Consider the following 144,179-nt stretch of genomic DNA (forward strand, 5'->3'; position numbering starts at 1 on the left):
GGTGGACAAACTGAGGATCACAAACTGGAGAGGTATTTAGGGAAAACTAGAGGAGAGAAGGAAAGGCAAGAGAAGGAAGGCGATGAGTCCGGGGAGGAGGAGGCCAGGAAAGAGCAATAGGAGGTCGTTCCTGGGTCTCGGTCTGCCGGGTCCTGGCCCCTTTCCTGGCTCGGCACCGCCCCCTGTCCAACCCCTCCTTTCCCCCTCCGCCCTTCTCCAGCAACCCTCACTCCCTCCTCCTCCTCCTCCTCCTCCTTTTCCTCCTCCTTCTCTCCTGGATGGCTGCAGCGGCTGGAGCTGGAGACGTTCTGCATTCTGCCCGTGAGTGACCCTGCCCTGGGGGCGCGGGCTGGGGACGTGGGTATGGAGGGGAGAAGGGAGATTCGGGACCCTTCTTGTCCCAAGAAGTGCCTGTCCCACCTCCCTGGGAGCTGCAGGATGGAACCTAGCCCCGGATCAGAGCAGATGGGGAAGCAGGACCGCCCCCACCTCTCCCAAAGCCACTTTCTTTCTCCTGGCACCCTGCCATCGTTGCCCCTCTGACATCCCTGCCTACCCCTCCAGCTTGGAAGGCTGCTAATGGGGTGGGGAAGGCTTCCCTTGTATTCCCGTTTTGTGGGGTCTGCTCTGGCAGACAGGAGGGAGCGAATAAAAATTTGGAGGGGCGCGCCCCTCCCCCTCCCAACGTTTTATGTGTAAGAAAACTTATAATCATTTGTAGGAGTCGAGGAGGAGAGTTGTGAATTTGGGAGCCCGATTCTGCGGATTGGAAGAAAAGAGGAACAGATCTTATTTATCAGCAACCATTTGGGGCATCTCTCTCTAACTTCAACAGGCAGCTACCTAGAGTCGAACTCGTATTTCTGTGTGCTGGGAGGGCTAGGTGTACAGTACTTTCCAGGGGCAGACTTTGATTGGTAGGTTAGTGTCGCTAAGTTCTTCTATAAGTCGTGCTCGGCAAATTTCTTTTGCCTTCCTGCTCTCTAAGGTCTTGCCATTCGCTCACTGTTCTCTCTCTTCTCCCTTCTTTCTCCATTCCCCCTTCCCTATCCCTCTCTTTTTGGTAGGGCTGCTTGGGTCATTACAGTTTCCCCTTTCTTCGCTCAGCTCCTGGGACAGACCATTTTCCAAAGTCTGAGAATATTACTTCTGCAAGAGTTGCTGTGTATCTTTGTTTTCCTCTTAATCCTCTTTAGGTGATGATCTTCTGCCAGGGATTTCCTGGGCCAAACAGATAGGTAGCATTTTCCTTTGGCGGCTTTCTTTTGCCAACATGAATAACACCCATTCGTGATTTGGTTAGCAGTGCAGAATTAAAGCTTCCCTCAAAACAAAATTTGTGAATTCAGGGAGAAAACTCAAGTATCTCTTTCCCCAGGGACTTCCTTCCACAAAATTGTATTTCCTTTGGTTTTGGAATCTTTGTTGTGCATCCAGTCCTGCCTTCTTTCAGGAATGAGGATGCTTCACTTAAAGGATTTTCCAGGTTAGACAAGGAAGAAAAAGAAGAGAGGCTTGCTTGAACATATACCGGACTCAGCCCTTCAAAACCCAAAGAATTCAACGCCATCATTCCCTAACTACGTTATTGGAAGACGGAAGCTCAGCTGTAGCTTGTTTTTCATACTGCTTAACAGAATGTTATAGCCTCCCTGAAGGCGGGGAATTTTTAATTTGCCTGACATAAACCACAGCATTCACTGGCCCTTCACGACTTGGCACGTTCACTTGGTTGCATTCCTCTCCTTCCCCTACCTCCCCCCCAACACACTCTCACTTTTAAATGGAGTTGTGTAAAAAGAAGGCAACTCAATAGCTAAAGTGAACAGTGCCACAAACAGAAAACAGCTTCACTTATTTTTAACCCCAGGCTGGCTTTTCAGCCTCAATTCTGTTGGATGGAAAATGTTGTGGAGAGTTATGCGGTTTTTCTCTCCACTCTCATTAAGGTTGAATCACCGTTTCCATGACATGCTAGATTCTCGGGGTGGCTAGAATGGACTTGTAAATTCCGGGATGAGTCCAGGCTCTAGTTGGGGTAAGGAGTAGAGAGAGGCATTTTTTTTTTTCCTGAGAAATTTGTAGTGTTAATAGCAGTAAACTGTTTGTGTGGTGGCCACTGTTTCAGTTTGGATAATTTAAGTTGACTCTTTATAAGGAAGGACCATTTAAATGTAAACAAGTTATCAGCAGGGATTTTTTTTTAGTCTGCTTAAGAAAAAAACCTTTAGCAAGTTCCTAAATTCTTGTTAATGTAAACAAGTTGTTTACACATAAACAATTAGTGATATTAGGACTTATTCACATCTAATCATTGTGGTCTAGATTCTAGACTCTTCTAGAAGATTAGACGTCTCCTAGATTCTAAAAGAATCTCTTACTGACATTGCTTCACCAAAGTAGCCCAGGTTATTGTTTACCTCTTTGAAAATAACAATATTAGCTAAAAATTATGTAATTCAGCTTTTTCACCAGTTCTGAGTTGCCTTCCCCATGAGTATGAATTTAGTGTGGTTAGGTTTTACTATTGTGTTTTGAAGAAAGACAGTAAATCAATTCAGGTGTCCTAGTGACTTCCATGAAAAGGAGAACATTCTTTAAAACAGTATATTTGGATTCATTGTTTGGAAAGTTATTGCTTTAGCTGCAACATTTTCCCCCCAAGGACTTTTAATAGTGTATTTAATGCTGTAGTGAACAAATATTCAGAAATATTCTATCTGAAAAGCTACTGCCTTCCCTTCGTGTTTAGCTTTCCTGTCGTTTCACAGAACCTGGTAAAGTGGGTTTTCTCATTGATAGGCATCCTTTAACACACAATTCAAATATTGCCTGTTCCAGGAAGCTTTCCCTGATCCACACCCCATCCTTCTCAGTAATGATCATCCCTCCTCAGATATCGCAGAGCATTTGGTTTACATCTGCCATTTTGTACTTACTCTGTTAATGTAATTTCTATATGTGTCATTCCATTACTGTTCACCCAGTACTGTGCTGGGTGCTAATGGGAGATATAATGAAAGTCTGTGCCTTTATAATAAATAAAATAATAGCTAGCGTTTATGTAGCACTTAATGTGTGCCAGGAACTGTGCTAAGTGTTTTACGAATATCTCCTTCTTATCCTCACAACCACTCTGAGAGGTAGTATCCCATTTTCCAGCTGAGAAAAGTGAGGCAGAAAGAGATTAAGTGACATGCCTAAAGTCACACAGCTAGTAAATGGTTGAGGTCAAATTTGAACTTAGGGCCTGACTCTAGGCTCAGCACTCTATCCACTGTGCTAGTTGCCTACCTGTAGAATTATACAGTCTAGTTGGGGAGATGACATATAGCTAAAGTAAATGACTGTATGATTAGGTGTCAGATGTGTGTTATCAGACAGTAAGGGGTATAGGAATTCCAAGGAAGGAGAGAATTTTGGGATGGAGTAGCCAAGGAATGCTTTTAAATAAACATAGTTCTCTGATGGGAAAGGAGAAGGAAGGCTAATATCTATATTATAAAAAAAGCAAGCTGGGGAACTATGGATGCATGAATTTTTTGTTCTGTGCAATTTCAGGGGTAGGGCTGGGACTATCTCCCAGGGCAGAAATAAGTAGAATACAGATGTACTGCATTGGAGAACAGGGCTCTGTATGAGACCCGGGGAGACATAGATGATGTTTGTTGTAGTTTTCCTTTAGTTGTTTCCCAATTTTCCATGATGCTGTTTGAGTTTTCTTGGCAAAAATACTGGAGTGGTTGATTGCCTATCAATTAATCACTTGCAGAGACGAGACTCTTGGCGCTGGTAGAAGAGATTTTGGGGAGGCTGATGATTGTGGATGGCTATCAACCCTGTGCCCAGAGGTAATGGATTCCACAGGGTCCTGGGTCTGAGGCAGTGAGAGGTTTTGCTAATAGCGATGAGATAGAGGAGAATGGGCAGCAGAGTCCTTTGTCCTTGGGAAGAATTCTGTAGCTTTCCCTTTTCTCTCTTCACTGCCTCCCTTCCCCACCAGTCCCCAGCAGCTCTCCTTGAAATTCTATTCAATTCAGTGGTGTGAACCTCTCCTTCCCACCTGTAGTCTGGCATCCAGTTAAAAAGGGTTTCTTAAGTGCTTATTCTGTGTCAGACAGTGTGTTGAGCCTGGAGATAACAAAGAAAGGCAAAACAGGCATTTCCCATGAAAAGTTCACATTGTCTATGAGAGAGACATGTAAATTACAAGGTGAGGTGTATACATGATATATTCAGAGTAGATGGAAGGTAATCTCAGAGAGGAAGTCATTCAATGCAGCTGGGGGACCAGAAGGCCTCTCCTAGGATTTGAATTGGCTTGAAGGAAGCCAGGGAAAGTAAAAGGGAGAGGTGAGGAAGGAGAACATTGCAGGCATGGGGGACAGCTAATGGAAGGCACCCAGATGGAAACTGGAGATAACAGAGTCCTGTTTAAGGAACTATGTGCTGGCCAATGTATCTGGATCATAGTGTTTATGGAGGAAAGTAAAGTGTAAGAAGACTGGAAAGGTAGGAAGGGGCCAAGTTATGATGATGATATGCTAAACAGAGGACGTTATATATACATACAAAACACACATACATATGTGTGTATCTATAAAATCTTGGAGGTAAGTAATAGGGAGCCATTGGAGTTTAATGAGTGGCTGATATGGGCCAGCCTGTACTTTAGGAAAATCACTTTGGCAGCTCTCTCTACATCTCGCTCCCCCTTTGCCAGCTCACACATCTGTTGGATATGTTGTGAAATGAAAAAAAAAAAGCCAAACAAGCAAACCCAAGTGCTTTTCTTTGTATATGGATATCATGTTTCTTTTCTATGGGATATGCATATTATTTATTTTGTCTCTACTGATGGGGGTGAACTTGTACTGAGCCATCCACACTTTCTCACCTTGGGACCAACAGCATCTATCTGTGAAACAGTTGGGCATCATTAGGAGTTAATCTATAATTGGGGTGAGGGTCACTCTTCGGCTAGGCAACACAGTTTTTCTGTCTTGGAGGCCAAGGGTCCCATTAGGTAATAAGGCTACAATCAACAAGCAATTATTAAGTGCCTACTCTGAGCCAGGTGTTGTACTGTATTTAGATATGAAGTCTGAATTAACACCCTCATCAACACTGCTGGAAACTGCCTGACGTAACCAGTCCTGAATGGGCAACTTAGAGTCACCCCTCAATGATCTAGTCTAAAAGAGAAGAAAATGAACACAGATAATTGAAAGCAGTGGATAGTCTAATAATTGTTATTTGATTTGACATAAATCCACAAACAGACCTAGCAGAAACTTTGACTAGTATAAAGTGCTATCTCTTTGCAAAGTTGTTTTATCAGAAAGACAAATAAAACATTTATGGGTTTCTTTGTTTTCCAAACAGAAACTGTACTAGAATGAGTTGAAAGCCACAAAAGGACAAAACTGTCAGGATGGTCATACCCCCATACAAATAACTAAGGCTTAGACCATAAAAATAATTTTTCCATTGCAAAGCTGAGCCAAGAGTTCCATAGAAGCAACATGGAAGCATAATTTAAAACAGCAAAAGCCCAGAAATTCAAAGCTAAGGCTGATCCCTTGGCCTTAGTTCATTTCTTCCAACCTTTTTGGTCTTTACCATGACTCCCATTAAGGACTGATTTGGAGGGACAGGCATGTGGTAATTGATGTTGTAAACCTTATTGTTGTGGGATTTTGTTTAATGTTAAGCCAAACAAAGGATAATGCTTAATCTCAAATCTTTACTACCATGAACCTCCCCCTCATTTAACTCCAGATCTTGTGCTTCCAATTGCTTAGAGATCCCCATGGACTTTTCCTAAACATCCTCTAATTTCTCTTCCAGTGAAGGCTTCTATACGAGGTGCTGGATCTGGTTTCATTCAGAACAGCATTCTGGATGTCAGGCGCTCTGGATTCTGTGAAAATTGTTTGGGAAAACAAAAACAGACTTTTCTGGGGATTGGTTAATAATGGTGGAAGTTGCAGATTTCTGGATGGCACAGATTAGACCACATTGGGTTTTTTCTCCCCTGGCTAGAGAAGTAATTAATTTTTTCTAAGTTTTAGAAATCCGTGTTCACTGTCATAAGAAATACTTGTTGACTCACTGTATTGTTAGCTGACCAAATGCTGATTATGCATCCGTAGAAGAGTTAAACATGTTCCCAGCAGCCCCCAAACATATACTTGGTAGAATTTGTTTTCCTTTTCATACCTTCCCTTCTGTGTGTTATACTATAGAGGTGTCAAACATGTGGCCCCACTGAAGTGATCACACTTCTGAGTGAGGCCCAAACCACAATAAAATGTAATTGTAAAATATTTAACAAAATAAAAATATAATAAAACATAGATAATATTACATTTGAAAATCAAGTTAGTATGTAGCCTGTAGGGATCCTTATGTAGGTTTAATGGGTGTTGTTTGTTTTTTTTTATAATAGTATTTTTTTCCAATTACATGTAAAGATAGTTTTCAGAATTCATTTTTGTAAAATTTTGAGTTCCAAATTTTTCTCCCTCCTTCCCTTTGCCCCTCCCCAAGACAGTAAACAATCTGATACAGGTTATACATATATAATCATGTTATATATATGCATATATATATATGTGTATATATATAGATACCATCTATACATATATACATGTATAATCATGTTAAACGTATTTCCACATTAGTCACGTTGTGAAAGAAGAATCAGGACAAAAGGGAAAAACCATGAGAAAGGAAAAACAAAAAAGATTTTAGAAGTGAAAACAGTATGCTTCAATCTGCATTCAGACTCCATAGTTTTCTCTGGACGTGGTTAGCATTTTCCGTTACAAGTCTTTTGGAATTATCTCGAATCATTGTGTTGCTTAGAAGAGCTAAGTCTGTCAAAGTTAGTCATCACACAATGTTGCTGTTACTGTGTGCAATGTTCCCCTGGTTCTATTCATTTCACTCAGCATCAGTTCATGTAAGTCTTACCAGGTTTTTCAGAAAGTAGATGCTGTTTCTATTTGAGTATGACACCACTGGTGGACTAGACAGAACGGCGGTCTTAGAGTCATAAAGACCTGAATTCAAATTCTCTCTGATGCTTATTTGTGTCACCCTGTACGAGTATGTCATTTACTCTCTTATTTGTAAAGTGAGGATAACAATAGCATCTATATCACAGGGGTATAATGATATCAGTAATTATGCAAAGCGATTTGCAAACCTTAAAGCAATGGAAATGTCAGTTCTTAACTATTGTCACTAGTCAGGTGTGTTTCTCTCTTACTTGTTCTACCTTTAGGTGCTGAGCTAGTCACGGTTAGGGATTAGCCTCAGTCCTAACAGGAAACCATAAAAGCTTCCTAAATAAGGCAGAGTTGCTTAGTTGTTAGGGTCTTTTTTTGCACTTCTCATGGCCCGTGGAATTGAAACTGACAGAATTGAAAGGAACTTGAGTAGAGATCACCAGAGTCTGAGCATCTGAGGACAACCCTGAACAGCCCATTAAACTAAGCAACCTGCTATGTACCAGGCCTTGGGGATATAAAAAAAAAGTTGACAGTCTTTCCCTTCAAGAAGCTTACATTCTGTTGGGGAAACAATATGTCCGTTAGCTGGCCAGTAAGCATTTATTAAATGCTTACCATGTGTGAGGTGCCCTGCTAAGGGCTGATGATACAAAGAAAGGCAAAAACACAGTCCCAGTCCTCAAGGAACTTATACTCTATTTGGAGAAAGCAACACGCAAAAAAAAAAAATCTGCATTTGTAGGTAAGTACAAAATAATACACCAGGAAAGCACAAGATAATTTTAGTTAAGCGAAGAGTGAGCTCTAGCCCCTGGGATAATCAGGAAAGACAAGACCACCCAAGACAGTACTGGAAAGGAGGATCAGGAGTTTCGCTGGAGGTGAAGGAGCAAGTGTCCATTCAGTGAAGCCCCAGAGAACAGGTAAGGAGTTACTAGCACAGGAGCTGAATAAAACCAGGAAAACAGTCGTGGATTTTTGAGAGTCAATTTAGGGGTAAATTTAGGACTGATGGGAAGATCTATATAATCAGTGATTTCTAATGGTTTTGCATGCCCCTGCTGGTCTAAATAAGCCTAGTTCTAGAAGGATCTTGTCATTAAAATAAAAGCTCATTTTGAGTAGGAATTATTTCAGTTTTTTGTACTTGTATCTTCATTGTCTAAGCATAGTGCCTGGGCACACAGGGGTGCTTAAAGGAATAGCAGTATAACCATCCACCATAAAAACAAAGGAAGCAAGGGTGTATCTGCCAATCAGTTCCACCAGTCACTTAATTCTTTGCTGGCCCATTTTGCTTCCTGAGAGGCAAAGCAACACACATTATGTCCAGGAATTAGCTCTGTGTAGAATTAAAGGCCAGGTCCACAGCATTTAGGAGTGGCATTGTTTTATTCTCAGAAAAACAGAAGGAACCAAAACCTGTTTTCAGATGCCCCAGTACACACCAGGTACCTTTTGAATGCACCAGTTATGAGTAAGCTGGATGAGGTTACCCACAAGGGTTGGTAGAGTTTCTCAGGTTTCGTGGCTTGTAGGAAGAGGGTGGGGAGTGGATCCATGGATCCATCAGTCATCTTACATCAGTGGTTCTTCAGCATTTTTGTGTGTCATGGAACCGTTGAGCAGCCTGATGAAACCTATGGATCCCTTCTCAAAGCTATATTGTTTTTTTTTAATCTGTAAAATAAAATACAGAAGAAACCCATTATATTGAAATATAGTTATCAAAACAAAAAGAAGCTCACAGACCTCATGTTAAGAGCTCTGTCTAGATGTCAATGTTCCTGTTTACTCATCCTTCTGCCCTCTGTCAGGGAGAGGGCATTGTCTGGTCAGCTGACATCCTCGCCCTTTCCTGTTAGATTCCTAAACAGGTGTTTCCCTGCCAGTCCCTGATAACCTTTTGGTGGGTGATAGCTAATGAAGAACTGAAACCTTTTTCTGCAGCCTATTCTATCCTGTCCCTACAGTTCTGCTGCATCTCCTGCTTCCTGCCTGTCTAGATTTCTGACCTCCAGTTTTGCTTTGCTCTTCGTTATCTGTATTCTCCTGGTTCCCAGCTAACTACCTAGTGCTTGCATTGATTCCTGGTATTTATTTCTGCCTTACTCTTGTCTGCCTGGTTTCTGATGATTGCATCTTTTATGATTTTTAATTCCAGATAACCAGTCTACTTTTGGATCATTCTTAGTTTAAACCCCAGTCTCTGTGTCCTCCTGACTCTCTTAGGCCTGGTTCCTTACTCATTACCTAGTGATCCAACACAGCTTACAATCCTATCACTGACTCTGTTCTCCAGGAACCCATAGAAGGGGTTCTACTTTTTCCCTCAGTTCTGCATAAATTCAGGCCTGTTTTGTTTTAGAGTCAGGACTTACTCTGGGGATAAGATTTGAGTTTGAATTCAGGGGTTAATTTCTGGAAACTTAACTCATCCATTTTTGAGTTGGAAAGGGTTTTCTTGAAGCTAGTTAGTACAGGATTATTGAAAGAGAAGTCTATTATTATCTCACAGATCTATAATTCTTTAAAGCAGAGGTTCTTAATCCCTTTAAAGCAGGGGTCCATAGACTTAAAAAAACCCCTTTTTATATTTTAGTATTTCCTTTGCAATCCAATTTTGTTATATGTGTTTAAAAACACTGTTCTAAGAAGAGGTTCATAGGCATCGCCAGACTGCCAAAAGGGTATATGACATAAAGACAGTTAAGAACTCCTACCTTCCTGGTGTGCAGAGTACTTTTCTCTCAACAGCCCTGTGATGATGGTAGTAGAAGCATTCCTGTTCTCATTTTACAAATGAGGAAACTGAGGTTCAAGGATTAAGTAACTTGACCTAGGTCATACTTCTAACAGTCAGATCCATTCTTCTGACTTGAATTTTTCAAGTATATTATGCTGAACCTCCTTCCCCACCATCTTTATATTGCATGCTCATCCCTGTTGATCTTTGTGTGAACAGGAATCCACCTTGAACTACCATGGTAATCAATGTAAAACATGCTTCAGGCAAACAAACTTGAGTGAGCAGCAAGAGTCAGAGGACTTTGGCTGGTCCTGCCACTGGTAAAGAACCATGAGGTCCATCATTTAGAATTTTAATTAGGTTCAATAATGGAATGTATTTGTCTATAGTTACATATGGACAGAATTTGTTTAAGATGAATTTGGCACAGCCCTAGATACGGGATGGACTCAGTGACCTCTGACAATCTTCTTGTTGGTGTTCAGTCATTTGGTCATGTCTGATTCTTCAGGACCCCATGGACTGTAGCATACCAGGCCCTTCTGTCTTCCACTCTTTCTTTTTTTTTTGTTTTTGTTTTGTGGGCAGTTGGGGTTAAGTGACTTGCCTAGGGTCACACAGCTAGTAAGTGTCAAGTGTTTGGTCTAAGGCCAGATTTGAACTCAGGTTCTCCTGACTTCAGGGTTGGTGCTCTATCCACTGAGCCATCTAGCTGCCCCCCCTCCACTCTTTCTGGAAGTTCATGTTCATTGTTTCCATGATAGTATATACTCATCTCCTCTGCTGTCCCCCTTTTCCTTTTGCTTTCAATCTTTCCCAATATTGCGGCTTTTTTCCAACAAGTCCCATCTAATCATTATGTGGCCAGAGTATTTAAGCTTCAGCTTCAGTATTTAACCTTCCAGTGAGTAGCCTGAATTAATTTAAGTATTGACTGATTTGATCTCCTCATTGTCCAAGGGACTCTCAAAACTCTTCTTTTATTATCACAGTTCAAAAGCGTTGATTCTGTGGCACTCAACTTTCCTTATAGTCCAAATCTCATAGCCATACATTGGTACTGGAAAAACCCTATCTTTGACATTATGGACCTTTGTGGGCAAGGTGATGTCTCTGCCTTTTAGTATACTGTCCAGATTTGCCATAGCTTTCCTTCCAAGGAGCAAACATCTTTTAATTTTCATGGCTCCAGTCACTGCCTGTGGTGATCTTTGAGCCAAAGGATATAAAATCTGACCCTGCTTCCATTTCTTCTTCCTCTATTCTCCAGGAAGTGATGGGACCAGTTGCCAAGATCTTTGCTTTTCTGATGTTAAGCTTCAAGCAAGCTTTTATAGCCTCCTCCTTGAAAAGACAACTTCTTAGAACACCCATGATGGGCCCATGAATGTTCAAGATAACAGGTTCTCTAGTGGCTCACCAGCAGGAGGGAAACAAGTGTTTATTGAATGCTTATTATGTGCCATGCACTGTGCTAAGTGTTTCACAAATACTATTTCATTTGACCCTCACAGTAAACCTAAGAGGTAGTTGCTATTATTGTGATCCCCTTTTTGCAGTTGAAGAAACTGAGGCAGACAGAGGTTAAGTGATTTGCATTTGAGCACACAGCTAGTAAGTATCTGAAAGTGGATTTGAACTCAGGTGTTTCTGACTCTAGACCCAGGACGCTACTCCACCACTAGCTGCCTCTAGCATATTTTATATTTGGATGGGGAGATGAATTTCCCTCAGAACAGAAGAGGATATAGTTTCTTTATTTGACCTTCTGAAATTGCATGTGTCAGTGCAGTGGAAAGCCACTAACGCGGCATGCTTGAAACCCCAAAGCTAAAACAAGAGCTTAGAAAAGTAGGTGGAGCAAAGGGAGGGGTAAAAGAACGCCCACATTCCATGATAGCTTGTTCTTCCAGTTCTGTGTTGTTGACATAACTTTGCTTTAAATGTATGGCTGTAGGAGCTTTCAGTGAATTGGAAGCATATTGGGCAGGAGGGAGAAAGGGGGCCCTCGTGGGAGAAGAGGGGGGAAGAGGAGGGAGGAAGAATTCCTTTCTCTGCAAATTCTGTGCTTGCTTCAATTTTTTTCATTGTTAAATGCTACTTCACAAGACCCAGACTAAATTATACATAGTTCAAATAAAGTTCCTTTCCATTGGCCCTACTGACAGGACTATAAATTAGGCAGTAAGTGGGGCAAAGTTGAAGAGTGGTGTGTCTGAAGAGAAGAGTTGTAAGCACTCCCCAGAAACCTGAGCATGGACACCTGGAGAAATCTGAGCCCCAGACTTAGAAAATTTAAGACTGTTGATTGCGAATTCCAGCGTTCGCCATTTAAGAAGAGGCAAGATGATGGGAGTGCCAAAGGACGTTAGGTTAGGAGTTAACAAGCCAGGGATCTAATTTTGGCTCTCCCACTAACAGTATCTCTGGACAAGTCAGCCTTAGTTTCCCTTTCTGTAATCTAATAGGTTTGGACTGGCTGATCCTCCAGGGCTCTTCCATCTATGAAATTCTGTGATTCAAAGATTTCATCCACCTTAAGAGGCCATCTGAATTCAAATGACTTACTTCTGTCAGAGGAGCAGAATTAAGCATGGGATTTGAAACAAAAGAAGATATTCTGAAAGTCACTTTTTCCACACAGTTAGGTGGTCCATTTTTGTTAAGGATTCTTTTTGGTTGTTCTCTCTGTTTCATTTCCTTCCCTTAAATATCTTTTCATTTTGCTCGACACCTTGCTTTTACCCCTTCCCTGTATCTCCACCCTCACCCCCAAAGTTGTGTTTTTCTTTATCATTTAGAATCTCCATCAGGGAAATCATATACCAGGATAGGATCATGTAGCCCTCTAGGTCCCTGGAGCTCCGTGAATGTCTGATCTGCTTTGTGCCCAGTCCCGTGCTAGGTGCTAGGAGGTACTAGAGCTCACAGTCTAAATGGACAGTCAACACTTAAACACCTGAGACAGAGAGCAATTAAGTGAAATGCCAGCATCTCTGGTATAATGAAAGCTTGTTGGAGATAAGGACTATGTTTTGTTTTTGTGTGGTCAATGTTTTATATGTAAGAAGCATCTAAAACATGCTTGTTGGAGTTATAAATTGTGTCCAAAATGGAAGTCATCATCTTTACCCCCAAACCTAACTGCCCTAATTTTGTACCACCGTCATCCCAGACTTCCAGGCTTGAAACCTAAGCATCATCCTTACTCTTTACTCTCATCCACCATATCCATTTCTGTTCCCAAGTTCTGTCAATTCAGTCAGTCAATCAATTGACATTTATTAAGCGCCTTCTATGTGCCAGGCACTGTGTTGGAGATACAAAAAAGGGCCAAAGACAATGTCTGTTCTCAAGGAGCTTACAATCTAAGGGTATAGACAACATTCGAATAAATATATGCAAAGCAGGCTATATGCAGGATAAATAGGAAATAATTAACACAGAGAGAAGAGGGATTGGGGAAGACTTCTTGTAGGATTTTAGTTAGGACTAAAAGGAAGCCAGGAGGTCAGTAGTCAGAGTGGAGGAGGGAGAGCATTCCAGGCTTGGGGGACAGCCAGAGCAAATGCTTCGAGCTAAAAGATGGAATATCTTGTTCTTGGAACAGCCAGAAGGCCAATGTCACTGAATCAAAGAGTACATGTTGGGGATCAAGGTGTAAGGAGACTGGAAAGGTAGGAGGGGGCTGGATTATGAAGGGCTTTGAATGCTAAATGGAACATTTTGTATATGCTTCTGGAGGCAATAGGAAGCTCCTGGAGTTTATTGAGTAGTTGGCAGTGAAATGATCAGACTTGCATTGTAGGAAAATCATGTTAGTGGCCGAATGGAGGATGGATTGGAGTGAGGAGAGACTTGGGGCAGGCAGATCCACACCAAACTGTTATAATAGTCCAGGCACGAGACAATAAGGGCCTGCACCAGAGTGGTGGCAATGTCAGAGAAGACAAGGGGGTATATTTGGGAGATGTTGCAGAGGTGAAATCGACAGGCCTTGGCAGCCGCTTGGATATATATGTTGGGGTTGGGGGAGATAATGAGGACTCCTAGGTTGTGAGCCTGAAGGACTGAGAGGATGGAGTTTCCTTCTATAATAATAGAGAAGGTAGGAGGCAGAGAAGATTTAGGGGGAAAGACAATGAGTTCTGTTTTGGACATATTGAGTTGCATATGTCTACTTGAATATCCAGTTTGAGATGTCTGAAAGGCAGTTGGACATGTGAAATTAGAGGTCAGGAGAGAGACTGGGGTAGAAAAGGTAGATTTGAGAATCATCAGCGTAGAGATGGAGATTAAATCCATGGGAACTTGTGAGATCACCAAATGAAGTTGTATAGAGGGAAGAGAGGCAAAAGCCCAGTATAGAACCCTGAGGGACACTTAATGGCTAGAAAACATGATCTGGAGGAGGATCCAGCAAAGGAGACAGAGAAGGAATGGTCAGATAGGTAGGAGGAGAACTAGGAGAGAGTGGTGTCCTGAAAACCTAGAGAGAAGAGATCCAATTACAAGGGAAATTGAGGCATTGTGGGGCACTGGGGCAGAAGAGAACAAAGATAATGCCTTCCATAAATCATGAGAGTTTCCCTGACTGTTGGGAATCTAGTTGATTGGGTTGGAAGAAGACAACAGGTAGTTCTCCAGCACCCAGAGAGTCACTCACGATTTGTACAAGATGTTATCTGTATCCTCTTCTGGCACAATACCCTACAGTGCCTCAATTTCCCCCGGACATCATGGGGATAAATGCAAAATTCTGCCCTTAAGTTAAAAAAAATCAATTGCACAACTAGAAGATGGGGAGGCACAGCTAGGTGATGGTCTATGTGAGAGAAAAACGCCAAAATTAAGGGATTTTCATCATGCTGTTAACTCATAATATATCAATAGTGTGTTGTGGCTGCTCTGAAAAGCTAATTTAATCTTAGAGAACATTAATATAACATCCAAAGAAATATGGGTAGAAAATTAGCATATTCTGGTGTGGTCAGATCTCATCTTGAATGTTGTGTTCAATTCTGTGTGGTGCATATAGGGAAATTAGTAAACCAAAACTTATGCACAGGAGGATGGCCAGGATAGTGAAGGGAATTGAAAATTCAGTTTGAAGAATAGTTGCAAGATTTAGGGATATTTATCCTGGAAAAGAGAGGACTTGGGTAGAAACGTGATTACTATTTTTGTTTTAAGGGGGTTAAGGGTTCTCACGTAGAAGATGAGCTAGACTTACATAGCTCCAGAGGACAGAATTAGAACCAATGGATAAAAGTTTGCAGATATTAGCAGATTTCAGCTAACAACAACAACAAACTTTTATATAGTGCTCACTCGGAACTAGGCAGTGTGCTAAGTGCTTTACAATTTTCATCTTATTGGATCCTCACACCAACCTTGAGAAGTAGGTCCTATTATTATCACTGTTCTTGACAAATTACAATTATGCCAGAGTGGCTGCTTGGTGAGGTAGTGAACTCCCTGTTACTGGAAGTATTCAGGAATAGGCTAGTTGATCTCTTGTTAATGGTAATGTTGAGCTAAATGACCCCTGAGGTTTCTTTCTGTCCTAAGACTTGTAGAATCATATTTCTGTGTCTGTGGCAGTTGGTATATGGAACAAAAACTAAGAGTGGGTTTTAGCTGAGGGGGTTGGAGGTATGTAAGTGGAGGGAGGGAGAGGAGAAAGGTCAGGATTGGAGGATGGGATAGAATGGAGTGGAAGAAGATAGAGATGAAGGAAACTGTGTATTCCCCTTCCCCACCACACCCCCATTCCCCGCCTCCACCACAGGCCTGTGAAGCAGTGTGTCCTGGGAATTGAATGAACTGCAACTGGGGACTTAGAAATTTGGAGAGTCTGGGAGGAGAAGATGCTGCCGTTTATCAAATTGGAGTCTTGATGTGTTCCTTCTTCATTTATTCAATAAATATTTACTGAGCACCCACTGTGCTAAAGTGCCATGAGGTCTCCTCTAGTCTAGAAGCTTAGCGAGGTTGGAGGGACAAGATATATGGACAGTCATGAAATAAGAACCCAAGGCTGTTTTTGTGATAAGTGCTAAAGAGAAGTAGCTACTGGGTGGGAAAAGCCCTCATCCTTTTCGAACTTAGCATGAGGTTACTCCCTAATACTTCCCTTTCAAGGTCTGTATCAAGTGTAGAAAAAAAAAACACTTTCAAAGGAACCCAGACTTTGGCATCACCCACAGTATAAAACTGAAATTTCACCCTCCATCCTGTTTTGTTAAGCCTTCAAGTAGGTGTTTGAGTGCTTGGTTGGCAGGCAGGGAAAGGTTAGGTCTCCAAGCACACAATCAGTAAACCAAGAGGGCTGCCTTTCCTTTAGACTCAGGATTCACTTTTGTGCCATTCTCATTATCGGGCAGAACTGTGCAGTGGCATCAGAAGAGACTACGAAGCCAATTTCCATCTTTCCATCACCCTGTTTGGAATTTCACTGAATTCCTTTGTTTCAGGTCTTTGATTTTTACTGAAGTAGCAAAGTGGGAGCAGGTTGCTGTGGAGGTAATAACAATAACAGCTGGCATTTCTATAGTGCTTCAAAGTTTGCAAAGCTCTTAAACATCTCATTTTATACTCACAACAGCCCTGGGAGTGCTTATTATTATCCCCGTATTACAGATGAGGAGACTGAGGCAGGGTCACACAGCTAGTGAATATTTGAGGTCACAGTTGAATTCAGGTCTTCCTGACTTCAACTGTATCTGCAGAACCATCTATTACCTGCATACTAGGTAGCTGGGGTATGGTAAGATAGCTGATACCCTGCTAGAGCAAAGGCTGGTACCATATTTGGCATTAGCTGGATAGGCATTGGGGCACTGGTAGTTTCAGTCATCTGAGCACTCAGTACTTAACTTTGCTTGACATCCCTGGCCTGTTCCTGAATCTAGCCTTGGGAGTCCAGAATGGAAGTCTCTGTAATCCCCGATACTGAACAGTGGTGAGTGGCCTGAGTTTCTGAGCTGGTGGTGACTTGATTTACTTTTTCCCAGTTGATTTCCAAATAAACTCAAATTCAAGTTGTTATGTTTATTTATAATACTCATCTATTTCTAATAATACTATCTAAATCTTTTTTTCTTCACAAAACCTGGTTGGATTGATTATATATTCTTTTTTTAAAAATTAATTTATTTTTAGTTTTCAGCATTCACTTCTATAAGCTTTTGAGTTCCAGATTTTCTCCCCCTCCCTCCTCAAGATGGCATGCAATCTGATACAGGCTCTACATAGACATTCCTATTAAACTTGATTACATATTCTTATAGACCTCAAGGGACTAGAAGTAGCTCAATGTAGACCACTGGTAGTAGATTTGAGATTCCTGGGGCACAGATAGGAGGTGGGGTATAGATTGTAGGAAGAAGCAATTTCAGCTGGTACCTGGTTTCTTTACCTATCAGGATCTGCTTTCAGTTGCTACCAACTGTCCCTTCCCCTTTTAGCCACATTTAGTCACATTCCTGCCTCACCCTGGGATTACTTCCTGCCTTAACAAGAAAGACCGAAGAATCCATTGGCAGAGCCACCAAGCCTTGCTTTAGTATCAGACTAACATTCAGATTGTTGGTATTTCCTGTCATCATCTCTCCTATGTGTTTGCCTTTTTACTCCTTTTTCCTTGCTCTGGTTTTTGGTAACTTTGAGTTCCATGCTACTGGGTGGGAAAAGCCTTCATGCTTTTTGAGCTTAGCATGAGGTTACTCTCTAATACTTCCCTTTCAAGGTCTGTATCAAGTGTAGGAAAAAACAAAACACTTTCAGAGTAACCCAGACTTTGGCATCATCCGCAGTGCTACATGCTACATGGCTTTCCTGGGTCTAATACCCAACTGGCAACTCCTTTTCTCCACTCGCTGCAGTTTTGCTGGGGTCTTTCCCACTTTCACAGAAACTTCTAACTTCAATCAATAAACACTGATTAAGTGCCCACCCTGTGTCACTTACCACAGTGCTAAACTCTGGGGATACAAAAAGAGAACAAAGATACTCTGCCCTCAAGGAGTTTACAATCTAATCAGGAAGGCCAGAGTCCAAGATAGTTTAAGCAGAAAAAGGATCTGCAGGAGACCTGATAAGGAAGTTGGGGGGATGTGGGGGAGGAAATGAGGGGAGCCTACTAAAGCATCACCAGGTTCCTCAAAAAGGAGAAAAATCTTTGTGTGACCTGTGACCAGGAGTATGAAACCGTATGCTTAGTATCTGATAAGTATGGAGAGAGTAAAGGGAATTTGGAAAGATGTCAAGGAGGTAGAAAAAACACACCAACATATGTGGTTATTTGCCTACTCAAGATCTACTTGACATTGGGCAAGTCATTTCTACAGGCCTCAACTATAAAATAAGGACTTAAATGGGAATGTTTTTCAATATCCCTTTCAGCCCTAAATCCTGCTTTAAAATTATAATCTTACAAGTATGGGAGAGTGTACCTGGTGTTTTGGATTGTATTGAAGTGGGGTATCTGCCTAAAGCAGGGCTGTGAAAGGAAGTTAGCACCAGTGTAGACTTGGCTGTAGGGTTTGGGATATTTTTTTAGGTGGTGTTAGGAAGAAGGGAACGAAGGCATACCTAGTTACAAGATTTCCTAAATTCAGCCTGGGTCTTAGGACTCAATGGGGCCCGGTGAGGGAACTATAGAATGTGGACAAATGTCCACAGTAGGAAAGGGTAATTAGTCAATTCACTAATTAGGGTCCTATTTGTACTTCTTTGGTCAGGTATTATTTGATTTAAATGAGATGTCCTGATTCCACTGAAACCTCCGGTGACTGTCAATCAGTGTTAATATGTATGAATTTCATAAATAATTGTTTCATAGTAGGGATCTAGAAAGATTTAGCATGTTTGGTACTTATATCTGCATTCAGGGTACACGGTCTTAAATTAACTATTTGTCCTTAATGCTAAAAATGTAAACAGGACCCTACTTTATGAATAAATTGTCCAATTCCATCCTATTAACTTGAATTTGTCATAAGGTATATGTATATGTATGCATGCATGTATAAAAATTTAACTCCCAGCTATCAATGATAATTGAAAAGAGGCACAAGTAATATAAAATAACCTATAATACAGTCATATTGGCTTTTTGAAATAGTGTAGGATATACATATTGTGTATGCACATGGATTGTCCCAAAATGAACCCTTTGTACCCCCTCCCCTTCTCCTTCCCTCCACCCATGTCATTCCCTTTGCAGCTCAGTCTTAGTGCCAACAGTTCAACACTAGGCGTGAGTAAATCAAAACAACATCATTTATATTTGGCTTGGGAATGTACAGCATACAGCATGATGACCCTTAACCTGTGATCTGCTCAGTCTCTGGATCTGTTTGGGCAGCTGAAGAGGGCATCCCAGTCATGGGAGTTACCAGCTGATGGATAATTGACCATTGATTCCAGGTATATTTAATAGATTGTGGCCAATCAGGAGCAATTTCCTTGCTTTGGAGGTAACTAACATGTGCCATAGACACTGGGAGTATCGGTAATAGGCACCTTTATTTATGCTGTTTCCTTTGCCTAGAATGCCCAGTCCTTAGAATGTCCACGCATTAATAGCCTGTTTCTTCTTAATGTTCAAATGCCACCTTTATGCCTTCATGAAGTTGTAGAACACAGCACTTTTAGAAGTTTTATGACTTGTGCTCCATGCCTAGGTGTAACCTCTCCCTCCTTTAAATTTCCATAAAATATTGTACATATAGAGGCAGCTAGGTGGTACAATGGCTAGAGTGCTGGACCTGGAATCAGGAAAACCTGAGTTCAAATCCAGCCTTAGACTTTACTAGCTATGTGACCCTGGGCATGTCATTTAATTTTTGCCTGCCTCAAGTTTCCTCAACTGTAAAATGAGGATGATGATAGCACATACCTCTCAGGGTTGTTGTGAGAAATTAAATGAGGTAAAATTTGTAAAGTACTTAGTGGAGTGCCTGGCACATACTAGTACTAAATTAATTCTTGTTCCTCTTTTTCCACATATCTCTCATGGTACCAAGCACAGTTTGCCTTATTTGTGTACTTACCTTCTTTCTCTTTCCAGCTTCTAATAAGTTTCTTGAGGGAAAGGACTCTATATTTTTAAATTCATCTTTATATCTTCTGGAGTTCTTTGAATAGTGCCATATAACAGATACTGGTACTCAGTAAATAAATGCTGGAAGGAAAAATATTAGGTAGATGTGATGTGGAAATTCTAAGGCAGCTCTTCCAGCCATAATCTGTATCTCTTCCTATACTATAGAAATTTTAAGTCTGTATAGAATGTGTTTAATTGGAAAATCATTTTGCAAAATAAATCTGGGCTTCTTTTACTCCCTGCCCTCTCATTAAATACAGAAAGGAATTACACAGTAATTAGGATAAATTGTTTGAATGTTCTCATTCAGTACATTTTTAAGTTTTCCGTACCAAGGCCTGAATCCAGAAAGCCCATCTGTAAGAGGCTTAGCTTACTCCCTTCTTTATTTATTATAGGGTTTGGATGGGAGAGGAGGAGGGGGAAGGAGAACTACACATTCCACAATGAGTGATCTGGCCCAAATTATTCTTCAGTCAGTTTCATCTCAACATCATGTTCATGGTACCTTTAAAAAATGGAGATCTAAAATGACCATGTGCTGCCAGTCAGGGCATTTGCCAGGATAATGCCCTTTCTGATTTTACTTTTTTCCTTTGAGCTTTTTCCCCCCTTTCATTCCACAGTAGTGCCCACAGGGTCATAAATATCAAGCCACAGCCCTGAAAGACTGCCATTATTTTCAAGCATGGCTCTAACATATCTAGACTTGCATATTTGACCCTTTCCTCTGAGTAGGCGTGAACAAGATTTTTACGAGAGTGGAAAGTACAAGGACACACTTTATGTTGTCAATGTGATACTGAAAAACAGCCACACTACCTGATAATTCAGAGGCAGAATAGTATACTTGGTGCCTAGCTACCTAGTAACATAGGCTGAGAGCCCACAGTGTCCAAGAATTTGCTACTAGGAGTAGTGGGGGAAATAAACAGGGGAAGAAGGAAACAGGGACCCTTGTCCTGGGGGAACCCCCAGTATACTGGAGAAAACAGGACACACACACAATACTACTACAATTAATATTTTTATATTTCTTTTTCTCACTGTAAGAAAGTATGTATCTACCAGCATCTCATAGCATCTACCAAGGTAAGTTCTAAATGGATACGTGACTTGGACATAAAGGGTGACATCATAAGCAAATTAAATGAACAAAGAAGAAATTACCTACCAGCTCTATAAATAGAGGAAGAGTTCATGACCAAGCAAGGGATAGAGAGGATTGAAGAAGGTAAAATGGACTCCTAGTTCCTAGTAACTAGTTATATACCAGGCACTGTATCAAGTGCTAAGCATACAAAGAAAGGCAAAAGACAGTCCCAATCTCAAGGGATTCACAGTCTACTGGACTTAAAACAACTCTATACCAACAAGGTATATACAGTGTAAATTGGAGATTATCTTAGAGAAAAGGCACTAGCCTTAAGAGAGGATCAGGAATGGCTTCTTGACCTTGAAGGAAGCCAGGAAAACCAGAAGGCAAAGATGGAGAAGGAGAGAATTTCAGGCCTGGGGGACAGCCGTTGAAAATGTCCAGAGTTGGGAGATGGAATGTCTTGTTCAAGAAAGAGCAGGGAGGCAAGTATCACTGGATCATAGAGTAGTGGGGTTGAATAAGGCTAAGAAGATTGGAAGGGTGTGTGTGTAGGGGGAGTTTATAAAAGACTTTGAATGCTAGATAGGAAGCCCCAGGAATTTATTGAATAGGGGGGTGATGTGGTCAGTTCTTCACTTTAGAAAGATTAATTTGACAGCTGAGTGGAGGATGGCATGGAGAAGGGAAAGACTTGAGGCTTGGAGACCAGCAGACTATTGCAATAATCTAGGCACGAGGTAGTGAGAAGCGACACCAAGATGGCGGCAGTGTCAGATAGAAGGAGATTTATATACATATATACATGCGCGCGCACACACACACACACACACACACACACACACACACACAAGATATTACAAGGATTTGGCCAAGGGCAGTGGAGGTCTGTAGGTGCTCCAGACCATTCTGTGTCTCTAAGTTTTGCTCTTGGGTCATGGCTTGTGCTTCTCCAGAGCCCACCTACAACATGTACAAAATTGGGGGGAAAAAGTGGTGATGAAGCTCTTTTACAGATACAGCCCTCTCCCAGCATGCTGCTTGCCCAGCAGCATTAAAGTAGACATAGGAGCCTAGGATTTTTGCTACAAACTAGGTAGAAAGTAGGTATTAACAGAGCAAGAACATGGGGTTGCCAGCTTGCTTATCTGCTTTGTTTGCCATTTGGTTGTCTCCTCCTAGTGGCAAAGGACCAATGTCTTTTTTATTTTTTAATATGCAATCCGCAGGATTGCAGAGCACTTTTCATCTTATGACCTATCTCCTCTAGGAAGCAAGCCTTCCAGAATCCCCATCCCTTTTGATTCTAGGCCCTCCCCTGATCCTTTGTCGAAGATGTAATTTATAAACTCTAAACTGTGGCTAAAAATCACTGCCTCCAGGAAGACTTTCTAGGCTGATGCCGAAAAACTCTAAGCACTCCATTCATTTCATGCAGTCCATCGATTTGTTCCTTGTGATTTAAATAGCAGGTAGTGGAAAGAGCGCTGAATTTAGAGTCTGAGGCCTTGGGTTTGAAGCTCAGCTCTTCCACTTACTCACTATGTGTCTGGTCCCTTTACTTCCCTGGGGCTTGGTTTTCTCATCTATAAAATGAGGGGGTTGGATTAGAGGGTCTCTATGATCTTTCCCGGCTCTAAATGCTATGATCCCACAGCTGTAATTTATTGTATATTTATTTATTCACGTAGCTCTACTGCCACAAGCACAGAGCAAAAGAAATTCAAGGAATTGCCCAGGCAGGGTCGCAGCATGTGACACGTGTCACTGTTTCTTTTCTGATGCCTGGATGCCTCCTTCCAGTAGCCAGAGAGCATGTGGAGAGGCACCATGAAAGGTTCAAGGAAAGCCCCAGCTCCCCCTCACCTCATCTGTTCCTGATTTAGAGTCTGCATAAAGTTTAGTGGTCCAAAAAGGAGGTGGGAATCTTATCTAGCCAAAATGAAAATAATCAGAAACAGCTGGTGGTCGGGAAAGTCTAGAGAGGTCTGGGAAGAGAAAGCCAAAAACCCCAGAGAGGAGTTTAGAGACAGAGCACGGGGAGCTCTGAGCCAAGCCTTCAATAAGAATAACAATAACCACAAAAATGGCAAGTGAGGCAGCTGCTATAGAGTGGACAGGACATTAAGCTTAGTGGAAGAGGGGTTAATAATGCCCAAATCTTAAAGCTGGGGTGGTGGCAGAATAATGAGATAACTGATTTAGAGCTGGCAGAGACCCACTCTATAATCCTTCTATTTCAAACCTTTCATTTTACATATAACCAGAAGGCATTTGCAAAACAAACAAAAAAATCCCCCAAAACCCAAAAACAAAAAACTCCCCACCTTTCCTGATTCTAATCAATTGAGTGTGCCAGCTCAGTACTTAGGGACTTCATATTTTGTTTGTGAATACTTAGGTATACAGTATTCAGAAGCAAGTGAACCCAGTAGAATAGTGTTTGATTAACCCAAAGATCTCAGCTCTTGGAGTAAGAATTCATTTCTTCAACAAAAACTGTTGGGTGACCTGGAAAGCATTCTGGAAGAAATTATAAATCTGCTAGCATCTCACATCATTTACCAAGATAAGCTCTAAATGGATACACAACATAAAGGGTGTTACCATAAACAAATTAGAGGAGCAAGGAAGAAATTACCTACCAGATCTATGACTAGGGGAAGAATTCATGGCCAAGCAAGGGACAGAGAGGATTGCAGAAGCTAAAGTAGACTCCTACTTCTGCTTTCTCAGGCCATCTCAATTCTGGCTGCCCATATGTTAGTGTGACAGAATGCCATACCCTAAGCAAGGATAGGGCAGTTAGTTCATAAGCGTTTATGGAAGTAACTGGCATGTGCCAGATGCTGTACTAAGTTCTGGGGATACAAAGAAAGGCAAAAGACAGTCCCTGTTTTTTGATGGCAACAAGAAGACAAAGCAGACACCAGTGGACACGCATAGAGGGAACACTCATGGCCAAGGCAGGTCACAGCCCTGGAACTGTGGGACCTTCATGTCCCTTCCTTATCCCCAGGGTTTTCCTTCTGCTCAGCTGGTCTGGCTCACTGGGTACACCCTTCCCAGATTTTTCTTGGGGTCTTCTGGCTGGGGACAAAGGCAGTCTAGGCCTTAGGCCTTAGTTCATTGTTCCTTCTGATTTTTTTGTACTCAGTGGAGCTTTTCTAAGAGGTGAAATGATTCCTTTACACATGAAAGGATTTTTCCTTTACATTTGAATGTCTCCTTGGTTATATTTTTTTTTTCTCTTTGTGATCTTAGGTTTTGCCAAAGGGGCACATTCTTACCTCTCTTCTCTCCCATAGTATCTAGCACAGGGCTGGACCTATAGTAACTGGTAGTGGCTGACATTTGTGTTTAAGGTTTACAAAGCACTTTGCATACATGATATCATTTGGCCCACAAAAAAAAATCATTTAAGATAGGTACTATATGTAGTATTGTACCCATTTTACAAATGAGGAAATTGAGACTCAGAAGTGTGAAGTAACTTCCCTATAGGCATATGGTGTCCGAGATAGATTTCTAGTGAATCACTTAACAAGCAATTATTAAATACCTACTATATACCAGGCTATTGTGCCAGGAATTGTTCTAGGGTTGGGGATAAGATGACAAAAGCAAAACAGTTCCCAATCTCAAGGAGTTTTATTCTCTAATGGTGGAGACAATATGCATATGTCTAGGTATATACAACTGATAAGAGCCAAAGTTGGTAGGAGTCAGTAGCAGCTAGAAATGATCATTATGTCCTCATGCACTTGAGGTGGCTCTGGCTAAGTCTTGAAGGAATCCAGGGATTCAAGAGGAAATAGGAAGTAGTGTATTCCAGGTGTACAAGAAAGCTGGATTGTAGAGAATTGGAGTTGGAATAATTTGTAATAAAGCTAGAAAGGTAGTGTGGGGCCAGGCTGTGAAGAGCTTTAAGTGCCCTCAAAGAGGATGTTATATTTGATCCTAGAGGTAGTAGGGAGACACTAGAGTTCATTGAATAAAGGGAATGACAAGGTCAGACTTGTGCTTTAGGATCCAGATCTCTCCTGGTTCCCAGTCCAGTACTCCCATTCACTATATCATTCTGTGTCTCAGATACTTCTAGTAGGTCCTTAGTAAAAACTGGTTAATGAATGATGATGATAAGAGATTTGCAAAATAGAGTAAGTCTTGTTCTGACTGGTGGTGCCAGTTGATACCAGACTCCGTGTTACCTATGAAAAGTTCCAAATGAAAACAATGAAACCCTAAGGAATGCAGCTTTGTTTTATGGCGGTTGTCCTTTAAACCATTCACCCCTTTTGGGTTATTGTCGTCTTTTTGGTGAATCTGTAGAGAGTCCACTTCGGGGCCTCAAGTAAGTGCATGTCAACCATGAAGATGACGACCTGGAAATGGAATGCCATTCTGGCTCCAATCCCTCTCTGCTGGCCACCCGAGGATATATGGCCCAGAGATGTTCAGGGTTGACTTGCCATCTGTCTACTTGGCATTCTAAATTCAGGAGATTATCCAAAAGTAAAACATGTTCAGAACAACAGCAAGAACCTGAGTTAAGCATGGAAAAGCGAGAGTTAACAGGCCACATTGGGTAGAATTAAGAGAGAGCAAATGCAGTGGGTCTGGGGATTTGAGTTTTAAGCTTTCTATTTGAAGGAAAGTGGGGTGGCTAGGGGGTGTTTTGTCATTTAATATTGTACAAATGGTATTTCCTGTCACATATCTGAGCTAAATACTACACATGTTTGTGATTAAATATTATGGGTTGCAGAACACATGTGCTAATAACATATGACATAAGATCTGGGTTTTTTTAGGACTTAAGACAGAGAGTTAGTTTTGCAGACCTATAACCATAACTTAGATTTTTGTTCTCAGTTTTGTTTTTTTTTGAGTGTTTAAAGAGAAGTGTTTAGGGTATCAAGAAATAATCTTATGAATTTCTTAATATTGAGTGCCCAGTTTCTGTTTCTCTGTCTCTCTGTCTTTTTATTTCTGTCTCTCTGTCTTCTGTTTCTTTCCTTGTGTGTCTTTCTCTCTCTGTATAGATATACAGATAGACACATAAGTACATAGAAAGAGAAATTTCTATCATTTTATTTTTTACTATTTTTTTCCTTCCATGTTGGAAGACCCCTGAGTTATGTGTCTTGCTTTCTGAAGCACGTAAGGGAATAGCAGTCAGTGTTATTATGTCAGCTATTTTAGATTATGCAAATACAACTCCAACCTGATTACAATATAGTTGTTTGATAATCTGGAAAAGAAAAGAATCTGTTAATTCCTTATTCACCGTTAAGACATTCTTTCACCAGATCATGCAGTTTTGTTATAGAAGAAAAAGTCACAGACATAGTGGACTAAATTCAGCACACAAACCTTTGGGCAGATTGCCCACTAAACAAGTGGGCGTATCTGGGGTCGAAGTTTTCAGGGCCTGCATGAAACTTGTTGAGGAGAAAGTTAGTATTCTGGTCTAGTTGGAAGCTGGTACTAAAAGACTACTAATAGAAGATTTTTAATATTTACTCTTGTTTTTGGCATTAGCATTCACTGGGTACCTGGCAGAGACACCCAAGGCCAAAGCTCCTGTTGTACTGATGGAGGGAAGGGAGCCTCATCATACCCATAAGCCATTTGGGGACCACAGACACACTCTGAAAGGGCATTAAAGCATAGTAGCTGAAAGTGACCTGAAGTACGTACAGAGGGAACAGCTAAATAAATATCTGATCTGCTTTAAAAAAAAACACCTGCAAGGAAAGGTAGAACTTCATGCCCATTCTTTTGTTTAATGCTTGACAAAAAACCAAAACATCAACAAATGGAAACTATCAATTATAACAGATGTGGAAATTTAGGGGAGCTGTCATTCTTTTTTAATTCACAAAATATTTTAGAAATAAGTCATTGAATGGAAGCTGTCATTGGAGGAAGGGGGTTGCTGCCAGCTTATGTTTATTGGCGAGTTTTATTTGTCTTCTAAAGAATTTTTCAGTATAAATATTGCCATATTAGTTATGAAGAAGAATCAGGGAATGTGAAGGGGTAGGGTTATGACAAGAGTTCCCTGAGTAAAGATTCTAGCCATGGTCCCAAATCAGTGCTAAGATATTTTATTGTTCTTGAATGACCTTGGGGAATATCGTCTGAGGCAACAGGTCCAGAGTTTCTCTTTTCCACAGACTGACATCCATGGAGCATATGTGGCAGGGAGAGCAGATAAATGGTCTTCATGGTTTATTAGGGCTTGCCTCTATGAATGAGTTTTTAAAGCAGTTTTTTCCCATATTGGTCATGTTGTAAAAGAAAATACAGACCAAAAGGGAAAAGCCCACAAAAAAATGAAAGTAAAAAATAGTATACTTCAATCCATATTCAGACTTTATCAGTTCTTTCCCTGGAGAGGAATAGCGTTTCTCATTATGAGTCCTTTAGGATGTCTTGGATCATTGTTTTGCTGAGAATAGCTAAGTCATTCACAGTTCTTCATTGTACAATATTGCTGTTGCTGTGAACAATGTTCTCCTGGTTCTGTTCACTTCACTTTGCATCAGTTCATATAAGTCTTTACAGGTTTTTCTGAAAGCATCCTGTTCATCATCTTTTATAGCACAGTAGTATTCCATCGTAATCATATACCACAACTTGTTCAGCCATTCCCCAGTTGATGGGCATTCCCTCAGTTTACAGGACTAACGCACTATCCACTATGCCACCTACCTGCCTTAACAGTGCATTAGTGTTTCAGTTTTCCCACATCCCCTCCAACAATTATCATGTTCTTTTTCTGTCATATTAGCCAATTGATAGATGTGAAGTGGTACCTCAGTTTTTCTAATTTGCATTTCTCTAATCAATAGTTATTTAGAGCATTTTTTCATATAACTATAGATAACTTTTAATTTCTACATCTGAAAACTGCCCATTATGTCCATATTTAATCCCAAATGCACAGTAAAACACCCATCCCTGGAAACCTCTAATATTTTAGCATGCACTATCTCAAGAGTGCTACCAACACTCTCCTTTCTGAGCATTGACCATAGGGGACAGACCTTTTGGCGACTTATCCTCATTTCTGAGTTTTGTCTGGGATCATCTCCTCCGTGGTTCCAGATGTTTTCAGAATTATCTAGAGTGATCACTTGAATTGTGAGATGATTATTAATAATTAATACTTATTCAGAAGGGCATAATAAATAGGGAGATTACTGTGGGGACAGGAAGACCTGGTTGTCCTAGCTCAGACATATACTGTGTGTGACTCTGGGCAAGTTACTTAACCACTCAGTGTTCTAGACAATTCTGTCACTGATTGCAGAAAAGGGGCCACCTTGAACTGGTAGGAGTTTCCTCATTCAGGAGTTCCCTGTATTATTAAACTCTTTAAGTCCAGTCCCTGTTTCTGTCCGTAATAGCTTGGAGACTTACTTCTGATATTGCATATATTATCAGTCAGGGTTGTTATGTTGGTTATTTTCCTGAACTGCCTTTTCTTTCCCCTTTTTTTCTTTGTTATAAGGGATGATTTGCTGGGTAGGGATGGTGGGAGGGATAGATTTGGAAATGAAGGTGATGTAAAAAGAGGTGTCAGTAAAAATTGAAATCACACACTAAAAAAGCAGCAGCAGAAGACTTCAAGGAAAAAAAGGAAATTGATTTCTGAAAAGATCTAGATATGGTGGATGGAGTTGCATCTAGTTCTTAAGGAGGGATCCAAGAATTTTTGGCTATGTAGATTGTAGTTTAGATGGCATAATATGTGAATGTGCATACCAATAAATGTGTGGGCTTTGATTTGGATAAAGGTCCATTTCTTTGGCCTAAGGGCTCTGTAGGATACAGGTTTAAATTCAAACCAGTGTGGAAGAAAGAAGGGGAAAAAAAGGACTTGTTATCATCAGACAGAAGCTATTGCTGGAATGAGCTAGATTTGAATTTCTTGATTACTGGTGAGGCTTCAAGTCCACATTCAATTGTCCTTCCCTCATTAAGGCCCTTTAAGTCTTCTGATAGGCACCCCCCCCCAAAAAAAAAGGTGACTTTTGTCTTCTCTCCTAGGAGTCAGGAGGGGAAAGGGGAAAAAGATCTGTGAGATTTTGGCCTGGTTGTTGATTCTGGGCAAACACAACTGTGTGAGGGCCTTTGAGACTGTGATAGAAAGATGAGATCATTTTAGGGATGAAGCTGGGAAAAGGGATGAGAAAGTACTGAAAGGGGGGATGGTGTTAGAAGGAAAGGTAGAGGAAGTGAGCAAAGCAGAAAGGAATGAGGGGAGGTAGGATGCAAAGGACAAGAGAACTCAGTTTTAACTAGCTCAGCATAGCATGCCGCTTACAAAGCTTCCTTTACAACACTGTCAGGCTTGAAACCTAGAATCCTCAAACCGTTCAGTAGGAACTGGATTTGAACTAGAGAAGTGTTTAATGTGTGTTTTTTTAGTGTAACAGAGACAAAAATTTGCTTTTTCTTTTTGTATCTTGAATCTTTTTGCGTGAAATCCAGTTCAGTTGGGGTTTACATTTGTTTGGTGCCCAGAGGGCATATGATTTCACCAGTGAGAAGAGAACATGATGGCATCTACTTTGTCAAGAAAAATCAGAGGTCTTACTATTTGGTGACTGTAAAGTAGTGAGACAGGTGGTTTCAAGGATGGTTTCAAGAAATCAGTCTCATTTTATAGTTCATCATAGAGAAATCAACATGGAGCTCTCAAGAAACAAATGTTACACATCCAAATTCTGGTCACATCAGCAGCAACGAAAAAGGAGGCAAATATTGGATAGATCAGAATGCTTTCTGAAGAGACTGAAGCTGAGATTCTCTTTTTAAAAAATAGACCATACCAAAGTAAATATTTTCATGATCTCTCACTCTTAACAGAGGAGTTATTTTGGCTAAATTCTTTTGAAAGGGAAGAATCCTGTTGCCTAGTTTCTGCCCATAAACCTCTCTGACAGCCTCCTAATGAGCCAAATTGCTGTTTGAGCTGGGAGGGAAGAGGACGTTATGGTACCTCCAGCCTAATGGGCAGTGACACTGAAATGCATTCTGGTGACCTCAGCAGCTCCTCTGTTGTGGGCTTCTATGCCCACAGGAATGTGCCAGGGTGCAGACACAATGTGTACTGTGTGTGCCTCCTCTGTAGCTTAGAGGCCTCAATTCTTTCCAAAGCTTGAGCAATTGCATTTGTTGAATCTTCATTAACTGAGGGAGGGGTAGAGATTTGTGGGATGTTTTTTTTCAGACTCATGTGACATCTGAAAGCCTCTCTCTGGCCTCTGGACACTTTGTTTAAAACCCAGTTGCAAAAGTACCCTGTGGTTATAGAAATTCTACCTTTGTGGTTTTTCTTTTCTCACTGGAGGCCAAGTGTCACAGAACCATTGAAGCTGGAAGGGACCTAAAGAGTCACTTCTAGCTCAACTTCATTATTTCCTAGATGAAGAAACCAAGGTCTTTCAAGGAGAATAGGCTTGTTCAAGGCCACACAACAATGGTCTCCTGATTTCCACTTTGGTGTTCTTTCCACTACACTTCAATACTGTGGTATGATATGAAAATAGGTATGGTTCCAAGACAAACAACATCTGTAAAGCTAGATGTCTTTTTTGCAAAAAAAGAAATGCAGGTATGCATTGAAAACCAATTATTCCCCACAAATCCCTTGATTTGGAGACAGATTAGCCAGATTGCTTGGCATGGCACATAAAGCACAAAGCCTGGACACAGGAAGACCCTGAATTCAAATGTGACCTCAGACACTTACTAGCTGTGTGACCCTGGGCAAGTCACTTAACCCTGTTTGCCCTCAGTTTCCTCATCTGTAAAATGAGCTGGAAAAGGAAATGGCAAACCACTCCAGTATCTTTGCCAAGAAAACCCCAAATGGGGTCACAAAGATTCAGACATAACTTAACAGCACTGTTTGGACCTCAGAACTTCAACAAGCTTTTCTTTGCAGAAAAGGAAACAGGAAAACAGGGAGATTGGTCCCTTTCAAGAAGCTCCTACTGAGTTGCTGAACCTGGAAACCCCTTTATTCCTTCATACTCACCACCTCTGCTTTCCTCTCCTGTCTGTTCTTTAGCTTGATAATACAGAGTTCCTTGGAGCTACTTTGAAGGTGGTGAGCCATAGTCCTAAGGTCTTTGACACACAAAAGGGATCTACCTTCCTCCCTTATGTTAAAGCACCAGCAGCAGGGGCACATAGCATAGGCTCCTTTCACGCATGTGTGGGTTAATGGGGAACCATCTGCTGTAACATAAAGGAGGAGGCCAGACCCTTTTTGCGTTCAATCTCTGAATGATGGCTTACCCTTAGAGGAAGGTGCAAAGCTCACTCTTCCTCCTATTACACCCAAGGCTTCAGAGGACTTCTAGAAGTAGGTAGCAAGGGATCCCTGAGAGTCTCCATCCCCAAACAATTTGCACCTAGTCTAGCAGTCCAGTCTCTGATTTCTGTTTATAGATAAGTGATCCCAGGACTAAGGTTCACCACCTTCAGAGTGGCTCCAGGGAGTCTGAGGGTCTCATCTGGGTGTTGTAGATCTTCTTCTAGATCTTTAATATTTCATAGATAATAGAGCAGTATCCGAGATGCCAATAAGTTATTTCTCACTTTCCATATTATAGACTCACCTTTTCTAGTCGCATATTTTCTCGATATCTTTTATGATGCTTCTTGCACAGAAATCATAATTGGTAATGAGCTGGAGTCCACTTATACCCACCATGAATTTTCTCTGCTGCCCTTTGGGTCACCTGCTCTTTATAAGGTCTAGGTATTCTGTGGCTCACAGTCATAAAACATTACTGAAAGAATATTAATGTTTTTAGAAATTGACTTTAGTTTCTTGGAGCAGCTTTAGTTCAATTCAACAAGCATTTTTAAAGTACTTATTTACAAAGTACATTATATAAAGATTAAAATTAAACAGGCCCTGCCCTCAAAGAGTTTACATTCCACTGGGGGAGAGGGAGATACACTTTCTTTCAGATGCTCGAATCTGTAGTATCACATGGATGTGAATGTTCCCTCCGTGGACTCAGATTTAAATCCGTTCATGCCTGTTGATCCTGTACAACTCTATTTTTCTGTCTCCTCATAAATTCATCAAAAGAGTCCCTAATATATTGTGGGCCTTCTTCACTTTTGACGCCTTAAACACAACAATGGAGTCCACAGGCTATCAGCTGGTGGAAACTTGTTCTCTCCACATTACTAACTCATTTTTTTATATTTCTTTATTGAACCTTTTTTCTCTGGTTCTTCTTCATATTAATTGTTGATATGTTATAGTCTGCTCTATGTACCTTTCCATTGCCTTCTAATTGATGCTTAAACATGGTATCAAATTCTTTGGAGAATATAGTGTTCCATGATTCATGGTCATACAATACCAGGAGGATATTGGTATTTGAAAGGTAGGCCTTTGTTTCAAGAAATTTGGGGTCATTAAAGGAATCCTGCAGTTTCCCAGAAGCAATTCTTCCCACTTTTCTCCTCCTATTTAGTACTGGACCCAACTCATTGTTCATATACACTGTCTAAAATACTCATATTGGTTGTTTCCACTGTTCATGTGTCATAACATAGACAAAAGACATCATCCACTTGGTTTTTCCTTTGTGGATGACAGGGCCAAACTCTTTTGGATGGTTATGGATCTTGTCCAGGAGATTCTATAGTGTTCTAGAACTTGATTCAACCAGCACAATGAAATGTACAAACAGGAGCAAGTGGAGAAGCTCACTATCTGTGGAGAATCTCTCTTCAGCTTCATCTCTTTCTTAGATCTCCATGACAGTGGTGAATATCACTGGTGAGCACATGGCTCCTTGTTTTATGCTTTGCTTGATAGTAAAGATCAGGAGGTTGTTCTGTATTGTTATATCTTTTAGGGAACCATGAATAATTTTGATAAATGCAAAGGAGGCACCTTGTTGGGAGAGAGCCTTTCAGAAAGTGCTGGCTCTGCTGAATAAATTTTTTTTTTATAATTAAAGACATTAAGTACAATAAGCTTTTCAGTAGTCAACAAGCAGTAGGCACAACGTCATTGATAGGTAAGTAAAGGATAATTTGTGGACAAATAAAACATAAATGATTAGAGAGAAGACTCAGGCTTCAATGGGGAGGTGCTATCTGAACTCAGCCATGAAAGATAAAGAATCTGAAAGATGGAGATGAGGAAAGAGTACATTCTAGGGATTAGGAATCAGTTGGCTGGAACCTAGATAATGTGAAATAAGTGTAGGAAGGTAGGTTGGAACCAAACACTGGTCTGAGGAGTTTGTCTTCTGTCCTAGAGATAATAGGGAGCCCTTGAAGGTTTTTGAGCAGAAAAGTGTCAGAGTGAGATTTGTACCTTAGGAGGATTGTTGTGGCATCTGTAGGAGCATGAACACCAATTAGGAGGCTATTGTAATAGTCAAGATGAGAATTGATGAGGACCTGAACTGTAATAATAATAATAATAATAATAATGATAGCTAATACTCTAAGGTTTATAAATCACTTTACAAATACTATCTCATATGATTCTCACAACAAACCTGGGAAGTAGGTGCTATGATTATCTCCATTTTACTGATGAGGAAGCTGAGGCAGAGGTTCAGGAACTTGCCCAGGGTCACACAGCTAGTGGGTGTCTAAGGGTGGATTTGAACTCAGAACTTACTGACTCCAAGTCCTTCATTCTATCCACTGAGCCACCTAGCTGCCTCTGTGGTGATAGATGTGAACACTCTTTGGAACAGACACTCTCCTGCCTCTGAAATACTCAAAAGTTTGAGATTTAATTTGTCTGCCTCAGTTTCCTCAACTGTAAAATGGGGGTGATATAAGCACCTACCTCTTAAGGTTGTTGTGAGGATCAAATGAGATAATATTTGTAAAGTGCTTGGTACACAGTAAGCGCTTAATAAATGTGTTTCCTTCTTTTTAAAAAAAATTGAAAAAATGAAAACACTGCACAATTGTGCAAATGCAATCTAGTCCATCCATATTTCTTCTTTTAGTTAAATTGGGGTTTAGTGCCTTGTTCATATGCAATTCCTGTCCAAGATAGATATGCTGATGAACTCATTTCATGAATTATCCAGAGATGCAGTATCGCTTAGCGTATAGACCACTGGACTTGATTTCAGGAAGAGCTGGGTTTGCCTCTCACCTAAGACACTTATTAGCTGTGATACATTGGGCTAGTAAACTAACTTTTCTCAGTCTCAGTTACCAAATCTGTAAATGATAATATCAGTGAAAACAAAGGGGTATCATGAAGATCAAATGAAACATGTTAAGCATTTTGCAAGCCTTGAAACACCATGCCAACATGAGCTACTATTGTTATTGTTGTCCATCCAACTATATTTCATGATCTGGGTGATATGCCTTCTTCATCTGCTTGGGTTTACCATGTGGATTACTACTAACCCAGTCTTCTTTGAGTGGCAACCAGGACACCCTGGGGTGTTCTTAGACCAATCTGCAAAGAAGATATCTACAACAAATTCTTTTCACCATCGAGAGCAACAGAGTCACCATATTTGGATTTTGGATATCACAGTCCTTGATGATTATAGGGGAAGTAGAAATGACATTGGAAATAACAAAGATGGCAAACAGATGTACTATGTCAAGTTTAGACAGGGAAGGCCCATCCTGGGTGCAACGTAATTTTGAAGGCCTTGAGAGCTCACTTCTTGTTCTATCTGAAGGAGGGTAAGATACCAAAGTTATAGGGGGAAAAATCTCAGAACCTATACTATTAAAAAAAAAAAAGGTGACTAAGAGTCATGATGCCTTCCTAGTCACTTAAAAATATCAGTGCTGTCAATGATTCTTTCTCATTCTTTTGGAATTTTTTCTGTAAGATATTTTGAAACTTGTTTGAAATTGTGCCTCCAACACATTTTCTTGTCTTTATTTGGTCAGGTCCTAGCCATCATTCCCAACTTAATTTTCTTGAGTGTTATTTCTGCTCCCTCCTATATAACACCACAGGTGCTGGGGAGGGGGTAGAGACCAAGTGTGGTGGTGTTTTGACCATAGCCAAAAATGATGAAAAATGGTCACTGTGGCATCCATGACAAATCTGTTCCATTTCACATTTTTGTTACCCTCCTTCCAATTTCATCTTCAGATACTCTGGGGATAATCTTGTTTAGTTGGGTCTTATGCCATGTTTTCTACAGGCTTATTTTTCCCCTTCACTACCTTTTGCTATTTTATGAGACAGCATTGTTCATGTGTTCTGCCATCTTCCTCTGCTATGTTTTGCGAATGAGATTGTACTTTAAATTGATGTTATCCTTGGCTGCCATGTCTCTCTGCTTGGCAGAAAAATCAAATATTTGTTGACTGAGCCATTTTGGGGCCCTTTTTTTGGGGGGGTCTTCTTTGTGGCATTGTTTTACATTGATTAGACTTCCCTTAGAAATGATAACAACTTCCATCCATTTTCCATTTTCAGAGTAAACTTGCTTGCATAAGTTAGATTGGAGTTACAATTGCTTATATTGTCTCCTCCAATTTCTTCTAATTTGCTATTCTAACCATTTGATGATTTTACTGCACACAGAGAACTTATTCTGAAAATATCCTTAGTCATTTCCTGTTTTTGTTAAGATATAGTCAATTTAATTTTTTTGTTGAGTGCTTGTTATTTTCTGACTCTCATCTTGAGGAAAACATCCATGATATGCAAGCATGTGATTTCTGTAAAATCTAGGAACCTTTTGCTTTTTCCCTAATCCTGAGAAATCTAGGATATTTTTTCACCATTCTCCCACGCCCAACTTATCTAGTATTAAATTCCCCAAGTATTAAGGTTATTCCTCATGTTGACTTGGTTTGAAGGGTTTTGTCAAATTTTTTGTCCAATATCTCTCCTTTTCTGCAACAGATATTAGTATAAAAGCTGTAACTCTCTTCTGGTGGGCCCGTTGCCTGCTCTCATCTTGAGCATTACAAAGTGAGATGGTCTCATGAAATGATATTTCTTGTTCACCCTGAATACATAATGAAACCAACCCCAGAGAGTGCTTTTTTGGTGACTGCAAGAAGAAATAGTGAGCCATACTTCTATTACTCTCTAACTTCTTTATTTCGTGAGCTTTGTTTATAATGAAAATGTCTGTATGGCTGTTGCTTAGTTTCTCCAGTAATATTTTGACTCATTGGTTAATGGACAATGCCAGTTAAAATCCTATCTACCATAGGAAGCCTTTTTTTTAACCTCTCTTAATTCTAGTTTCTTCCCTCTTTTAATTATTTCCTTTTTATCATGTATATAGCTTGCTTGTATATATTTGTTTGCTTGTTGTCTCCCCCATTAGATTGTAAGTTCCTTGAGGGCAAGAACTGTCTTCTGCCACTTATTATATTCCTAGTTCTTAGTGGCACATAGCAAGTGCTTAATACATGTTTATTGACAGAGATCTTGCATTGAGTACCAACAGTGAACTTAGTATTTTAGGTGCTATAAAAGGATCACACAGAACTGGGGACCATTTTCATATTTTGATCTGATTCATGGATCACCATATCCAAGTAATTCATCATTTGAGACCCAAATTGCTGGTGAAGACCTTGTCTCCTTAGTCAGGCTCTTCACTGAATGGCAGGCATAGTCAATCTTTGGGGCCATACTTGGAGCCATTTTAATTTGTCAGAGCCCACCCAAGCCGGTTTCCCACTGGCATATCTGTAAAGGACCCAGGGTTATTGCCATGCCACATAATTTACCTATCATTGATGATTACACTGTTGTTATTAAAAAACAAAACAACTAAGCCGTGACTTATTTCAGTCATCATTAGATGAGCAGTTAGATTGCAAGTGCTCTGAGGCAAGGATTGCACTTTACGATGCAGCTACCTCAGGTCTGTACACTTATGATTCTTTTCTTTCCTGTATAGTTGGATGATAAAACATTGTTAAATTAAATTGGACTGAAAAGTGTTCTATGTTTTTAGCTCCATGAAGAAAGATAGCATGTAAATATGGATAATTTTGTATTTGGGTACAAATCTATTATTTTTTTTTCTTTTAACAGGTGCTTCATGCCTGGTGTACCAACAAGTGCATTGCTTGATCTTCCAGAATGTATTCTGCTAACCCAGCCAACTGGGTCACATTTGATGATGAGCCACTTTCTCAGTCCCCTCAAAAATCAAAGAATTTTCCACTGGAGAATCACAGCATCTGTAAACCTAATGGACTTAAGCTGAATCTCCCTGGTCTCAAGGAATCCTATGGTTCTTCCTCTGCAAGTGGTACCCCTCTTTCTTCTCCCATTGTGGACTTCTACCTAAGTCCAGGGCCCCCAAGTAATTCTCCCCTTTCCACACCTACCAAAGACTACCCTGGCTTTCCTTGTATTCCCAAACCAGGGGGGATTCACGAACTTTATCCTATTCCTGAATGGCCTTCAAACAGCCCACTTCCAACACCAGAGGCAGAGTCTTCATTGTTCCCTTCTAAACTCAGTTATTCCGCCCATTCATCCACACCCAGTGATCATTCTTGTAAGCTTTCAGATGTCAAAACTGAACTTGTGGATGAAAGGAACCCTCAACCTCACCAATCTGAAAGCTTAGGCCATCAACGTAACTTTACACAGTTTCAGTATTTTCAAGATGACTGTGCTTTTTCAAGTCCATTTTGGAAAGAAGAATCTTTACCTAGCACCTCCCCTTTCACTTTTGACCCTGAAGGAAAAGATCAAAGGTCCAGCAGAAAGATGGCACCTCCTGAACAGAAGAATCTCAATCAATGTTCATTTAACTATGTCTGTGAAAGACTTGAACACCTGCAAGCTACAGATGATGCTACAGACTCAATTGGAAGCCTGTCTATGCAGTGTCTATACACTGGAGACAGCAGCCCTTCCTTTGTCCCCCATAGTTTATTCAGAAGTCAGCAGAAAGTTGGGTGGTCCTTCATGCTTAGAATCCCTGAGAAGAAAAATATGATGTCCTCTAGACAATGGGGCCCGATATTCCTGAAAGTCTTGCCTGGGGGCATTTTGCAAATGTACTATGAGAAAGGATTAGAGAAACCATTTAAAGAGCTTCAGTTGGACCCATACTGCAGACTCTCTGAACCCAAAGTGGAGAACTATAGCATGGCAGGGAAAATCCACACTGTGAAGATTGAGCATGTGACATATACAGAAAAAAGAAAGTACCATTCTAAGACAGAAGTAGTCCACGAGCCAGAAGTAGAGCAGATGTTAAAACTGGGGACCACAGACTACCATGACTTCCTTGAATTTCTGACAGTGGTAGATGAAGAACTGATGAAACTCCCTCCTCTTTCCAAACAAAAAAGAAACTATGAAGAACAAGAGATTTCCCTGGAAATTGTGGACAACTTCTGGGGAAAGGTCACTAAAGAAGGAAAGCTAGTTGAAAGTGCTGTAGTTACCCACATCTACTGCCTCTGCTTTGTGAATGGAAATACAGAATGCTTTTTAGCCTTAAATGACCTTGAGCTGCAGAAGAAAGATGATCGCTATTTTGAGAGAGACCCAGAAAAGAAAGGAATTGAAATTCTTGAATACTATTTTCACAACTGTGTGAAAGCACAAGAGTTTGAGCAGTTGAGGATCATTAAGTTTTCACCATTGGATGCTTGTAGATTTGAGCTGATGCGTTTCAAGACATCGTATGACGGTGAGGACCTTCCATTTTCTGTGAAGTCTGCCGTGGTTGTCCAGGGTGCGTATGTTGAGCTTCAGGCTTTTGTCAACATGGCCTCATCTGCTCTGACTTCAACCCGTTCTGGTCCTTTGAGATTCTGTGACAATATAATGATACATTTTCCAGTCCCTGCTCAGTGGATCAAAGCGCTTTGGACCATGAATCTCCAGAGACAGAAGTCCCTGAAGGCCAAAATGAATCGCCGGACATGCCTTGGCTCTTTACATGAACCAGAATCGGAACCTGTTGTCCAGGTCACGCTGGGAACAGCAAAATATGAGAGTGCCTATAGGGCGATCGTGTGGAAGATAGACCGGTTGCCAGATAAAAACTCAAGTAAATATACAATTTTTCCAAGTTATTTTCCCCCATTGTGGTGTTTCAAATGTTTTCACTGTGCTGCTGAGTCTACACATTGGAATCATACACTCTCAAACATCTAGTCAATTCTGTCAACTGAGGCTTTGTCTACACAACCAATTCTGTTGGTTGAAAGGTGACAAAATGTAGTCAAGTTGGTGTTTTCACATGGTATTTTCATAATGCAAAGCGATTTAGTTGGATTGATTTTAAATAGACAACTGGATCATCCTAGTCCGGATCCCTTCAGCCCAAGGTCCTGTATTTGGTAGGGGCACCAAGGGATAGTTTGTGGGCTTGAACCTCAAATGTTGGAGACATTCTCCTAAGCATCCTAGTTTCCTAGAAATAATAGAATTTTGAGAGTTAGAAGGGACCACAGTGGTCATCTAATGTCACTTACACCTGAAATAACCTATTGTGGAGCTATAATCTGTGAATACAGTTTGACCTTTTGCGGGTCAGGCATTTATAGTCTCACTCTGTATCAACCTTTGCATGTAGCAGAATCCTTAGGTTTACTACCTGTTATGCAAAATAAGATAACACTGACTTTTTCAGTGTGCTTAATTAGGGCCTTTTGCTGTTGTTTTAACTTATTTATTTTACCAAGTTGACAGAGTTTATTGGATGTTGGACTTGGAAGGGACCTTATAGTTAGTCCTCTGGTCCAACTCAGACCAGAATAAGAATCCCCTCCTACAAATATCCCCCATGAATAGTCATCTAGCCTTTGCTTGAAGACCCTCAGCAAGCAGAAACCTACTACCTTTGGAGGGAGCCCATTCTCCTTCATATATAATGCTGATCCTTAGGAAGTGTTCCCTTACGCTGAACCTAAATCTGTCTTTCTTCAGCTTCCACCCCACCGTTCCTAGTTCTGCCTTCTTGAACCAAGCAGAGCAAGTGGAGCCCCTCTTCCCGAACCTTCTTTCTGGCCCTCAGAGTCCTCTCTTTCTTAGGCTGACTGTTTTAGTTCCTTCTGATGATCTTGATAAAAGATAAACTTCATGCTCTTTGCCATGCTGGTCTCCCTTTTCTGGACACTCCCCAGTCTATTGATGTCCTTTCTAAAATCTGGTAACCCAAGCTGAACCTAACATTTGCCTTCTTATTCCACATTATTTTGGCTCCTTTAATGTAGCCTAAGATCTTCTGAGTCTTCACCACCACCACCACTACCACTACCGTCATCAGCACCGTCATCATCGTTGCCTTAGCATTTTCATACCTGCTGCTGTGTGCCAGCTGATTTACAGCTATTACCTCATTAGATTCTCACAACAACCCTGGGATGTAGGTGCTATTATTAGTCCCATTTTACAGTTTAGAAAACTATGGTAAACAGAAGTTAAATGACTTGCCTAGGATCACACAGCTAGTAAATGTCTGAGGTCAAATTTGAACTCAGGTCTTCTTGACTGTAGGCCTAGCACTGTATCTACCAGGCCATCTAGCTAAATCTCTCTCTTGACTCTTATAAACCTATAGTTCGTTAAAACCTCGAGATCCTTTTTAAATCGCTGTCTAGCCAGGTTTTCTTCACCTTGTATTTGTGATATTGATTTTTTTTTTTTTTGTGAGGCAGTTGAGGTTAAATGACTTGCCCAGAGTCACATGGCTAGTGACCATTATGTGTTTGAGGTCGTATTTGAACTCAGGTCCTCCTGACTCCAGGGCTGGTGCGCCACCTAGCTGCCTCTGTGATATTGATGTTTTAAACTCAAGTGTAAGACTTTTACATTTATCACTGTTGTGTCTGATTTTTTTAGATTTGGCCAAATGTTTTCATCTGTTGACGTCTTTTTGGATCCTGACTCTCTTCTTGTAGTGTGGAGAGGGCCCTGGTTTCAAAGTCAAAAAAGCCTGGTTTCAAATTCTGCCTCAGACTTATTAGCTGTGTGAACCTTAGCAATTCACTTAACACTCTGTTTCAGACCAGCTTCCTTGTCTGTAAAATGGGGGTAGCCTCCAAGGTCACTTCCAGATATAAATTTGTTATATTATTATCTAACATGTTATCTATCTCTCTCAGCATTCTGTTATCTGTAAATTTGCTAAGCTTACCATTTATGCCTTGATCTAAGTCACTGAGAAAAATATTTTCAAAAAGTACTAGGTCAAAGACCCTGGGTCATTGTACTAGAAACTTCCTTCCAAGTTGACATCTTTCCAGTAATGACTTTTGGGGTCCAGCCAGTTAGCCAATTCCAAATTCATTTAACGAAAATAATACATTTATATAGTATATTAGGATTTACGCACATTTCTCTCACAACAACCCTGCTGGTTAAGTAGTACAAGTCTTTCTGTATCCACTTTGCAGATGAAGAAAGTGGAACTCAGAGAGGTTAAGTAATTTGCCAACTTCACGTGGCTAGTATAATTTCAAGGCTGGGATTTGGACCCAGGACCTCCTGATTTGAAGTCCAGTACTCTTTCCACTAGGCCATGTTGCTTTTAATCTACCAGGCTGTCTAGCCCACACCTTGCATCTTGACCATAAGGAATATCTTGAGAACTTGTGTTAATCCTTGTGAACTAGTTTGAAGGGAATGTTACTTGTGGTATCATGTCGACCCACTCTCAGTGGGAAAATTTAATGCATTCAGTGAAGCAATTAGTCAAAATGTTTTTCAGTATTTTTTTTCAAGCTGTGAAAACATAGCCTTAGTACCCACTTTTGCTAAGATTGTAACTGAGCAGTGAAAATAATTAGGTAAACACTGAGAAAAGGGGATGATATATCCCTGTCCTACTCCAATTCTCCATTAAGAAGTTGGGTTGTTTCCAGGGGAGTACTTCAGGCAAAGAGCAGGTTTAGTGGCAGATTCAGAGGGGGTAGTGTCTACATGAGTTTGTCCTACTTCCAGAGAGGTTTCGCTTGGGCACAGATGCTTACCGAAAGGATTCTAAGTGGTTGATTCTCTTTGAAGTTCTCTGCAGGCCAGTAACTATGCAGAACCATAACTAGAGTGGGACAATTGGGACTTTGTCCCACCTTACCTCTTGTGCTGAAATTTAGAGGCATGCTTTCTCTCTGAGTAGTCTTCTAGCCTGGCATCCCTGCTTTATTGTTCTCCACTGGCCTTCTCAGTGGTCCCCAATATCTGTGGTGTGATTGCTATCCTGGGCCCCAGTATTCCCAGTGCTCCAATTCTTCTACCACTTTGCCAGCCTTCACTGGCTTTCCTCTTATTTCTGCCATCGGAGCATTCTCATGTCATCCTGGAATTAAGGAAGATGTCTGTGCTACAGGTTCCCCTACTGCTGCATTTCTTCCTTGCCTCCCATCCCCCTCCCCTCCAGCATATGCTGTCTGCTCCTTCTCCCTCATTGGTCTCCTAACAGAGGCTAAAGGACTCTGGATCATTAGCTTTGCCACAGGGGTACAGGCCAGACTTTCTGGTTGGTATGTTACCATTCCCCCAGTGGGGGTGCATCTAGTAGGGCACACTATACAGTTCTAGGGCTTACAGGAAAATGACTTATGGAACAATGAAGGTGAAGGCCAACACAAGTCTGGTGAGGTGAGATCTGGAGGCTTTCCCACACTCCAGATGGACTTGTCTTGGCTTGACCCACCCTAGTACCTGCACTAGTGGTAGCCTCCCTAGAAACCTCATAGTATCTTGGTCTCCAACTCTTCTTGACACCTCCCAATCTCTATTATGAGATATTTTACCTCAAGTTCTGAAATTACTAGCTCTGATCCCTAGAATAGAATGGATTTGATACATCTGTCCATAAATAGAACAGAATGGATCTTTACTCCCTGAGGCTTCCAGACCACTCCCATCCTCTAGGGGCATCCAGCCTAGTCCGTTGATGGCTGGGTTGGTGTTTCTAAGTTATCATATTGACCTGTAAGGATTGGTCCAGAGATCAGGTACATTTTGAGCAGTCTATGAATCCAGATGCTCTCTCTACAAAAACAAAATTCCATTGGCCAAATTTAGCAAAACTGTCCCCTCACTTCTCTCCTTTTCCACCAATTCCTGTGGGGTTTACTCTGGTTGCAGAGCCCTGTTGGCCCTCATTAATCATTCCTTCTTTGGAGTCTGTTGCTGATACAGAAAATTTCCATGGAAAAGCAACCCTGTTCCCTAATATTCTAATATTCAGGCTACTTGTGGAGCTAATTTCCTGATAACAAGGACAATCTGATCCCCAGCTTTTTCATAACTCCATTGTGATGGGAGCAACATGAAATTCAAAATTTGCCTAAGTTCAATACATAAGTGATAAATTATTTGTTTTCCACTTTCATTTGTTTGCTGAGAAAGGGAGTAACTCCATCACCAAAAAATCTTTTTTTGAGATTTTGGGGGGATTTTGAGAGTGATGACCAAATGTATACTCTTTTTATTTGGGAGATTTGTTTGTTTATTTGTTTTTGTTTGTTTTAGGGCTGGATCTGTGATTTCATCAGTCAGTCAATAAGGATTTATTAAGCACCTACTAAGTGCCAGGCACTGGGGATACAGAGAAAGGTAAAAGATAGTCCCTGCATCTAAGGATCTCACAGTCTAATGGAGAAGACATGATGAACACAAGTGTGTACAAAGAAGATATGTACAGGATAAATTGGAGATAATCAACAGGAAGGAGGCACTACCCCAAAGGGTAGATCAGAAAAAGCTTTTCGTAGAAGGTGGAATTTTAGCTGGAATTTAGAGGAAGCCAGGGAAGCCAAGAAGCAGAGATGAGGAGGAAGAGTATTCCAAGCAAGAGGAACAGCCATTGAAAATGCCCACAGTCAGGAGATGGAGTTTCTTGTTTGAGGAACAGGAAGGTAATTCCCTGGGTGGTGGTGCCTCCTTGCCCGGGGCACTGAGGACTTCAGTGGCTTGCTCAGTCACACAGCCAGTATGTATCAGAGACAGGATTTGAATCCAGGTCTTCCTGACTTCTGTGGCACTCCTCTGTCCACTATGCTACGTAGCTTTCTCCCATTTTGAAGTTAGAGGTGTTATAAAAAAGGAATGTTTTCTTCAAGGACAGCCTCTTTCTTTTTTAATGCTATTTTATTTTTTCCAATTACATGCAAAGATAGTTTTCAACATTCACTTTTATAAGATTTTGAGTTCCAAATTTTTCTTCCTCCCTCCCCCAGACAGCAAGCAATCTGAATACAGGCTATATATGTACAATCATATAAAACATTTCCACGTTAGTCATATTGTGAAAGAAGAATCAGAATAAAAGGGATAAACTATGAGAAAGAAAAAAAAAGAGAAAATAGCGTGCTTCAGTCTGCATTAGACTCCATAGTTCTTTCTCTGGAGGACAGCATTTTTCATCATGAGTCTTTTGGAGATGTCTTAGATCATTGTATGACTGAGAAGAGCTAAGTCTATCAAAGGTGGTCTTTGCACAGTGTTGCTGTTACTGTGTACAGTGTTCTCCTGGTTCTGCTCTCTTCATCAGCATCAGTTCCTATAAGGCTTTCCAGGCTTTTCTGAAATCTGCCTGCTTGTCATTTCTTATAGCACAATAATATTGCATTACATTCGTGTGCCACAGCTTGTTCAGCCATTCTCCAGTTGATGGGCATTCCCTCAATTTCTAATTCTTTGAAGAGTACCCTTTTTCTGCTAAAAATAAACTCATGATCTAATGAACATTTGTAGAGCCAGGCCAAGGTGCTAATCAGGCACAGAGTGGTGGAATCATCCATTGGGCATAGTGATAGGCACAGAGACCCAGGGAGATCAGACATGTTTCACCATGTGAATTGTGATGTGAACTGTGTTCAGAGGAATATATAAAGAGCCTGGTGAGGTAAAAATCAAGGGCTAGGGAACAGTGTTCAAAGAGCAAATTCCTGGCGTTCAGCCTAGTGGCACTGCCAGTCAGCCCTAAGGAAACAGAGTTTTCAAGCTAAGTCAGCCCAGTACAAGCTTTAATTTGTTTTCCAAACTCATAATGTAGCAATGGATCCTCCTTTTAAAAAGTTTTATTGTTACATTAATGTATGCGTGTTTTTAAAGATCCAGTGTTGCGTGCAAAATTTGCATTTCCTACCATTGTTGTTGTTCAGTCTTTCAGTCGTGTCTGACTCTTTGTGACCCCATAGACCATGCTGTCCGTGGGTTTTTTTCTTGGCAAAGATACTGAAGTGATTTGTCATTTTCCATCTCCAGTGGATTAAGGCAAAGAGAGGTTAAGTGACTTTTCCAGGGTCACATGGCTAGTAAATGTCTGAGGCTGAGTTTGAACTTAGGTCTTTCTGACTCCAGACCCATTGCTCTATCCACTGAGCCACCTAGCTGCCTCTTTCCTGGCATTAACTTCGATTAAATGATTAATCATTTATTGATGACCCGGCACAAAGTAGGTGTACAGAGGTAGGGTGTATAAGAAGAATGCAAGAATGGTTCCCTGACCTGTGTGTTTATGATATATGTGTATGAAGCTGGCAAACAATAGATCAAAGTATTTTTAAAATAAATAGGCAAGAGTTGAACAAGGAGAAGCTTCAAGATTTTAATGAAATATTTACTAGTTGTTGAGCATAGAGAATGAACATGTGAAATAATATTCTAAAGTAGGCAAATAGAAAATGAGTTAGAGCTCAGGTCTTTCTGACTCCAGTTCTAACATTCAATCCATTGTGCTACCTAGCTGTCTCTTTCTAGTCAAACATGTCTTTGAAAACCTCATTTACAACTTCTTGAGCAAAAGTCATCGTTGGTAATTTGCAGCATCCGACCCTGTGTCTCTCCATTGACATTTTGGTCATCTGCCATTGGTCTTTGCTGCCATATAGCACCATCGGGGGATTTTTAATGTTAAAGCAATGGACTCTGGAGGCAGTGAGCAGCTTGTATCATTGAAAGCATTGTGTGGCTTCCAAAATTTAACACCATCCAATCTCCTATTCAATTCTGGGTCCTAGAGTGCCCAAGATGCAGCTTGTGATGGGCTTCCCATCTAAATGGTAGTTCATGATCTGGGCAATATAAGTTTTTTGTCTGCTCTTTTTTCTGAGTGTGGATGGTTAAGCCTTTATTTTTCAAATAACCATGGGTTTCAATGAAGGGACTTTATAATATTCTAGGGCTCGATTTAATTAGTGCAATTCCATCTACAAATAGACGCGTCCTTCCTTCGTTTGTACCCTGTGTGAGACCTCTTCCATGACGCTGATGAATGTATATCTTTCCTTTTTTATGCTTTGCCTCGATGTTGCTATCAGGGAGGTAGCATGGTATAGTTACTAAGTCAGTAAACATTTAATAAGCCTCTACAGTGTGCCAGACACTAGGCTAAGTGCTGGGGCTACAAAGAAAAGCAAAAGACAGTCTCTGCAACATAAACCCGACTATATACAGACCAGCTACATATAAGAGAAATGGGAAATAAACAACAGAGGGAAGGCACTAGAACTAAGGGGAATGGGAAGGATTTCCTCTGTAAGGTGGGATTTTAACTGGAATATGAGGGAAGCCCGGGGAGCCAAGAGGCAAAGATGAGGAGGGATAGTATTCCAGTCATGGACAGGTTATTTAACCTGTTTGCCTCAGTTTCCTCATCTGTAAAATGAAGATAATAATAGAACCTACCTTCCAGGGTTGTTGTGAGGATCAAACGAGATGATTGTAAAGAGCTTAGCACAGTTGTCTGGCACATAGTAAAATGCTATATGTTCCTCAGCAGGCTTTTAGGGCTGGGAAACCTGCAGCCTCCAGGCCACATGTGGCCCTCTAGGTCCTCAAGTGTGGCCCTTTGAATCCAAATTTCAGGATTCAGTCAAAAAGGGCCATACTTGAGGACCTAGAGGGCCACATATGATCTCAAGGCCCCAGATTCCCCACCCCTGGAAGTTATATCTATCATAAAATCTTTTTTTTTTCCTTTCCTAGAATCTTGTGTGATTTTCAACTCGGAGCAAAAGACATATTGTTTGAGAACAGTCTATAAGTCTACATTTTGTTCTATCAACTAAAATGCTTTTTAAGAAAATCACTGAGCAGACACAATGGGATCTTATATTCTTTATCCCTCTTAATTGAGTGATTGTGAAGATGTAGGAAATGATAAACAACTTCAGTATCTTTGCCAAGAAAACCCAAAATGGGTCTGTGAAGAGTCAGATGTGACTGAGAAGACGGCTAACTGGAGATACGGTTTGTTGTTGAAAACTGTAAAGCCTTGACTGTTCTCTCTCTAAGAGGTGAGAAAACAGGCATATGGGTTCTTAACTGCTCATGTCTTCTCAGTTGCCCTTTCTTAAAATGTGTGTCCTTCTGGAAGGGCTAACATATGAACTTAAATTCATACTAACTTATAAATGATTGACATCACAGCCTTTTCTAAGCGCAGGTTTTGATAGGGAATAGGAGAAGTACAAGAATACTAGGTACCTCAAAATGATTCATGGAATGAGTTTGAGGAAGCAAAGGTAAATTACTGTTCTTTATAATTTTCTCCAGCTTTAGAAATAAAACTATCATAAATTTTTCTTTCCCATTTATTGACTTTATTTCTCTACTTCATTCCTATTTAGTCTCTTATTCTATCTATCTTACCATCTATTCCGACTCACCTGTGTAATTTAGATTTCTAAGGTAAAGTGTCCAAGTGGGTTTAGCAAAACTGAGACATTAAAATTGTATGGAGTAGGGTTTGTGTCTCGCAATAAAAGAAGCTCCGAGTTATTCATCAGGCCAAAGAGTGCCCCTTAGTGGCCATCACTGGGATAAATAACAGTTGTTTCTACTATTTGTGGTATTACTAGAGGTATGAATTTAGTAAAAAAAAAAGCAGAAAAATTTGGGGAAAGCTTTTCCCACTTAAAAAACCCCAATATACAGAAAAAGAGAATGGGAGGAATTCTCCTCCTGGATTTTTCTTTCTTTTTTCTTCTAAGTCTTATATCTAATAAAGTGTTACTAGCTTATCAAGTCAGGTCGTGTGGGCTGAATGTAAAAATAAACGTCAGAATTATTTTCACAAAAGATATCATCAGACCAGTACATCATCATGTTGTCTTGACTTGTGTCTAAAACGTTCTTTGATTTTTTAAAAACAGTATTTTAGTGTGAACAGAGACTCTAAAAGTTATGTATATATCTAGGTGGGACGGTATATGACCAAGGGGGATTGAACCAGATTGAACCAATTTATAAGAGTCAATTATTAAAATTTCAGTGTAATCATTGATGCCTCTGGCAAACAGTACAAATCAGGGCCTGACTGATTGTTTGGTTGATTGTCTAGACTTAAGAAGGTGATGAAGAAAATGTTAATAAAGCAGATTAAATTTAAAAGTGTTCCACGTGTACATTTCCCCTCCATTCCCCCCTGCTCACCCAAAGCCAGTTGTGAACCATTTACCAACACACTCCTTAACTTAGATTTTCTGGTATTTAGAGTGGCTCTTTATTAACATTATCCCAAGACATGTTTGGAATATTTCTAGTAATGTAGAGCAAAATAAAAAGTAATAAATGCAGCCCCCCTGACTCCGTTTTCTATAGATATTGGTTGATTTGACCAGGAGTCAATACATTAAGGACTCATGAGAGTTGCTTGAGGTTTAGTTAGGTAACCTTCCTGCAGTCACACAGCTAAGTAGTATCATGTGTGGGGTTTGGTTCCGAGTTCTCTAGACTCTGAGTCAGCACTTTCTCCATGAAAGCACACAACCACTTGGACTGGGTTATATGGTAGTCTTTACTTTTAATCATGGCAGTAGCAATGGTTTGGAAATAAATTGCTCTAAAGGCTTATCTGAATTTAAGAAAAGTAATCATCCTTTACCACCTAGAAGTGCCTAGGATTCTTGTCTTTTTTTTTTTTTTACTTATGGTAATGATGAAGGTGGTTTGTATATAAAAGCTTTCATATGAAAGGAAGAAGAGAAGAGAAGAAAAAAAAAGTGATGTGGTTGAACAATTATTTAGGTAATCAGTAAATATGTATTGAGCACCTACTGTATGCAAGGCACTGTGCCTTGTGGGGAATAACAGGAAAGGTAAGATATTGGTATTGCTTTGAATTGAATTGGGAAGAGACTATGTAGCCTAAGTAATAACATAAGGGGATTTAAGTGCCAAAAGAATGGAATAGACAAAAGTGTCTAATAGTTGGAGGAAGGAGAGATCATGGTAGGCTAGAGTAATCATTGAGGGTTTCATAGAAGAAATGGTTTAGAACGAGGCCTGAAAAGATGGGTAAGCTTCTTTTTGGGGGTAAGGATGTTGCAGGCAATTTGAGTAAAGAAGTGATCTTCAAGGTTCATTTTTTTTTTTACTTACTGATAAGATCTCGTTGTCCTAAATGTTTCTGATTTAAGGCTGAATGTTGAGAACTGGATATAGAAGTTTGTATTCTGTTATAATTTTATGTAGTGAAAATTTTGACATTACCAGGACTCTCAACTACCCCTCCGCCTGCCTTTTTAAAGCTTATCTAGAAAAAATACATTATTGCCAAAATATTTATGTTGCAAGAGATTCTAGATAGTTGCTTAGCTGCCATTCTGATTTATGAGTTAGAAAATAATAAAATCTCTGAATTGCTTATATATGTATATTTGCTTGGATATGTAGAGTTATAGTTACAAATATAGTTAAGTGAGGGGTAAAGTTCAAGAAACACAAGTTTTTATTTATTATTCTAAGACCTAGGTTCTATTCCTGACTCACCTACCAATTCGCTATGTGACTTTGGAAGGTCATTACCTTTCTGCGCCTCAGTTTGCTGTAAAATGAGTCAACCTCAGTGGTCCCTAGGATTCCAGTTAGCTCTAACATCTTATGATTTGTAGAGTATTTGTCAGCAAAGCTGGATTAACTAATTATTCACAAATTGAATTTAGTGTGAAATCAATACTCCTGAGAAAATGGAGAATTTTTAAAAGTTCACTAAAATAGTCCATTCCGTTTTTGCCCTTTGGTCCCAGTAGCGAAGTAGTTACTATGGGCATCCTAGTCACAGAGGGGACTTCACAACTGGGCTTTTTAACTCTTCCATCTGCCCTCCTGCCTGGTCTTCACACAAGACCCTCATCTCCTGACTCCAGGCATTTTCATTGGTATCTCCATTCCATGCCTGGAATTCCCTCCCTCTTCATCTCCACTTCCTGGCTTCCCTGGCTTCCTTCAGATCTCAGCTCAGATCTCACCTTCTGCAAGAAGCTTTTCCTAATCTCACTTCATGCTAGTTCATTCCCTCTATTGGTTATCTATAATTTATCTACAGGTATACATGCACGTATGTATTACATAATATACATACAAATTAACATGCAGACAACTATATTTAAACTATATATAAATATGTGATATATAATATACACAATTATATATATGTGTGTGTGTATATATATATATATATACATATACATATATATGTGAAAATACAATGTGTGTGTGGTGTTTAGTTGTTTGTATTTTATCTCCCCCATTTGACTGTAAACTCCTTGAGGGCAGGGACTGTTCCACCCTCCCCTTTCTTTGTATCCCCAGTTCTTAGCACAGTGCCTGACACATAGTAGGTACTTAAATGCTTTTAACTGACTGACTAGAGAGGATTGTGATTAGTTCCTTTCCATTTTTACTGAGGGTAGGAGAAGAAGAAGAAGAAGAAATGGGCTTAAAATGAAGCAAGGGAGAGTTGGGTTAGACTGGAGAATCTTGGATATAGATAGTTAAAATAATAGAATGAAGTTGTGGAATTCCCTTCTCTGGGAGTCTTTTAAAAGATTGTCACCTCTGTGGAAAGACTTCAGAAGTTAGTGGTGTCCTTACATTTCTTCCAATCTCCCACAGTGCTCTGGTCAATAACAAGATTAACTCATTTTTGTAGAGGGCTTCCCAAGTCTTACTACAATTTTAGGTTTCTAAAGCTGCTTTCCCCACCCTCCCCCACTTAATAGTATTGTATATTTTCCAATTACATATAAAGATAGTTTTCAACATTCACTTTTATAAGATTTTTGAGTTCTAAATTTTTTGCCCCCTCCCTCTTCCCCAAGATGGCATGCAATCTGATATAGGCTATACATGTGCAAACATATTAAATGTACTTTCACATTAGTCATGTTGTGAAAGAAGAATCAGAACAAAAGGGAAAAATCACAAGAAAGATAAAAAAAAACAAAAAAAGAGAAAACAGTGTGTTTTGATCTGCATCCAGACTCCATGGTTCTTTCTCTGAATATGGATAGCATTTTCCATCATGAGTCTTTTGGAATTGTCTTAGATCATTGTATTGCTGAAAAGAGCCAAATCTATCAAGGTTGATCATTGCACAATGTTGCTGTTACCGTGTACAGTGTTCTCCTGGTTCTGCTAACTTTACTCTACATCAGTTCATGTAAGTCCAGGATTTTCTGTAATCCACCTACTCATCATTTCTTATAGCACAATAGTATTCTATTACATTCATATGCTTGTTTATATACTTGTTTAGCCATTCCCCGATTGATGGGCATCCCCTCAATTTCCAATGCCTTGCCACCACAAAAAGGGCTATAATGCTGATTTTGGCAGCTTAAAATTTCACTAAGACCTTTTGGGACACCCTGCATATCATTTAAAGCTTGCAAAGTATGTTTCTCCCACCGTCCCTATGAAGTAGACTGTAGTATTATTATCTCCATTTTAAGATTGAAAAAAACAATGAGGCTGACAGGTTGTAACTAGGTCACATGGGTAGTAAGTGTCAGAGATGGGATCTGAACCCAAGTCTCTCTCTCTCTCTGCCCTGTGTCCCAGACCTCCAAGTCCTGTTCTCTTTCCATTAGATGAATTGTAAATATTTGTTGCTTCAAAGGTAAGTTGACCCCTTAGACTTTTCCACCTTCAGAATGCTCTGGTTCTGCCTAAAAGTAATAGGTTGTGTTATTTCGGTTCCAGACTTAAAGGAATAGAAACATAGCCATACTCACCTTTACTTATAGTATGCATGTTATTATTAATGTTAGTATTATTTAGAGTATTAATAGTATATAAACGACCAGAGTGATATTCATGTACAAAACAAAGATACAAGAAGACTGATGGGTGTTTCTGCCTAGCTACTATCCTTGGGTACCAATCTTTGTTTGGTTCTGGGAAATGAAGTCATACCTGTGGACATAATTGGTTCTATCTAGTCTATAAATAGATTCAGAGTGGGGGTGGTAGGGATTGTGAGGGGTGTACAGGGTTAGGGTCTATGGAGTTTTATGCTGAAGCAGACAAAAGACGCCAGAGCCTTTTCTAAATACGTACATCTGGGGCAGGACTTCACCTTTTTGTGCCACGTGGACCCCCATTGGCAGTTGTAAAACCTATGGACTCTTTCTTAGAAAAATATTTTTAAATGTACACAATACAATAGATAGAAGGAAACTAACTATATTGAAAGTAAAGATGCAGTTTTTTCCCCATATAAATTCACAGACCCATAAAATCCATCCATAGAACTGTTGGTCTGTGAACCTGTGGTTAAAAAACTGATGGAGGGTGAGCAAATTGTGCCAATCAGGAGTAGGCTAGAAAAAAACTAAATACAGGGGTGGTTAGTTTGGTAGAACTCTCTTGGTGTCAGGGCCTTCACTACTGGTTTCATCTGTCATCCTGGCTATTTATATTTGTGTGTTTTCCTGTTCTTCCTCTGGAGGAAGAGACTCTGTATGTATAACCAACTGGCATCATAGGTTGTAAGGAATGACAGACAATTTATCATTCAGAAAATAAGCCAGATATTTTTAGACTTGGTTTAATGCCTTAAGCCACATTTTGGTGGAAATCTTTCTACAGCTAGAGCCATCTTTATAATTTCAGTGAAGCAGGAATTCCATTCTATCGAGGTTGATAAACTGCCTTTCATCTACTATATTATCTTAACTAGGGGCAGCATCCTTATTTGATGTGTGTGGATGCTTTGGCTAATGCAAACCAGAGATCTTTTGTAAAAAGATCAGGTCAGTGTTGATGCTGGCTGTACTCAACATGTTTCTGACTCTGCTATATGATGCATACACACGCATACACATGTCACTAGTCTTAGAATATACTTTTGAAGAGAAAAAAGAAATGTTAGTGCAAACACCAAGGGCAAAAATGTAACCCTTTGTTCCATATATTTGTGAGCTTTGAAAGGGAATAGAGAAGAAACTATCCTGATAAAGAACATTTTGAGTCTAGGACTTAATTTTCTGAAATGCAATGAAATCTCATTCATTTAGACTTCACTAATTTGTTGTTTTAACTAGAATTGAAGCTTTTCTCTGCATCATCTATGGAGAAAAAGTTTGCAGAACAAATGCATGGTGGTGTAAGCAAGATTGCAGGAATTTGTTAAATCTCTTTGAGTATAAGGTGTTTTGAAGTTTCTTAGCATAGTAAGACTGTGCAAATGGTATTATTTATGACAAAAGAGTCATCAGTTTATTAAAGCAGACCAAGCAGGACTTCTGTATGGAAACATTTTATTAGCAAGTTCGCTTAGTTACTTGATTTTCTGGAAAATAACAAAGCAACCCTGAAAAAAAAAGTATTCTACGATATTTCCCCAACCCTGAAGGACTTTCTCTCAATTAGCACAAATTAGTGAGATCCGACAGTTTGTTCTTAAATCAATTTTATGCTGCTCTAGTGTTTTTGGATCTGTTTGGCTAGCTACACAAAGATAAAGAATATCTCATACATTTAAAGGAAATAGGGCAATTATTTGACTAATCATTTGCTGTTTTATTCCCTAAGGTCCTGATCATCCCCATAGTTTGTCATACAAACTAGAACTTGGGTCAGACCAAGAAATACCTTCTGACTGGTACCCATTTGCTACAGTTCAGTTTGTCATGCTTAACAATCATGCTTCGAAGACAGAAATGAAGTCTATGGGCATAGAGAGTGATGTCCAGCCCCAGAAGCATGTTGTTCAGAAAACTTACTATAACTGCCAGGTGAGTCCTAAGCTCTTTTGATCCATCTGGGGGCTATAGGAACTGTGAGTTAGTTTAGTTTTAAATGCTTTGTTTGAACTGTTTAAGTAGTTATATGTGGATATTTGGAATATTTGAGACAAAGATTATGGCCATCATTATCTGACTAGTCAGTAGTAAGCACAGTGTGTGTACAAGAAAACACATATTCCTTGACCACCGAGAACCTTCCATAGGAAATGCCTTGAATAAATAAAAAGAGTTTCAAGAAAATGTACATATACTGTAACCAGAAATAGAATATAAGCTTCTTGAGAACATGGACTATTTTTTTTTTTTGGCAATTGGGGTTAAGTGACTTGCCCAGGGTCACACAGCTAGTAAGTGTCAAGTGTTTGGTCAGAGGCCATATTTGAACTCAGGTTCTCTTGACTTCAGGGCCGGTGCTCTATCCACGGTGCCATCTAGCTGCCCCGAACATGGACTATTTTTATTTTCGTCTTTGTATACCCTAGCAGTTACCACTGTGTTTGTGCATTGTAGGTACTTAATAAATGTTGAAGGAATGAACACAATATTTATGTTATGACATTACCTAGCCTAGTGCAAGGAAGCAGATGGTTACAACATTCAGTATTTTCTATGTATTTTTTTTAAACTGACACACTTCCTTGTCCTCCTTTTGCCACTACACCACCACCTACACCTATCCATATATTCCTAAACTTTGTCTTCCTTCAATTATTCAACTGATCTAAGTAAATAATTAGCTAGATAATCTCTGTTTCAGATGTATCATATTCTAATGTATGTGTTTCAAATGTGGTTTTGTTTCTAGCTCTGGACCCAAGTAACATTTCCTATTTTCTAATAATTATTTTTAAAAATGTTTATCTTTTGTTTTTATGTCACTTTTACTTGCAAATATATCCTTTCCACTAATATTTTAAAACTCACTCATGTAACTTGAGTATCAGATTTAGTTCTGCCATTTTGGTTTTTGTCCACTTTGGGGCCCATAGTACAATTAGTGTGATCATGTTACATGGCACTAGCACCAGCTCATGATTTTATCTCACAGTAGGATATATTATTACATTTGAAGCTACATTGATAAATCTCTTATCAACATTTAAATGTGTGTACATTTTAGTGAAACACTGTATTTATGGGTTGACTGTAAGGGGTAAGGCCCTTTCCCCAAATGTTATATTCTGGAAGCTAGTCTGTGCTTAGGATCTGTATGGCTTAGAGCATACAATGTGGCTTGCATATATATTTGTAAAAAGTAGTAGATGCCTCAGTTACTCATAAAATATATCTATGTCCAATATGTAGCAAAGGCTTAGGTGTTGCAACTATGCTCTATTTATTAATGCATCCCATGTTTTATTTTGTATCACAGGTTGAAATAGAAAAGAAATGGATTAGAATTGATGGAGAAGACCCAGATAAGGCTGGAGACTGCATAACTCAGTAGAAGAAACAAGACCTGACAATGGAAAAGAGTGACCCATTCTTTAGATGTGTATTTTGGAGAAAATAACGATAATAACAAGTCCCAACAAATGACTTACTATTGGATAGCAATCTATACTGAACCTCTCATTTTATTGATAAAAGGAACTTCCAGATGAGAAAATTCTCTCAGCCAATGCAGGTCTCCAACTACAATTACCTAATGGGATGAAAAAGTTCCACTGTGAACATTTGTGTTATTCAGAAGCAAAAGGACCATGTTTTATGTTTGGAGAAGTCTAACGTCTGAAGTCCAACACAGATTGAATGATGTCTTCGAGAGAGTCATGTCTTCTGTACTTTAATCTAAAACTTGTGCAAGACTTTTGTTCTCCTTGGAACTTGACGGTGTTGGTCAAGTTAATTGATGTGACCTAGCAGCTAGATGACCCAAAGAAGCTGCTTCTCTAGGGTATTCAGTGTTTGACAGCTTTAGGACTATCCTGAAACATTGCTTTTCCTTTGTTAGCCTGGCTATATACCTTCTTTTCCCACTGGTACCTTTATTAGAGAATGGGGAGATGAAACCCAAACCAATCAATTTAGCTTCTTGCTAATGGCATTGGAAAAGGGATTTGAGTGAGGGAACATTGAAACCATATTGTAAAATGGAGGTTTGGGATATATACTGGCGAGAGTAAAGAGACCTAGGTCATAGTCTCAGCTCTGTGACTTGCTAGTCATATGACTTTGGGCTAATCACTTCAATCTCTTTGAGTCTCAGTTTTCATTTCTATAAATTGGGGTTAATACTATCTGGACTTTTCTACCACACAGGGGATGACTTGTCATCTGATCAAACACCCTTATTTTATAGATAAGAAACTAAAGCCTAAAGAAGTTAAATGACTTTTCCAGAGTCACATAGGTAGCAAGTGGTAGAGATGGTATTTGAATTCAGGTACTCTGCCTCCATGTCCACTGTAGGTAGTCCACTAGTTGGAAAGCACTTTAGCAAAGCATGATAGGATTATGGATTTAAATGACTTATGTCTTCCATGGATGGTCTTTAGTAGAATGGAGAATTGAGAATTGACTATATTTAGAAAATATTTTCCTATAATGTCTAATGATTATATCTTTATATTCTTTTCTCACTTCAGGACTTGTATGGCTTCTGATATGTGATGCAGATGTATATGAAATACCTAAGAAGTCATTCATGCGCAGAAATATTCTATTTTGGCAAGGCAGTAAGCTAAATGAATGACCTTTTCCTTGAAAAGATATTCCTTTCAAAATGAAATCTTAACATTGTGGCCATTGTACTTCTGGGCTTTGATAACTCTGAAGTCTTACTTTGGACAGTAGTTAAAATATGCAAGTGATTTTAAATGATTATTTTTTTAAAAATACGTAACTATTATTCTTTTAAAATTGAAATGCTAGTAATATAGAAACGTTATTAGTCTAAATTTTTTTTAAAACCCTGAGACAAGCCTCAAGTGAAGGGAAATCCAAATCATATAGCCAAAAAAAAAATTATTTTCTGCCTTGGAGAAGCTAAGCATAAGGGAGGGAGATGGGAAATTATGAGAATATTCTGAACTGGATATATAAGGTATTGTATTACAGTGATTCTAAAACATCACGTAAATGATTATAATCATTGGGCATCTATTGATGTTAGCAGATTTTATTCTGCTTCTGATTTTACCCTCCCACATTTGAGGGAAAAGGTTAGTTTTCCAAGTGTAACTAGTCTTGCATTCTGCATAAATATCCTGAAAAGGAAGTCTCTCAGAGAGACTACCCTTCACTTAGTGTTCAGTCTTAAATATTTGTCAAGTCACCTACTGAAGCAATAAGTGGTCTAATATTTTCCCAGACATTTATCTGTTTGACTTAAAGTTACTTCTGTAGATTTTATTTAATATTGTATAGCACTCATTTTAATCTATTTGCTCAGTAAACCAGATGAATTTTTTTTCCTTTTACATTTCTTGGTGGTCTGCATAAGTAAGCAGTTTTTATTGCTTTTTTTTTTACTATAAAGATAAAGTAATATAAAATAGTTGAATGTTTAACTGCGTTTGTATTAGTATTTTAAAACTGTTTTTGATTTGATATTTCTTTGTGATTCCGTGATCTCATCAGTGTGGGCACTTCCCTCTATCCATGCAGATCAGAATCTATTCATACCCTCTCATGCTCTGCAGTTCTTAACCGTGCCTTTCTATGTACATCTTTTACAGTCACTACCCAACAGGCCGGAGGCCTTCCTCCGACTCACTGTATTCAAACATCTAATGCTTAAAATTCATCCTGGATGAAGTGGAGGGTGAATTGTTTATGTGTTTACAGCCTCCCCCTTATCAATTTTCCCTCCTTCCATTCTCTTCCTGATTTCTCCTTTGTCTATTTCCTTTTCCTCTGGTGTGCCCTGATTCTTTAACTCCATGGATCTGTTGAGCACAAAGCAATACAAGAGTGGGCTAGATTCTCTGAATCTGTAAGATGGTTCTAAGGAATTTCATTGGAATAATTCCACCATTTCTTTATAAGCCTGTTTTATGCCCACAAAGAACTTAGATTTTGTTTCAAGTGAATTTAATGAATATTTGAACTTGGAAATAAATTTAGCTAATAACTCGGTTAATTGCCCCTCCCTGCTCCACAAGTTGGCAATTATCTTTGGGCATCCCATTGTCAGTGTCCTTTCCTCACAATGACAGCCTGCTTCTTCAGAGAATCTTGAGATTCAGTGTGCAGAATAGAGCAAGAAGGGGAGCTAAGATCCAGCCTGAGAGTCTGTGGGAAGGCCAAGGTTGATGGCATTAACAGCGGTATGCCAAGGCATAATTGTTAATTTACACATTTACGAGGATCCTTAAATATTCATTACTTAGTGTTAAATTAACATTCTGTGATAGGGAATGGGCTTCTTAGTAAAATTCTTCTGACCTTTGAAATGGCAGGAGGTCGTATGTGACATAGGAACTCAGGCAAGAAGCCAGGAAGAGTCAGTTAGATTTACAAATTAGAAGTAAAATGTTATCTCCTAGGGACGAGCAGGTAAGAGATAATTGCAAAGAAACCTGATTGAGGGGAGGTAGGGTGGTGTTAGACTTTGAATTTTGGTTTTCTGTCAGGTATGATCTAAATAAATGTCCCCGTCATCTGTGAATTGGAATGTCTAGGATACCACCTATTAGAACATTCTAAGTCGTAGAATCAAAAGTTAATTCAGTTGTCAAAATGACTTGTTTTCAACAGTTGGCTAGATTGCAAATGGCTGCTCCTGACCTGGTGTTTTAACACAAATCATGGTTCTTTTCACTGTTGTCAGTATTTATTGGGCAGCATTTCCTTGGAGCAGTTTAGAAAAGGGAGCAATTTCTTACCCAAGCTCAAAGTATGTGGGTACTTGGCAATAAGTCCTACAGAGAATTCTGCCTTGGAGTGGGGTAGTAATTCTATTTAGGGTATATAACACAGATTCCAGTAACAGGAAGCTGCTGGTGATTTTGAAACTGGCCAGTTGTCTGTGTGTAAGCAGTTTCATACACAGCATGAGCAGTGGTGATATTGGGCAACACTGTGTCCTAATCTTTGTGCGTGAAGCTCTGTTGTTTTCTGGGGGTTCAGTCAGTGTAATTAGATTATATGTGGTGTTTGCTGTCCCCTTGAGAAACTAGGCTCTGGGAAATCAATGAATCTTATCCAGTGGGGAAAAACCAGTGATGAGAGAGATGGAGACAGAGAGACAGATAGAGAGAAAGAGAGGGAGAGAGAGCATTCTCTAGTGTAGTAACTCTACAACAAGGACTCAGCCTTTGACAGCTAGAAAGACGAGTAAATCAGACTGACTTCATGAATGGAGTGCCTGATGATCAGCCTGACAAAAGTCAAGATGATTAATTGTAAATATCTGAGTTGAGTTCAGTGACTTGAGAATTTCCCCTCTTTGTATAGGAAGGAAACTTTTTATCTCTGAAAAAGAAATGCAGCACTGGTGGTTTTCATTTTGCTTTCTTTTAAAGCTCATGTTGATGATACAATAAAAATGTTCAATCATTCCCTACCTTCCTCTTTCTCATTGAATAAATATTTCCCCCCTCCCCAAGGTTAGTATTAGTCTGTTGCTATATGATTTGGTTCATTTGGATATGAGATGAAAACTTTGAACTGTCTGGTACATGCATCGACCGAGTATTTCTGGGTGTCTGTTTCCTAGGATGGCTGTGTGTGTTGAGTTCAGAATGTCCGGCTGATTAGACAGATCCAGTGTTTTGGTTGGCTATATGCTGATATAAACAAAGCCTTGGTTCCCCGTAAATAAAGTGGGTTAGTTCTTAGCAATAGTGAACACTGTGGTCAGAGGATCCTTCTAAAGGCAGCAAACTAAAAATTGGTATAAATTAATTAGAATGAATGGTAATCCTAGGATGTTCAATAGACTTTGAAAAGGAAAGATGATTTGGAGTCACAGGGAGAGTGGAGTTGAGGTCCGTTAGGATCGTAAGATCTGCAGCTAAAAGCTTAAAAAGATTAAGCGCAAACCTCTCGTTTTATAGATGAGGCACCTAATGTTTGGAAAGGAAGAGTCACCTGTTTAAAGTCACAGATCCAGTGTGCTAACTTTCTGATGCATAGCAGAGGGTTTATGTGTATTAACATGCATGAGAAAGCCAAACCATGGTTCAGTTCTCTACACCTTGCTCCTTCTGTTTCCATAGTTTATGTTATTTCTGTTACTGAATACTAACTTCAGTTATGACTAGTATTTGCCCCCAGAATGATTGCTCCAGATGTCTTCACTCAGTTCAGATGAATTGAGCAATCATCCACACAATGCCAGTTTTGTTGTTTTGCAAAAGTTCTCTCTGGTCAACAGCTATAATCAGCCGAAGTCAAGACGGTTGAGTTGTTCTTTGACAATTTATACATGACGATGATTAAGGAATGTGCTTTGCTCAGAATATCATTTCATAGTCTGCTAAGTAAATATAACCCAGATCAAGTTTCTGTTCTGTTAAGCAACTCCTCCGGGGCTGCTTCCCCAACTTTCGCTCAAAGGTCTGGTCCCCAGAAGATGGGGGCCGTTCTCTCCCTTTACAATTCTAGGGCTAACCCTGAGGAGCTGGGGTTTCTAGAATGGTCACTCACAAGCCCTCACTGGTGTGCTTTGCCATTGACTATCAGTCATTTGCCTCAATTAGTTTTAGCAAAGGTTATTTACTAAGGTGACATAGTAAAAACAACTGGTATAAAACATTTCCCCCAAATCTTGGGTATATTTTCCCCTTGCATACACAAGGTCCCTAGGTAAAACAGGCTGAAATTTACAGTACAATGTTAATGAGGTGTGCATGCAGAGAACATATATGGCCAAAGGGTAAATTCCCAGCTTGTGGTTACTGGAACCTGTTCTCTCTTCATAGGGCCTTCATGATGTTTCCCTTAGGTGTAGCTCTCTGCTGCAAGGAAGAAATCAAATAGCATTTATTAATTGCCTATGATGAGACAGGTATGGGGGCTAAGTGCTTTACAAGTAATATCTCATTTGAGACACAACAATCCTAGGTAGTAGTTGCTATTATGATCTCTATTTTATAGTTAGAACTGAGGAAGACAGAGGTTAAGTGACTTGTCCAGGGCCACACAGCTAATAAGCATTTGAGGCAAAATTTGAACTCAGGTCTTCCTGACTCCAGACCTAACACTTTATCCAATGTACCACCTAGTGGGTTCTAGGGCTTGTAGGGCCTATGCCTCTACTGAGGCTGGTATAGCTTGGCACTTATCTCCGTTTTAAAGGGTTTCACTCTCTGAAGCTGTTGCTGTTTTCAGGTCTTTCCAAAGCCCTCAGTAAACACTTCCTCTCATTAGCTAGTATTGCTGTCAAAGCTAATGCTACCACTGCCAGTCACCTGGGGGCCTTAGCAGGTGCAGGTCCTTCACCATTAAACTGGCCAGCTGCTGGAATGCACAACTCTAAACTGTCTTGCTGTCTTATGCATAGACCCAGACTCATGTCTGATTCTTTTGACCAATCATTAGGTATTTCCTGTGCAGTATCATCTATCTTTAGGCAATGATTAAGGCATTGTATTCCTGTTTTTAATTAATTGACTTAATTAGGCTGAGTGGGCCTTCTGTGATTACATTAAGTGGGGTCGGGATGGAAATACTGTTATAGTCATAACAAAATATTTTATAAATTGCATATTGACTTTTTAAAAAAAGAATTAAAGATGTATTTCAAATGACCATTCTGCGTGATTTCTTTTTTTGCAGTGTGATCGTTGTAGTCATTATGTTTGCTATGCAATCAATTCCAATAAGCAAATAATTAAGTATGTCAGATGCACGAAGGCTATAAAAGAATCAGCTAGTATAGTATCTTAAAATATACTGGAAAAATAAATGCCAAGCTGCAACTGATAATGACATAGGCACATTGGATCAGAGGTTTAGAGCTAGAAGGGACCTCAGAGGCCATCCAGTGCAACTCCCTCATTTTACAAGTGAGGAAACTGAGAGACAGAGAGGCAAAGTGATTTGCCCAAGATCATACAGGTAGTAAGTGGCAGAGCCAGGATTTGAACCCAGGTTCTCTGGCTTCAAATTCAGTAAATGTTCTTTCCATTCTACTGTACTTTACTCGTTGAGTCTTTGGAAAGCATTTCTGCGTGTTTAAAGCTTAATAGCTTTGTTTTTGTTTCTATGAGACCTACAACCTATTTGAAAAGGGCATTTTAAAATTTTTGTTCTTAGGGGCAGCGAGGTGGCACAGTGGATAGAGCACCGGCCCTGAAGTCAGAAGGACCTGAGTTCAAATCCAGCCTCAGACCAAATGCTTAACACTTATTAGCTGTGTGACCCTGGGCAAGTCACTTAATCCCAATTGCATAAAAAGGAAAAAAAATTTTGTTCTTGTTGTTCAGTCATTTCTGACTCTTCATGACCTCATTTGGGGTTTTCTTGGCAAAGGTACTGAAGTGGTTTGCTGTTTCCTTCTCCAGTTTATTTTGCAGGTGAGGAAGTGAGGCAAACAGGATTAAGTGACTTGACCAGGGTCACACAGCTAATAAGTATCTGAGGTTGGATTTGAACTCCAGGCCTGGCACTCTATGAACTGCTCCACCTAGCTGACCTGAAATTTAGAGTATTACATTAAACAGATGTATATGATACATTCTAGATCCCTCTACAAGTGGGGGGAAAAAAGACTTCTATAGATAGAAAAGTAAATTGTCCTTGGACTAGCAGAAATAAAATCTTCACATTCTCTCGGGTAACTTCATCAGCTCTCATGATTAAAGTATTTCATTCCTACTTTTGATTAATTGACTTAATTGGTCTGTCATCACTTTAATGTAGTTGATTCATAGATCTAGCCAGTCTCAGATTTATCCAACCCCCATTTTCCACTTGAACTTCAGTCCCTCAGCACCAATTGCCAGTTTAAACTGGATGCCTTAGGGACATTTTAAACTCAAACACATCCAAAACAAAATTCTTTTCCTCCAAGCCCTACTCTCTTCCAGCCCTCCCTGTTTCTGCCAAAGATGCCATGGCCTTTTCAGAGTCTCTCTGGTTCATAATCTCAGCAGTATCCCAGACTCCTCACTTTCTCTTACTTCACATATCTAATCACTTGCCAGGTCTTGCTGTTTCTGCTTCTACAGCATGTCCCACATCAGTCTCCTCCTCTCCACTCACCCAGCTAACACATTGATTCAGCCCTCAGCACCTTCCACACAGATGATTGTCACAGTCTCTTAACTGGCTTGCCTGCCTCCAGTTTCTCATCACTCTGGTTCATCCTACACTCACCTGCCAAAGTAATTTTCCTTGTGAAGTTCTGATTGCTTGTCATTCCCTCATTCAATCAGCTCCAGTGGCTTCCTGTTGCCTCTAGGATAAAATATAAAGACTTCTATTTAGTTTTTAAAGCCTTTCATTACCTGCCCCCAAATGATCTTCCTGGCTTCTTTGGGCATTACTGTCCTTGCCACACTCTGGGATCCAGCTAAATTGGCCCTTCTTCAGTTTCTCACATAGGACACTCACTTATATACATGTCTTTGCACTTGCCATCCCTCCTTGCCTCCTCTTCCAATAGCTCTCACTTCCTTTAAGACATAGATCAAGCACCTTGTTCTACAGAAGGCCTTTCCTGATTCTTCCCCACCCCATATCCTACTCCCCCACTAGTTTCTGCTCTCCCAAAGTACTTCGTATTTACTTTTTTTTAAAACAGGGTGTTCCAAAAATCTTAGTACAGTTTTAGCCATTAGAAAGCTTAATAGTTTATGCTGTTTATAGATGTACTTCTTATCTCCCTCATTAGAATGTAAACTCCTTATAAGCAGGGATTCTTTCCTTCTTTGCATCTGTGCCCCCAGCATCTAGCACACTGCCTGGCACATAGTAGATGCTTAATAAATGCTTGCAGAGGGAAAAAAGTTCCTGTTCATGAATCCAAAAGATATATTACATAGTACCAATAACTTACATTTATATAGTGCTTAACACCTCTACATAGATTATCTCATTCAATCCCTACAATAACCTTGTGCAGCAGATGAGGATGATCCTATGATCTCTTTTACAGATGAAGAATCTGAGGTTAGGAGTGTTAAGTGGCTTGCTTCAGGTAAAAAAACTAGGAATTAAATTTAATTCATCTAGAATTTATTGAGTACCTACTATGTGCTAGAATCTGCAGACACAAAGGCAAAAATAAAATGGTCCTTGCCTTTAGGGAGTTTACATTCTACTAGGAATTAATTCTAGTAAAGAATTAATGTCTTCTGTCTCCTTTTTCAATGTTTTTTTCTACCATACCATGCTGCATGAGTTAATAAAATGTAAAAATTACACATCAATGTCATGAAAAACTTTCAGATTAAGTACTGTTTTAGGAGAGTGTGAAGAATAATTAAGTCTTGTCTCTTTTTCCCTAGGAGTGAAGAAGGGTAAATGCTGGGAAAAGCTAGCTGGATTCACAGATGAATTCCAGACCCTCACAGCACATCCTTCATGATTTGTCCTAAATATCATTTATTCACTGCTATGAGTCCCCTTTTGCTGGTGGCATAGTATTACCAATGGGGGCTTTTTTTTTTTTCTGGTGCATAGGGAAAAACACTTTTCTTCGATTCATTCCTAACTTAGGCCCTTTCTATGGAAAAACCAGGGTCAGTTCTGAGGGAAAACATGGGGGAAGGTGTTGAATTCACTCTGTGAATCACTATCCCCCCCATCACATTCTAGTTTTAGACTCTTTCCCCATCATCCCTCTTGTTTTCTTCCTGCTTATATCTATCTCAGGTGTTACAGAGTTGTCTTCTCAGAGAGGAGGAAACTAAGCTTAATGTGTAGTGATGGCTTTCCCTTGCATGCGACTCCCTATATCCAGCTTCCAAGTTCCTTCTGGCTAATCAGAGAGAGGCTCAATAAGGAGTGGGGGGAGGCAAATCCTTGTCTCTAGAACCTACATGAGCAAGTTCCCTTTTCTCTCTATTTCTTGTCTCAGACCTACATGAGCAGGTTCCCTGGGAATGGACCTGCTTCACAAGAGGACAGGAGGGGAAGAATTCCTAATACTGGAGATACAAAAGTCTTATTTCAAGGATGAGGAAACTGAGGCCGAGAGCCTTTAATTGACTTGCCCAAGGCTCACAAGTCGGGGCTTCCTGACTCCAAGTCCAGCGTTCCGTGCATTGTGCCCACTAGCTGCTCAGTGATGGATCATTTGTCCCCCCTGAGTCCTTACAGCTTTCTCCTCTTTCCTGATCAGCACTGGCATCTTTCCCCCCCCTTCCCAGTTTAATATTTTGGCAGCCTGCTCAGCTATGGAAATTGCATGCGGGGTGGGACTTCTCATTGCTTCCGTGGCCTTCTGTGACAGCGGGAGCCATCGTGCATCTCTTTTCCCCCTGATGCCCGTGATTTTGTTTCCCCGGATCAAACATTCTCATCATTTCTGTACTCAGAGATGTGACAAATATCTCTTAGTGCAATTCTCATATAACTGTTCTTACAACACCGTTGGGGACATGGGAGAATGTAGCTTATTGTCAATGCACCTTATCTTAGATCCCACGAATTATTTTTTCTTGATTAACATTTTTATTTCGGAGCACTTTTGGAACTTACTACTTACAGAATTGCTTTGAATTTTACGGGCTAGAACCGACAGTTCATGCTTGAAACAGAAGGGGGCGTTCACGACTAGGCATGAGGTTTCCCTAGCCTAGGTTTATAGACAGCAATTTTCGAATGTGGTCTGTATTAAGATTAATAGAAGATCCCCGGACATTTTGTAAATCATATTTAGACATTGCGGAGCATATTTAAAACTAATGCAATGAACAAAGACTTAAAGTATTCCTAATTCTTAAGAGTGAAAGTGCAGTTCAATAACAATTTGAAAAAGTTGCAAGGTTTTAAACAGCAAGCTTCTCTCTAAATATTTATATTTATAGGACACTGAAGAATATTACTTTTCATTATATCAGATTTTCAATGTGGAATTTGTTATATATGCATGCTGGGGGTGAGAGGGTGTATTGTGGAATGATTTATTGCCCGCATTCCATATGAATTCTTGTTAGTTTTGTCCCTTTGGCGGTCCTGTATTATTTGTCTGCTGCGGTGATTTCTAGGTTTATTTTCTGCAGCAATAAAGTACAGCGATATGCAAGGCCTGTTCGACCTTGGCTTAAGACAACCTCTTTTCCCACAACAAGGACTAGCGTCTGCGTTCTTGTAATCTCTGACAGTTCAGGGTCCCACGCCTTTAGGGCGGATGGAGAGTTCTCAGGCACGTAGCTGCCACTGACCTTGGCTGAGAGCCTGAGAGCCTCAATGTTTTTATCATAACTCCTCCCTCTCCCCCCTCCTTCCCCTCCTCCCGCTCCTCCTCCTCCTCCTTCCCCTCCTCCTTCTGCAGATGAACTGCTTCCTGGTCATCCGAATACATGGGCACACCTGTACGTGACACAGATGCTACCAAGCCCCTGATGCTCCTCTCACAGGGAGGGTGAACGAACACCAGGGCAGCATAAAACGGGGGTCTAGCTCCTGGGCTGTGCGACCTAGCCACATTCCAAAGCCTCCTCTGTCTCCCACTCTTCACCTCTCCCTTACACGAGCCCTCTGCAACTTGCAGTATGTCCTGGCCACTTCTTCAAAGAAGATAGCAGCCCCATTCCCTCTTCCTTTTTCCTTTCAACATTCTGGCTCCAGCAGCCCCAGGTAGAAGTGTGGAAGCCCTCACACCTGGAGCAGCTGCTCTCAGGAGCTGTGGCTCAGTGGAAGGCTCTGGGGGGGGGAGGGGTCTCTAAGAAGTCCATTAAGTGATTGAATATGATGGACTGTGCTGGAACCCGACAAGGGTTTAGAATGGCTGCTTTAGGGCATGGCGAAGAGCTTAATATCTGTCAGTCAATGCCTGGGACTGTGAATAGGGTTACTTTGCCTCTGTTTTGGAACAAGTAAGATCAAGGCCCTGAACAGAAATATGCTGTCCTCTTAATAGTCTATGGGTCCCAAACATATGCCACCTGAACGTGCTTCACTTTATAAGATTAAGGCATTTGTCGAAACTATGCACTCTTCACAAGTATGTACCTCCTCAACTGTATTGGTAGCTCTTCGGTGACTTGAATTTTACACGTGGAGTTCTTGGCTTGGTGAAGGCATTGATGCTTGTAATTCAGAACTTCATCAACACTGCAACTTAAGCAAAGGCTTCTGTAAGTCTTGCTGGAACTAAAAGGGCTTTGCAGTAGAATGAGATGAGCCAGTCAGTGTAGACAAGTTTGTCAATATCCTTCCTAAAATGTGCTGTCCAGAGTTGACCCAATGCTTGAGATGTACAGATCTGACCATACTTTTTAATGACCTTTCTTAATGCAGTCCAAGATTCCATTGATTTTGTTTTGGTTGCCAGGTCATGCTGAAAATTCATATCAAGCTTGTGGTCCAAGACCCCCAGCTCTTTTTACATGGTCAATTTCCACATAATCACATGGATTTCTTGGTGTAAAGTTTTTCAATATATTTCAAGTGCATTTATGCTAGAGTGTACTGTGCTAGATATTTCACTGAGTGTCTTGGAAAATGTCAATACATGACACTACAGTATTGTCTTTTGCACATTCTTCTATGCGTAACACTGAATCTGAGGCTAAGATGCTCTGTGCTTAAACCTAGACTAACAAGATCATAGCAGGATATGAAAAATTTACAAGGTATCAATCAGCAGAGACTAGGCCAGGCTGATATGAAAGGCTGGTGCTCAGAGCAGGCCACAAAAGAAAAGAGGTACTGCTGAGGGAGAGGACCTGGGAAAAAGCAGGGGAGTGCCCTAGAGACTGGAGGAGATCAACATTGAACTGAGCTACGACTAAAGGGGACATTGTCCTGAGGAAGAGAAATGCAGAGGAGAGTGAGAACTTCCACCAGACAACAGTAATAAGTGAGGATAGCATTTAGAGACTAGTAGCCAATAGGAAGCCCCGGTCAACCCAACAGACCCAGAGGAACACATTTCATGAGAAGTCTTCAGGTAGAAAAAGCTGTTCACTAGGAGAGCTATAACTAGTATGGGGCCACAGGAGCTTTTCTACAGGGTGTTGACAGCTGGAATACTTATTTCTTCTCTGAGATGGCACAGGGACGGTCAAGGACTGGGAGGTGAGGAGGAAGAGTTCTTTTCCTGGATGTCGGTGTCCTAGGGAAGGAAGCACCCACCCAACCCCTACAATCTTGCCTGACCTTGGGCTGACATCCCTTCAAGAGTCAAACGTCAAGATATCAACCCCCTTCCAGGGATATGACTTACTTTATTGCAGTGGTAGCATCCAACTGGTGTGGAATATTTACATTCCACTTGACCTGGAGACCAGCATCAAGTATAATGCCTGGGATCAGCAGTGATGGAGGCATACACAGGCCTTCAGTCTCCCGATGGCTGTGAATTCTGCTTGTTTTCCCTCTCCTCCACTAAATTGTTGAATATTTTGACCCCGGGACTGAATGAGTTTTAGTTCTGTGTGGAGCAAGAGGCATTCATTGGAGGACACCATGGACTTGGTGGGGGAGGGGTGTTATAGTAAGCTATTTGTGTTTTTCATGTTATTTATGATACACCTAACTGCTTCTCCTATATTGTGGCCAGTGAGCTTGCAAGGTCAAAGTTAGATGGCCCTTCACATTCCCCCAATAGCCTAGGAAAGCCTTCTGAGCTAAAAGCAAAGAACATTCCCCTGAGCTAAATGCAGAAGAATATCCCCCAAAGGATCCCTGAGCTTTTTATCCTCACGGAAAAAAAAGTAAAGAGAATAACAAAAGAAGAGAAGCTTGGCACTTTCTGCTCTGCCCAAGCACCTGAAACTGTTCCCAAATCTTTGATCTTCATAAAAGATCAAAGGATTTAAAGGAGGAAAGACTTTGGAAATCATTCAATTCAGGAGTCCTTAAGTTTCATTTGTGTCTGGGACCCTTTTGATTGTGCTGTGAAGCCTAAGGACTTTTTCTCAGAAAAACATTTTTAAATGCTTAAGATACTAGGATTACAAAGGAAACCAAGGGTCAGTGAAAATAAAAGTGTAATTTTTTCCTTCAAGTTCACAGCATCCTCCTCCCCCAATCTATCAGGTGGATCCAAGGGAAACATCTCTGATATAATCCAACTCTCTTCATTTACAGATGTGGAAATTAAGGTCCAGTAGAGTTTGATTTACTTGTCCAACTTACACAAATAACAAGTGGTGGAGGTAGAATTTGAACCCAGATTCTCCGATGCCAAATTCAGTGGTCTTGCTTTCCTACTGTACCAGAGCTGCCCTGTGAGGCATTATTTTTTATAGAATTTCTTTGCTAGAAAAAGAATTGGATCCAGAACCTTTTCATCATGCTATGGAGGGGAGAAGGAGCAAGAGAAGGTGGGAGAGGAAATTGGATCTCGTTGGGGCTCTGGATCCCATTAAGACCACTGATGTCAGATCTGACTGTTTTTATTTTCCTTAGTTTTTTAGTCAGTACTTTCAATATATGTTGTCTAATACATTGATTTGGGCACCTCTTGATTTGGTGGCCATATTAACTTATGAAGGATACTGTTATAAATTTGGAGCTGAGATGTTCATTTACCCGACTCTAAGACAGAGAGTAAATGTTTGGAATTTCTGTGTGTTGGGGGAAGAAATATCTTTGAGGATGCTAGCATTTAAATCCTTTTCTTGTTTCACGTTCACATCTTTGGTAAGATGTCTTTATCATACATGTGGGGACAAGGAAAAGTTCAATTGCTCATTTACCCCCTTTAAGGTGGATTTTATTTGGGATTTTTCACACCATTCAGAGAGAATTCCATCAAAATGTCCCCAGCTGCCATTCAAAAGGTACTGAAAGAGCATCTTCAACCAATCCCATTGTTAAATGCCAGTAGCCTGACTCTAACAAATTATTTTGAGATATCCTAAAACATTTTTTTAAAGGCCTCCATATGTAGTCCCTGGAAAAGGACAAACATCTAAATTAAACCAAGGCTGAGGATAAGGGCTAGCCCTAGGTAAAATTGTGCATTAGACAAAGTTGATTTGTGTGGGGGGGGAATCCAGTCCTACCTCCTTCCTTGTTCCTTTCTCCCTTTCCTGATGTCAGTCTCCCAGCTCTCCTTCAGGTATCTTATGCCCTACTGCTCTATTCTTCATTTCCTCTCTATTAAAATTGCTCTAAATAAAGGAGCTGACATCAGTAATTTACATCTTAGTGTGCATTTCAGTCATATGCTGCCTCCCCCAGAAACATTAGCATTTTCAATCCTCGTGCTCACAGCGCAATAAAAGGCTTTGTCCCCCTTAAAGGAACTTTAGACATTATCAAGTGAGTGGGTGATTTGTTTGCTGTATTTTGGTGGGTGGGGAGGTTTGTCCACTTGTCTCTAAAGTAAGACCAGAGAGTTACAGCCTTCTCACTTAGCCTTGCAGAAGTCACATTGGAAATCTCAAAGAAAAGACTTTGAACATATGGAATTTACTCACCTAGCTCACCCTCCTGAAGATTTTTTTAAAAATTCAAGTCAACAAGTATTTATTAAACACCTACCCAGAACCTCACTCTGACGGAGGGAACAAATGAGACTGTTCCCAGTAGCGTGCACTTAAAGGTTTTACAGAACAAGGAAATCTGCTACTTCCTACGCCCTAAAGACTACTCGGCTACAGAGACTCAGTAGATGACAGCTTTGGGGGGCCTTCTTCACTCAAAGCCTACTCAGCCCCATTATTTGCTTTCTGCAATAGGAGACCAATGAAGATGGAAGAAAAGGGAGTTCTTCCTGAAACTGCTGTTTGGTGCTCTAGATCACAATCGTAAATTCAGTAGACTGGTCTTGTTCTTGATCTTTTCCAGGTGTGGTTTAGGTTGGGGATTTTGAAAAAAGACAATAAAATTGCACTTGCAAGTGATTTCTATTGGGGAACAGCTTAGGAAGCAAAAATAGAATAATTTGTTAGATGAGAAATAAGAGAAACTTTATTGATGAAATTTATGAAAGATCTTTAAAAAGTTGTTGAGGGGAAAGCCCAACAATGAAATGCATCTTATAGGTGTCGCCTTGAGTAGGGCATTAAATTGATAGTTACAAATAGTAACTTTTAGATATGCAGGGTGTTATAATAAAAGCTATGCGGTTTGACATTTAATAGGGCATTTACACATGGAGATGGACATGTGATCATTTATATTGTACTAATGCAGGACAAGAACGTTAGATGGTGTTAGGGACGTGACACATGCTTAAGCTAGTTGAAATATATTGTTTATTTTTTCTTGAAGCAGGAATTTCTATTAAGTTCCTACTATGTGTCAGGTGTAGTGCCAAGTGCTTAGGATGCAAAGAAAGAAAAAAACACAAAAAACAGTCCCTGTGCTCAATAGTCATTTTCGTAGAGGAGACCATATAAATTGACAGGTTCATGCTGAAGTCACTTAGAGGGGACTGAAAACTGACATTAAGAATAATTGTAGGGGCAGTTAGGTGGCACAGTGGGTAGAGCACCAGCCCTGGAGTCAGGAGAACCGGAGTTCAAATTCAGCCTCAGACACTTGATACTTACCAGCTGTGTGACTCTGGGCAATTCACTTAACCCCATTGCCTAGCCTCCCCCCCCACCAAAAAAAGAAAAGAATAATTGTAAGTGGACTTTAGAAAAGGAACTTATAGAATAGGGAGATTTTAGGAAAAAATGTTATTGAAGTATGAAGATATTTAAAATCAATTCAAAGGAAAGACTGGTAGGATTGTCATTGTTGTTGTTCATCCTTCATTCTCGAAGCAGACAGATGACATTACCTTGTGATGTCTTGACTTGTGAGGGAACTGGATTTAAGTGAGGCAGAGATGCACAAAGTTATCAGCTTCACTCTCCTCCAGAATCATAGGAGTTCAGTGGCAAGACAAGAGCCAAAATGGCTAGTAATGGCCCAGGATGCAGTGCATGACCTTGGCCTTTTTAAATTAAGGTCGTTCCCAGGTCTCAGTTTGTCTGAAGCAACACCCATTCAATGACTAAGGGCTAGGAAGAAGTGAGACAAAAGATGGCCTAGTTTACCATCACAAAAATAAGAATCTGGGAGGAGAAGACCCTCTGAGTTTCCGGCCAAAACAGAAAACAATTGCTATTTACACTCACTTTAAGCCAAAAGACCCCAAAGTCAAAAGTCAAAACCCAAACAATGAGCAACAGAGGCTTGGGTTGGGGCCTATTATTGGCTATTCAAGGAAAGCCAGAGTGATTAGGGTTTAAAGGAAGTCAAGTAGTTCTGTTTGAATCACAATGAGCTTCTTAAAAGACAGTTTTTCCAGAGCTGTATTTCAAGAAATGTAAATGAAAATTACACAGGACAAAAAATAAAATGTCTCATCTTATGGAAAGCAAATAGATAGATACATAGATAAATAGGTAGATAGAAAGAAAGAAAGATAGGGGCAGCTAGTTGTTGGCTCAGTGGATAGAGCACTGGCCCTGAAGTCAGGAGGACCTGCGTTCAGATCTGACCTCAGACCAAACACTTACCAGCTGTGTGACCCTGGGCAAATCATTTAACCCCAACTGCCTATAAAAAAAAATTGAAACCCAAGACTCCAAGATATCTTACAAAATATAAGCAACCAAAATTATATTCCTTTGGACAGGTCTGATGCCCCAAGTGGAAAGAGGGACCACATGTGGGAAGAGAGGAGGAAGAAGAAGAGAAGAAAGAAGAGGAGGAACAATAAGGGGAAGGGGAGGGAGGAAAAGGGGAAAAAGAAGGGAGAAGGGAGAATGGGAAGAAGAATTAGCAGCATTCCCCAACTTGAACTGGCAGGTTGGGTCCCCAGAGAGCAGCTATCACAACTCACAGATCATTGTTCATCCTTCATTCTTTTTTTTTTTTGTTTGTTTTGGGGTTTTTTTTGTTTTTGTTCCCCCCTCCCATGAAATTGGGGTTAAGTGACTTGCCCAGGATCACACAACTAGTAAGTGTCAAGTGTCTGAGGTTGGATTTGAACTCAGGTCCTCCTGACTCCAAGGCCAGAGCTCTATCCATTGTTCCACCTAGCTGGCCCCCCCTTCATTCTTGAAGAGGACTGATGACATCATGAGGGTGATATCTTCACTTGAAAAGGAATTGTATTTCAATGGGATAAAGAAGTATAAAAAATGTGGCAATCTGTAATGTGATATCAACAATGCACAGACGCTGGTGATGAACATTTTTGATCACTTGCTTTCATAAGGCACAGGCTGCAATAGTCACATCATAATTTTCATTACAATCAATCAACAAGTATTTATAAAGCACTATGTGCCAAGCATTGTGCTAAGTATGAGAAATGTAAAGAAAAAGCAAAAACAGTTCCTTCCCTTATGAAGCTTGCCTTCTTTTGGAAATGTATATGTCAACCAGAACATGTAAGATAAGTGTAGAGTAAATGGAGGATAACCTTAGAGAGGATGGCACTAGCTGTTGGGTGGAGGGTGGTGGAGAGACCACTGCCAGAAGAGGTGGGGCTTAGGTTGAATCTTAAAGGAAGCCGGTGATTTTAAGAATTGGCTATGGGGGGGGGAGAGCATTTTAGACCTGGGAAACAGCCAGTGTAAAGCCATAGAGATGGGAAATGAAATAGCCTGTGTGAGGAACAGTAAGTAGGTCAGTATGGACAGATTGTACAGGGCTTGGAGGGGAGTAGATTGTAAGAAGATTGGAAAAGTGGGAAGGGTCAGTTGTGAAGAGCTTTAAATGTTAAAAAAAAAGACTCTATGTTTGATTCTGGAGAAAAGAGGGAGTCACTGAAAAATCACTGGGGCTACTCTGTGGAGGATGGATTGGAGTGAAGAGAGATTTGAGTGAGGGGAGATCAATAAGAAAATTCTTTCAATAGTATAGGCAACAGGTGATAAGGGTCTAAACTAATATGGTAGCCTTGTGAGTGGAGGGAAAGGGACATATGTGAGAGATGCAATGAAGGTGGAAATGATAACATCTGGGAATGGACTGGATATATGAAGAGATCAAGAGAGGAGTTAAGGATGATACAGAGGTCAAATACATACATGAGTGGAAGGATGATGGTAACCTCACAGTAACAGGGAAATTTAGAAGAGGGAAGGGCTTTGGGGAGAACATAATCAGTTCTGTTTTGGATATGCTGAATTTGAGATTCTTAGGTAATAATATCCAGCTTGAAATGTCTAACAGGTAATCTGTGACACAGGATTGGAACTCAAGAGAGAGTTCTGGGCTAGGTAAATAGATCTGAGAGTCACCTGCATAGATAACTGGACCCACTGGAGCCAAGGAGAGTATTGGAATCGTAGAGAGGAAGGCCTAGGGGACAGCCTTGTGGAACATCCATTCACATGGATTTCTGCCACGATGAAGCTACTGACATTGTCTCTGCACTGAACTGCTGATTTCTCCAAGAAGGAAAAATGAGATAATAAAGAATGTGAAGAAATGAGTCCAATTTAATAATTATTATATTTTATAGAAATTAGTATTGATTAACATTAACAAGAACAAAATACACAGGTTCTCTTTGCTTAAAATGGGGCTTGACAGGATGATTTCAGAAAAACCTGGACTTATGTGCACTGATGCATACATAGTGAAGTGAACAGAAGAACATTGCACACAGTAACAGCAATATTGTTCAATGAAGAATTGTGAATGACTTAGCTATTCTGAGCAATACAATGATCCAAGACAATCCCAAAGTACTAATGATAAAGCATACCATCTGCCTCCTGAGAAAGAACTGATATTGATTGAATACAGACCAAAGCGAGCTATTTTTCACTTCCCTTTTCTCATTTTATTTGAGTCTTCTTGTACAAAAGGACTAACATGGAAATGTTTTACATAATTGCACATGTATAACCTAGCTGATTGCTTATAGTCTCAGGAAGGGAGGACAGGAGACAGAGAGGGAGTGATAGAATTTGGAACTCAAAACTTTAGATGAAAATGTTAAAGAAAATAAGAATATAAAAAAAATTAATTTTTCAAAGCACTTTAAAAAAATAAAATGAGGGGGTAGCTAGGTGGTGCAGTGGAGTAGAGTACCAGTCCTGGAGTCAGAAGGTCCTGAGTTCAAATCCGGCCTCAGACACATAACACTCACTAGCTGTGTGACCCTGGGCAAGTCACTTAACCCCAATTGCCTCAGCCCCCCAAAAATGGGCTTGATAAGATTATGAATATTAATTTTCATAAATATTGCTCAGTATTTTGCTCAAAGAAGAACCAGGGCCCAGTACTCCTTTTCATTACCTATTTATTCCCATAATTAACTCTCATAAAACTCTATTTATCCTATAATGATAGCCACTGTATAATGAATGGCCTTGTGAATGTGATACACTTCATCTCTGTACTTGAAAACACGGCATAAAAATGTGATTATTTGAAATAAATGTGGTGTGTTCATATCATTATCATTTTGGGTCCATGGATAGCACTCCTATAAAATGATCACTTCATCTCTTTTTCTTAAATGAAAGTGACATTGTCATGAATTAGGCACACCCACTGCTTTCCAATAAGCTGAAATCAAGGGGCTGCTTTATTTAAGTCAAAGTCCTCTTTGAGTTACTCAGACATAATTACATAGCTGACAGCACCATAGATTTGGAGTCCAAGGACTGAGGTTCAAGGGAAAGGTAAGGGAAGAAGCACTTATTAAGTACCTACTATATTCTTAGCACAGTGTAAGGCCCTACACCAAGTGCTTTAAAAATACCATCTCATTTGATCCTCACAACAACCCTGGGATGCTATTACTATCCCCATTTTATAGCTGAGGAAATTGAGACAGAGATTAAATGACTTCCCCAGGATCTTAGAGCTATTAGGTGTCTGAAGCTGGATTTGCATTGAGATCTTGACTCCAGGCCTTTTGTGTGTTATGAATCTTAGGGACCCTTTCTCAGACTTTAAATGCATAAAATACACAAGATTACAAAGGAAACCAATTATATTGAAATGCAGTTATTAAAATACATATTAAAAAGTAAGTTCATGGACTCCAGGGTAAGGACCATTGCCCTTTTAAATTGTCTGAAGGCAAATAAAAAAAAATACCTCTCAATTGAATTAAACAAGATGCCATTCCCACCCTTAGTACGTTCACTGTAAACAACATTGTCTCTTAGTTTCAGGGAATCAAGATTGAATTGAAATTGAGTAAGTCTTTGCAAGGGAGACTCATTCAAATGTGTCCAAAGACTTTGAACTAGAAGACTGTCTTAATATGATGTGTTAATTTCTATAACACAACTGAAGCATTCTTGCTATGCGCTTCTATACTATGAGGAAGATTTCCACTCCCCTTTTCTCCATAGACAGTGGTCATCAGCCCTTTTACTCCCACTAGCCCACCCTTGGAGAATGTCAAGGCAGAAGGACTCTAATATGTGCCAGGTCAAGTGAAGGTAGAAGGTGGGAGAGAGAAGAAAGAAGAGGAGCACTCTCCTTCTTTTATGCTTGCGATTCTATCCTGCAGAGGGGGAACAGTGTCAGATCGTGACCAGGAAAAGAGTGTTACATGATTTGATGATTACAAATCTGAATCCACCTTTTTTCCTAAATAAAATGCACCTAAATTACTGGTATTTCTTTGCCAGAAATATTATGTTCATTTTGAATAGGTTCACGCATCTTCTAGCTCTGAGTCCCAAACTATCAACTTATAATAGAGAAAGCACTGGACTAGACGCCAGGGGACCTGGTTTCCAGTTCTGACCATGGCTATTGACAAGCTGTGCCGTCTGGGATAATGACATTGTGGACCTCATTTTGCTCATCTATGAAAGCGATGGGGTTGGTAGCTGAGCCTTCAAGTCTCTCCAAGCTGAACATTTTCATAATCATCTGTGTGACTTTGGGCAAGCCACAATCTCCCTGGGCCTCAGTTTTCTATCTGTAAAATAAGGGGGTTGGATTAGGGAGTCTCTGAGGGCCAGGGGTGTGCTAAAGCCGTATCTAATTGCAAGCTGATTGTTATATTTTCAGCCTGAGCAATAACTTCAGAGAGGGTCACTCTGTAAATCAGATCTTGATTTATTGTTTTATTGATTGTCTAGACTTAAGAAAATATTAATAATGCAGATTAAACCTGTAGGTACATACACTGGGTTCCCTCTCCCTCACCGTTCCTTGTTAAACATTTACCACTGCACCCCTGTATTGTTCTATAAACATGCCTTGAGCTCAGTGGGAGTGCAATAGAAGGCTCAGAGAATGATGTCATCACCAGACTGGAGGCCTGGCTAAGCTAACAACAATGATAATGAAAATAAATGAAACTTACATAGTACTTTAAGGCTTGCAAAGTTTCTTACAATCAGTTTCTTATTTAAGACAATACTTTTGCTGAGAAAACTTCTGGAACTATGATCTATGTAATATGTGTGTATGTGCACATGTGTATATATATATGTACACATACATGTATATATAAATATGTAATATAGGCATACATGTAATTAATGTGTATATATAATTATATACACACACACACACACACACAAAATCAATATACAAACACACATATGATCAATCAATAAACATTTAGGTGCCTACTATGTGCCAGGCACTGTGCTGAGTGCTGGGGATACAAAGAAAGACAAATGATGGTCCTTGCCCTTAAGGAGCTCATAATCTAATGAAGGAGACAACATGCAAACAAATACATACAAAGCAAGCTACATACAGGATAAATAGGAAATAATTAAGAGAGGAAAGGCACTGGAATTAAGAATGGCTGGGAAAGGCTTGCTGTAAAAAATGAGATTTCATTTGGGACTTAAAGGAAGTCAGGTAGGCAGAGTTGAGGAGGAAGAACATTCCAGATCTGGAGGGTGGCTTTGCCTTCTACACTAATAGGGAAGGTAGATGGAGGGGGAGGATTTATGGGAAAAGATAATGAGTTCTATTTTGGATATTTTTGGTTTAAGGTGATAATAATAACTAACCTTTAAAATTTTTTTAATTTAGTTTTAATTTGTGAAATACAATAAGCATTTCTATAACATAGTAGAATAAAAAAAGATGATTGCACATGAAACTGCAAATCTATTATGTACAACTTGCTATTCTTTTTAAATATACAATAAGGTTATCATGTAAATTTTATTTTTTCCCCTTTTTTTCTTTCCTTCCCTTCTTCCTGCCCCAGAGATGGCTATCACTAGACACAAATATGTATTTATATGTAAATTTATTCTATATATCTATTTATCAGTTCTTTCTCTAGATGCAGATAGCATCTTTCTTCATATATCCTTTGTACTTAATTTGGGTGTAGTTGCTCAAATGACTTAGTCGCTGGAAGTTGTTCTTAAAACAATATTGCTGTTACAATATATAACTTTCCCTCAGTTCTACTTATTTTGTTCTTCGTTATTTTGTATGTCTATCTGTGTTTTCTAAAATCAGTAAGTTCCTCATTTCTTACACTACAGTAGTATTCCATCATGATCACAGACCACAACTTGTTCAGCCATTCCCCAACTGGTGGGCATCACTACAGTTTCTAGTTCTGTGCCACCACAAAGAGAGCTGCTATAAATATTTTAGCACATATAGGTTCTTTTCCTTCTCCCCTAATCATCTTTGGAAATAGATCTAGCAGTGGTAACATTTATATGAGACAGCTAGATAGTTCAAGAGGCAGCTTGATGGACCTGTGGATAGAGCTCTGGGCCTGGAGTCAGGAAGACCTGAGTTCAAATCCAGCTTCTGACACTCATTAGCTGTATGACCCTGGGCAAGTCACTTAACCTCTGTTTGCCTAATTCGCTGGAGAAGGAAATGGCAGACCACTCCAGTATCTTGCCAAGAAAACCCCATATGGGGTCATGAAGAGTCAGACACTACCGAAGAGTTGGTAACTAACTACTGAACAACAACAATATTTATATTGCACTTAATATATGTTAGCCATTGTGCTAAGCACCTTACAGTTATTATCTCATTTGATCCTCACAGCACACCTGGAAGGTAGGTGCTATTGACTGGTGCTATTTTTTTTCTTTTCTTTTTCTTTTTTGCTTTTTGGTGAGGCAATGGGGTTAAGTGACTTGCCCAAGGTCACACAGCTAGTAAGTGTTAAGTGTCTGAGGCTGGATTTGAACTCAGGTCCTTCTGACTCCAAGGCCAGAGCTCTATTCACTGCCCCACCTAGCTGCCCCGATTGGTGCTATTTTTAATCTCCACCTTACAGATGAGGAAACTGAGGCCAACAGAGGTTAAGAAATTTTACCCAGGGTCACATACTAGTAAGTATCTGAGTCTGAAGTTGAACTCAGGTCTTCATGACTCCAGGCCTCACACTCTAGTCACTGTAGCAGCTCTTGTCTATTGGACATCCAGTTTAAGATGTCTGAAAGGCAGTTGGAAATGTGAGATTGGAGGTTAGCAGAGAGTTTGGGGCAGGATAGGCAGATTTGAGAGTTGTCATGATAGAACTGGTAATTAGATCTATGGGAGCTGATGAGATCACCAAATGAACTTGTATAGAGGAAGGAGAGAAGAAGGCACAAGACAGAACCCTGGGAGACACCTATGATTAGAGGATGTGATCTGGAAAAGGATCCAGCAAAGGAGACAGAGAAGGAGAAGTCAGATAGGTGGGAGGAGAAGTAGGGAAGAGGAGTATCCTGAAAACCTAGAGAGAAGAGAGTATCAAGGAAGAGAGAGTGAGCAACAGTGTCCAAGTCTGCAGAGGACTCAAGGAGAATGAAGACTGAGAAAAGGCCATTGCATTAAGAGATCACTGGTAACTTTGGAGAGAGCAGTTCTGGTGGAATGATGACATCAGCAACAGGATCATAAAGGGTTAAGATGAGAGCAAGAGGAAAGAAAGTGGAGGCACCTCTTCTAGATGGCCTTTTCAAGGAGTTTAGATACCAAGGGCAGAAAAGACATAGGATGACAGTTAGCAGGGATGGAAGGATCAAATGAGCTTTTTTTCAGGATAGAGTAGAAACAGGGATGTTTGTAGGCAGTAGAGAATGAGCCAGTAGACAGGAAGAGTTTGAAAGTAAGTGATAGACTGGGATTGACAGAAGGGGCAGTCTGTTGGAGCAGATGGGAAGGCATGGGATTGTTCTAGTAGAGAGAGGAGGTTAGCCTTGGTGAGGAATAAGGCCATTTTATCATGTGGGATGGGGTGAAGGTGGAGATAGTAGAAGAAAGCATCGTCTGAGTTATAGAAGACAAGGAAGAGGGGAGAAGGAGGAGCTCGTGGTGAATGATGTCATTTTTTTTTTCTGTAAAATGTGAGGCAAGGTTCTCAGTTAACAGAGTGAGGGGATAGGAAGTCATGGGAGGTTTGAAGAGGGGTGAAAAGGTTTGGAAGACTTGATGTGGAAGGTGGGATAGTGAGTTGATAAGGCAGGTATAGAAGGATTTCATAGCAGCATTGAGGGCCTAGTTGAGGCTGTGTAACAGATTTTTAGTGGACCCTGTCCACAAAAAGAAGATTTTCTCCTCTTTTTGCTAAGCACCATGTGTGTAAGTATGAAGGCTCATACATACAAGATATTTATACATACATGTAGATATATTAATTCTTGGAACTCCATTCTTTTGTAAATTGCCAAGATGCTAAGCAAGATTTTATTTTTCAATGGAAATATGTCTGTTTCGCAGTCTATTAGGGATGGTACACATGTCTTTAATTAAAAAAATTTTATTATTTATTTTAAACATTCTTTTCCTTTTAAATTTTGAGTTCCAAATTCTCTCTCTCACCCTTCCCCCACTCATTAAGAAAGTAAGCAAAATGGTATCAATTATATATATGAAATCATGTAAACCATATTTCCATATTAGCCATATCACAAAAAAATAAAAAGATAAAGCCAGAAAATTATACTTCAATTTGCACTCAGAGTTCATCAGTTCTCTCTCTGGAAGTAGATAGCATTTTCCATCATGAGTCGTTTGGAATTGTTTTGGATTATTGTACAGATCAGAGCAGCCAAGTCTTTCACAGTGGATCATCATTATAAACAGTATTGTTGTCACTATCACGATAATCTTGGTTCTTTTCACTTCACTTTGTGTCAGTTCATATAGTTTTTGCCATGTTTTCTCTGAAACCACATCCCTTGTCATTTTTCATAGCACAATAGTAGTCCATCACATTCACAGAATACAACTTGTTCAGCTATTCCCCAGTTGATGAGCATCCCCTCAGTTCTCTATTATTTGCTGCCATAAAAAGAGTGGCTATAAATATTCTTGTACGTAGAGGTCCTTTTCCTTTTTCTTTGATCTCTTTGGAACACAGACCTAGTAGTGGTATTGCTGAGCCAAAGGGTATGCATAGCTTTATAGACCTTTAGGAATATTTCCAAATTGCTTTCCAGAATGGTTAGATCAGTTCACAACTATACCAACAATTTATTAGGGCATCTATTTTCCCTTATCCCCTCCAGCATTTGTTATTTCTAATAGGTGTGAGGTGGTACCTCAGAGTTTTAATTGGCCTTTATCTCATCAATAGTGATTTAGAGCATTTTTTATATGAATATAGATGGTTTTGATTTCTTCTGAAAACTGTCTGTTAATATCCTTTGACCATTTATCAATCGGGGAATGGTTTTTATTTTTTTATAAATTTGACTCAGTTCCCTAAATATTTGAGATATGAGGCTTTTATCAGAGAAGCTTGATGTAAAAAATTTTTATGTTACTTCGTTCTCTGTGGTACCTTTTAGCAAAATGTAGCTTTCCTGATAATCTCTTTTAATTAGGTCTATTTTTGCTTTTGCTTTGTCTGAGATCATAATTACTACTCTTGCCTTTTTCACTTCAGCTGAAGCATAGTAGATCCTGCTCCAGCTCTTTATTTTAACTCTGTATATATCTTTCTGCTTCATGTGTGTCTCTTGTTCAACACACTCAACGCATTGTTGAATTCTGGTTTCTAATCCATTCTGCTATCTGCTTCTGTTTTATGAGTGAGCTTATACCATTCACATTCACAGTTATGATTATTAATTGTGTATTTCCCTCCATCCTATTTTCTTCTGTTTATCCTCTCTCTTTTTGTCTTGTCCCTCCTCAAAAGTCTGTTTTGCTTCTGACCACTGCCTCCTTTAATCCCCCTTCCCTTTTATCATTTCTTCCTGCCCCTCACCCCCATCTCTCTTATCCTCTTTTCCTCCTCTTTTCCTATTTTCTATACCCAACTAAGTGTGTATATATATCCTTCCATCTTTAAACCAAGTCAATGAGAGTGAGGTTCAAGCATTGTGCCACTCCCTGATTTCCCCCTCTAGTGTAGTAATAGCTCTTCCTTGGGTGCCTCTTTTATGTGAGCAAAATTTTCCATTTTACCTCTCTCTTCCCCTAACCAGTGTTTCCCTCTTTTTCATCCCCCCTTTTTTGAGATCATCCCAACATAGTTGTCTCACGCTCATGCCTCTGTATGTGTAGACTCCTTCTAACAGACTTAATAATGACAAAATTCTTAGGAGTTACAAGTATTATCTTCCCATAAAGGAATGGAGACAGTTTAGCTTTATTGAGTTCCTTATGATTATTCTTTCATGTCTACCTTTTTATGATTCTTTTGAATCTTGTGTTTAAATGTCAGATTTTCTATTCAGCTCTTGTCTTTTCATCAGGAATGCTTGAAAATCCTATTTTGTTAAATATCTATTTTTCCCCTGAAGGATTATATTCTGTTTTGTTAGATAGGTTATTCTTGGTTATAATCCTAGTTCCTTTGCCTTCTGGAATATAACGTTATGAGCCCTTTGATTCTTTAACATGGAAGCTGCTAAATCTTGTGCTGATCCTGACTATGGCTTCATGATATTTGAATTTTTTCTTTCTGGCTGTTTGCAATATTTTCTCCTTGACCTAGGAGCTTTGGAATTTGGTTACAATATTTCTGGGAGTTTTCATATTGGGATTTCCTTTAGGAGGTGATTGGTGAATTCTTTCAATTTCTGTTTTATCCCCTGGATCTAAGATATCAGAACAGTTTCCTTTCTAATGTCTTGAAATATGATGTATAGGCTCTTTTTTGTTTCAAGTAGTCCAATAATTCTTAAATTATCTCTACTTGATATATTTTCCAGGTCAGTTGTTTTTTCCAATGAGATTTTTGACCTTTTCCTCTATTTTTTTCATTTTTTGACTTTGTTTTTTGTTTTTTGATGTCTCATAGAGACATTAGCTTCCACTTGCCCAATTCTAATTTTTAAGGAATTATTTTCTTCAGGGAGCTTTTGTACCTCTTTTTTCATGTGGCCGATTCTGCTTTTTAAGGAGTTCTTTTCTTCAGTGAATTTTTGTGCCTGTTTTACATTAGGCTAATTCTGTTTTTTAAGGTGTTATTGTCTTGGTTTTCTTAGTTTCTTTCTAAGGTGTTTTTTTTGGTCTCTTTTACCAAGCTGTTAATTCTATTTTCATAATTTTCTTGCATCACTCTCATTTCTTTTCCTAAAATTTCCCCTACCACTTTTATCTCTTTAATTCTTCCAGGAATTCTTGTTGAGCTTGAGTCCAATTAGTATTTTTCTTTGAGTCTTTGCTTGTAGATGCTTTCACATTGTTGTCTTCTTCTGAGTTTATATCTTGGTCTTCCCTGCTTTTTATGTAGTAGCCTTTTATGGTCAAGTTTGTGTTTGCTCATTTTTTCAGCCTATGTCTTGACTTTGAACTTTATGTTAAAGTTGGGCTCCGCTCACCTGGGAATAGGAAGGCACTATGCCAAGCTTCAGGCTTTTTTTGTGCTGCTGTTTTCAGAGTTAGTTCTGGAGGTCTGCAAGTTTTCAGTGCTTCCAAGGTAGTGTGAGCTGGAGAGAGGTGTGGTCACTGTACTCCTGGTTTATGCTCTGGTCTTTGCCCAGGAAAGCCCTCTGCTCTCCTACAGCTACAACATTAGCGCTCCTCTTGGTCTTGGAACTGTGACTAGGGTCTCTGCTCCCATAAATACTCTTCTCTGCCCTGAAACTTTGACCCAGAACTGCACATAGTGATAGAGTTGCCAATCAGCTGCACCCAGTGTCAGCAAAAAGTCCCCCGTAATCTCTTTCTGACCAGTTGTCTAATCCTCTGACTGTCTCTGGGCTGGGAATTTCTCAAGTTACTGCTGCCATTCTCATGGCTGCCTCCAAGGCTCACTGCTGGTACCACCATTATGAGTGCTCCTGGCTTAGTCCCTCTCTCCTGTCACAGACCTCTCCTGCCAACTTCCTAAGTTGTCTTAGGCTGGAAAAATGTCTCACTCTGACCTTTTGTTGGCTTTACCACTCCAAAATTTGATTTGAGGAGTTATTTTAAAATTGTTTGGAGGAGAATATTGGGAGAATTCATTTGGGTTGCTGTCCCTAATCTGCCATCTTGGCTCTACCCAGTGTCTTATCTTTTAGACATTATTGGATAGTAGGCACTAATTCCTCCCATACTCTGAAGAACAATTTGATTATTCAAACTATGGCATAGAAGAAAGGATATTTTATTTCTAGTGACTTTATCCTCTACATAACTTAATTTAAAATTTTACTTCTAAATGAGTAAGTCAATGATCAGAAACTCTCAAAGCTAATGTGGTATATAGTATTAAGTATTGGTCTTGGAGTCAGAAAACCTGGGGTTAAGTTCTGACTTTTACACTTAATAACCATGTGAATTTGGAGAACTCGTATAATAACTTCTCTGATCTTCAGCTTACTCATCTGTAAATTGGTGATAATAATATCTATACTTCCTCCCTCTGAAATTTTTTGTGTGCAGGGTACATTGCAAATCATAAAGAGTTCTAGAAACAGGAGTTACTACTACTGTTTTATTTCATACTCCCCCCTTTTCTAAACATGTTACACAAATTACACAAATCACATTTTGTCTGGATTGTTGATTTTGTCAGTGTGAACTCCTTTGTGTGGATACTCTCTCTCTGTCTCTCTGTCTCTATCTCTGTCTCTCTCTGTCTCTCCCCCCCCCCCAAAGATCTCAATGGCTGCTCCATAATGAAATCTTATAGAGTTGCCTAAGGGCACTTGTAATTTGTCCATGGTCACTTGGTTAGCAAGTGTCAATGGAAAGACTTGAATCCAGGTCTTTCTGACTTCAGTCACCCAACTAGCAGTCATCTAGCTCCAGTCAGTCAACTAGCATTTATTAAGTGCCTACTGTGTTCCAGGCACTGTGTTAAGTGCTGCAGATACAAAGAAAGGCAAAAACCAAAAAAGGAAACACCAAACCAGTTCCTGTTTTCAAGGACTTTACAGTCTAATAGGGAAGACAGCATGCACACAATTATGTACAAACAAGATATAGACAGGATAAATTGAGGGTAATCTCAGAAAATTTTAGGATTTTTTTTTTTCAAAGCACTTGGGGTTAAGTGACTTGCCCAGGGTCACACAGCTAGTAAGTGTCAAGTCTGAGACCATATTTGAACTCAGGTCCTCCTGACTCCAGGGCTGGTGCGCTATTCGCTGTACCACATAGCTGTCCCAATCTCAGAAAATTTTGAAACCCTTCTGGAGGAATCTGAACATATATAAAATATTATTCCCTTATTTTGCATTGGGAAGGAGAATTTCAGAAACTCTACCCAAGGGCTACCCTATGAAATTAACCAGCATGATGGGAGTTTACGGGAATCCTATCTTGCGTTTGGCAGAGCAATACCATCAGGTGTTTTCCTGCCCTGAGTAAGGCATTTGTATAGTAATTGTACTCAGCTGCAAAAACTTTTTCCTGTCCAATGGGAGATGAGTAAGTTTCAGAAGAAGGGTATTTTATATCGGCTCAGGTTAACCTAGATTCTGGGGAACCAAGAATGAGTGTCCTGTCCTGGAGGTGTCCCCCTTTTTGTGACTAGGCAAGGCTAACTTTTTATATCAGTAACCTCAATGTTGAGGGATATTGAGGGGAGATGTTTGCTGATATATGTGTGTCTTGGAGATTATCCCTTAGAGTTAGTCTTTGATGTTTCCTCCTTAATTCTCATATTTATCTGTTGTTGTTCAGTCATTTTTCAGTTGTGTCAGACTCTTAGAGACCCCATTTGGGGTTTTCTTGGCAAGGATATTGGAGTAGTTTGCTGTTTCCTTCTCCAGCTCATTTTACAGATGAGGAACTGAGGCAAGCAGAGTTGAATGACCTACCCAGCTAGTAAGTGTCAGGTTGAATTTGAACTCAGGCCCAGCACTCTATCCACTATATCACCAAGCAGCCCAAAATTCCTAGATTTAAGCTTTCTATAATTTCTGTTGATTCTTCCTTCACAGTGTCCTTTAGCTATCTCCCTTTCTCTGTTCCTACTACTGTTACTTTGTGCCTGGATTACTGCAGTAGCCTTTTCACCTCTTCAATCATCCTCCACATAGCTACCAGAGGACTCTTCTTAAAAACATCACTTTCAGCAAATGACCTTCTCCGAGAGGCCAATTCCTCCATGTTCACATTGGACTGCGAACTACAACGCAGCAACAGATGTGTCTTTGGGATGCTTCATCAGTGCCTTGATGAAGAATCCACAATGATTCTCTATTCACGGGAGGCATGTTTAATTAACTTGCTTTTTTTTGCCTTTCTTCCAAGATCCTCCATAATCTAGCCCTGTTTCACCTCTCCAGTTTCATGACATCTTCCTTTTGTTAATGTAACTGTACTAAGGTCAATTTTTCAGCTTTTTGCCAATATAAAACCACTTACTGTCTCCTCGTTATCAGTGATCCATACATAAATAGTATTTATTCCCAAATCCTAGCCTTTGCTAGAGTTCTTTTCTTCTATTACATGCCTTTCCATCTCACGTCTCCAAATGCTACCCATAATTGAAGGGACAGCTCAAGAACCATCTTTTCCATGAACCCCACTTTCTTTTTTAAACTCTTCTTAAGAGGCTATACCAAATGCTTTGATTTATTGCCAGTTGTTTCAAGTGTGTCAATCTTATCTCTCAAATTAGACTGTCAGATCCTTGAGAGTCAGGACCATATCTTATTGGCCTTTTGCATAAGCAATCAGCAGGCAATCTATAATGACTGGCATAATTATGCAAGAGATCACATCATTGTAAGTCAAGTATCCATTTCCTAGTTTGCAAATTAAGCATATACCTGCTTCTAATCTGAGCTAAGGGAAAGGATAATTGAGTTTCTCTTGGTTCATGGTTGCTTAGAGGTACCTCAGCTTTGTCACAGAGGCTATTTCATGAGTAGTGACTTTTGGCCTCATTTTCCAACACATACTTCTGATGCACTATGACATCAGTCAGCTTTGCCAACAGAGTAAAGTCATGTAAAAGTCAAGTAGTAGCAACCTACTGAGCCCATGGTCTACACTCAACAAATACTGGTTATTTGCTTCTCTGGTGATTTTTTTGGGAGTGGCAAATCACAAATGAATGCGTCCTCTTATATATTCAAACGTTTCCTGAAGGCTAATGCTCTGGAACCATGTATGGTAAATACATTCTATTTGGGTTACCAGAATGTTGATGGTGACTCTCTTGAATCAATGATTAAAGCACGTAGTTTATTAGAATTGTGTGTCTACTTGGCTCAGTTCTGAGCCTATGGGCAGCTGGGCAGGGCAGTGGATAGAGAACTGGGCCTTGAGTCTGGAGGACTTGAGTTCAAATCCAGCCTCCTGGCTTTCTTCAAAACTCCCCTTGAATTCTGCCACCTAGACAAAGCCTCTTCTGATCCCCCTGAAGAACAGCCTTCTTGCTGTTGATAATCTCCAATATATCCTGTGTATATCTTGTTTGTACAAATTTATTTGCATGTTGTCTCCACCATTAGATTGTGAGCTACTTGAGAGCAGGGACTGACTTTCGCATTTGTTTGTATCCCCCAAACTTAGCACAATGCCTGGCATACAATAGGTGCTTAATAAATACTTATTGACAGCACTGCCTGGATTTTCTCTGGTTGTCCCCTATGCCTGGAACTTTATCTCATCTCCCTCCCCCGGCTTCCTTTACTTATCGGCTAAAGTTCTACTTTCTGCAGGAAGCCTTTACCCTATGCTCCTTGATTTTAGAATCCTCTGAGAGTATGTCCAATTTACCATATGTGTGTACGTATGTATGTGTATACACACACACCATCTTGTTTATACATAGCGGTTTAAACGTTGGCTCCCTCATTGGATTGTGAACTCCTTGAGATGGGGGCTGTGTTTTTGCCCTTCTTTGTTGACTCATCACTGAGCACACTGCCTGCCACACAGTAGGCTCTTAATGCTTGCTGATTTGACTTGGAAATCTCTGTTCCAGCGACCCCGACGCACTTGGGGGTGGGGGTGGGGCCCTCCATCCATCCCGGTGATTGCAAAGCAGGAAAACTCCGGATTTGAAGTCGGAGTAGTAAGGGGAGCACAGGGGAGACCGAACAGTTGGGCTTTGCACTCAGCGGACCTGGGTTCAAATGATGACTATGACACCTAATATCTACGTTAATAGATATCACCCCCTTGACCTCAGTTTCCTCATCAGTTAAAAAAAAGAACGTCAAGACCTCGAAATCCTTTTCAGCTGGACTACAGAAAAGCGCTTCCTGGCTCCTACGGCCTCGCCCCTGCCTCGGGTCTCTGGGAGCTTAACCCTTTTCCTCCCGGTCTCCTCCGGGCCTCCCCTGGTTAACGGCCTCCATCCTTTCAGCCCCCCTCCCCCTAAGCCTCCCGCGGCGCGCTCCTCCCCTCCCCCTCCCCCACTTTAGGTAACCCGGTCCGGCTGGGTCACGGTTAGGGCGTGGGGGCTGCGGCGGCTGCGCGGGGGGAGGGTCGGGCAGGGGGGCGGGTGGCGGGCGTTATAGACGGAGCGGCCCGCAGGGCAGGGCTGGGCTGCGAGCGGAGCCGCTGTCATGGCCTGCGCCAACCCCGTGGTAAGGTGGGGTCCGAGGCCCCCGCGGCCCGGCCCGACCTCGCTCTCCTCCTCCTCGGGACCCTCGACGCCCCCGCCGAGCCCCCCCCCCACGTTCAAAACCAATGGCGGGGTCTGCCCCCCCCCCACCGGCCGCCCCGTCTCTGGGGTCCGACGGGGCGGCCCCCGCCAGGGGGCATCGCCGCCTCCTCCAGGGCGGAGGAGCCGGGGCTGAGCCGGGGACCCTGCCCGGGCCTGGAGGGCCTTGTACGGGGGCGTGGGTTGGCCCCGGGTCCTGCTGAGGAGGCCTCGCACTAGCTCCAAGCCACATTTCCTCCGGTGGAAGAAGGACTGACAAGGCTGGGGAGATGGACGAGGTCCTCTTTTTGCAGCCCCCACTTTTTAGGGTGGAGGAAACTGAGTCCCCCCCCACCGCTTCCCGTGACTTGGTGCTAAGGGCCTCCCTGATTTTAAATGTAATCGATTTAGATGGGTCCAGCTAGGAAGTCTGTATCTGCTTTATTTCTTAGTAAATTTTTGTGGAGGGGAAGTTTGGTGGTGGTTGTTCATAGTCTCTAAGTACTGGATAAGTGCTGCTTTTTAAACATCATAGGTACTATAGTATTGAGGCTTGAAAATTCTGTAGGAGTTTATGAGTGTGTGTCTGGAGTAGGGTAAAGGCTGTTAGAGAGTTTTATATTTTGGTTGGATTGTTAAGTAACTTAAAATGATACTTCCCATCTTGTCAGTGGGTGATTAGTGGAACCCAGAGTTGGCCAGTAATTAGCACCTTCTGGTTATGGGTGAGGAGTGCAGCTTTTATTGTTCTGAAAGCCAAACTTTTTAAATGTTGGATTAATGTTTATTTTTGTCCTTTGATCAGCATGATTTAATCTGTCCTTAGTTCGCATAAAATTCACCTTATGGCTTTAAAAAAAACTATCAAATTTTTTAGAATGGGTTTGTTAGGTTTCTTAGCTTCATTTATCAAGAAAGAAGTTTTGATAAGTTGAATGATGGACTTGGAGTCAGCAGACCTGGGTGGAAATCAGAAACAAGCTGTGTGATCTTAGATAACCTCTAGAGCCTTAGTTTTCTCATCCATAAAATGAGGAGCATGGAAGAAAAACTCCAGCTTTGGAGTTTGCAAGACCTGTGTTTAAGGCCTGTTTCTGACTCATACTGGTTGTGTGACCATGAGCAAGTCATTTGACTTTTACACCAAATAACTCCAAAGGACCAAACATTTCAGAGAAACTTCTAATCTGTGTTGAAGAGAGTTTTCCAGTTTCTACAGCAAGGAGTTTCCCCTGGATGATAAAATTGATCGTTTGGACGGTTTCCCTCTTACCATCAGGGAGTTGTTATGAGGAACATGCTTTGAAAACCTTAAAAGCATTATATAAATGTTTGTGGTCATTGCCACTTTAGTCTAATTTGACAATGGTTTAGAGTTTTGGGTCCTATAGGTGCTTTGGTATAGGATACTGACCCTGGCATTAACCTGCAATAGGTGTTTGTTTTGCCTTTCTAGCTTGTATATGATAAAAATCCAGTAGTGAGAACAGTATAGTTAATGTCTTATAAAATTAAAAAAATTCTATTTGCCTTTTTGAGAAGTAAGTCATTAAACAGGTTTATTTCTAGATCACTTAAAAATCATTCCTCACTCTGTAGGAATAAGGTTAAATATTTGGCGCATATGGACAGCAGCAGTAACAGTACAACTTCATGGGATTATTGTTCCATGCTTCAGTGAAGTCTTCCAACTGGGCCTTGCAGATAGCTGCATGACTATATGTCTCTCTTGAGGCAGGAGCAGTTTGTGTCAGGCTCATGGTATTGTTCAGGGTGAGAAGAGAGCTTAGTAAAAATCATTTTGTGGACTTCATCTCATATTTACGCTATGAGACAGGCTGAAGTTGTGTGTACTTTATCGAAGCTAAATAAATTCAAACCTAAGAACTAAAAATCCTAATAATTGTTTTCAGCCCAAGCTCTACAGATCTGTCATTGAAGATGTGATTGAAGGGGTCCGTGAGCTATTTATAGAAGAGGGGATAGAAGAACAAGTTCTAAAAGACTTGAAGCAGGTTTGTAGCAACAACAAAAAAGGGTTTTCCCACCTAGAGTTTCTTAGTCTAGAAAACTGATAACCAACTCAGTGCTCTGCATTGTAATTATTGTTTATTATTTGAAATTACCACTTAGATATAGCTATTCATTTTGCTAATACTTGACAAAATATATTTAAAAAGCTAATTTTCAGTTGAAACAGATATCACAATTCTTTTTATTTTTTAAAAGAAAATTTTTCCCCCTCTCATAGCTGTGGGAGACAAAGGTGATGCAGTCTAAGGCAACAGAAGGTTTCTTCAGAAATAGCCATCCGGGTCCCCTCTTCACTCTTCAGTTGCCGCATAATTTGCACCAAACAATACAGACGTCAACAGGTTGGATATAGTTTGTGAAGGAGCATTGTAATTCAGGGTTACTGGGTTACATTTTTTTCTAAATTTAGATAAGTACTACCTGTCATTGGGGGATATTTATACATTCAAGATAAAACTCATCTTCAAATGGACCAGGATAACAAAACTATTACTTGTATACTCCAGAACGGTAGATTGTAGAGGCTGGGGCCTGTGGGGAATAGCACCCGTGTCCCAAATCATGGAGGTTGAGTTGGGGTTTGGTCAAAAAGTAATCTATCCTAGGAAACTATTGCTGTCAAGCTGCCTAAGGAAAGGGGTGTATGTGTGTGTCTGTCTGTGTGTGTGATACATGTACCTATGTATGTGTATATGTAGGTACTTAAGTACATGTATGTATGTATGTATGTATATATATATATAGTTATAGATAGATAAAACATTTATTAAGGTCTTACTGTGTCAAGTCCTGTGATAAGTGCTGGAATATGAATACAAACAAAAAAGAAAGAATAAATGCTCATTCTACTTACTTGGAGTATCACTATTTATATACACAGACTGGAAGCAAAACAGGGAGTTAATGAAAATATGGAGAAGAGTCAGACTATTTTGTTTTGTTTTGAATTCATAAAATAACTGCTAGAAGTTGACCACATGAATTTTATCTTTATTCTGGACCTTTTGAATCTGTTCCTCTGCTGCTGAGGAAATGTTTCTCCATAATTATAGTGTATCAATTTAAATAATGTTGACTAGCTGATAAAAGATAAAAATTGATATTGTTGCTTCTGACTGAAAGGTTTTATTTAGTCTTCTTGGCTTTTTTTTTTCTTCATAGAACTTTTTTGTTTCAGCATATACATAAACAAGTTTTACTAAAATCACTTTGAAGGAAGAAAGCTAGAATAGATGTGTATTTGCAAGAAATACATAGAGAATTAGTAATTAGGTGGTCAAAAGATCCTAAATATCCTTATTTTTTTTTTTTGTTTTTTGGCAGTTGGGGTTAAGTGACTTGCCCAGGGTCACACAGCTAGTAAGTATCAAGAGTTTAGTCTGAGGCTGGATTTGAAGTCAGGTCCTCCTGACTTCAGGGCCGGTGCTGTATCCACTGTGCTACCTAGTTGCCCCATATTTTCACTAACTTTTAATTGAAATTATGTATTTTTGTCAGTTGCCGTAGCTATTGCTTCTCATCTCACATCATGTAGATGTCACAATCATCCTCACTCTTTTCATTATCTTCAGTTTTTCCCTGTCTATTGGTTGCACCCTTGCTTCTACAGTGTCTCCCCATCCGTAAAAAAACTCTCATTTGATCCAGCCATTGCCACTGATTGTTATCTTGTATCTCTCCTTCCTTTCATGGCTCAACTTCTTGAGAAAGCCGTTTACAATTAGTGCCTCTATTTCCTCTGCACTCTGGCTTCTCACATCATCATTCAACCGAAAGTGCTTTTTCCGGAGTTACCAATGATCTCGTAATTGCCAAATTCAATGACTTCTTCAATCCTCATGCTTCTACACCATCTGCAACCTTTGACACTGTTGATCACACTCTTCTGATTATTCTCTCCTCTCTCTAGGTTTTCATGACATTGCTCTCTCCTGGTTCTCTTCCTACTTATCTTGCCTAACTTTAGTCTATTTTGCTGGACTTCATCCAGGTCTTGCCTATTAACCCTTGGTATCCCACCCTCCCAAGATACCGTCCTAGGATTCTTCTCCCTTTCTCTTGTGGAATCTCATCAGCTTCTGTGGGTTTAATTATCTCAGTGGAGATGATTGTCAGGTCTATGTATCCAGCTTTCTCCTCAGCTCCAGTCTCACGTGGTGGAAGGAATATCCTTCCAAAGTATTCACAGATTTCACAAAAATCACAGACCAGTTGCCTATTTGAACTAGATATACAGCAGGCATCTCAAACTCAACCTGTCTAAAATGGAACTTATCTCCACTCCTTTCTTCTAAACACATCTATTACTGTTAAGGTCATCGCCTTGTCTCTATCACCAAAAATGCAACCTTCGCATTATCCTTAACTTCTCATTCATCTTGTCTATCTAATTTGTTGCCTCATCTAGTTGTTTCTACCTTCCTAACACCTTTCATGTGTGTCTGCTTCTCTCCATGTATACAGCTACTACTCTGGTGTAGGTCCTCACCACCTTGCGCCTGAACCACTGCAGGAGCCTGCTGGTGGGTCTGCTTGCTTCAAGTCTCTCCATGCCAGATCACCTTCCACTTAGTCAAATTAATGTTCTTAATGTGCTGGTCTGCCTATATTACCTTCTTCCCCCTTACTCGGTTCTCCATTATCCCCAAGAACAAATATAAAATCCTCTCATTGGCTTTTAAAGCTGTTCACAACCTGGTTCTTCCCTGTCTTTCCAGTCTTCTTACATTTCATTCTCCTCTTCATACTCTGCAGTCTAGCAACATAGCTTTTCTTGCTGTTTTTCACACATGGCACTCTGTCTTCCAATTTTGTGCTTTTCATTGTCTGTCTCCGATGAACAATCTCCCTTCTGGCTTCCTTCAAGACTTACCTTAAATCCCACCTCCTGCAAGAGGGTTAGTTCCCTGAACTGCTAGAACTTTCCCAATATTGATCATCTCTAATTTATGTTGTATACAGCTTGTTTCTACATAGTTTTTTTGCATGTTGTCTTTCCTATTCGACTATGAGCTCCATGAGAACATGGACTATCTTTTGTCTTTCTTCGTATCCTACAGTGCCTGACATATAGTATGTGCTTTAATAAATGCTTGTTCATGATTTTGAATGCAGGCAATGAAGCTTTTTTTCTAAGGAGCCTGCAGGTTTCACTACACGGACAAAAGGGGTCCACAACACACAATTCCCCCAACCACCAGCTTTAGTGGATCTGTGATTTCCTTGATATGGATATTTCCTCCAGTAATGAAGTAGCAGCTCATTCATGTCTTCTTATCCTGGTTGACTTTTGTCCCTATTCTTTTGTACATCTTCAGAGGGTCTGCTAAATGTGTTAGGAACCCATCTTTCAGAGTCATAGTCAATAAACATTTATTAAGTGGTTACCATGTGCCAGGTATTCTGCTAAGCACTGGGGATACAAAGAGAGCCATAAGACATTGCCTGCTCTCAAGGAGCTTACAATTTAATGGTCTATTTCTTGACATTGATACCAGAAGCACACACAGCCTGTGTGGCTACCTCTTGCTTTTGTGGGGCCCAGTTTCTTTTGTTTTTCAGTCATAAGTTTCTTCATGTTAATATGTTACAGCCTGTTCATGCCTACCACATGCCTTTCCATTGCCTTTTGGTTGACATTCAACAAAGCTGTCATATTCCTTGGTTCTCAGCCTTGCAGTATCGCCAGAAGAATGGTATTGTTAAAAAGATGAGAAACATGGGTATAGAGGTAGGTCCCTGGCATCTTTACTGGATCCTCCAAAGCGTTTACAGGAGAGTAGGGACAGGAGTCAAACAGGATGGGAAATTAGTAATCCTCGTTGGAAAGAATACCTATATCAAGGAAATCACAGATGCACTAAAGTATCAGAGTAATCATGATGTTATGGGATCACTGACCACCTAATCCCCAATTTTCTGTGTTAAAAGCACTAGAAAATGTCTCGAAGGCCCTCAAACCTGCTCTTCCCCACCTGCTTACCTTTGGGCTCAGCAAATTGTCCATTTGCAGTGTCTATTAAAAAATATGAACTGATGGACCAATTCTATAGATTGTGCAAATTATGGTATACAGTTGGGTGGATAATAGGCTTTTAAAAACTCTTCTGGATAATTGTGAACTTTGTAGTAGGAATACCATCTGTTTTATATAGGTAGGAATAGCTGCATTATAAGGCAGTGGGGAGGCCATTATTAACATCATTGCTTTGACTTCCTTGCCTTTGAAGCATAAAAGACCCAGCCTATAGGGAATTAATATCTAAGGTTTTAGTGGAAATTCCATTGCTTCATGGCTATGTCTTATTAGATCTAGCATGACTATTTGCCATGATGAATATGGAGGTAGAAGAGAGTATCCATTTTATTTGGATTACTGTCTTTTTTTCTTTTTAAACTTGCATCCTTTTTATCTGTTGTTAATAGTAAAATTACTTTTATTATACTTTATTGTGCAGGATTGTCTTGTTGCATTTTAAACTTGCATCTGAATCATCGCACTCTCCTGAGATATGCTTGGCCCAGAATGATTTTTTTACATTCTGAGCCTTGAAATAAGTGTCATCTGCAAACAACATCTGGATGACATTGCTTCACTATAGTGAATCTTGTGATTTGAACTCTGTAATAGACATGTCCCATGATGGCAAACCATTGCTGACGAGCGTTGTTCTCCCAGTTCTTTGGTCTACTTGATATTTGTAATGAGAGGGTTTTTGAACAAAGTTATTTCCGTTCTTTCAGATTTCAAGGATTCTTGCATGATTTAAAAAAAAATTATTGATCTTTTATTTTTACATTGTCTAAATTTTTCCTGTATACCTGTCTTTTCCCTTCTTCTCTCTCCCAGAGAGCCATCCCCTATAAAAGAATTTTGAATCTTGTATGATTTTGATATATGGGTGGTAAAATGCTTTCTCATAGTCAAATGATAAACAGAAAGACCTTTTATTTTCTACTCCTTTCTATCAGTTGTGTGCCTGAAAAGATTATTTTTTTTTGAATATTGTCTTGAAAGTCTGTATTCTCTTCTAATACCTTCATCAAGGATGCTATTGAGGTGTAAGCAGGCTTTTAAGCCTTTGGGCTGGTAGTTATTAATATTCTCTTGGTATACTTTTTTGGGTGTTGACAAAGTCTTGAATTTTTAACAAAACCTTTGGTTTCCTCCCCTCTTCGAGATGCCTTGAGAACCAATCCCTCTGGGCCTTCAAAATTGTGTCCCCCGCACTGGGCTGCTTCTGTGGAGACTTGGCCTAATCAAGCAGTTCTTCATATTTTGTGCCATTTCAGCTTCCTAATCTGCATTGCTTGAAACACTCACGTTCTAATTTTTTTTTGGTCTGTTTTCCTGTCAGTGTCATTGTATTATTGTAAATGAATAAATAACCTATAGACTGGCTTGGGTCAAAATGGAAAAAAAATGAAAGTAGACTTTTTTTTTTCCATCGTGTGTTAGCACTGTTTCCTGCCATAGAATGAAAGGATTTGAAAAGGATTGTGGATAAATATACCCACAACTGAGCCTTTGGTTTAGGAAATGCTTAGATTAGAGAATTCCTTTCACTTTCTCTGTGACTTATGTTGCTTAGATTGTTATCCTGTCTTTGGATGTTGTCCAGAGCCTTGAGAGGATAAGAGACCTGCTCAGGGCCATACAGAAAGTGTATGTCAAAGATGGGTCTTCAACTCACGTCCTTCTGACGTCAAAACCTAGCACTCTAGCTATGCTATGCTGCTTCCCTGTGTTTTGAGTGATAGGGGATATAAATGTAGAGGCTGTGACTAGGACTAAGCCTGGGCACCTTGGCAAGGTTAAAGGATGAGGCTTTTGTTTGGGACTTTGATTATGGGGGCATCATGGGGCAGTAGGTGCTAATAGTGCTGAATTTGGAGTCAGAGGACCTGTATTTGAATGCTGACTCTGCCATTTTCCCTGTGTAGTTTTGATCCAGTCAGTTGGTTTCTCCGAGTCATTTTCCTCCTGTAAAATGAGATGGTTGGACTAAATGCATGGTCCTTAAGGTTTTTTTTTTTTTCCAGCTATAGATTTGTCTCCTTGATAGGTATGAACATTCCCGTTGACTGAATTCTGGCATTTGGGGGATGATTTGCTTTCATCAGGCCCTGTTGTGTATCTGAGCCACCTAGGTCCCTAAAGGGAATTGGGCAGACTTGTTGCAGTCAATTAGATTCAGGAAAAATAGAGACAGGCTGGAAAGTAGATTTTGGACCTGGGAAGTTAAAAGCTTTGCCTTGGTATGGTTTTGTAGGGGTCCACCTATTTCTGTCTCCCTCTTCTTCCATGCCCAGAGTGGGCAGCCATGGAGATGGCAGAGCCTCCCATCTTGAGAGATGGCAGCAGCTGGGGGCAGTAGTGTAGTGGCAAGAACTGCTGTACCTAGCAATGGACAAATATTGGTGGGCATGGGCTGCAGAGGTAGCAGACATCTAGAGGAGAAGTCCATGAGCTGGGTGTGCCAGCATACAATATGTTGGAGAAGGGTTAGAGTTTGTGCTCAACCTCCTAGAGAGGAGGGGGGATTTTGAATGGAGTTGAGTTCTTGAACCTGTCTTCCGGGGGGGGGGGAGAACGGGACAGGATGGGACGGGGGAGAAGAGGTAGACCCGCATGATTTCTGTTACCACCGTGAGCTTTTGGCCTGTGTTGGCTCAGTGGGTGGTGACTTGACTTTCACTTGCTCACAAATGCTTTTACCTTACAGACTAGGATGAAGCTATTAGACTTGAGGACTGTTGGGTGCTTCGAGAAAGATGGGACTTACAAGAAGGGAAAGAAATGTCTTCAGTTGTTCTGTGTTAGATAGGGTTACTGTAGAGCCTTTGTTTTATGTTCTTTCTGTGGGATGAAATAAATGCTGGCCTATTATCTGAAATGTTATTAGCAGGGTGCTTTGTATAGCTGACTGAGAGCACTTTCTCCTAAATTTATAGTCATTGAGAAATGAATTATATTCTGAGCTTCCCTGGGGCAGGTTTGGATGGGAACAAAGTGAGCCAGACTTAGTCTGTATAAACTTGGAGCTTAGAAGCCAGTACCATTCTTATTAACTAGTTGTGCCTTTTACTATCCAAGTCAGTAGTTTTGTCAAATGGAGGCATTTTTGTTCTATTGTAAACTGACAGTATTTCCATTTGAACTTTCTCTGTTTATCATCCCACTCTATTTCCCTTTTTAATTGAAAACATTAGCTTGTGAAACAGATTTTAGTTTTTATTTACCTTTTGAAGATTTTTGACCCTGAAGGAAAGGAAAAGTACTCTTTTATCATCACTTTAACCCTATTTTATCTCAAAGTCACATTCTGGAACAATTCTACAATTCTCTGTTCTTCTGAGTAGAGATTGTAATACTCCAATTTTGCCACAAGATGGTAATATTACCAGTGATTAAGATCTGGGGGGAAAAAAAGTCCTGCAACTAGCACAAATATTACTAGTCCTCATTCAGTTCTCTATTTGGATTCTATACTCCAGATGTTAGAATAATAGAAATAATTACATTTAAGACAAGGAGATTTTCTTCCTCTTCTCCATTTTTAATGAAGTAGTTCAGGGCAGAGAAACAATTTAGACTGTTTTTGTAGAGTGCAAATTTAGTCTTGTTTTTATACCTTTTTATCTTCAGCCCTCTTACAAGTGAGACTCCTAAATAAATAGTCTTATAAATTTGAGATGCCTCATAATTACAGTACCCCATCTTTCTGAGGGGTCTGATTTTTTTTTCTTGGTCTTCTTTTCAAAGCCTTGATTAATTAGGGTTTGTATAGAATTCCCCCAGATGAAATCATGTTTTCCCAGTGGCTCCTCACTACCTTGGGTGTCAAGCTCAAATTGAATTTACAGAAGAAAAAAAAATTGCTTTTGTATGAGAGGCATGGGTTATCTTCTAATGCCTCGCTTAAAAAATAGTTCACCATTCTTCAAACACAGATTAATGATTAGATTGGTGGAGCTATCATGAAGCTACCTTTTCTCCCTCTTTCAAAAGTTTAAAATTTTGGCTGAATGTCTTGACAAGATAGATGACCCTGATAAGACCACCAGGACCACTTAGTGGGTTCTGTCACTTTGATTCAATAGTCTTGAATCCCAGGTCTTTACTGCCACCCTAAGATACCTGTAGCTCTAAACACCTGTTCAATTCTTTGTCCCTCTTCCCTTCTGCCAAGATGCCCAAATGTGCCTTTATATGAGAAAAGGGAAAATTAAGAAATGTGAAGATAGCACAAATGGTAAAAAATGTTACCAAGAACAGCTGGCCTCCCAGATTATTGGACATCCCATTTCTTCTTGACCTCCATATGTGATTGCTCTAGTTTTTGACCTTTTGGGAATAGCTTCTTTTGATAAGTGGCTTCTTGTCAGCATGAGATGTTCAAAACCCAGTGACCCACAGGGTCAGAGCATGTTAGCTCATCTGATGCAACCCTCGTATATTACAGGTAAGAGAGTGGAGGCCCAGAGAGGGCTATGTGGCTCCTCCGAGGGACTCGGATTTTCAGACTTCAAGTATAATATGCTTTCTAACACACTGTGTATGCTTTATTCCAGTTCTGAAAGAAAACGTGCTATGACCCTTCTTATGTTATTTTACAAAATAAAGAAGCTATACTTCTACAATATGAAATTGATCCAAATTTTAAGTAAAATTTTAAAAGAATTTCTGTAGAAGCACACATAATTATAGTGTAAGTGGAGGTCAGGCCTATTGTGTTCTAACATTTATCTGTAATATGTTCCACAGAACTCATTTAACTAACTTCCGGGATAAATTTGGTGTCAAAGTTAAATAGCAAGCTCTATAGGCTTTGAGAAATTGCATTGTAAAATCAAACTATTAATTAGTTAAATGGTCTTATTTTGTGGGATGTAAACTTTTATTAACATAGTTATCTTGGCTCCTTTAAATATATGTCCTTCAGGATTCCTTGGATGATATTTAAGATGAAACATTTTTTTCCTTGAGGAAACTTGATTATATCAGTTATTGGAACTGGTATAATCAGATTTTGCTTTGCTGCCAAGCAACAACTTTAGCTATACTGCTCAAGTAGGGGTCACTTCAAGTAGTTAATACTGATGTCATTGTGATCCTTCACTCCAGTTCTGACACTTGAATGTTTCTAATGGAGTGTTAATGGCGAAACTGGAGATGGAACTGAGGGTAAAAATAATTTTGTGCTTCATTAACCACCAGTCTTTGCTGTTTCATTTCTGTGGGTGTTTTTTTTTTTAATAATGGCGACAGAATCTGTCAATCTCTTGAGAGATTTTATGTGTTAATGAAGTAATGTCTTTTGTAGATAATTTATTCAGAAAACAGGTCTTTCTGGTGTTTTCTTTGAATAGTTGTTTGAGATGAAAGACAAATCCACGTGTATAGAGCACTTTCAAGAGCATAACATGTGCAAAGTGCTTTAGGTATATTTTCACTGAACCTTGTGAGGTAGGTACTACAGATATTACCTCCATTCTGTAGAGGAGAAACTGAGATTAAGTGACTTGCTCCTCATGGTCATATTGGTACTAAGTTTTGGAGGTAAAATTAAAATCCAGGTTTTTTTTTTAAAAGGTTTTTTTGATGCCTTTAAAAAAATCATCATAGTTTCCTCTAGCTTTCTTCTCCCTACCAGAAACCTGTCCCATACTAAAAATAATATTTTAAAGACAAAAAAGGAGAAAAAAATCAGTGTAACTGATGAATTTATCAAAGTCTTAATGTGCAATGTACAACACTTGTTGACTTCCCATCTTTTCTGAGGGATGGGAAAAGAGCATCTCCTTATCTTTTCTTTCATTTTATGCTTGTTCTTTATAATTTTACATTTACTTTTGTTTTTTTGCATTTTTTCCCTGTTTACATTGTTGTAATCATTCTGTACACACACACACACACACACACACACACACACACACACACACACACACACACACACATTTTTTTTCCTTGGCGCCACTTACTTCAATATGCATCTCTTTATGTAGACTTTTCCATACTCTGTATTCATCACATTTGTCATTTTTTATAGCACAATAATATTACATTAAATTTATAAATAGTAGTTTATTTAGTTATTTACTAGTTGTTGAACATTGACTTTGTTTCCATTTCCTTGCTATCACAAAAAGTGCTACCATAAATATTTTGGTGTACATGGGGATTTTCTTATTAATGGCCTCCTTGGGGAGTAAGTCTAAGTAATCGAATCTGTGGGTCAAAGGGTAAGGACATTTTAGTCACTCTATTTGCATAATTCAAGTTAGCTTTCCAAAATGGTTGTACCATTGCACAGCTCCCTTAATAAGGCATTAGTGTACCTCTCTTCCCACAAACCCTTCCGACATTGACTAGTCCTGTATTTTATCATATTTGCCAGTTTGTTGGGTGTGAGGAGAAACGTCAGGGTTGTTTTGCATTTCTTTTATTTGTGATTTGGTGCTATTTTTTGTATGATAATAGGTTACGATTCTTTTGAGAACTGTTTGTTCATGTTCTTTGACAACTTATCTATTAGGAAATGGTTTTTGGTTATGAATGTGTTAATTATTTATAGATACCAAACCCTTATCAGAGAAATTTGATAAGAAAATTTATTCTCATTAGACTGCTTCCCTTTTAATTCTCCATGCATTAATTTGGTTTGTGCAGAAGTTTTTCTGTTTCATGTAATTAGTTACCTGTTTTATCTTTATTTTCTCTAATTACCTCTATTCCTTGTTTGGTTAAACATTTCTTCTACCTATAGCTCTGATGTGTATACATATATGTATATACATACAGGTAGCTAGGTGGTGCAGTAGATGGAATACTGGGCCTCTTCCTCAAGAAGCCTTGAGTTCAAATTTGGCCTTAGACATGTAATAGCTGTGTGACCCTGGGCAAGTCACTTAACCACTGTCTACCTCAGTTTCTTCATCTGTAAAATGGGGATAATAATAGCAACCGCCCCCCCCGGGTTGTTGTGAAAATCAAGTGAGATAATATATGTAAAGTGCTTAGCACAGAGCCTGGCACATAATAGGACCTATATAAATGTTAGCTGCTGATGTGGTTATTATTAATCACTAGAAAGAGAGATGGGTTACATATAATGAGAATAAGGGACAATAGAACAGTCCAAGTGTGGTCCATACTGTTATTGAAATATTAAAAAACCTAGAAGTAGGCCTTAAGGAATTTGGGTAGATCCTGTGAGAAACATTTGGGGAGGACATGGACAAGACTCATGTAAGATATGAAAGCAGAGATATGGGATATGCTCTCTCTCTCCCTCCTTGTTTGTATAGATGTCTTCTTTAGCACCCTGATTTGAGATAACTTGCCTTACCTACCCCCAGGGTGTTCTTCTTCCCCTCTCTTTCCATTCTTTTATTAAGATTATAAAGAATAGGTTCCAAAGCTTGTTTAATTGGACCCCCAATTGCTGCTCAGAACTCCTGAACTCAAGCAGTCCTACCAGTCTCAACCTCCCCAGGAGCAGGAACTACAGGCATACACATAGCATGTATTTCTAAAGGACAGCACTATCTGAAAAATTGGAAGAATTTTTTTCTTTCTGGATGTTCAAAAAAAAAGTTTCATTGCAAAGTTTTGATCTGAAGTTGTTTTGAAAAAGGAAATATAGCATAAGATCAAAATTCCTTTTGGTAGCAAGCAGTTTTTTGTTTATATTGCTTGAGGAGATGAATGATGATGTAGTAATCCCATAATAGGAAACTGTAATTAGTAATTTTGTTAAATATTTCAGTAAATGCTACCATTTTGTAATATTTGTTTTGTTTCTATGCAGCATCTTTGGTTATCCCTGCTGGGAGAACTATTCCAAATTTCACTACTACAGAACTGGTATGTAAGTGTATATTCCCTGAACACTTCTTGAATATTGGTGGAGAATTTATCCATGTCTTTAACTGTTTCTATGTTCCTGTCAGTATTTAAAATAGTTTTTACTTTGTTCTTTCTTTTTTCAAGTTAGGGATATGATAATACTGAGATTGGGTAGAAAGGAATGTGAATGCTGTAATGTAGGTGCTAAACAACACTGGGAATATTTGGTAACTTTCGTTGTCATTTTTGCTGACTTTTCCAATGTTCTCCCCCCAAGGTACTTAGCATCTGCCAAGCTTGAAACTACTAGGGCACAGAGCTATTATATGTTAGTTGAAAAACTGGAATTATAATAGCGTAAATGTCTGATTCTGTTGAGATTGCAATTGATAAGGCCTAAATAAAAATTTTGCAGTTTGAGACTTCCCATTTTTTTTTACAGCTATGCTTATATATAACAATTTCCCTTTTTCTTGCATTAAATGGCATATTCTGGCTATACTTTTATAGCTTTATCTAATGAGCTTATAACACCCTCATTTTTTCCTTTATAAAATAAGAATTTGGAACAGATGATAACAAAATTACAATCCATGAAGAAAATCGAATGGTTTATCATGAAGTTGGAGATACTAGAACTTGGTTCTTCTCAGGCTTATTTTTATAGGTCTACCTTGCTTGACGCAAATTTGTGTTTTCATACTCTTGATTTGTGGGCTGGCTACCTTTTGAAGGGCAAAAGCTCTATAGAGTAGCCACTTAATTCCCACTTATTTCAGTACTACAAAGATATAATATTTTTCACATGTGAGTATTTCTTTACCAATGCAAATGAATGTCCATCAGTGCCACAGTAGTTAATCCTATGAGTGGAGGTCAAAAAAATTCACGTCATAATGGCAAACTTTCTGCTGAACCTCTCCACAGGGAGCTAACTAGGATTTTGGGTAAGAGATGTACAAGTCATTCTTGTGCCTGTCCTTGAAGTCTTTCTGGTTTGATGGAATCTGCTAGAGCTTGTATTTTGCTAGAGCTTGAAGGCCCAGGATCCCCCTCGTTACCAAAATGAACAAGATTTTCATAGAAATGGATTGTCACCATTAAAAGCAGATAAAAAGGCCAAACAAACCAAAAACTGAAACTTGCCAGTGTTGATGGGAAGAGTGGTGCTATTGTTGATGAAAAACAAATTAATATCTCTTTATTTGTTTAAATTGTTTAAAAAATTATTAATCCTAGAACAAAATTATAGACAATGCCTTATTATCAACGTTAGTGCTAGAGATTAACCCAAAGACGACCCGTGGAACTTGCATAACCCTTGGTGATCCTAGAATTTGCTGTAAGAATTAGCAAAAAAAAAAAGGCAGAGTTTTAAAAATAAGCCTTGGTATTTTTGACTTTGCCAGCATACCAGTAACATGAGTAGATCAAAGTGGCGAGATCTGTACCTAGGTTAGCTTTATGGTCTCTTATTTGAAAGCAGCTTCATTCGGAGGACTCATTCCTAATGAAGTTCCATGTCCATGGTATCTGAACTTTTATCGGGGGAGAGGGACAAAGGTGGGGAAGAAAAAAAATGTTGTACTTTTACTTAACTTCATGTGATGAAATTTTCACATCTAGGTCACCTCAAATTCCAGTGCAAATTATAGCCTTCCTTCTGGTATTGGTTATCCCATTCATGTACCAGCAGGAGTGACTCTGCAAACAGCATCTGGTGAGAGCAAACTTTAAGGATTTTTTTGTTCCAAACAGTGGGTTTAGCTAATCAATTATGTATGATAATAGCAACTAGTGTTAGTGCTTTAAGGTTTGTAAAGTGCTTTACATAAGCTATGTTATTTGTTCCTTACAACAACCCTGTGATGTAGGTACCATTATAATCTCCATTTTACAGATGAGAAAACTGAAGCAGATAGAGATTAAGTGATTGGTTCAGAGTCCCACAGCTATTGTGTGTCTGACTCGTAAGTCAAGCACTGTATCCATCTAGCTGTTAGATAATTAGGTCACATGCACCTATAAAATATGTAACAAAAGTTATACACTATTAAAAAAAAAAACTTGGTGTCCTAGCTTTATTCCCCATATGAAGTGGCTGTATCCTCACCCATTTACACAATTTGATTTTCTAGAGAAGGCTTTCAGCAAGACAGAAAATATGGTTAGGGTTACAGTATGAAAAGTCTGACCCCTCACGTTCCTCTTCAGTTCTACCAATATGCTTCCCTAGGTTTGGCTTATTTAAAAAAAAAAAGGCATCTTACCTGGTGCTGGGACCAGTCATCAAGGTGTTTCAGCTCAGACATCAAGATTGCTAGAATTTTAGTGAAATTCTTATATAGCACAGCAAAGTCTTTGCTTTCAGTCTTGGGACTTCCAGAAAGTGAGGTGCTAACTGGGAGCCACATTGTCTTATCCATATAACCCACTTTTGATTATGGGCTTAAACCATCGACTTAAAGATTGGTTGTGCTTCTATAGGATTTTATTTATTTTGGTATATAGGAACTCTACCCATCTATTGCATCTTAAATTCACCTTGAAACAAAAGCTAGATACCTTTTTGTAGTATAATACAGTGTTCCACAGATTTGGATGGACATCTGTGTTTCAAAAGATCCCTGATTTTAAGGATAGATGTTTCTTTTGCTGATGGATGCTGTAACTCTTCATTGCCAAAGTGAAATTATTTTCCTGTAGCTAACTATGTACATGAAAAAGAAATTAGCTTAAAAAGTATGCATTAGTTCCTTTCCTCAATAAGAGATTATTATGATTATCAAAGCTGCAAGATGTCTTTGAGGTTATCTAGTCCAATTTTCTCACTTAACAGATATGGAAACAGGTCAAGAGAGGTGAACTGATTTTGCTTAATTGTCAAACAAGTCTTAAGTGGCAGGGCCAGGATTAGAACCTTGGTCTCTTGACTCCAAATCCAGGATTCCTTCCATTGCATGAGACTAGCTCTACTGAAGCATATGTTTTGAATTCTACTATTCTTGTTGATTCCAGTAGGAATACAGCCTGGTATAAGCTAGAATGTAGTGGAATGCAAGCTCCCAGAGGGCAGGGACTATTTGTCACTTTTGTCTTTTAGTCTCCAATCTTTACCCTAGTGCCATGAACATAGATGCTTAATAAATGTTAAATAGTATGGTAGAAGAAACACTGAAATGGAATCGGGGACCTGCATTTGAGTCCTGGCTATTCCACTTAACTTGTTGTGTGACCTTGGGCAAATTATTTAACCTTTCTTGGCCTTATTTTCATCATCTCTAAAGTTTGGGGTTGGACTACATCACCTACTGCCCTTTTCTACCTCTAAAAGTCTGTGATTGTATTGATGATCTTTTGGGGAGACAGAATTTGATATGCTCCAAAATTTTTAAAATTCTTATTGACTGTATAGCCTGTCCTTTTAAATTACCTTAGAACTAAGATCTGCATGGTATCTTGAATAATGGAAAATGTGAAAAAAACCAGTTATTTTATACAGTTATGTTAATTGAAACCCAGGTTTGTACAGGTACATTGTAATGTTGTGTCTACCTGCCTCGAGTACTGATTGGGCAGGATATAGCATTGTAAGCTTTCAAATATCACAGTATAAAATATGCTTCATAAGCTAAGAACATTTTTTTTCTGGTCTAGAGATGAAGATTCCTTTGATGGGAGCTTCCCCCACTCCCCCTTCTAGGAAACTTATTCTACCAATGCACACCAGCAATTGTTCTGCAATGTTATAGTTTGAGAGTTGCCTGGGGCATAGGGAGGTTAAGTGACTTTTCCACCAGGGTCACAGAAGTTGGACTTGAACCCAGGTTGTATTTACTCTAAGGCCAACTCTATCTACTATGCCAATGTAGAAATTTGTTTTGCTTGATTAATACCTATTTTTGATGGGTTTTGTTTTTTCAGTGGAGAGGAAAAGATAGAAAATACAGATATGAAAATAAAATTGAATTTTAAAAAAGAGCATTAGGGTTTAATTATATCTTTTCATTTGTTTGTCAGGACATCTTTATAAAGTGAATGTGCCTGTTATGGTAACACAGACCCCTGGAGGAGCAAGTATCCTTCAGCATCCAATTCAACAGATATTTCAGCAGCTTGGGCAACCTTCCATAATACAGACCAGTGTTACACAGCTGAACCCATCCTCTGTTCAGGCAGCTACCGAGAAATCACAGAGACTGGAAACTATACTCTCACAGCCCACGGTTCTTCATCCTGGGCCAGTGGAAAGAAAGCAGTTAGAGAACTTGGCCACCAATGAGACTCTTGCACGGCCACCTGTGGGAAATGAACACAAAACCACACCTGAGCTTCTGTTAAGTCAACAGCCTATTTCTTTGGAAAGTCCCCGGTATATGAATCTCCCAGGTGCTGTATTTACTCCACAGGCCTCTCAAACAGATTCTAATGGGGGGCCAGTGGTCAGTGTTTCAGGTAGCATGACTCAAACTCTGGATGGCAAACGACTTTCCTCGGGCCCTCGGCACTCTTTTCACCAGCAGTCTGATGTGGAGGTGCTTATTTTCAAGAACAGGATGGGTGAAAATGGTGCCCTAAAGCATCCTCGAAGCCTAGAAGAGCCTTGCGGTCTCCCTGCCTTAGAAGAGGTAATAATACCTTTGATGCTCTGGGCTTCCTTTCTTCGTCTAGAAAATGAAGGGGTGGGACTTGATAATTTCTAAGATTCTTCTGGCCCTAAATGTGTGATCCTAGAAGTTGAGATTCTTATGTTTTTGAAGTCACAAGGTCAACTCAAAATTATGAATGTAAGGTGAGATCACTTCCTTGAAGTCGTACTTAGGATCACTTTCATTTTTTTTGTTTAATATTCAGAATTTCCTTATGAATGTAAGGTGAGATCACTTCCTTGAAGTCGTACTTAGGATCACTTTCATTTTTTTTGTTTAATATTCAGAATTTCCTATCTGTGTAATAACTGACATTTATTATTGTACTTCAAGGTTTGCTATATCCTTTATATAAACTATCTAATTTGAACCTCACATTCAGTGAAGTAGATACCCACTGGTATTATCTCTGTTTGATAGATTTAGAGAAGCGAAGTGACTTATTAATGGTCCCATAGCTGGTGAGTAATAGAAGTGCTTTGCATAGTGCAACATAGTAGTTGCTTAAAAAAAAGTTTGTGTCTCCAAGGTGGGAGATGAATCCAGGTCTATCTGATGTAAAGTCTGATCTATCCACTGTACCACATTGCCTGATATCCTATGTCACACTAAAAACTTGACTAATTATAATACCTTGGTTGAAGAAAATGCATTTTTGCTAGGGAGATAGATTTAAACCTTATTAATCTATCTTGAGTGAGGCTTGAATCTATTACGCTTCCTTCCATGATTTTCTGCTGTAAAAATTGGCAAGGTCACAAAAGGTGATGAAGCTGCTGTTCCAAACTGGGATTTTAGAGCATGATGATAAACATCTCGAGATTTTGTGGAATAAATCCACAGGTCTTTTCTTTCTCGCTGTAACTATTCTTTCCCACATCATAGGTGAAAGTGCTCTATTGTCTGGAGAATTATTCAATTTTAAAGAAGGATTAAAAATAAAAATACACCCAGATCTGTATTGCCGCCTTTCTAACTTAGTTTAATTTACCAGAATTCAAACCAGATGATTATTAGCTCGGTTTAAGAAATAGCTTTTGAATTATTTCCCCCCAGAAATTGTTAGGTTGTCTAACAAAGGAAAAGCAATGTAGAGACATGTGAAATATTCAAGGTAATCAGAATTATTTTGAAAAATAGTCATATATTCTCTTTTTCTATTATGTAGTTTAATTCCATTTCAGAGATTCCACACTTGATTAATTGTGGAAGGCTTGACTCCATAACTTTGGTTTCACAGTTTATCATATTTATGGAACACTTGAGTGAAATTATGGTCACCAGTAGTCACCTACTACTAGGTGACAATCTAGTATTTTATTTGAATCCCCTATATAGAATGGGGAAAGATGAAGGACACTGAGCAAAGAAAAGAAATAGCATGATATCGGGGACCAAAAAGCCTTGATCATTTCTAAAATGCTTTAGATTTTTCTCCTGGATCTTTTGGTAAGTCAGCTTTTAGTGTTTGAAAGTACTAAGTCTTAAACATGAGAATGTTTCTATTTCTGATGTTTCCACTTTTCATTGTTTGAGTGCCTTTTTTTCTTAACATGGATTTCACTCTTGTCTCAATGGAGCTCTAACTTGCCAGACTGTAGAGTTAAGCAAAACAATCCAACACATTGGCTATGTCTCTCAACATAGGCTTCGTTCCACATCTGTGGTCTGTCATCTGTCTCAGAGTATTTTCGAGAATAAGTGGATTTCTTGATGTGCATATATGCTCTTAAAAAGTAAATTAGAACTCCTTAGAAAACATTTGGGCAAAAAGGAAAAAAAGGTATCATATTTATTTTGTATCCTTTTAATCACTTTTATTGCTGTTGGAAGAAATCTGTAGTTAATAACTTCACTGTATTCAATGTGTTAGTGCATTTTCTACGTAGCACATGCAAAGCTATCTAGAAAAGCTATACCGGGTAATTAAAAAAAATTCTATTAAAGCTTGTTTCTGAAGGTTCAGGACCTTTTAAAAAATATAGGTCCAATCCAGTAAGCACTTAAGTACCTACTATGTGCAAGGCACTGTGCTAGGTGCTGGAGCTGCAAAGATTAAAAAAAAATCCCTTTCCTTCACTTTAAGAAAACCTGATATCAATAAATCTGAACTTTCGTTATGGGGAAATATAATTACTTTGTAGAATGAAGGATCCCTGGCAGAAGAGATTTCACTGTAACCTTCCACTAAATCATCAGCTCTTCAGAATGATTTATAATTTTAATTTGCAGAAAAATAAGTTTAAATGTAGCTTTAAGAGTGTTTCTGTTGGTTAAGGAAGTGGTCATTGGATAGAATGCTGAACTTGGAGTCAGGAAGACTTGAGTTCAAATACTGCCTCAGATACTTAGTATGACCATGGGCAAGTCACTTGACCTGTTTACCTATTTTACAGATGAGGAAATAGAGGTTAAGAGAACCTACTTCCCAGGATTGTTATAAGGATCAAATGAGAAATGTAAAGCATTTTGTAAACTTTAAAGTGCTATATAAATGCTAGCTATTTTTATTACAGTTACTCTCTATGTGTGCCCAACATAGATTAATTTATGTGTCTTTTTGGTGTGGCATTGTAAATTAAGTATTGAGATAGCAAATGTATATTTTTATAAATTTAAGATTATGTTTCCCCCCCTAATTTTGAAGGCCCTGTTGCTATGTAAAGGAACTTCTGGCTTGGAAAAAATAATTTTTTTTAAACTTGGAATTCATATAATTCTGTGAGAAATTTGAAGTTCTGTTCTTGATAGGAAAGAAATTAATTAGGAATAGAAGGAGAAATAGGAACTGGAGATTGTATATAGTGGTAGAAATGGGAATAGAGAATGGTGTAATTTAAAGTAGTATTTTCAAATGAATACATGTGGTTTTCCCTATAAAATAAATATCCTTTGAATATATGTTGAGAAAGTATAATACAATGGAAAGGGCACTTGCAGTCAGTTGACTTTGATTCCCTAATATTGACAAAATTTTAAATCATTCTTTAAAATTGAAGTATGCCTTCAGAATCATAGATTTTCAGATTTGAAAGGTTATCTCAGAGGCCATCCAGTTTAGCCTAGGTCTGAAAAATGGTTTTCTTACAGTATATTTGATGAGCAATCATCCAGCCTTTACTCCCTCAAAAAAGGGAGAGCCCACTGCTTTCCAGGGCAGCCCACTTCACTTTGGGGCAGTTTTAATTGTTTATGAAATTTTCCTTCACATTAAAATGAAATTTGACCCTTCTGTCCCTCTGGGACTCTATGGAACAAGTCTCATCCCTCTTTCAAGTGACAGCACTTCATGTGCTTAAAGACAGCTACTCTGTCTTCACTAATTCCTTCCTCTTCAGACAAAACATTACCAGGTCTTTCAGCCACTATTCATATGGCTTCTCAGAATTGTGAAAAAAGCCTTGGCTCTAGCATCAGAGCACCTGCCTCTGATGATGATTGCCTGTGTGACTCTGGACAGATCACCACCTCTTGAAGGCTTCTGTGGTTCCTCTCAGCTCTGCATCTATGATCTTATGGTCTTGGTTACCCTCCTCTACAGACTTTCTAACTTTTTTAAAGTGTTTCTAGAACTGGATTGAATACTCCAGATGTGATGTGCCCAAGGCAGAGTGAGTAGTATGTCTCCCTAGTTCTTGTTTTAATGTAGCCCATTAGCTTTTCTGGCTGCCATGTCACACTGCTGATTTCTATGGTTCTTGCATACCACTATAGATCTTTTTCACAATAGCCACTGTCTAACCAGCCTCACCCCCAATCTTAAAATCTTATACTTGTGAAGATGATTTTGTTTTTCATACCAGTGTGAGACTTTAAATTTAATCTTGTTACATTTGGCACGATATTCTAATCTGTTAAAATCTTTTGAATGCAGACTCTGCTATGCTTTCCAGCATTGTGACTTATGCAAATTTGATGAACACACCATTTATGCCATTCATGCCACTGATGAAAATCTCAACTCACAGAGGCCAAGAACAGATCCCTGAGATACTCCATCACATTGTTTTTTCTAAACTCATAACAAATCATTAATGATGCTATGGGTTCTACCAGTTCCAAGTCTACCTAATCATATTATCTGACTCACATCTCTCCATCTTTCACAAAAAGAACCTTAAAGTCTTTCTTAAATGTTTTGCTGAATTATGGTAAACTATATCGATGCCATTCTCTTGATGTAACAGACTAGTAACCCTTTCAGAAAAGGAAACAAGGTTTAGTCTGGCGTGACCTCTCCTTGATGAAGTGAAGTAATGCTGTTTTTCTGTGATTACTTTTCTTTTTCTAGATATTTATTAGCTATCCCTTCACTAATATATGCTAGAATTTTCCCAGGGATTAAAGTTGAGCTCAGTGTTCTCTAGTTTGCAGATTCTGTTTTTTCACTTTTTATTTTGAAAATCAGTAAGATATTCTCCCTTCTCTGTCCTGTGGTACCTCTTCATGATCTTTCCTATATCACTGACAGTGGCTTATTTATCAATTCTCTTTGTACCCAGGGATGTAATTCATCTGGGGCAGATTGTTTGAACTGCTCATTCCCTACTACTTATCATGGGCCTTGGCTCCGTAGTAACCCTTTTTAATTTGTCTGTTCTAGTCTGAAGATCATTCTTGTTGGTCAAGGAAACAGAAACAAGATAAGAGTTGAGCAGCTTTTCATTGTCCTTGTTAATATTTACCATAGTTCCTTCCCCTCTGAGCTATGGATTTATCCTTTTTTTGTTCTTCCTCTTTCTCTTTTCCCATCCTCTTTCCCTCTTTCTCTTAGCTAAAAATTCATATTTATTGTTCATAGCTTTGCTCGCCAGTGTCTATACATTCTGAAATTTCTCTTTCTTGACACTTTCTTATGTGACAGGGTGTTGCTCTTGTATTCATCTCCTGTTCATTGCCCCCGATTCTATCTCCTGTACATACCTTTTAAACATCTGAGTTGGTTATAGAGTTCTCTGTACATCTACATCTGTCTTTTTGGATGACTCTTCTTTTTCCTTCTCATCAGAATTGTTGTCCCTTATGCCCTCAGAATTTTGTTTCTGAGATCTTCCCATCCCTCCTGGGCTTACTTTTCCTATAGAGTTTTAATCCATGGGATCCTTCCTCTTCATCTCTGTACCCTTTGAAATCTCTTCTCCTTGATTTAGGATCCATATTAGAGTATGCTCAGTTGGCCTTTTCAATAATAAACTTTAAGGGGTGCCTAGGTGGCACAGTGGATAGATCATCAGCCCTGAAGTCAGGAGGACCTGAGTTCAAATCTGGCCTCAGACCAAACACTTGACACTTACTAGCTGTGTGACCCTGGGCAAGTCACTTAACCCCAGTTGCCTAAACAAGAAAAAAAGTTCATCTCAATAATAAACTTTAAGGTGGAGTAGTCACTTTCTTCCAAGGTTTTCATCTTTTATATCTTAGCAACCAGTTCCTAGTGGCTGGGGAAATTCAGATTCATTCAATTAACAAACATTTATTAAGCACTTAGTATGTTCATGCACTTATGATACAAATACAAAGAATGAAACAAGGAGTTTACATTTTAATAGGGGAGAGAAGGAGAGGGACAGTGAAAGACAGGACCTGGATTCAAACTTGCCTAGACCTTGGGCCTCAGTTTTCACAGATGTAAAGTCATGGGATTGGACTAGATGGCCTCTTAGATCATTTTCAGCTCTAGATTTTTGATCCTGTGGTCTTATGAAGGTCCTACACAAATTTGTAGGGAATAATTATAAATGAATACAAAGTAGTTATATGAAGTATTTTGGGAGGAAAAGCAGTAGCAATTGAGATTTGGAAAGTGCTTCACGGCTAATGTGGTGCTTGAACTGCTTTTTGAAGGAAGAAATGGATTCTGAAGGGTAAAGGCAAGGAAGAAATATATTCAGGAATGGAGCATGGCCAGTGCAAAGGCATAGAGATAGAAGGTGGGAATTTCATTTGTGAGGAACAGAGGCAAAGCCAGTTTGACTGGATTGAATCATGTGGGAGGGGGAATAATGTACAGTGAGATTAGAAAGATGGATTGAAGCCAGGTTGCAAAGGGCTTTAAAAGCCAAACAGAAGTTTATATTTTATCCTGGAGCAAGAGTTCTCAATCTGGTCCATTAACTTGTTTTAAAAATACTATGATAACTTTCAGGATAATTGGTTTCCTTTGTATTTTATTGGTTTATGCTATGTTTCCTTTGTGATTTTTGTATTGCATTTTATTTTATATACTTAAAACATTCTGAGAAGGGATTCATATATTCTGAGAGAAAGACTTCACCAGATTGCCAAATGGGTTCATATTAAAGAAAATGTAAAGAACCCCTGTCCTAGGGATAATAGGGAGCCATTGGAGTTAAATAAGTAGGGGAATGATCTGGTCAGACTTGTGCCTTAGGAAAATCATTTTGGCAGCTCCATGACCTGAAGCAAAACACTTTGAAACTATGTGGAGGATGGAGAAGAGAAAGATTTGAGGAGCAACCAATTAGAAAGCTATTACAATAGTCCTGGTGATAGCTGCTGAAGGCCTGGAATAGTGGCCTTGCAAGTTGCAGAGGGGGGACAGATGTAAAAGATGTGGAAGTAGAATCAAGAAGACTTGGTAACTGATTGCATATGGGCCTGAGGGAGAGCAAAAAGTTAAGCATAATGCTGAAGTTGCATACCTTTAATAACAGAAAGAATGATGATGCCCTCAACAGAAATAGGGAGGATGAGAGTTGGGTTGATTTGATAGAGAAAGATGAGTTTTGTTTTAGATGTGCTTGAAATGGCTGTGAGATATTTAGTGGGAAATATCTAATAGGTAGTTATTGAAAGATACAGGCTGGATATATAGATCTGGGAGTCATTTGCATAGAGGTAATTGAACTCATGGGAACTGATAAGATCACACTGAGAGACGTATAGAGAGAGGAAAAAGAGGGCCTAGGACAAAGACTGGAGGACATCCACAAAGTGCAGGGTATGGATAAAGATCTATTAGTAGAAGACTACTACTGATGTTCTCCCTGCCTGTCTGGCCGCTCTTCAGTGTCACAGAAACCTAGAGGTCAGAATATCCAGGAGGAGAGGGAGGTCAGTAGCAATTCCTAGTTCTGCGCTATCACCTGACTGTCCTTTGTGCTTGAAATGAACTTCCTCCTTCCTTTTGCCTCAAAATCTCTCACTTCATTTGAATTGTAGTTCACGCACCAGTATTTCTGTGCCAGGAATTCCCCTGGGGGACATCTCCTATTTTTCACTATTTTTCTTTAAAAAATGAATTTATTTTCAATAAATTTTTTTTCTTCCTTCTACCCCATTGGAAACCAAACAAAACTCCTGTAGCAAATATGCATATTTAAGCAAAACAAATTCTTATATTGGCCATGTCTAACAAATGTATGTCAAAATCTCATCACCTCTATTGGGATATGGGTAACCTTTTTCAAGAGTCTTCTGGAATTGTGATTGATTATTGCATTGATCAGAGTACTTATGTCTTTCCACCTTGTTTTTGTTTACAGTATATTGTATAAATCATTCTCCTGGTGCTTATTTAATTCTGTATTGCTATGTAAAAGTCTGTCTAGGCTTCTTTGAAACCATCCTCTTCCATCATTTCTTAAAGTACAATAATATTCCATTACACTCATATAACATAATTTGTTCAACTATTCCCCAGTTGATGGGCCCCTCCTTAGTTTCCAGTTCTTTGCCACAAAAAAAGCTGTTATAAATATTTTTGTACATATAGGTCCCTTTTACTCTTCCTTTGATCTCTTTGAGGTATAGACTTAGTAGGAATATTACTGGGACAAAAGGTATGCTCAGATTAGTAATTTTTTGGGACAGAATTACAAATTACTTTCCAGAGTGACAGGACCAACACAGCTTCATCAGTAGTATATTAATGTACCTATTTTCCCATAGCCCATCTAACATTTATAATTTTCCTTTTTTTTTTTTTAAACCAACTCTGTCAAATTTGAAGAGTATGAGGTGGAATCTCAGAGTTGCTTTAGTTTTTATTCCTCTAATTATTAGTAATTTGCAGCATTTTTTTATTTGTTGATAGCTTGGATTTATTTTCTTGGAAAACTGCCTATACCCTTTGACCATTTAACTATTAGGGAATGGCTCTTGTTTTTTAAAATTTGAATAATTTCCTTATGTATCTTAAAGACTTATTAGATAAATTTGTGTGCAAAGATTTTCCCCCCTCCACTTACCTGTTTCCTTTCTAATTTTAAGGGAATTGGTTTTATTTGAGCAAAACCTTTTTAATTTTATATAATCAAAATTGTTCATTTTATCTTTATCCTTTAGCTGGTCATGAATCTCCCTTATCATTCTGAAAGATAATTTCTTCCTTGCTTTTCTAATTTGTTGCACAATGTCCCTCTTTATATCTAAGTCATATGGCCATTTGGAGCTTATTTTATTGCGTGGTATGAGATGCTGATCTGTATTACTTTCTACCAGACTACTTTCCATTTTCCCCAGAAGTTTTCATTGGTGAGTCCTTACTCCAGTAGCAAAGGTCTTTAGGTTTATCGAGTACTATGCTACTTTACTTCTGTATATTATGTACCTAACCTGTTTCACTGAACTATAATGCAGTTCTTTGTTTAATTAGATTGGTATAGCATTTAATAAAGAAATTAATTTAGGTAGCATAATTTTTGTTATATTGCCACAGGTCAGGTCTTGATCAATTAACATTACTCTAATTTATTTAGGTCTATCTTTATTTTAAAATAGAATTTTTATGGTTGTATTCATATAGTTCCTGTGTTGGTCTTGGCAGGTCGACTCCCAAGTAGTTTATACATTTTGTAATTATTTTGAATCAGATGTTTTTCTATGTATTCCTGATAGATTTTGTTGGCAACATACAAGAGTGATGATTGATTTATGTGGTTTTACTTGGTGCCTTGCAACTTTGCTGCTCATTGTTTAAATCAGTCTTTTTAGCTAATACTCTAGTATTCTCCAAGTAAATTATCATGTTATCTGCAAAAACCAATATTTTTTTTCTTTTTCTATGCTTTGTTTCTTTTTCCTGTCTTATTGCTATAGCTAGCATTTATAAGACCTTGTTAAATAGTAGTGGTGAAAATGGACATCCTTTTTTTTTTCACCTGTATTACATCCTCATTACGTATAATGCTGTATTTTGGTTTTAGGGAGATACTACTTATCAGATTTAGATCCATTCATTCCTATGCTTTCTTGATTTTTTTTTTTAATAGGAAGGGTTGCTGTATCTTTCAAAAGATTTTTCTGAATCTGTTGATATAACCATATAATTGTTATTAACATGGTCTGTGATGTTGTTAATTTTCCTAATATAGAAAGCTAACCCTGCATTCTTGTTATAATTCTAACCTGGTTATGGTATATAATCTTTGTGATATGTTGCTATACTCTTGCTAATATTATTTAAAAATTTCACATTAATGTTTATTAAGGATATTAGTCCATAGTTTTCTTTCTCTGTTTTGACTTTCATGTTTAAGGTAGCAAGATCACGTTTGTATTACAGAATTTTGTAGAACACTTTCTTTTCCTATTTTTTCCCCCTAAATGGCTTATGTAATATTGGTATTAATTGTTCTTTGAATGTCTGATAACATTTTGTTGTAAATCATCAGGTCCTGGGTTTTTTCCCCTTTTGGGAGCTTTCTGTTATCTTTCCTTAATCAGTTAAACAAGTATTTGAGCACCTATATGTTATGCATTATGTGTTAATACTATGGCATATGTAAAACATGAGAAATAGGCTTTGCCTTTGAGTCTCAATGGGCTCTCATCCCTGATTTACTGCTATTTGTGTCACCCTGTAGTCACTCTGTCGTCATTTGTAAAATGGTGTTATATAATGATTTCTTCCCTACCAACCTCACATCATTGTTATGAAGATGAAGTAAGATGATGTATTTGAATTTGAAAATGACTAATTTCTATACTAAGGTATTATGTAGGATAAGTATATAAAGCTGACAGTCATTGCATTGAAGAAATGATCTTATTGAATATAGAATTAATAATAAAAATAACTCATTTATAATTAGTTCCTGAAGGTTTATAAAATTTTTTTCTTCACAACAGAGATAATTGGGAGATAATGATTTTATTTTCTCTTGTTTTATAAATGAGGAAACTGAGGCTCAAAGAAATCAGCTCACTTGTCCTGGGTCAAAGAGATGTAAGTGTTACATCTCTACTAACTCTAGGTCCAGTGCTTTTGTCCTTACACTTCCCTGTCTCTCAGGTTATCAAAGTATGTGCTTTTTGTGTGTTCCTTATAACACTAGGAGTGGTTTGAATTAACTAGGAGACAGTATCTTCTTTTGGGGCAGGAAGGCTTTAACCACTTTTGGTTGCTACTCATTATGAATTCTGTGATCTATTTCAAGTAACTTGAACATTACATACACATGCATAAATATATCTATTTAATCATTTAAGATGCACATTTTAAACACCTATTATGTGCCAGCCACTGGGAATGCAAATACAAAGAATGTGGTGACACAATCCTTATTTGCAAAGAGTTTACATTCCAAGTTGTTGTTTGTCCTTTGTACTTGAAGAGGATCACAATTGACATCATGATATCAGGGTCAATGCACAGTGTTTCTGGTTGTGGCTAATCTTGCCAATGTGAGCTTGGAAGGCTCTACCACAGGTTGGGCACAAATAGTCTGTATGACTGTTTGAGAGGGAGATGTCTCTAAATTTGTGCATTTCAGTGTTTCTTTTGAGCTACCACAATTCTGCTTTGCTCATAGAGCACAGTGTCTCCCAAGTCTCACAATTGATACCAGCATTCTTCAGAGAAACCTTGAGAGTGTCCTTGTAAGAGTTCTTCTCACCACTATGTAAGTGCTTGCCTTGTGTGAGTCCTCTGTAAAATAGTCTTTTTGGCAAATGTACATTTGGCATTCGAACAGTGTGGGCAGCTTACTGGAGTTGCACTCTCTACAGTAGAGTTTGAATACTTGGTAGTTCAGCTTGAGTCATCCCAAGACAATGCAGATGAAAGTGGTTCAGTGTCCTGGAGTGGTGCTAATAGCCTGTCCAGGTTTCACAAGCATATAACAGTGAGGTCGGTACAATGGTTTTGTAGACTTTCTCCATTTGGTAGGCAGCCTAACAACTCTTTTCTTCCACACTTTCTTGTGGAGCCTCCCAAATGGTGAGCTAGCTCTGGCAATGCACATCAACCTCGTTATCTATGTGGACATCCCTGGAAAGTATATTGCTAAGGTGAGTGAACTTATCCACAGCATTCAAAATTTCTCCATCTGCTGTAAGCAGTGGTTCCAGGTATTGATGATGTGATGCTGGCTGGAGGAGAGTCTTTTTTTTTTTCTTGGTGTTAAGTGTTAGGCCAAAATTAGCACAAGCAGCAGAGAATCAGTCCATACTTTGTTGCATCTCAACCTCTGGGACTGCATTGAGTGCACAGTCATCTGTGAACAAAAGGTCATGCACCAACTCTCACTGCATTTTAGTCATGGCTTGTAGCCTTTTCAAGTTAAATGATTTATCTTCAGTGGTAGTTGATCTTGATGCCATTTTTGTCCTCAAAGGCATCTGACAGCATAGCTAAGAACATCATGCTAAAAGGTATAGGAGCAAGCACACAGCCCTGCTTCACTCCACTGGTGACTGGGAAAGCACGAGACTGTTGTCCATTATCCAGAACCTATGCAAACATGCCATTATGAAACTGGAATACAATACTGATGACTTCTCTGGGCAACCAAATTTTGCCATGATTTTCCATAGGCCCTCATAACTTGGTTAGATTAATAAATATTGTGTATAGACCTGTGTTCTTCTCCTGGCATTTCTCCTAGAGTTGTTGGGTAGTGAACACCCAGTCGACCGTTACTCAGCCCTTTCTGAAGCCACACTGGCTCTCGGGTAGATGACCATCTTCCAGATGAAGGATCAGCTGACTAAGGAGAACTCTGGCAAGAATCTTGCTGACAGTGACTAACAGAAGACCCCCTGTGGTTCTCCCAGGACAACCTATTTCCTTTATATAGTTGGATAGTACAGGCATCCTTGATCTCCTGGGGGATGACCTCCTCTTGCCATGTAACCTGGAAAATTTCAGTCAGCTTTTGTATGAGCAGTTGACCTCCTGTCTTATAGATCTCTGCTGAAATGGAATCAACACCAGGTGCTTTGCCACACAAGAGTTGCCTAATGATATTCAAAACCTCTTCTTCATTTGGAAGTTGGGCTAGAGAGAGATTGACTTCAACATGAGGTAAATGGTGAGTGGCTTCAGCACTGATTGATAATAGGTCTGTTGAGAACACTGATAATAGGTCTGTTGAGAACACCGTGGAAGTGTTCAGCCCATCTCTCCAGGATCATGTCCTTATCATTGATCAGTGTGGCTCCACCATGGCTGAGTAGTTGAGAAAGGTCTTTGGCCCGTAAATAGCCTTCAGGGCATCATAAAAAATGCTTTAGATTATTACTATCAGCATAAAACTGAATTTCATCTGCCTTCTTACTGAGCCAAGAGCTTTGCTTGCACATTACTTTTGATGGAGTTAAATGCTGTGCTTGTAGAGATGGATGAACTATCCTGCTGGTAGATCTTAGTGCTTTCTGAATTTCCTCATCATTTTCATCACACTAGTCTTGATGCTTGAAAGTGTTCTGGTTCAATTGAGTAATTAAATCTCTGAAAGTTGCCCACTCCTTTTCTGTTCCACTGTTGCCAAATGTGTGTTGGCTCAGCTTTCCCTCCAAGTTAGTAACAAACTGTTCTGCCATGTAAGGTCACTCTAATCTGTTGACATCAAGTCTTCTGGTAGTTGTCTGGCATTGGGGCCACAGCTTTTGTTGAATGTCAGTGTTTACCTTGGAGAGAAGTTGATAATTTTTTCCACCACTCTGTGCCACATGTCGCCTTTGTCACTCACATCTTGTCTGCCTCTTCTTACAATGACATAGTCTATTAAATGCCAATGTTTGCTGCGAGGATGCGTCCATGAAGAGTTATTGTATTTAGGTAAATGGAATACAGTGTTGGTGATAAGATCATGAGACACACAGGTCTTCAGTAGTAAGTGACCATTATTGTTGCTTTTTCTGACTCCATTCCTTTCTGATAGTTTGTGCCTACTCTGGCATTATAGTCACACAGAATTACAAGCTTGTCTTCTTTCAGTACATTGATGATGAGAGTCTCCAGATCTTCATAAAATCTTCATAAAATTTTTCTTTGACCTCATCAGGGTTCATCATGGTGGGAGCATATTTACTGATGATATTGGCATGGTACTTTCCTGGAAGTGGTAATCACATTGTCATTAACCTGTCATTCACTCCTTTTGAGAGGCATACCAGCTTGTTAACTAGATTACATTTGATTGTGAAACCTATGCTAGCTTCACGGTGCTCCCTGTCACTGTGGCTACTCCAGAAAAAGATCCAATTCCAACTTTGGTAAGCTGGCCTTCATTTGCTAGCCTTGTTTCACTCAGGGCTGCTATGTGGATGTGATACCTGTGGAGTTCTTTTGTCTGCTGGCTTTCATGTTTTCTTTAAGTGTGTTCATGTTCCATGTACCAATGGTGAGTGGAATCATCTTTGTGAAAGTTTTTGTATGTGTTTCTGTATTTTGACTGCAGGGTGGGATCCCCCACCTACTGTGGTAAGCAGGCCAGGGTGAGGTGAAGCAGACAATTTTTAGGGCACCTTTTCTAGCCCCTTCCTCATGCCAAGAGGTGAATAATGTGGTGCTTAAGAAGGCTGCTCAGCCAGCCAGGGGGCTGCCAAATCCTACTGCTACCTCAGTCTAGTCGGAAGATGACTCTATGCCATGGGCCGCCTGGGTGCTGGATTGTGACTACAGGTCCCAGTGAATTTGTACCTGCTGTTTTATTACTAGCCTGTCATTTCAAGGTAGGTAAAATAGTAAGATAGCAAAATAATAAAATAGTAAAATAATTGAATAGTAAAACGATAAAATAATGCAATAGTAAAATAGTATTGATGATACATTTTGACTCATTGGATTTAAGTGAGGCTAAGTTGTTGGCCTTGCTCTCTCTTCCAGAGTCATCGGAGTCCAGTGGTAAGACAAAAAGTCAAGATGACTGGCAGTGGCTCTGGAGGCAGTGGATGACTGTGGCATCTTCAGTGTCTGACTCTAAGCCTTTCATAGTACCTGCTTCAGATACGAAGGCCATAGGAACGGATTGTTTTTATCTCCCCATCCTACTGGGGAAAGTCATCACCTTGGGGTAGACGGGCTTGAGGCCCATCTGCCATGTCAATCTGGTTTAGCCCATCTGCCAAGACGGTTTTACTGGGGTGTGGCCATTGTGCATGCTTGGAGCCACTTGAAGCACTTCTTGGAGCCACAGGGGAAAGTGAACACCAAAGGTGAATGAGCAGCCCTCTTAACAGAGGCACTAGTCTTCTTCAACACCCTATGTACCCCTCTCCAAGTATATATAAAAGCATATATCAGGGAGTCAGCTAGCATTTATTGAGTACCTGCTATGTGCCAGGCACTGTCCTAATGCTGGGGATGCAAACAAACATAAAAGGTAACCCCTGCTCTCATGGAGCTCACAGTCTAATGGGAGAAACAACATACAGACAGCCATGTACAAATAAAATGCATACAGGATGAATTGGGATGGTCTCAGAGGGAATACACTGAGATTAAGGAGGACTGGGAAAGGTTTTTTGCAGAAGGTGAGACCTCAACTGAGACTTTGAAGGAACTACAAATAGACACTTGGAGGCAGGAGGTAGAATGTTGTGTTTGTGGAACGTCAAGGGGACCAGTGTCACTAGATGAGAGAGTGTGTAGAAGGGAGTAAGGCTTAAGACTGGAAGGGTAGGAAGGGATCCAGTTATGAGAGACCTTAAAATCCAAACAAAGTATATCTTTAATCCTGGAGGCAATAGGGAACCACTGGCACTTACTGTATTGGAATGGCATGGGTTGATCTAAGTAGAAGAATAATAAATAAATATAAGGTAATTTGAGAGGGAAAGCATTGTATATAATACCAATAAAACATAGATGCATATGGATGTCTGTTTTATAAGATGCCTTTTTGTTTTTAAGTTGGCCTTTTATGGAGATTCTCCCCAGCCTTTCCAAATAAGAAGACTTAAGCAAAACCAAACAATTAACTGACCACACCTGAGAGCATATATGCTTTATTGTACAATCTTAGATCAATGCCTTTTATGAAATGAGGCAGTTACAAATCTATCCTCCACAAGAAGAGGAAAGGTAATTACAGTTCTGAGATGTACAGTTTCATTTTAGAGTTCTTTTACTTGATTTATTTTTAGTTTTCAACATTCACTTCCATAAGATTAAATTTTAAATTTTCTCTCCTTCCCTCTACTCCCCTCTCCCCAAGATGGCATACAATCTGTTATAGGCTCTACATACACATTCATGTTAAGCATATTTTCACGTTAGTCATGATATAAAGAAGAATTCGAACTAATGGGAGGAACCATGAGAAAGAAGAAACAATAAAATAAAAGAACAGTATGCTTCCATCTTTATTCAAACTCCATAGTTCTTTCTCTGGAAGTGGATAGTATTTTCCATCTTGAGTGTTTTGGAGTTGTCTCAGATCCTTGCATTGCTGAGAAGAGCTAAGTCTATCAAAGTCAGTCATTGCACAATGTGGCTGTTGCTGTGCAATGGTCTCCTTGTTCTGCTCATTTTATTCAGCGTCAATTCATGTAAGTCTTTCCAGGCTTTTCTTTCCACCTGCTCATCGTTTCTTACATCACAATAGTATTCCATTATATTCATATACCACAACTTGTTCAGCCATTCCCCAGTTGATGGACATCCCCTCAATTTCCAATTCTTTGCCACCACAGAAATAACTGCTATAAATATTTTTGTACATCTGGGTCCTTTTCCCATTTGTATGATCTCTTTTGTATTCAGCCCTAGAAGTGCTATTGCTGGGTCAAAGGGTATGCAGTTTTATAGCCTTTTGGGCACAGTTCCAAATTGCTTTCCAGAATGGTTGGATCATTTCACAACTCCACCGACAATGCATCAATGTTCCAATTTTCCCACACCTTCTCCAACATTTATCATTTCCTGTTTTGTCATGTTAGCCAATCTTATAGGTGTGATGTGGTACCTCAGACTCATTTTGATTTGCATTTCTCTAATAGTGATTTAGAGCATTTTTTCATATGACTATAGGTAGCTTTATTTTTTTCCTCTGAAACTGACAGTTCATATCCTTTGACCATTTATCAGTTGGAGAATGACTTGTATTCTTATAAAATTAATTCAGTTCTCTATATATTTTAGAAATGAGGCCTTTATCAGAGATACTGACTGTAAAAATTGTTTCCCAGCCTTCTGCTTCCATTCTAAACTTGGTTGCATTGGCTTTGTGCAAAAACTTTTCAATTTAATGTAATCAGTCCTCTGTTTTGCATTTCATGATATTCTCTATCTCTTGTTTGGTCATAAATTCTTCCCTTCCCCATAAATCTGATAGATAAACAAGAAGAGCAAGGAATAGTTTGTTTATAGTATCAGCCTTTGTATCTAAATCGTGTACCCATTTTGATTGGTAAAGGGTGTAACATGTTGGTCTATGCCTAGTTTCTGCCATAGTTTTCCCAGCAGTTTTTGTTAAATGGTGAGTTCTTATCCCAGAAGGTTTGGATTTATCAAATAGTAGATTAGTATAGTCAGTGACTCTGTCTTGCATACCTAACCTCTTCCACTGATCTACCACTCTATTTCTTAGCCAGTACCAAATAGTTTTGATGATTGCTGCTTTATAATATAATTTAAGACCTGGTACAGCTAGTCTATCTTCCTTTGCATTTCTTTTCATGAGTTCCCTTGGTATTCTGGACCTTTTGTTATTCCAGATGAATTTTGTTATTATTTTTTCTAGCTGTATAAAATTTTTTGGTAGTTTGATTGATATGGCACTGAATAAGTAAATTTAGGTAGAATTCTAATTTTTATTATATTAGCCCAGCCCACCCATGAGCAACTGAAAATTTTCCAATTATTTAGATCTGACTTTATTTGTGTGAGAAGTGTTTTGTTGCTTGTATTCATATAGTTCTTGAGTTCGTTTTGGCAGATAAGACTCCAAATATTTTATAATGTCTACAGTAACTTTAAATGAAATTTCTCTTCATATCTTTTGTTGTTAACTTTTTTTAGTAATATATAGAAATCCCGATGATTTATGTGGGTTTATTTTATATCCTCCAACTTTGCTAATTTTATCTCAAGTAATTTTTTATTTGATTCTCTAAGTATATCATTTTATCATCTACAAAGAATGATAGCTTTGTTTCTTCTTTGCCTATTCTAATTCCTTCAATTTCTTTATTTTCTCTTATTGCTAAAGCTAACATTTCTGGTTAACCAAGTTATTACCACATAAGAGTGGTGACAATGGACCTCCATGTTTCACCCCCGATCTTACTGAAAAGGCTTCTAACTTATCCCAATTACATATAATGCTTACTGATGCTTTTAGATAGATGCTACTATCATTTTAAGGAAGGCTCCATTTATTCCTATACTCTCTAGTGTTTTTAACAGGAATGGGTGTTGTATTTTGTCAAAAGCTTTTTATTCATCTATTGAGGTCCCCCACTAGTATAGTTTTGTTATCTGTTTCTTCCTGTAACTCCCTCAACTTCTCCTCTAAGAATTTGGATGCCATACCACTTGGTGCACATATGTTTAGTAATGCTATTACTTCATTGTCTATGGTACCTTTGAGCAGGATGTAGTTTCCTTCCTTGTCTCTTTTAATTCGATCTGTTTTTGCTTTTGCTTTGTCTGAGATCAGGATTGCTACCCCTGCTTTAAAAAAATTTGTTTTTCACACTTCAGCTGAAGCATAATATATTCTGCTCTAGTCTTTTAACTTTACTCTATGTGTATCCCTCTGCTTCAGATGTGTATCTTGTAAACAACATATTATAGGAGTATGGTTCTTAATCCACTTCTATCTGCTTCCATTTTATGGGAGAGTTCATCCCATTTGCATTCACAGTTATGATTACTATCTGTGTCTTTCTCTCCATGCTATTTCCCCCCATTTATACTTTTCTTTCTCCTTTTTCCTCCTCACTAGAATTATACTTTTGACCACTGTCTCCTTCAGTCTGCCTTCCCTTTTATTAGCCCCCTCTCTTTTCTTCCCCTTTATCCTTACTGCTTCTTCCCTTTCTTCTATTCACCCCTCCCTTTTCTTTTCCTTTTCCTCTCCTACTTCCTATAGGGTAAGTTAAATTTCTATACCTGGTTATGTTATTCCCTCTTTGAACCAAATCTGATGAGAGTGAAGTTTAAACAATACTCATCTCCCTCCCTTCTTTCCCTCTGCTGTAATAGGTTTTTGTGCCTTTTCATGTGATGCAATTTACCCTTGTCTGCTTGCTCCTTTCCTCTTCTCCCAGTACGATTTTCACCATTTAATTAGAATTTTTACCATCACATCAAAGTCAACTTATACCCATTTATACCCATGCCCTCTATCTATGTATATCCCTTTTAAATGGTGTAATAACAATATAATTCTCAAGAGTTACATGTGTCCTCTTCCCTTGTAGGGATGTAAACAGTTTGCCCTTATTAATAACATGTTTTTTTTTCCTTTCCTGTTTGCCTTTTTATGCCTCTCTTGAGTCTTGTATTTGAAGACCAAATTTTCTGTTGAGGTCTGGTCTTTTCATCAGGAAGGTTTGGAAGTCCCCTATTTCACTGAATGTCAGTCTCCTCCCTTGAAAGATTATGCTAAATTTACTGGGTAGTTGATCCTTGGTTATAATCTAAGCTCTTTTGCCTTATGAAATATCATATTCCGTGCCCTCTGATCTTTTAATGTAGAAGCTGCAAGATCCTGTGTAATCTTGACTGTGGTTCCATGATATTTAAGTTGTTCTTTCTGGCTGCTTGCAGGATTTTCTGTTTGACCTGGTAATTTTGGAATTTGGCTACAATATTCCTTGGCATTTTCAATTTGGGATCTCTTTCAGGAGGTGATTGGTGGATTCTTTCGATGACTATTTTACCTTCTTGTTCTCTAGGACCTCAGGGCAGTTTTCCTTGATGATGTCCTGAAAGATACTGTCCAGGCTCATTTTTTCATCATGGTTTTCATGTAGATCAATAATTTTTAAATTGTCTCTCGTGGATCTATTTTCCGGGTCAGTTGTTTTACCAGTAAGGTATTTTATGTTTTCTTCTATTTTTTCATTCTTTTGTTTGTGTTTGATTCTTGATCTTTCATAGTCATTAGCTTCCACTTGCCCAATTCTAATTTTTAATGAATTGTTTTCTTCTCTGTTAGATTTTGTACCTGCTTTTACATTTGGCCACTTCTACTTTTTAAGGGGTTGTTTTTCTTCAGTGTACTTTTTTTCCATTTGGCCAATTGTATTTTTATTTTTATTATTTTTATTAATTTTAATTTTTTAATTTTTTAATTTTACTAATTTATTTTGATTTATCAACAATCACTTCCACGTGCTTTTGCATTGAAAATTTTTCTCCCTCTTCCTCCCCCCCACCCTCCCCAAGATGGCACACAATCTGATATAGGCTTTACACTTACATTCCTAGTAAACATATTTTCACATTAGTGAAGTTGTAAGTAAAAATCAAAACCAACAGGAGGAACCATCAGAAAGATGAAACAAAACTCAACAGAAGGTAAAAATAAGTGAGAGCGATTCGACTTCCATAGTTCTTTCTGTGGATGTGGACAGCATTTTCCATCCCGAGGCCTCTGGAGATGTCTTAGATCCTTGTAATGCTGAGAAGGGTTCAGTTTAACAATCTTAGTCATTGCATAACGTGGCTGTTATTGTGTACAAAGTCCTCTGGGTTCTGCTCGCTTCACTCGGGCATCAGACCATATAAGTCTTTCCAGGTTTTTCTAAAGTCAGCCTGTTCATCATTTCTTATAGCACAGTAGTATTCCATTACATTCATATACCACAATTTGCTCAGCCATTCCCCAATTGATAGGCATCCTTTCAATTTCCAATTCTTTGCTACCACAAAAAGAGTGCTGTGAATATTTTTGTACATGTGGGTCCTTTTCCCATTTGTTTGATCTCTTTGGGATATAGCCCTAGAAGTCTATTGCTGGATCAAAGGGTATGCATATTTTTGTAGCCCTTTGGGCATAGTTCCAAATTGTTCTCCAAAATGGTTGGATCATTTCACAACTCCACCAACAATATATTACTGTTCCAATTTTCCCACATCTTCTCCAACATTTATCATTTTTCTGTTTTGCCATGTTGGCCAATCTGATAGGTGTGATGTGGTACCTCAGAGTTGTTTTGATTTGCATTTCTCTAATCAATAAAGATTTAGAGCATTTTTTCATATGACTATGATGGCTTTAATTTCTTTACCTGAGAACTGTCTGTTCATATTCTTTGACCATTTATCAATTGGGGAATGGCTTGTGTTCTTATAAATTTGTCTTAATTCTCTATATATTTTAGAAATGAGGCCTTTATCAGAATGACTGGTTGTAAAAATTCTTTCCCAATTTTCTACCTTCCTTCTAATCTTAGTTGCATTGGCTTTGTTTGTGCAAAAACTTTTCAATTTAATGTAATCAAAATTATCCATTTTGCTTTTCATAATGTTCTCTATCTTCTGTTTGGTCATGAATTCTTCTGTTCTCCATAGATCTGATAGGTAAACTATTCCTTGTTCTCCCAGTTTACTTATGGTATCAGCCTTTATATCTAAGTCATGAACCCATTTTGACTTTATTTTGGTATGTGGTGTGAAATTTGGGTCTATGGCTGGTTTCTGCCATACTCTTTTCCAGTTCTCCCGGCAGTTTTTTTCAGAAAGTGGGGTCTTTGGGTTTATCAAATAATAGATTACTATAGTCATTGACTACTGTGTTTTGCATATTTAACCTATTCCACTGATCTCCCTATTTCTTAGCCAGTACCAAGCAGTTTTGATGATTGCTGCTTTATAATACAATTTAAGATCTGGAATTGCTAGGCCACCTTCCCCTGCATTTCTTTTCATTAGTTCCTTTGATATTCTGGACCTTTTGTTTTTCCAAATGAATCTTGTTATTATTTTTTCTAACTCTATAAAATAATTTTTTGGTAGTTTGATTGGTATGGCACTGAATAAGTAAATTAGCTTAGGTAGGATTGTCATTTTTATTATATTAGCTCGGCCTACCCATGAGCAACTGATGTTTTTCCAATTATTTAGATCTGATTTTTATTTGTGTGGAAAGTGTTTTGTAATTGTGTTCATAGAGTTCCTGGGTTTGTTTGGGAGGTAGACTCCTAAATATTTTATAATGTCTACAGTAAGTTTAAATGGGATTTCTCTTTCTATCTCTTGCTGTTGGGCTTTGTTGGTAATATATAGAAATGCTGATGATTTGTGGGTTTATTTTATAGCCTGCAACTTTGCTAAAGTTGTTTATTATTTCAAGTAGTTTTTTACTTGATTCTCTAGGATTCTCTAAGTATATCATGTCATCTGCAAAGAGTGATAGCTTTGTTTCTTCTTTGCCTATTCTAATGCCTTCAATTTCTTTTTTTCTCTTATTGCTAAAGCTAAGGTTTCCAGTACAATATTGAATAACAGTGGTGATAATGGACATCCTTGTTTCACCCCGATCTTATTGGAAATGCTTCTAGCTGTCCCATTACATATAATGCTTGCTGAAGGTTTTAGATATATGCTATTTATTATTTTAAGGAAGACTCCATTTATACCTATGCTTTCTAGTGTTTTTAATAGGAATGGGTGTTGTATTTTATCAAAAGCTTTTTCTGCATCTATTGAGATGATCATGTGGTTTCTGTTGGTTTTGGTGTTGATATGCTCAATTATGCTGATAGTTTTCCTAATATTGAACCAACCCTGCATTCCTGGTATAAATCCTACCTGGTCATAGTGTATTATTCTTGTGATAAGTTGCTGCAATCTATTGCTAGTATTTTGTTTAAAATTTTTGCATCTATATTCATTAGAGAAATTGGTCTATAATTTTATTTCTTTATTTTGACTCTTCCTGGTTTAGGTATCAACACCATATTTGTATCATAAAAAGAATTTGGTAAGACTCCTTCTTCACTTATTTTCCCAAATAGTCTATATAGTATTGGAATTAATTGTTCTTTAAATGTTTGATAGAATTCACATGTAAATCCATCTGGCCCTGGAGATTTTTTCCTAGGGAGTTCATCAATGGCTTGTTCAATTTCTTTTTCTGAGATGGGTTATTTAAGTATTTTACTTCCTCTTCGTTAATCTGGGCAATTTATATTTTTGTAAATATGTATCCATTTCACTAAGATTGTCAAATTTGTTGGCATATAGTTGGGCAAAATAATTCCTAATTATTGTTTTAATTTCCTCTTCCTTGGTGGTAGCTTCACCCTTTTCATTCTTGATACTAGTAATTTGGTTTTCTTCTTTCTTTTTTTAAATTAAATTAACCAAAGGCTTATCTATTTTTTTTTTTTCATAAAACCAACTCTTAGTTTTATTTATTAGTTCAATAGTTTTCTTAATTTCAATTTTATTAATTTTTCCTTTGGTTTTCAATATTTCTAATTTAGTGTTTAGTTGAGGATTTTTAATTTGTTCTTTTTCTAGTTTTTTTAGTTGTATGCCCAATTCATTGATCTCTTCTTTGTCTATTTATTTATGTAAGCATTCAGAGATATAAAACTTCCCCTAAGAACTGCTTTCGCTGCATCCCATAGTTTTGGTATGTTGTCTCATTATTGTCATTCTCTTGAATGAAATTATTGATTGTTTCTATGATTTGTTGTTTGACCCAATCATTTTTTAGGATTAGATTATTTAGTTTCCAATTATTTTTTAGTCTATCTTTCCATGGCCCTTTATTACATATAATTTTTATTTTGTCATGATCTGAAAAGGATGCATTTAATACTTTCTGCATTGGATTGTGAGGTTTTTATGCCCTAGTACATGGTCAATTTTTGTGTATGTGCCATGTACTGCTGAGAAAAAAGTATATTCCTTTCTATCCCCATTCAGTTTTCTCCAGAGGTCTATCATACCTAACTTTTCTAATGTTCTATTCACCTCCTTAACTTCTTTCTTGTTTATTTTGTGGTTAGACTTATCTAGTGCAGAGGGGAGGTTCAGGTCCCCCACTAGTATAGTTTTGCTGTCTATTTCTTCCTGTAACTCCCTGAACTTCTCCTGTAAGAATTTGGATGCTATACCATTTGGTGCATATATGTTTAGTAATGATATTACTTCATTGTCTATGGTGCCTTTTAGCAGGATGTAGTTTCCTTCCTTATCTCTTTTGATTAGATCTATTTTTGCTTTTGCTTTGTCTGAGATCAGGATTGCTACCCCTGCTTTTTTACTTCAGCTGACCATAATATATTCTGCTCCAGCCTTTTACCTTTACCCTGTATGTGTCACTCTTTTTCAAATGTGTTTCCTGTAAACAACATATTGTAGGATTATGGTTTTTAATCCATTCTGCAATCCTTTCCATTTTATGGAGAGTTCATCCCATTCACATTCACAGTTATGATTACTATCTGTGTCTTTTTCTCCATCCTTTCCCCCCATTTATGCTTTTCTTTCTCCTTTTTCCTTTCCCCCTTCACTAGTGTTTTGCTTTTGACACACCTCCTCCTTCAGTCCCCCTTCCCTTTATTATCCCTTTCCCTTTTCTTCCCCTTTCTTTCTTCCCTTCTTTCCCTCCCTTTCTTTCCCCCCTCCCTTTTCTTTCCCCTTTTCCCTCCTACTGCCTATAGGGCAAGTTAGATTTCTATACCTAACTGATTATATTATGCCCTTCTTGAGCCAAATCTGATGAGAGTAAGGTTCAAACAATCCCCCCCCTTCTTTCCCTCTGCTGTAATAGGATTTTGTGTCTTTTCCTGTAATGTAATTTACCCTTGTCTGCCTCCTCCTTTCTCAGTACATTTTCTAAGATCAGATTGATCCACTTATTTGGATCCATTTAACCCACTTGATTAGATTTTTTTTATCATTACATCAAAGTCAACTAATATCCACCCTCTTTATGTATACTCCTTTAACAAGGTGTAATAACAATACAGTTCTCAAGGGTTGCAAGTCTCATATTCCCTTGTAGGGGTTTAAACAGCCCCCCCCTTATTAACAACATATTGTATCCTTCTGTCCCATTTACCTTTTTAAGTCCTTCTTGAGTCCTGTACTTGAAGATCAAATTTTTTGTTGAGCTCTGGTCTTTTTATCAGGAAAGTTTGGAAGTCTCCTATTTCTTGAATATCCACCTCCTCCCTTGAAAAATGATGCTCATTTTTGCTGGGTAATTGATCCTTGGCTGCATTCCAAGCTCCTTTGCCTTATGGAATATCATGTTCCATGCCCTGCGGTCTTTTAATGTAGAAGCTGCAAGGTCCTGTGTAATCCTGACTGTGGTTCCATGATATTTAAATTTTTCTTTCTGGCTGCTTGCAGCACCTTCTCTTTCATCTGGTAATTTTGGAATTTTGCTATTATATTTCCTTGGCATTGTCAATTTGGGATCTCTTTCAGGTGGTGATGTGGATTCTTTCTATGGTTATTTTCCCTTCTGGTTCTAGGACTTCGGGCAGTTTTCCTTTATGATTTCCTGAAAGATACTGTCCAGGCTCTTTTTTTCATCATGATTTTCAGGTAGTCCAATAATTTTTAAATTGTCTCTCCTGAGTGATTTTCCAGGTCGGTTGTTTTACTGATGAGGTATTTTCATCATTTTTTCATTTTTTTGTTTCTGTTTGACTGATTCTTGCTCTCTCATAGAGACATTAGTTTCCATTTGTCCAATTCTAGTTTTTAACAGATTTTTTCTTCTGTTAGTTTTTGTACTTCCTTCTTCAACTGGCCAATGTTTTTTAGGGACTTGTTTCTTCAGTGTACTCTTCTGTTAGTTTTTGTACTTCCTTCTTCAATTGGCCAATTGTGTTTTTTAGGGACTTGTTTTCTTCAGTGTATTTTTTTCCAATTGGCCAATTGTATTTTTGAAGGACTCTTTACCTCTCTCATTTGACTATTAAAATCCTTCTTGAGCTCTTCTAAGAAGGCTTTTTGGGCTTCAGACCAGTTCATATTCCCTTTTGTTGTTGCAGATGTGGGTTTGTTAACAATGTTGTCCTCTTCAGAATTTCTGTCTTGATCTTCACTCTTCTCATAATATGAATCTATGGTATGTTTCTTTTTACTCATGGTGTTTCTTTATTCCTTGGCCTTTAAAGAGATTGAGCTCTCCTGCTGGGGAACAGAGGGTACTGACCAAGCTTTTGTGTTGGAGCCTAGTCTTGGTCACTGCTTTGCTGCGGGCCTCTTGCTGCAATTGAGGCTATAGGTTCTGGCAGTTACCTCATGTGGCTCAAGGTTCTCAAGGGTTGCAATTCATATTCCCTTGTAGGGTTTAAACAGCCCCCCCCTTATTAATAACATATTGTATCTTTCTATCTCATTTACCTTTTTATGTCCTTCTTGAGTCCTGTACTTGAAGATCAAATTTTTGTTGAGCTCTGGTCTTTTTATCAGGAAAGTTTGGACGTCTCCTGTTTTGTTGACTATCCATCTCCTCCCTTGAAAAATGATGCTCATTTTTGCTGGTAATATCCTTGGCTGCATTTCAAGCTCCTTTGCCTTATGGAATATCATGTTCCACACCCTGTGGTCTTTTAATGTAGAAGCCAAGTCCTGTGTAATCCTGACTGTGTTCCATGATATTTAAATTGTTTCTTTCTGCTCTTTGCAGCACCTTCTCTTTCATCTTTCATTTCTGTTGACTGATTCTTGCTCTATCATAGACTTTAGTTGCCATTTTCCAATCTAGTTTTAACAATTGTTTTCTTCCGTTAGTTTTGTACTTCCTTCTCAATTGGCCAATTGTGTTTTTAGGACTGTTTTCTTCAGTATATATTTTTTTCCAATTGGCCAATTTATTTTTGAAGGACTCTTCTACCTCTCTCATCATTGACTATTAAAATCCTTCTTGAGCTTTCTAAGAAGGCTTTTGGCTTCAGACCAGTTCATATACCTTTCGTTGTTGCAGATGTGGTTTGTTGACAATGTTTCCTCTTCAGAATTTGTCTTGATCTTCACTCTCTATAATATGAATCTATGCATTCTTTTTACTCATGGTGTTTCTTTATTCCCTGGCCTTAAATAGATTGAGCTTCCTGCTGGGGAACAGAGGGCACTGACCGAAGCTTTTTGTATTGGGAGCCTAGGTCTTGGTCACTGGCTTTGTGTGCTGGGGCCTCTTCTGCTGGCAATTGGAGGCTGTAGGTTTCTGGCAGCTTACCTCATGTTGGGCTGGAATCAGCAAGGCTGGAACTTTTAGGCAATTCTAGGTTGCTTGCTTTTCCTTTCCTTTAGCTTTCTTCAGCTTCTTTTAGATGGGTGCTACAGGGTGTTTATTTGCCTGGGGACCCCTGCAGTGTTGTCTCCCTCTTTCTGCTAATGCACTGGGAGATTCCTTTGTGGTAGAGTGCTGAGGCACATCGTGGTTTTCTGAGCTGGTTTCCACTGGTTCCCGAAGCACTCGGAGGTCCAGGTGTGGGTGTTTGCATGTTCTACCACTTGAGCTTCAGGATTTCTTCACAATTGGAGGCTGCAGGGCTCCAATGGCTCACCTGGTGTTGGGCTGTAACCAGCAAGGCCAGGGCTTTAGGAAGCCTTTAGGTTGCTTTCTTCACCTTCTTTCAGATGAATGCCACAGGGTACTTGTCTGCCTGGGGCCCCTTGTAGTTCTGCCTCCCTTATTTTTGCTGAGGCAGTGGGACACCCATTTTCTGGGTTGCTGTACTGCTGCTCCCCGTTTTGCTTCTAGTTCAGCTGTTCCAGGTTTTTTTTCTGGGGTGATATTTTCTGGATTTTCAGAGGTTGATAGGGGAGAGTGAGAGCGACTGCCTTTTCGCTTCACCATCTTGGCTCCTGGAAGCAGAAGTCCGGCCAATTGTATTTTTTAAGGACTTGTTTACTACAGTCAATTTTCGTCCTTCTTTTTCTAAGCTATTGACTCTCTTGCATACCTCATTTTTAAAAAATTTTTTTGGTGAGGAGTTGAAGTTAAGTGACTTGCCCAGAGTCACACAGCTAGTGAATGTTATATGTACCTCATTTCTTTTCCAACTTTTCTTCTGCCTCTCTTATTTGACTTTTAAAATTCTTCTTGAGCTCTTTCAAGAAGGCTTTTTGGGCTTGAGACCAGTTTATATTCCCTTTGAGGTTTCTGATGTGGGTATGTTGACAATGTTGTCCTCTTCTGAATTTGTGCCTTGATCTTCCTTGTACCTATAATAAGAATCTGTGGTCATTACCTGTTTTTGCTTTTTGCTCATGGTGTTTGCCTATTTCCTGACTTTAAAAAAAAAAGTTGAGCTTTCCTGATGGAGTGCAGGGGCTACTGACCCAAGTTTTCTTGTAGTGGGAGCCTGGGACCTTGTTACTGACTTTGTGTGCTGGGGCTTCAAGTGCTGGCAGTCAGAGGCTCTAAGGTTCTGGCAGCTTACGTGGTACTGGGTTGGGGTCAGCAACACTGGAGCTCTCAGGGTAGGGGTAGGGAGTCTGGCCCCTGGGGGACACCTGCTCACCCAGGCTTTGTTCTCAAATGTTTGGCTGCTGGAGAATGTCTGTCAGCCTGAGCTTTGCCTCCAAGTTGTGCTTCACAGAGTTGTGCTCAGGCACCAGGAGATTTGGCCCCTAGAGAATGCCAGTGTACGTAGTGATTTTCCAAGCTGGTGTCTACTGGTTCCCCTGCCTGTTCTGAGGTACTTGGGGGGGGGGGTCCTGGTGTTGGCGCTTGCCTGCTGCACCACCCTGGGGCTCAGGATCTCCCCCTGGTATGCTGAGATGGGGCTTGTCACTGGCTTGCTGGGACACCTCTTGTCCTGTACTGCTCCCCCTCCCCCAGAGCGAGAGGGGTCTTTCCCATTAATCACCAAGCTTCCTGGGTTAACAGGACTGCTGCACTCCATCTTTCTGCAGGCTCAGCTGTTCCAGAGGTTTTCCTGGGGTGATATTTTCTGGGCTCTTAGAGGGCAATAAGGGAGGGTGAGAGCAACTTACTACTTACTGCACCCTCTTCTAGATTTCTTTTCCATTAAATTTGAATGTAGCTGTTGTCTCTGTGTGTGTGTTGTGTGTGTGTGTTGTGTGTGTGTGTGTGTGTATGTGTGTGTGTGTGTGTATATGTGTGTGTGTGTGTGTGTCTGTGTGTGTGTGTGTGTCTGTGTGTGTGTGTGTGTCTGTGTGTGTGTGTGTGTCTGGTGTGTGTGTGTGTGTATGTCTGTGTGTGTGTGTGTGTATGTCTCTGTGTGTGTGTGTGTGTATGTCTCTGTGTGTGTGTGTGTGTGTGTGTGTGTCTCTGTGTGTGTGTGTGTGTGTGTGTGTGTGTGTGTGTGTGTCTATAATCTTTCTGTTTATTCCCTATGGTTTTAGTTCATACAAACTTTGAATTCTTCATATTTGTTATTTCATATGGCGCAGTGATATTTCATTACATTGATGTAGCCATCTTGGTTAGTCCCTTTCCCCAAAACAGATATCCTTTTTTTCAGTTCTTTGCTTACACAAAAAATATTGCTATGAATATTTTGGCTTATGCAAAACCATTCTTGCTGTCTTTTACCCTGTCTGCTCTGGGTTAAGGGGTATGAATAGTTCTGTTATGTTTCTCAAATAATTTCAAATTGTTTTCCGGAGTGTTTGAGCCAATTTATTGTTCACCAACTTTGTTAGCATGCCTGCCTTACCACAGTTCTTCTAACACTGATCTCATCTTTTGTCACCTGTGTCATTTTGCTGGATGTGAGGTGAAACTTCAGTTGTTTCAACATTAATTTCTCTTACTATTAGAAGATTTTTTATATGATTATTGAGTTTATTATAGTTGGCCTTGTTCATATCCTCTGACTACTAATTTTTTGGACAAATAACTATATTGCACATCCTGTATATGGTTTTGTTTATAGGAATCCAGTGCACAAATGGATTTGAGTATACAAACAATTGATGACATTAAAGAAATTATCCAAATAGATGGAACTGGAGATACATCTTCAAATGAAGAAATAGGGAGTACAAGAGATGTGGATGAGAATGAATTTCTTGGTATTATTGATGCAGAAGATCTGAAAGTTCTTGAAGAAGAAGGTGATAGCATCTCAAATGAAGATTCAACCACCAATAGCAGTGATAATGAAGAGCCCCAAATAGACATTGTAGAGGAGGTGATGATTCCTTCAGTGATATGGCTTGTTTTATTAAATGTAAAATGGTAGTGCCTTTGCTGTTTAATCCCCTATGGTTATTAGGAAGAATAACCTCTTTCTTTCTCTCTTTTTTTGAGGTGGGGATCGGGAAAGAGGATTTTTTTTTTTGCAGGGTAGGCTGGTCGATTTTGTTTTTAAATTTCTAAAGTACAATTGAAAATGTTATAACAACATTAAAAAATACTCATCTTCTTGCTTAGATATAGAGGGTGTCAGGAGTAGGTTAAGGAAGACAGGATGGGGATTGTAAAGTTGGCAAGCATTTTAAAGCAGTAAGTAGGCTTCTCTCTCTCTCTCTCTCTCTCTCTCTCTCTCTCTCTCTCTCTCTCTCTCTCTCTCTCAACAAAATGTTGTATGTAGTAAAAATTATTTACTATGGTCATCTTTAATCTTTAGGACCCTTTAAATTCTGGGGATGATGTTAGTGAGCAGGATGTGCCAGACCTGTTTGACACGGATAATGTAATAGTCTGTCAATATGACAAGGTACAGTATGCATCTCCACACCCTTGGGTTTATTAATGTAAGTTGATGTATCCAAAAGTCACATTAACTGTGATGGAAAAACTAGTATTTGTGTCTGCTTAGCATTTAACTTAGATTATCCTTGAAAAAGGCTATTAGAATAAGTATATGTTGAAGGCTTCCTCTGAGCCTGGTACTAGATACTTTAAGTTTTGGAACATAAAAGAGTTGAGACTGAAACTCATGCAGCAATTAGAGAAAAATCCCAAACAGTACGTGACAAATTACTCAATTTAAAAAGAATTAAGTGCTAAAAATACCTCATATAGACCAATGCTGTGGGTGGTCAGGAAGAATAATTCAATGGAGCAGATGTTTATTAAGCATCTACACTGTGTACAGTGGAACGTGTGGCACAGGGAGAAATAAAAAGCTTGGATAAGACAAAATTATAATTGAACAACTCGGCTTCCTCTCTGTTGTCGGTCACCATTGTCCGAGCTAATTAGAATAGAAATCTTCTTTTGTCAGTTCTCTTATTTTCCTCATTATAGTTAAAACAACTCCCAGGTTCATTTTTGAGAGTTTCCTGTCCCTTTTGAATTGCCTTCCTTTTCAGAATCTCAGGACGTGTGATTTCTCTCATTTCTCTGAACTTAACTGAGAGCCATAAAATTCAATTCAACAAGCATTTGAAAAAGCTAAAGGTCATTCATGAATGAACTATGCCTTAATGTTATGGGATATATAAAACATTAATCTTGACTGTAGGTTCTGAAGGGTTCTTGGCCCTCCTTTCATGGTGCTTATGAAGCTGTAGGGAAATAAAATATTAATCGTAAGGCTCACTGTTACCTAAGTGAAGAAGAGTCACAAAACAAAGTTCTGCACTAGGTCTGGAGGACTAGAAGAGGGAAGAGAATTAGGGAAAGTTTCATGAAGAAAATTATCATTTGAATTAGAATTTAAAGGATGGATAAGAATTCAGCGGGTGAAGAGGGCAGAAGGAGGACCTCTTAGGTCTGGAGAATAGATTGGGCAGGAGTATGTGGGAAAGGGTAGGCTAGATGCAGGTGGCAAAGATTCTACAATGGCTTGGTGGACTTCATGGAGAGGAACAGATACAATATCAGGCCTTGAGGGCCTTGAATGTTGTGTACACCACTAGCATACATTGCCATCACAGCAGCCCCTTAAATAAACAAAATGATGTATTTATTTTAAAACAAAGTATTTAGATAAGAGATCTCCCCTCCTATCCCAAGTCCGAGTATTGTCTTCCCTCTTGACAGCTGAGATAACTAACACTTAGCAATATCAGAAAATGTAGTACTGGATAGTTGATGCTCACTGTCATTAGCTCTTGACTGGTAGTGGCAGAGTTTGGAGGGAGGAGAGAATCACTGACTTGAAGTCTCTTATAAGACTTATAAGTCTCTTATAATATCTTCTGAAATTTATATTAAAATGATATTGCATTCCTATTTAGGTTTAGTTAATTTTAAGATGCTAGGGCCCATGAAAACCAAAGGATTGTATCCAAGGTACAGAAGAAGGTCAGAGTAATGGTCAGCAAACCCGTTCCTGGTGCTTTCCTCTTCTTGTTAATGTGCTGTCTTCTATCTTTCCTCTGCTGCATCTGGGCTTACCCTTCTCCCTCTGGAGCCCTGTTGAGCTGATTCAAGGAGGAAAATGTTTCTTTAAGAAATCTTCCACAAAGAAAGAGACAGTTCTGCACCCATGGTGGGGCCTAATCTGGTCAGCATTTTCTTTCATTCATAAATGGTCCTGAGTCCAGGCCACAGGACAATGTGATAAGTAGAATGGTAGTATGAGATCCTTCTGGTCTGTCCTAATAAACCCCCTAGAACAGGGAAACTTAGGTCATACCAGGTTTTACTCAGTCATATTGTAGTGTCGTGACAGGAATCTAGTCCAGGTAGTTCTGCTGTATTGCATGTTTGGAAAATTCAGTTTTGTTCAAATTGGTTGATATATTAGGGAACATCTGAGCATAAATGATTCTCCACTTTGCCTCTTTCCAATTTCTCCTGTAAGAAACAGCAAGAATGCAGAAAACTGCACTCCTTCACAGTCACTCACAGGCTGCAACCTTCTGACACCTATTTCCACAAGCAAACTTTAGATCCTTTTCAAGGTAAAGGGGCATATTAATTGTATATCTTTTGGTGCAGTAGGAGATGTGGGCAGAAGAGGGCCACCCCACCCCATCCCCTGCCTCCATGGCCTCAGGCCCAGCAGCAACCTGAGGCTGCTCATGGGACCACTATTTATTGTAGTATTTAAGTATTTCTTAATGTGTGAAATTGCTATTTTTTTAATCAAGTTCCTATTTTTAAAAAATGTATTACTGATGAAGTTTTTGAGCCTTATGCCTCTAACTTTCCCCATAAGCTCTTTGGTTTTTATTGAATGGTTTTGCATGGTGGGGTAATTTTTGGGAACACCATCTCATTATAGCAGAACTGATTGTGTATTTCACTATAGACTTTCACATTGTCTTAGATCTTCATTGCCTGTACTTACTAGGGAGTCCTTAATGGAGGAAATGGAACTTGAGTTGGATTTTAAAGGATCTGAATAAAAAGGGAAGTTATGGAAGGGCAGTTAGGTGGCACAGTGCTTACAGCACCAGCCCTGAAGTCAGGAGGACCTCAGTTCAAATCTGTCCTCAGATACTCACTAGCTGTGTGACCCTGGGTAAGTCACTTAACCCCGATTGTCTCTTTCCCCCCATCCTCCAAAAAAAGGAGAAAGAAAATGAGGTTATGGTATTGGGGAGGAGGGTTAGGGCATGGTAATGGCATGAACAGAGGTATAGAGGTGAGAATGTATTAAAGGATGATTAGGACAGACCTTTCTGAAAGAGTATACTTCTGGATATGCTAGTAAATACTTGGATAGTTAGGGCGTTGAACATCAGGCTAATGAATTTGATCTGATAGGCAGTAGGGAATTAATATCTATGTTCTTGAGCAGCAAAGTGGTATTATGAAGGTATGTTTCAGAAAGATTAGTAGTATGTAGGATAAATTTCAAGGGGTAGCCTTGAAGTCAGGAGAAAGATAATCCAGGCATGAGGTGGTGAGGGCCTGGAGTAGTAGAGAAAGAGGTCTATAGATTATTACTAGATTTCACCTTTGGGGACTTGGGAGAATGATTAAGTATTGGTAAATAGCAAAGTTTTTTTTTTAAAAATAACTGTTGTGTTCTCATACTAGAGGACTTTTGTACTTTTTGTGCTTTGTCTGTATTATAGTTGGGACTCCAACTCAACAGTGTCCCCTTCTCTTGAGTCCCTTGCCCCTTTATTATACCTCCAATCTTGCCCTACCAAGACTTGGTCTTGAACCATCAGCTGCCTTTGCTGTTATACATATACTGCTAAATGAAGCTGGGGAAAATCATGAAAGTGTGTTGACTGAGTCTGCTGTAGATGTATGTTCTGTAATGTCACCTGGGGCCTCACTGCTGCCTTTTATACCTACCTATTTAACTCATTCTTCCACTCATCACAGCAGATCTTCCATACCTTTTCATCTCACCCCCAACCCTCCATAGCTTTCTCTCCCTGTTCCCCCTCAATTGAGAACTTTGCCTCATATTACAAGAAAGATTGAGGCCATTCACCAAGAGCTCCTTTTGTTCCCCTCCTCATTTCGTATTGCCCAGATGCCTCTTGCTACTCTTTTCCTTCACTCTTATCTTGCGTGAAGAGGTGGTTCTTCTTGCCAAGGTCATCATTTCTATATGCACAAGTGATTCCCTTCAATCCTATCTTTCCCAACAGATTGCCCCCTCTATTATCCCCATTCTCTTATCTTCAGTCTCTTCCTGTCTCCTGGCTATTTTCTTACTGTCTACAAACATGCCCATGTTTCCTCCATTCTCAAAAACTTTTATCCATCCATCTCTGCTAGCGATCAGCCTATATCTCATTTCTCTTTTGGTGGCTAAACTCCTTCAGAAAGCCATCTACAATTGTTCTTTTAAACTCTGCATTTTGGCTTCTGGCCTCATGGTTCCACTGAAGTTGCTCTCTCTAAAGTTATCAGTGATGTCTTAACTGCCAAATTCAGTGGTCTTTTCTCAGTCCTCATCCTTGACCTCTCTGCAGCCTTTGACACTACTGATTACTACCTTCTTGATATCCTCCTCTTTTTAGGTTTTTGTGACATCACTCTGTCCTGGTTCTCATATCTGTCTGCTCCTTCCCAGTCTTCTTTGTTGACTCTCTCCTCTGGGGTGTAGTCTTTGTCTTTGGAAGTGAGATCTAACTATTGCTTTACTAAAGGGGCTAGGCTACTAACCTTTTCTCTAGGGATTAGTGTGTTTTTCCTGGGGGCTTCGTTTTGGGCTAGTGTGTGTTAAATGCTAAATAAATTCTTTTTGAGTTGAAAAATTATGTAACGTGTGGGGGTAGATTCTTCCTGTGTGACACACATTCCTTTTTATTAATGATTATTTGTAATGAGTACTTTATGTAGCAAAGGAACACTCTTTAAAAATTTATTTAACTTGTAAAATTTTTCTGTTTCGTGGATAATTTTGTGTAATTTTAATACTGTTTCTTTTTCCCTTCCAGATTCATCGAAGCAAAAACAAATGGAAATTTTACTTGAAAGATGGTGTCATGTGCTTTGGAGGGAAAGACTATGTGTTTGCCAAAGCCATTGGAGATGCAGAGTGGTAAATCTTGTGTGCTCTGTTCATCAGCATTTTATGTCTATGTAGACATCAGTGAGAGTATACTAAATATTCTGAATTTTTTTTTGTTTTAAATAAAATAGTTTACCAAACATGCTAATGTATAAAATTAGAAGAACCTGTGTGTTTACATTGCAGAGACATGGCAAAAGTACAATTCTTTTTTTCCTTGGTTTGTTCCCATGAGTTAACTGAATCTTCCCATTGTCTGTATTCTCTAAAATATAGGTATTTAGCTTTATTTGATTTCTAAAGTGATGATGATTGTCAGTAATTATTCCAGAAACAATAGTACAACAGGAAGGATGCTCTAGTTTTTCATTATTTTAAGTCATTTCTGGTTTCTTCTGCTTGCTAAAAAAAATAGGTGAAATTATTTTGTAGAATGGCATATTGTAGGTGTATGCCTATTAAGTCGGTAATTAGTGATTTGTCTTTTTTTTGTTTAAGAAGAAGCAAGCATGAGGAAATTGAGAAAGTTGCCGTGGTAATGTTCAAAGTGAAATAGCATGTATTTCTCTTAAGAAGGGTTAATGCTCTTGCTCTCGACATTTTGACTAGGTTGGATTGCATGTAGTGAAATTGGTGAAGTGGGAACATGCGGGATTGTGATAAAGCTATTGAAGCAATTCAGAAAAAATTCTGGAATTTAGAATTTTTCCAGGTTCTACATTTGGAATTCAAATGATAATTTTTTGACCACATCTGACATTTTATAAAATACTGAACTTTTGAAGAAAAAATAAAGCCATTTGTTTGTTCTCATGTAATATGTATCCCTAATAATATTAACTTAGCACTATACAAAATTGTTGTACTTATATTGAGCAGTTGAATCTCTGTCTTAGCCCTCTACCAAGCTTAAATTAAAGTGATTAAAATTCTTCTTTGTAGAAGTTTTAATGTGGGGAGACGGATTGATTTTTAGTTCATTGAAGAAGAAAATAATATACCTGTTTTAGCTATTACCATTGCAGAATCACTTTCTCTACCTTCTCTCTAATTCTTTCTCTCCCATTTGGCAAGCCATTCTTAGCATTATTTACTAGCAACCCATCAGTGCAGTTGATATCATGAACATTAGTTGCTGGATATCAGTATATAAATCTTTTCTTTGAGTCATGGGACTTATTGGTTAATATTATGTAAGTCGTAGTTTATATGTACTAAGCAGCACTTTAAAACCTTAAAGTGCTTAGAAATGTGAATGGTATAGTTACCCGTGCCTGGAGTGCGCTTTCTCCTCACCTCTGCCTCCTGGCTCCCCTGGCCTCCTTCATGTCCCAGCTTAAATCTTACCTTCTCCAGGAAGGCTTTTTTGCTCTTTTTTAATGCTTGTGCCTTCCTTCTGTTGATTATTTCCTATTTATCCTCTATATAGACTGTCTTTTGACTTTCTTTGTATCCCCTGGAGCATAGTACAATGACTGACACATAGTATGTGATTAATCAATGGTTATTGACTGACTGACTAGTATTACTTGAAACTCCAGTAATTGGTTATTATTCTCTTTAAGATCTTGGCAAAGTGCTTAATCTCTTTGGGTCTCAGTTGGATTGGATAGTCTGCATTTTATTTTAAAATTCCATAACTGTGAATAAGTTTAGAAGTAGCTATTTTATATTAAGTATTGGGCTTTGTGTAGTAGAGTATATAAGAAAAGGGGTAAGAAATGGTTTCTGAGATTACTTTCTAACTGGAGAGGCAAAGCATGAAATAATTTGAGCAAAAATTAAATACTAAACTATATTAGCAATTGAGCCCAGTAGTAGTTCAGAAAAAGGATTAATTTGGGCGGGAATAGAGGGAGGTTCCTTGCTGGGTTTTTCCTACACCAGTAAAATCCTAGATCTGCATCCCAAAATTTCTTCTATAGTAGCATTATCATGAACTTTTGAAGAAAAACTGAAATAAAAAGGTGGTCTCCTGGGAGAAGGGTTTGAACTTGATCTGTATAGAGCAGGATTTAGATCAGCCTAGAAGAGGGGGGAGGATACCAGACAAAATAAATCAGTAGGAATGAATATGTAGGGTTTAGAAAGTGACAAGTGGGAGGTGTGTGTTAGGCAAATATAATTAGATAGTAAAGGTGAAGCCCAGGTAATGGAGGACCTCAAAAGTTAAATAGTGGAATTTGGACTGCTTAGGCCTCAGTATCTGTGTCTATGAAATGAGGGGATTGGATGGCTGGGGTCCCTATCACAATTCTGTGACTATGATTCAGTAGTTGATAGGGAGCCACTGTAAT

The 144,179-nt window shown here is 39.2% G+C and overlaps 2 protein-coding genes across 3 annotated transcripts; both read left to right on the forward strand.

The window, feature by feature from the left end:
* The first annotated feature begins 216 nt into the window (after window positions 1-216).
* On the forward strand, window positions 217-61,661 carry STON1 (stonin 1). The gene is made up of 4 exons (XM_021001251.2): window positions 217-321; window positions 37,039-39,022; window positions 53,749-53,951; window positions 55,336-61,661. Exons 2-4 carry the CDS (start codon window positions 37,087-37,089, stop codon window positions 55,408-55,410), a joined length of 2,214 nt encoding a protein of 737 aa, XP_020856910.1. The 5' UTR covers window positions 217-321; window positions 37,039-37,086; the 3' UTR covers window positions 55,411-61,661.
* Window positions 61,662-88,729: 27,068 nt separating this feature from the next.
* On the forward strand, window positions 88,730-142,370 carry GTF2A1L (general transcription factor IIA subunit 1 like). Of its 2 annotated transcripts, none has more exons than XM_021001254.2 (9): window positions 88,730-88,825; window positions 90,795-90,896; window positions 91,133-91,256; window positions 102,729-102,784; window positions 104,393-104,486; window positions 106,787-107,394; window positions 136,438-136,695; window positions 137,134-137,223; window positions 141,809-142,370. In XM_021001254.2, the coding sequence occupies exons 1-9, from the start codon at window positions 88,805-88,807 to the stop codon at window positions 141,914-141,916; spliced, it is 1,461 nt and encodes a 486-aa protein (XP_020856913.1). In that variant the 5' UTR covers window positions 88,730-88,804; the 3' UTR covers window positions 141,917-142,370. The 2 variants fall into 2 exon arrangements, with proteins under 2 accessions (XP_020856913.1, XP_078005630.1); XM_078149504.1 differs by lacking the exon at window positions 88,730-88,825 and adding an exon at window positions 88,994-89,180.
* The last annotated feature ends 1,809 nt before the right edge of the window (window positions 142,371-144,179 follow it).

Source organism: Phascolarctos cinereus, unplaced genomic scaffold (genome assembly GCF_003287225.1).
Source record: "Phascolarctos cinereus isolate Bilbo 61053 unplaced genomic scaffold, phaCin_HiC Scaffold_2;HRSCAF=192, whole genome shotgun sequence".
NCBI lineage: Eukaryota > Metazoa > Chordata > Mammalia > Diprotodontia > Phascolarctidae > Phascolarctos > Phascolarctos cinereus.

Excerpts from the sequence above, each read along its gene's own strand:
- STON1 (XM_021001251.2), top strand. The coding sequence starts at position 37,087 with ATGTATTCTGCTAACCCAGCCAACTGGGTCACATTTGATGATGAGCCA. Across the intron at positions 39,023-53,748 it reads GTTGCCAGATAAAAACTCAA|GTCCTGATCATCCCCATAGT; the intron begins GTAAATATACAA and ends TTATTCCCTAAG. Across the intron at positions 53,952-55,335 it reads AAACTTACTATAACTGCCAG|GTTGAAATAGAAAAGAAATG; the intron begins GTGAGTCCTAAG and ends TTTGTATCACAG.
- GTF2A1L (XM_021001254.2), top strand. The coding sequence starts at position 88,805 with ATGGCCTGCGCCAACCCCGTG. Across the intron at positions 102,785-104,392 it reads ATTTCACTACTACAGAACTG|GTCACCTCAAATTCCAGTGC; the intron begins GTATGTAAGTGT and ends TTTCACATCTAG. Across the intron at positions 104,487-106,786 it reads GACTCTGCAAACAGCATCTG|GACATCTTTATAAAGTGAAT; the intron begins GTGAGAGCAAAC and ends TTTGTTTGTCAG.